Below are 144,179 nucleotides of genomic sequence, written 5' to 3'. Positions count from 1 at the left end.
ACTTTATTTCTGTACTGCAACTGAAAATTGTTGAAATCTAGTACTTCTTTCGGATTGAATATTGATCTCCATATAGTAGAGCCGGTAAGAAATGGCTTTTTGATATGGTTTGAGCGTCCTAGGAATATAATCCATCTGTGACCTTACTCGTATATTACAACTATGGAAGTTACATTATAGATCTACTGCGTACAAGATGAGTTTCGTATTGAGTTCGCTTAGTTTGGAGGTCTATCATAGTTTCCAAACTCACTTGTTTTAAAACAAAACTGAATTCACTCGATGTGTTTCTGTAATTTAGTAACAAAATACTGACAATTGTATACTAGATGGCCATTTTACAAACGGTACTTACTCAGGCTCGCGGTTGCTTGGGCTCACACTTCTCAATGGAGCTCACTCTCACCAATATCAACGAGGCTCACGCTATATGCTCACTATCCTCAATGGGGCTCACGCTCATTAATGTCAAAGAGATTCGCGCTATCTCATGCTCATTGTCCTCAATAGGGATTACGTCTAATAATTTAAATGATGCTCACGCTATCTCAGGCTCATTATTTTCACTGGAATTCACACTCACTAATTTCACAGAGGTTCGCACTATCTCATGCTCATTATCCTCAATAGGGCTCACACTTAATAATTTAAATGATGCTCACGCTATCTCATTCTTACTATCCTCAATGGGACTCAAGCTCACTAACTTCCAGGAAGCTCACGCTTATTATTCTCAATGACGTTTATGATACCCTAGACTCGCACTTGATCAAGCTCGGGCTCGTTATCGTGGATCAAACTCGCTTTATCTCGATTTTTATCCAAAGTGACCGATATTGGTGTGAAATTCATACTTTTTGGGGTTACTGAGTTCAGTAGTAACTCTCATGAAACAATTCAAGTCCGACGTTGGTCCTATCGTCTTGGAAGGCTTGGGAGGCGTTGCTTCTCGATATTTTCTTTTTACTTCCTCATGTTGTGAAGGACAACGCTGAAGGCGATACTCTTCATTACTTATTTATTTCACTGATATTGACAGAGACAGAAATACCAAAGCCTTTACTCTTTCTTCTTCATTTATTTCAATCATTTCTTTACCACAAAATATATTACATAAATCTTATTATTTCCGTGCGAAGAACGGGTATTTCAGCAAGTCAAACAATAATCATATAAACTGACTCACGTTTGAAATTCGTTTCCAAGTTGTGTTTTAAGTACAGTTTATACGCATAGTTTCCAGAACGACTCAGATAACGTTTAGCCGTAAGGGATTGATTTAAGCCTGGGTACGGATCTGTATAGATAATGCTTTATAAACAAAATAAGAAACAAAAAGGAAAAAAAATGTGACAAAAATGAAATAATGTAGCATGAAAAACAAAACTTGGATTTGATAGTTCAATATCCGATTTACAATTCTGAGTAACTCCCAAATGTAATTTGATTAGAGTTCCTTGTTTTCATGTTTAAGCCGATCATATGTTCATTAATTTAGCTGTTAGACATGGACACCGGGTCACACACAAACACACACACTACACAGAGCTTATCAATACTTGATTCCCACTTCGTCAGATGATGATGTGTTGATGTGCGACATTCATTAACAGACTGAGTATTGGCCAGGTATATGTACACACACACATACACAAACAAACATATACATTTGATGTAGGATGACGCAGAACTGCTTATATGCATAATCTCCATACAATCGGCAAATTCTACTCACCATTTTAACACTATTGTTAACTGTAGGTAAAATAATGGATATTCAAATCAAGCTGAAATTATAAATACGAAAAAAAAAACCTGCCTGAAGATTGGATTTGGATCATAAAAATTTTCTTTCCATCTCAGTTTTTCTCTCCCTCTTTCAATGTTATTAGATTTCAGTTTAATTAGTTTGTCGTTTAATATGGTATACACAATTGAAATGGCTTAATAGTCATTATTGTTCCACAAATATGTTTTTCTCTCTTTGCTTTTTAATGTTGTAGTAATCATTAGTTTACTGCTGATCAGTCATCAAAGCTAAAAAATGTCCAACATAAATTAATATATAACTTTATATATATGTTTTTATTTTTAACTAAATAAATTATGTGGTTTCATTTTTCAAATAAACTCACAAACATAATGTTAATTGATGTGAAAATTGCTTCATCAGTATAAACGAATAACATCAGTTAATTTCAGTTGTTTGGTCAGCATACACGCTTTCGACGCTGCAACCAGGGTGTATTTTAGGTTGAAGCTCATATCGTTTGGATCCCACGTTAAATTGCAAGTCCACGTTCCACAGAGCCTGGGATGATAAGCTATCAATCAAGCACGAACAAACGTTTCTTTTGAGTACATGTTTCAATCAGAGTTTAATCCATTATTCAGCACCAAAGAAATAGGACACTCAAATGTCAAACATATGAATCGTTGAGTTCGAAAACCAGTCCATCGGATTGTCGAGAGGAGAGACAAACGAAACTAAATGGGACAATGTACATCTGACATGTAGGACTCTTTTCATTTTTGGATCGTAAAAACTGCCCTATTCTATGGTCCAAAAATGAAAACAATGGGCACGAATCAAGCTAAAACTCGACTCGAATTCAAGTCGAGTTTCAAGTCGAGTCAAGGATAATATTCTCGAGTCGAGTTCCGAGCCGATTCACTGTTTCTGGCGTCGTGTCGAGTTTAATAAATGGCTCGCTTGTTTTGAAATCATGGCCTGATTACCTTGGAAAGTGAAAGCCATGAGAAATGTAAGCTAAGCATTAATATGGGATACTTTTAGTGTTGCTTACGAGAGGGGACACTGCTTGCATCTCGTCTCGTCTTGATAGCGAGACCACAAGAAATATTTTATAACATGCTCAGCTCGGCTCGGCACAACTGAACCGATGGCTCGAGCCGGTACGCTTGGAGTGAACCATCGGCTTGCGCTGGCTTGGTTGGGATGAGCCATCTGCTTGGTTCGGTTCAACTGAGCCGAGGGCTCTAGCAGAGTCGGTTGAGTGAGCTGTTGGCTCGGCTCACTTCTCGGTTCGGGTCGATAGTGAATGAGCTGTGAGCCGAGCTGCTCGAGTTGTTGACAATTCTTAACCCGGGCCGAGCAGTTTTGAAGATATTTGGCCAGTGCCCTATAACTTTTAACAATGTTTGGCTCGTGCCCGAATACTCAACCTAGACCCTCAACCCAAATTCAGAAGCTCGAGAACAATGTCCTTGACTCCTAGACTTCACGACTACCGAGGTTGGCAATCAACTAGTTTTTCAATATCCAAATACAAACCACTTATCTTTCATGTTTATACAGTGTTGTTATAATTAATTAATTACTAATAATAATAATAATTATTATTATTATTATTAATATAAGTTGTAGTAGTAGTAGTATCATTGACAATAATTATATTGTCTATATAAGGTACTTGAAGAGAGTACTCGAAACTACACACCGGATTTGGCTCGACTCGACTCGAAACTCGACCCGAATTTGAGTCGAGTTGGATGAAATTTTTCGAGCCGAGTTCTCGGGTCGAGCTCAAAGATGTCTGTTTCGAGTTTCAAAGAAAACTCGCTCGAACTCGCTCGTGCCCATCCCTACGAGTAACGCAGAATGTCATTCTAGTTAATATTACATTATTTGAAAATGTTCATAAAGCTGTCAAGTAAAAATTTGTCCTTGCATTTACATAAAGCTATTCAGAACATGCAATAATAATAATAATAATAATAATAATAATAATAATAATAATAATAATAATAATAATAATAATAATAATAATAATAATAATAATAATAATAATAATGATAATAATAATAATAATAATAATAATAATAATAATAATAATAATAATAATAATAATAATAATAGTGGTAGTAATAGTAGTACGGAAATTTGAAGTAATAACATTTTCTTTCACATATTCAAAGTTTCGGATTTAAAAGTAACGCGTTAATAACGCGTTACTTTCGAAGTAAAGTAACAGTTACTTTTTGGGGGCAAGTAACGCGTTACATTTTAAGAGAAAGTAAAGTAACTTGTAAGTAATGTTTTTACAAGTAACTTACCCAACACTGGCATAGGATAATGCACATCAAAAGTACTTTAGTGCCGGATACCATGGTCATTGTAAGACTTGTTTCGAATGAATAGAACGAAGTTACCAGGGTTTGAAAATTTAGATATTTTTGAAAGCATTTATTTCTAAGAAATGCTGAGATAAGTATCATATCTAGTTAGCTGTGTGGTTTGTAATGGATGTGTAAACTATTTTGCCGTTTACAGCACCGGAGAAATGATATAAACATCGCTGAAGTTTGCAACACTGCTTAAATCGTGTAATTGCGAGAACTTGTTGTAATTACAGCTGCTAAAAGCTATTGTTACAGTACTATAGAAAAGAAGGGAAACAATAATGATTTTAAATATTTTCCACAAATGCGCCATTTTCAGCAGGATAGGATAGATAAGTGTAACGCAATCTTGTGATATTAACTTCCGTAACTGGAATTGGATTTCAATGATACGTTTCTGATAAATTAAATGTCTTAATATCGCAGTCCTGTTCGACAATGGGTGTCGTGTGTGCAAAGGGGAGCTAACCCCCTCACCATATAGACCTGGCAATGATCATGGAGCTAGAAAGATGGAACAAACGCCACTTGCAAGCTTTTGCACACTGAACACAAACAAAAGCGAGCATAAGTGTTGAACCATGCGTAGTGTTTGAGATCTAGCATGAAACATACCAAAAGATTTAAATTTTTCCGGGCTACGACCATCGTCACATATCTGCTTTCTTCGCGTTTTCACCATGTCCACACTCTCTTCTCCACGTAATATCGGTCATGATAATAATAATAATAATAATAATAATAATAATAATAATAATAATAATAATAATAATATAATAATAATAATAATAATAATAATAATTATTATTATTATTATTATTATTATTATTATTATTATTATTATTATTATTTTCCATAGTTTATTCACATACAGAATTACTTTGTGGCCTAAGCAGCAATTTTTAGCACTTTGCCCTCCTGAGATATTGCACCCCAAACATGGTATCAAAGTCTCAAACTTCAACCTTCCGACAGTCATAAATCTACGATGCCAGTAGTATCAGAGCTGTGGATATTTCTGCAGACTCTTTACATGCAATAGTATTCAGCATAAAACTTATGAAGCTCCCACTTTAAAATCATTCCAAATTACAGCCCCATTAAAAGTGTAATTTTCTGTACTTTTTCTAGTGATTTCATGCATTGGTTTGCAATCCTGCATATTTAGAAGCAAGAGTATATGTTGTCCGTGTACCTCAGCCTCTAAATTCGTTTTTGTTTGGAGTTCGTCTCAATGATGTTATTGACCTTCTCATACACATTGGAGTTTTATCACACTCCAATTTCTATAATTTTCGGAGATGGTTGAGCAACCATTTTCCCCATCTTTGGATCACTTCAGATAGATTGACCCCGTATATTTATATACATATTTTTGTGTTGTAATTGTTTTTAATGAAATTGTCGCAATTTCCGATTAAATTTAATCTACATTAGTATGAGAAATTATGTATGTGTTTGTTATATGTAGATCTAAATTCTGAATATCACATACCTTTCTTTATTTTCCCTAAATTCGTAAAATCTTTCATTTTTTTGTCTGCAAATTCTGGCAACTTTGCCGGGGGTAGGACCTGTGAACCACAGAGATGGAAATGTGTCCATCTCTGGTGGTCACAATTGCTCATTTTTGTCCTCAAGAGGGCTCTCTTCACTTTTACTCACTCTCAGTTTGATAGTGAGGGTGACTGTGACGAAGTTGATTGAAGATCCCCATATTTGAGTCTCTTTCCCTCTCTTTTAATGTCGTCCGTCACGAACTCACATTGACTCGGATCAAACGTCCGACTCTTGATACCAGATGTAAGCTTCTACCAGTGGTTATCGTGACTCCCCATGGGTTTGGTTTTAGTAAGTTGTGGATATTTAGCGACTTCAAACAGGAAAAAATAGACACAAAAAATCAGTAAAATAGTCAATTTTGTTCTGGAAATTTCGATGTCCAATATGCTCCTCGCAGTGGGCGACTAATCACAGTAAAAGTGGATGTTATTGTGGAAAACTTGAGCAAGACGGGCATGTAAACAGCCACGACATCGCCAGTGACCTGAACATCCATCACCTGTTTTCAATCATTCGCAGAAAGGAGAATGGCAATGGTTTTTACATCTTCATTGTATGCAACCCGCCTTACTTAGTTGAATTTCCGGTTGCAGTATATCTTAGGCTAATGTTTTATCAGGCATTGCATTAATTGTTTGATATTTTGTAAATTTAATTATATAATTATTACTTTTTCAACTTTTTATATGTATAAACCCTTTCCTGGGAACAGCTTATTCAATTAGTGAAAAGCGCATCGAAATATGGCCAATAGTTCTCGAGATAATCGCGTACAATCAACCATACATTCACACATACAAGCATACAAGTTAAACTGAGAACCTCCGTTTTTGAAGCCTCTTAAAAATAAGTCACCAACTTCATCAATAAATATGAAAGTTGGGACATTTAAAGTCTCCACAGAGCCATGTCGGAATGGAAGAATTCTTTGAAATTGGGACTGTCGCAGCAAAACCGGAACGGGTGACGATCCTAAGGCTCTGATTGTACCACGTGAAGATTTTGTACCGCACCATATGATTTCTCAAGATTAGAGGTGTTTGCAGTTGTTAAAGTGTTATAGTTTCTGTGGAGTAATATTATAAATCTTTGGTATAAAGTTTCAGTCCATTTACATGTATTTCTTGGCGTTGTAATTTTAATAAACAGCAGTGTATTACTATCAGGAGAGAAAATGCTTTATTGTTAACACAATGAAAAAATATAATAAATGCGATTTTGATTCAATTAATTAACCCCCTTTTTTAAGTTGCTAGATTACGCACAGTATGATGAAAATATTGAAAACAAGGAAGCTATGCACTTGAGTTTCTTAGTACTTGATTAATTGATACCAGATGTCAGGAGCTACATCAACATCAACAGCGCGATATCTTGGAACCCTTTCGTACCCTTTTCCATCTTCTGCTTTCGTCTCATAAAATAAAGGCAGAGAGTTTTTGTTCATGAAATGAGAAGACTCGTGAGTAAAGTAATTTCGCTTAATGAAAGCCAATTTCCTGTTGCAGAGTTTGTGTGAAACGTCGATATACAAACAATGAAGACCTCAATTCCAATTAACGTTCTTTGAATTTAGATAACATTTTCAGACCGGAATCATGAGATGAACAGTTTTGTTATAAGCAACAAAAATTCTTATAAATTCTTCGGGTAATTAAAATAATTAATTCTATTCATAGACGTCTTAGGTTATATAATTCTAATTATAATACGTGTATTAGTTTTCTTAGTGTAAAAGGCGATGTAAAGCTTTTCATGCTTGTAATTTTGCTAATTTTGGTTTCCGTTAATTTATATAGATTTGTCGTTAATTCCAATGCACTATTTTAATCAACTGACAAAGCTATATGATAGATTCTATGGAAAATATTTGTAAAAATGAAATAAAATTAAATCTTTAAGTTTTACGTTCCACGCTTATCCAGATTAACCATTTGACTACCATTTTTTAAAAAATGTGAACATTCTTTTATATGTACGACTCCTTTAATGTGGAATATTCCTGACATCTGTACACAGTTTTGGAAACTAAACACGGTCCCCTCGTCACATCTGATCCGATGCAAGAACAACATGTATCCTTTTAGATTTTTCCAAAAACAAATTTCCAACGATGTTCGAATTATTCGCGTGGGACACATGTATCCCGTTGGTAGTCAAAGGGTTAAGCTAAAGGAGACGGTGATGATGAGAAATGAACGAAATGGTGGAATGAAAAATGTGGGAGGAAACGGGAGAACTCCCAGACAACCCACGTATATGGTGTTTGTCCAGCACAAAGCTCACTTGGCGCGAACTGGGATCGAACGAAGGACCCCATGCACTAGAGGTGAACTCTCTACTACTGATCCACCGTGAAAATATTTGTAATTGCACATATACGTATATTTCCAGGTTCCTCTTAGTCGAACGTTTAAAATCTTTAAACTTTATATTCAGATAGATCTCTATATCCAGCTTTTATACATACTATATCAGGTGTATCAAAAGTCTGGGGAAAATACAGGAAAATGGAACTCCATTATGGGTCATTTGTAAAATGGAAACCGAGGAAAGTTGTTGAAAATTGGTTGTTTTCAATGTAAAATAGATTTAGTCTATTGTTCCAGTCATTTACGCTCCACACTGATAAGGCGCCATATATTAAATGAGATAGCAACGTTGCCAGTTCTGGAGTTAGTTCTATTGGACCATCAACATAAAAAAAATATAGTATTGTTAGGACACGGATTTGAGATGTTTTAGATTTTCTCACACATCAGTGTGCTCCTTCACCGTGTCTTTTTTTTTTTTTTGCGTGCTCTTACATTTCGTTCGAACAACCTCCTGAACTGTAAACGTCACCTTTTCACTTAATATAGGAGGCCCTATTAGTGTGTAACCAAAATGGGTGATGCAATTGGAAAATTTTCACCGTTTTAGATTGAAAACAACCTATTTCTAACAACTTCTCCTCTCTTTCCATTTCTTCGTATCTTGTCTCACAACGGATTTGAGTTTAGGCATCCAACTTTTGATACACCCGGTACCGTATACTAGTAGTGTTAAATCAGGAAACTATATGCACACTTTAATGACCGTAGCATATGTAGCAACGTTTATTAACGTCAGATAGGCAAGTAATAGCGCATATAATGACATACAATACCGTGCTCTTTATTACTATAGTGGTTGCGACGACTCGTGACGCCTGGGATCTACACGAATGATAGTACTGCTGTTTTACTTTCCCTCACATGTGGTGCATCGGAAGAATTCGGTATGATTCGTAGAGTTGCCTTCCGAAAGCAAACGTGGGAAAAACTGAAGCAGCATAAGTACACCAACAACGTTGCCAAACTTACAAGACCTAGTAAAACAAAGAATAAAAAAACACCTAAAGAACTATTACACGAACATTGACAATTATTCAAATTAAACAATAATAATAGCAAAATATGAAACAACAATGACAACACAAAACTTAGCGGCAATTCGACAACACTGCACTTTCAGGAGACGTTCTTCGTGTAACACGAGAGACGACATTGGCAAAATTTCGTTGGTGGGGGTTGACGAGCGTGAGTGGTGAAATTGGTAAATCTAGGTCAAGCTTCACGACTTTTTGCGACCACTATAGAACTAGTGTGACGTACATGCTAAGAACATTTGCCCTTATTACGAATTACACATAGTTTTCGGAATCGTTGAGATGAATACTGACACTTCCAATATTGTTCAATTTCCGTTGGCATAGTAGGTGAGATTGGGTGAAAAATAAAATATGTAAAATGACCGACAATAGTGTTGAATCCATAGTATTCGGAGCCGGGAAAACGGTTGATTCCTTTGAAACAACGTTTGCCACATAGTTAGTGTCTAAATCAAGGTGGGGGCTCTGTCATTTATATTCAAGTTCGTTTTCTGTGAGAGTAGGCTGTTTTTTTTAGTTTTATGGAAAAGTAGAGAATGTTATCATTACAGTTTCTTTAAAAATATGTATCTTAAGGAGAAAGAAGATTCAAGTATTTCCATTACACACATTCTTCCAGTACGAACAATAGGCATTTCAGTTAGTTTTAAGTAAGTCTCTCAAAGTTTGTTCTAAATAAACAAATGAAATACTACTCTTTCTTTTCCCAAAATCATATTGTTATTCCTCAATTTCTTGATTTGTTCTAAATAGTTCTCCTGTTCAACACTCGAAGTACAATTGTCACTACATGTGATGTTTGACTAATTTTTCTGTACTCTTTACGACATTTTTAGTCCAATGTCTTTCCTAATAGAATCACTACTCATTTGTAAAATATATATATATATATATAATGTAACCAATCTCTGGTTTTATATTTTCATCTTATATATATATATGAAGTAGAATGAAAGTCCCGTATACGAATTAACACCACTTGGCCATGTAAAATGAATTTTTGAAAATATCGTTATCACTTTAGTCGACTTCAGCTTGATCAGGCTACTTAAATTAAAATGCGTGCCCTGGGGGTTGTAGTGGTTAAAATATGCAAAAATTGTTACACAAAGAGTTAAAAGCGTTACACAAGGGGTTAAAATATGCAAAAATTGTTACACAAAGAGTTAAAAGTGTTACACAAGGGGTTAAAATATGCAAAAATTGTCACACTCCATGACTGGACCGGAACTTGGATCCGAGATCTTTGCATCCCGTGTCAATGCGATATTGGGGCATACTGGAAGTTTCGAGTTGGAATCCCAGTCTAGCTATGCGCTTTATTACTCTTTTTTAACCTTGGATTCGCACCTATAGAGGAATTGGTGTGTTAAAAATCGGTTGTTTCTTTAATTCGTTAATGTTTACCAAAATTATAACATTATTTCAGGTGTCCTGATCAGGCAGGTAAAATTCGGCATATAAACTTTTTATTTAAAATACTTGACACATGTCTCAGTATTTTCGGAAGTTCCCTTTTTGAAAAGGGAGGGATTTGTTACAATATGTGTATTTTTAAATACCGGTACGCATTTTGTATTCATTAAACTGTTGCGAAAGCAGTGCCGTGCCGTGGAAAATCAGCGCCCCGGGGCAAGAGCATACGACGGCGCACATATACATATATTCTAAGTAATTTTTCCTATCTTTTTTCCTTTCTTCTGTTCCGAATTTTGTCCCCCCTTTACTTCGGTGCCCGGGGCCGTCGCCTCACTCGCCCTCCCACGGCACGGTACTGTGTAAAAGTGAGAAAACGGTTTAGCCGTTTAAAATCAACTTTTGCAAATAATTAGCATTTGGGTAGACCTGGGCTTATATAATTCTAATTATCCTAAGAGCAGGAGGTTGTTTCAATTCTTCGCCAAGAATTTCGACGGCATCGTTTAAAATGAATTTTTGATCATAGTTAGCGTTTCGATCAAGCTAAGTTTTATCATTGTATTTCGATTCAAACACGTATCCTAAGGGTAAATTAGGTTAAAATATAACTTTTCAAATATTTTCCATGAAATATGTTCTTCCCATACAAAATATGGATATTTTAAGCTAGCAGCATATCCCAAACAGTTCTTTTCCTCCTTTTCCCCTCAAATTATTGATTAACTCAATAGCTGTACTATTTACTTCAATTACTTTCCCATTTGTCATGATCCGAAGTGATAATTCAAAGTAATCCCTCAGTATCTTCAGTTACTTGATTTTTATTCCCATCATCTGGACAATGCGTTGACTTTCTCCTATCCTTGATATCTATCTTCAATCTACTTAAGAGTCTTTGAAATTGACGATTTCCTTTACTTTTATATTTATTAAAGTGAGCACGTGAATATTGTAATGATGAGGTGGATGAGCTTTGCTCTGCACATTCATATGAAAAGTTGACTTTAAATACCTTTTATGCACACTCACATGAAAAGTCTTGGCTTTGTCTATGTCTCTTGTACAGTAAGGGACACTTCTGGATGGTACACTTTTGCCTTAAATTTCCATATGGGTGTACCATCCAGAAGTGTCCCTTACTGTACATGTTTCTCTGTTTTCATCATACTATCGTATTCCCGTACCTTCAATTCTTCCATTTTCTTCAACATTCCCTTAGTAAACAATGCCTTCTTACCCCAACTATGTTCATGTTAACAATTTAAGTATGAAGGTAAGACCCCACATTTCTACGGCCTTTGCACATACTCTGGTGTTGTAATCAAAATCATACTCCGGCCGTCTTTGTGCCAGTTTTTCTTGTCGGCATCTGTTTGTTTAACAAAGACTGAAGTACATTTAGAAGAAAATAGAGAGAAAGAATAAATCCCGCCCCACAGCAGAGCTGGAATCTTGGTAATCTAGTTGGTAGGTAGGCATCAGTGGGTAGCTAACAATTTGTTTAAGGGAGCGCGAGTTTTTCTGGAGGGCGGGAATTTCCCATACTGCAAGGAAGAAAATACTATTCGTTCAGAATATGAAAGCATTAGTATGTAACTTCATTGTTGATTATTATTTACTTATTTAATTAAAAATCACCAGATACAGCTCAGAGGCCATTTTATATACAGGATATCTAACATCACTAACAATTGAAAGGATTTGGGAAGGTATCGGTAAGAACCTGTTAAGTAGGTACCATCCCGGCATTTGCCTGGTAGGACTGAGGAAAATCTAAAAAATCGCAGTCAGGATGCGGGAATTGAACCCACGACCTCCCGAATGCGAAACCAAAGCTCTACACCTTGAGCAACTTCGCTTGGTTAGGTACTATCCTATGAAAGCATGGGTCTTGTCAATGCGTGAAGTTAGAATCACAGATTGCAGGAAATGTACCAATAAACTATTCAAAATTTACTGTTTATGAAAGCCCATTTATTTGACTTTACGTTTATATAGGTAAAAATATATAAATATGAGTAAAATAAATAAATATATAAATACATTCAGACACTGTTATACAATAGTATAGTAATAATTTTGACAGTGTATGTAGCCCTACATCCAGTAAGGCAAATTATAATAAAGTTCATTATTAATTCTATTATAGTAATTATTTTCACGTGTAGGCAGTTTAAAATTTTCTAAACTATTTTTTTTATTTCGTACTATAACCATTCTTCTAAAATATTTTCTTTAATTTATAACCATTCTTCATTTTCTGTGAGTACTGTATTAGAAAAGTTTACTACTGTTTAAGAAAAGTTAACAGACGAATCTCATTGTCGTTGAGCGGTTAACGGTATATCGTTTGGACAGCCGGAATACCATATGTCTCCTATAGCTACACCTCCGGATATTAGGACTGCGCCACTGTGAATCTTTCGTAGCAATGATTTACTTTAATAGAAGTACATATATATTTTTTTTATTTCCAGATTACACTCTGTGTTCCTCCAACTGTTAGCTCTTTAAAAAAAAAACTATATGTGTTCATATAAATATGTTATTGGAAGTTTAAAAATGAACATACGTGGAATGTAGATGCTCAATGCACAAAGGAATCAAGTCCGGCTTTTGGTCATTTTGGATGCATATCATATTTACGATCTTTACCTGAAGCTCCATTTAATGGCTTAAAAGATTTAAGCTCAGATATTGTAAATACTTCTAATAATGAGAAAAAAGGTTTTTTCTTTTAACTTTCCATGTATTTAAATGGGGTGTGACCTCGTTTAACAATAAAGAGTAGATTATTCCTACCAGTTCAGTATCTATGACCAATAAAAGCGGGATTTTTGTTTTAAATATCGCGCGATATTAACATACGTTTTGGAGGGAAATTGGCGCTTTTGGAATCCCGAACGATTCCTTTGAGAAAAGAAAACAGATAATACAAACTCGAGACTATTCCGGCTAAACTGGGACGGCTAATGGCCTCATGTAAAACTGTAGATTCACGTTTTATGTAATATCAATCCTGAAATGGGATGCTAAATTCCAAACAATCAAGCAATAACCAATGTTGTTAGTCCTACTCTCCATATTCATCTTTACTTCCTTCTGGACGGAGTGTGTATTAACAATACGCAATAAGATCCAATGGGATTGTTCCATCGGCCTACTAAGATTTTCCGGCAAAAGTAATTGTATGTGATATATCTTAGATTTAGTGTTATTATGTAAAAAATAATACCAGTTGTTTCGTATCACGTACATATTTGTCACAAATCCTTCTCATGTTTATGTTAATGGAGCTTCGTTTTTGTAAATAGGTTTGGATTGGGTGTATGGAATGCAGGTATGGACATGTCTGATGTAAAATATTGTATATCCTCTGTTTTGGAGGGGAATTAGATAATTATCAAGTAACACCTGAACAACAAATGTAACAGTTTAGTTCACGTATGCACAGTGCCAGACAAGGTCAATTCGCCAAGTTCTTTTGTCTGAGAGGGGATTCTGGGAAAGTGTATTATGCCTTCGTCTACAAGTTGCAACGTGCACTTGAAGTCGATCCGTAAGTGAGTTCCTGTTAAAAATGGCAAGTAGCAGTGATGTTCGGAGGCGAAAATGTGTGAACAATCCAAACTCTTTTTGTTATAGATCTATATGTGGCCATTGTACAATTAAAGGCCAGAAGCGAAATATTACGCCATTTATAAAAAGCATGTACTTGGCATATTTTAACATGAAGTTGAGTGATCAGGACAAGAATTTCGCACTTCATATTGTGTGTAAAACGTGTGTAGAAAACCTGCAGCAACAGTACAAAGGGTTGTTGCTATCAATGCCATTCGGAATCCCAATGAATTGGCAGGAATAAAGAAATCATGTTGACGACTGTTATTTCTGTGTATGTAAAGTTTCCGGTTTCAATACGAAAAATAAACAAACAAACAAACAAAAAAAAAAAAAAACATTGCGTATCCGAGCCTTCCATCAGTCATAACCCCCGTACCACATGGACCTGATATTTCTGTCCCAAAACCACCAATAAGTTAAAAGAGAGTGTGTCTTCGTCATCTTCAAGTGCGCCAGATGGTGATGATGATACCTTTATACCGGATGTTGAAGGCGATTTGGTGCGTGACCTAGGCCTCACTAAAGAAAAGAGTGAACTTTTAGGATCAAGATTAAAAGAGAGAAATCTTTTACTTCCTGGGACAAATTCATATTGTTACAGAAATTGGAGGGGATATTAGGTAATTTTTGTTCAAGAAGAAGAACTTTTGTTTTGCTGTGATATCCCTGGTTTGATTCGTCGTCTTGGAATAGTTTACCAAGCAAAGGACTTGCGTATATTTATTGATTCGAGTAAAAGAAGTCTCAAAGATGTTCGTCTCCACAATGGGAATAAACTTGCTTCAGTGCCAGTTGCACATTCAACATCTCTTCGTGAAAACTATCACAATTTATCTATGGTTTTGCAGAAACTGAAATACAATGAACATAGATGGTTACTGTGCTGAGATTTGAAAGTGTACCGTATCATATTGGGACAGCAAGCAGGTTTTACAAATTTCCCGTGTTTTCTGCGTGTGTGGGACTCTCGAGACAAGGATAGACACTGGTTAGTTTCTGAGTGGGCCCCAGAGGAAGCAGTTCGTTACAAGAGGAAAAAACATTGCAAATTGTACATTAATTGATCCTCAAAATGTGCTAGTGCTCCCTTTACATATAAAATTGGGATACCAGGACTGTCGGATGCCAAAATTAAGGAAGGAGTTTTTGACGGCCCTCAAATTCGGAAGCTTATGAAGGTTCCTACATTCACTACAACGATGAACGAAACACAGCTTCAGGCATGGAAATAACACAAGGATATTTCCAGCAAATTCCCGAGTAATGTTAAAGATGACGACTACCAACAGATTGTCGAAACCATGCTGTACAACTTCCAGAAATTAGGTTGCCACATGAGCTTAAAATTACATTTCCTGTACAGTCATCTGGTCTATTTTCCTGCAAATTTAGGAGCATTCAGCGAGGAACATGGCGGGCGGTTCCATCAATACAAAAAAAAAAAAAAAAAAAAAAAAAAAAAAAAAAAAAAACGAAGATATTAGGGGCGATGGGACGTCTCCATGATGTCAGATTACTGTTGGTGTCTAGTGCGAGATAACCCTACTCAGAAACACAAACGCAAATCAACACAACGTTCATTTACATCAAAGCGCAGCAAAAAATAATGTTCTTGTAGTGAGATTCATATATTCTAGCAATGAACATGTTACATTAAGTAGTGCTTTTTTTGTATATTCATTACAACTTGATTATGTTCTATTGAAATTGCAAATATTGTCTATTATGGTTAACTTTCTGTAGAAATTAAAACAGTATGAAAAAAATGATTTCATATAGTAGCAAACTGTATGTGATAGGCATGTTATAGGCAAATATAGTTCTTGTGGTGAGATTTATACCTTTTGCAAATGAACCTGTTACATAAAATAATGTTTCGTATATTCGTTGCAATTTGATCATGTCCCATTCAAATTTCATATATTCTCTATTATGGTGTTTTCTACCGAAATTACAACAATATAAAAAATTTCAATTGCAAATAGCAAAGAAAAAAGAAAGAAAGAAAAGAAAAAGAAAGAAAAAAGTATACGTGATAGGCAAAAACGGTTTCGATATTTGAAATCAGCACACCTGAATTAGGTTAAATCACCTCTTCAAGCTTTTGCCGCAGAAAAAAGTTTCATTTCGCAGGTCGGTACAGACGGGTATGGCTGTGATTCCCAACGTGGGTTGCCCGCCCCATTGGAGAGAATTGATCCTTTTTGAGGAAATAATTTATATGTTGCTTGTTCGTTACACAAATGCATACCAGCTTGGTTTATTTCTAAGTAACTGTATGGAAGAGACAGAAGTCTGGAAGAAACCATAGGCTGTTTAGAAAAATTTGATGCGTATCCTAAAGGGGAAGGAGAGGGTTTAAAGGAGAAGAGATGGTTCAAAATGTATATAAAAATAGATTACTTCATGTACTCCTCAGGCCAGGATGATGAAACTTATTATGTACACTCATTTTTTTTTTGGGGGGGGGGACATACTCATATGACTTACCATCTGGAAAACGTACTGTGTGGGGGTGTAGACTTGCATTTCTCGGTACAGATTCACCTTTTCTAGGGCTTTAGTATACGGACACGATGAGAACTATTGTACCAAAAATAATAACGAACTTGTGCTAAGTGGCAAGTACCAAATAATGAATACTATATAACCGAGTCAGAGTAGGGGGCATGTGCTGTAGCCCGAGGTTTGTTCTTAGGAAGCAGGCGCATCAGCGGCAGTTGGTATACACATAAACACTGCATATTGTTTAAAAACAACTATATTATGCGTTGTATAGTACTAACGACGATATAGGTAATATCCCGATATCTTTTCATAGCTTGCACATTTCTGCTCCAAACATAAATTTCAAAACAAGAGGATCCCTTAATTTTGGGCACATCTATGGTTGCGCGTCAAGAATTAGCACGCTGAATTCAGATACTTCACTTCACTTTGTATACTGGGATTAATGGGCACCTTATGGACGTAAGATCACAACATATTTCGATTACTTACACACTGGTCTATTAAAATATTATTGCAAATTTGTCCTGTAAATTTTACAAATATGTGGAACCATACAATAAATCTGCACCCAAAACATTTCACGCCCATTATACCTGAGTTCCGAACAAACATTTTTCTGTTTCAGATTTCAACTAGAATTTTGAAGGGGAGTAACAGAATTAGCTTTTGATTTAAACAGCGAGACTTGCGGGTTTTGAAGTATCCTAGTATGTGGGGACTATGAAGGATCCTATTGACTTAGTACCTCATTGTAATACTGGTAGTCATTATATTATAAACAAACAAATTTCCTTATAATCAAAGTTTAGATTTAATTAGATATCAGTTTTCTCCACAATAATCAAGGATTATGTTCTCTGGATAATATTTTATTATTTTCCTGGTAGGAACTTCTTAATTACTACTACAAAATTAAAATAATATGGTATCTTCATAAGTTTTGAAATCTTCCTTTCATTTATTTGAAGTAACCTATACTCTTTTCCATTTTCAGGTCTAAAATGATACGATCAGATTGGAGCGGAAAAATGGATGAGCATCATTCGTTCAAGTTAATTAACAACCAAATAACAATGCGATTTAAAACAACACAAAGAAAAATTAATAACTATAAAATTCATTAAATATAAATAATTATTGTAATGGAACACTGACTGAGGTGATGGATTATGAACATATATGACAAACTTTGTGTTCTCATATTCCAGGATCTTATTCTACTGTTGCATAGACAGGCTGCTGCTATATTAAACTGCCTCGAAGCTTTTTAACTAGTTCGTGTGTCTGACAATTTAAAAACTCTCCAAAATCTTTTCATTTGACCAATCCCTGTTCAAACAATTTGCACTGAAATAATTTGAGAAAATATAATTTACAAGAATTAGTGTAATGAACGTTAGTATACATATATGGATAGACACAATTGTGCAGAAACAAATGGGAAGAATAAATAAATAATTGGAAAGAAAGTAATTTTGTAAAAGTCGGGTTAGGCATTTAGTACTTCTTTTTCATCATTGTATTTATGCATGATGATGTTGCTATATATATTACAGGAACAGAAAGAAAACTATAACCTTGAAAGTCACATTCAGTTCAATGGACATCTATTCTGTCTCTTTGACCCACCTCACTGATCTAGTGTCTGACGCTTGAGCGTTTACTTTACGGGGTTTGATTCCCAGTAGAACAAATTTGAAACGTATTGCGGTGGTTCGAATTCCATCAAAAACCGTAAATCCACATCTCATACCATCGGTTTGTTAAAAAGGGACGCTAAACTTCAATGAAAGCTATATGTAAAAATCACTGAACGAGATAAAATAAACAAACAAACCTATCCGACTTTAACTGTATTTTCTTGAATACAATGAGTTAACTTACCAAAGCACGAATTTGCCATGAACTGTGGTTTCTCTCGATCTCTCGAAAAGATGTATCTCAGTATAAAAAGAAAAAGTGAAAAAACGAAGACACAAAAGAATGTTTTTGAAGCAGTTGAAAAGCTTCGTTTTTCCACGTGGAAAAGAGTTTCCTTCCCTAGCATGCTTCAAGTAGTTCTCTGTTGGGTTTTTCGAGAGTTGTTGTGCGGGTTAATAAACTTCCAGTAAAAGAAAAAGCGTAGGAAAAATGGGAATCAATTCGTTCTATATCACACACTTATATTTATCAATTTAATGGAAACACCTAGAATTGAAAATACATCTGATTCTGGGTTGGCAAAAGTGTATCAGGCTGTTAGTGGTAGTGTCTTAAGGCAAAGTCCGTATTATGTGAAGAGTAATAGAACAGCAATGTGCAGTGACCTGATCAGAGGGTGGTAGTATAAAATAAAAGATCTTTCTGATTTCCTAACAGGAATTGTTGGCACACGATTATCTGGTGCCAGCGTGACTAAAGTGGCAAGTGCGTCGGATGTGTTGCCATGGATGGTATCCTAAGTAATGACGATTTATAAAACTTGGGCCAAAACCACGGCAAAGATAAACAATTATCGAAATAAAGCACTCAGTGACAGGTCCGGCCGAACATTAAAGCGGATTGTCATTGAGAACTGTCCTGAAACTTCGTACAATTGACGGAGGAACTTAAGCAGCATCTCCCACAGCCTGTGTTGACAATCACAGTCCGCCACGAGTTACATTACATGAGCATACGTGCCCGGGTTGCACGGGCGAAAGTGTTAAGAGACTATCACGCTTTAGCTCGGTTCCGCAAATATGCAAATGAACCGCTGATAACGGAAAACATGTGATATGATCAAATGAGCCATCGTTCGCACGTTGTTTCATATCACGACCGTGTTTACGTTGCTTTGGTGTCTCCGCCCAGTAATGAAACAAGGCGTCAGATTTGTGATACTGTAAGCCGCAATATTCTCGTTTGCAGCGAGTTTTGCGCTGACGCTTACCAATTGCGTCACTGCCTGAGATTATGTAACTATTTTAAGGGACTATGTGCATTATATGCATCAGATGTTTCTGGGCAATGATGCCATATTCCAGTATGCTAATGCGCCCATGCACACAACTGGATCTGTTGCGATATAATTTGAGGAACATCAGAATGAAATTCAACAATTGCTCTGGCCTTCCCAATCGAATCTGAATATGACTCAATATCTGCGGTCCGTTTTGTAGATACGAATCCAGTGCAGATTTTTCCCTTCCAACATCTCTCACGAATTTGAGTGAAGCAGTGCACGCAGAATGGTGTAATGATACCTTGCCTATGACTACATTCCATATCACAGCAGCATTTTTCTGAGGGCGAAAGGTTGTACAACGTCACATCAATCAGTTAACTTGAATCTTTCTTCAGGTGATTCCTTTAAATTAACGAGTCTCTATACATTCATCCGAGATGAAACTCTCACTTTCTCCACGAAAGTTAAGAGCATCTGCATGCATAATCTGAGTATGTACCAAATTTCACACAAGTAAATCCCCACGCTTAGCGGGTCTGCATATCCAGGCTCCTAACTATGAAAATATTTACGATCACTCCAACCCCAATCATTTCACAAATTCAACCTGTTGTATATAAGTTATTACGACGTAAAATTGAATATAATTTATATGAAAAAACCTTTTATGCATTGCAAGACCTGTAACGTCCAAATATTCACCACAAACTTATAGTCGTATCGACATAAACAAACAAAAGTGTGGAGCAGGAAACCGCTTTACACAAAAGTCAAAAGAAGACCATTGAAGACATACGAACTGGTCGAGCGGTTTGGGTCACTAGTCTATCAATCAGAAGGTTATGTGTTCAAACCCTGAAGGAAATATTAGTTTTGTTTTTTCTTAAAAGTGTGTTCCTATTTTCATCAGAGAACTGAGAACATTTCTTTGAATAAATCTTTGGAAACTACTTCTCTCTGAAATTCGATTAGAAGCGAACTTTATATGAATTGCAAATCTAAAATCCACAGCTGAGAACAAAATATTAAGTATGTTCAATATTTCATTATTATCCTTTGATTTGTAATGATAAACTAATTATAAGCATTGACGATTTCAGAAGATTATCCCCGGGGGATGGTCAATATATAAATGAGAGAAAACTGATAAAACATTATTAGTCCACTTTGAGCATGATCGAAAATAACTTATGGCCACGAAGGGGAAATTTATGTCGACAGGGTCTCAAATTCTCCCACAGGTCATGCCCTGAAATCATCATTATTTGAAAGGTTTCCTTAACAAATAGAATATTATATTTATTTCTCGTTCTACATTTTGAAATTGAAAAATCATAATTTTAAAGAGAATTATAATACGATAAGCATTAAGACTTGTAGATCTAATGAAGTAAATATTCTTGTGTAAGTTATCGATTTCTAATCGGATTAAAACTTGAATATTCGTTTGCATCACACTTTAAATTAAATCCTCTCTCTATATAGTTCTTACTGGAAAGCATGTTTAACTCCAATTACTTAATCAATATTTTTAATAATATATTTTATTGTAATACTCTTACTATTCAATGTCGTATGCACTTCATTTCCCAAAGCAAAACCTCGCAAATGTATAATTGACTAGTAAATATTATCAAATAAATTATCATTTAGTTTACGTCAATACAGCATCGCCTGATTTGAAACTTCGTACTTTAAATAATAATAATAATAATAATAATAATAATAATAATAATAATAATAATAATAATAATAATAATAATAAAATTATAGCCATATCTTTATCAGAATTTCAGGCTTAGTCAATAAATGAATTCAACGTGGTCTCTATTTGAAGCTCTATTTAATCAAATCAGATAGAAATACGAAGAGGAACTTCGAGAACAGGTAAAAGAAAAATGTTACTTTGCTGGAACTGGAACTAACTTTCAAGAGTTCTTTACAATTTACAAACAAATGCCTTAGACACTTTTTTCTTTTATTTAAGTTATCTGATTCACCGAACGTAACTTGTTTCTATTTTCTGCCCGGCTATACACGTTTTACGATCAATTCCGTTAATCTTGAACGACAGGAACACGAATACAGAAACGTCTAGGACAATTAAAATTCCACACTTTACCACCGGGAATCTAACCCGGGACCCCATACACCTGAGGCACACGTGCTAGCCACTAGACAAGTGGGGAGAACGAGTGAAAAGTATTTTGTAGTGTCTGAAGTTTATGCCTATTTCGCCCTGATATAATAGGTCTATTGATGTTTTTATGTTTACCGTGTTCGTTACTTTAAGGAATGATATACGTTATTCATATAGGTTCTATTACGTATTCGTCCATAAATATTATATAAATTATCAGAATTATTCGTGATCTTCCATGGAAATTCACTGGTGCATGCACAGTAGACAGACAGTGTAATTGAAAGGTGAGTTCAACAGAGATTATATATTCCGCCGAATATATTTTATTTAATAGCTATTTCGAATGAAGATGCATAATGAGTCTACATAATGAAGATGGAATTTCGGTAGAAGATAGAATGGTGAGGTGTATACCGTTTGGGGTTGATATGGTTGTTGTTGCAGAATCTAAAAAGAAAATTAATAAGATGTAGAAAACTTGAGAAAGGCTACTGAAGAATATGGTATGAAAATAAATGTTAGAAAGACAAAATCCATGGTGATTGAAACGAAGCGATCGGCGTCAAATACAGAAGTAGGAGCGGTTAAAAACAACAAGTGATTAGTTTTCGATATCGGAGTACTATTATTAGTGATGATATGACATGCAAACGTGAAATAAAAGCAAGGATAGAAATGGCGAAAAAAGCCTTTAGGATGGAGAAAATAGTATTTTGTGGGACTACGAATAGAGTTGAAAAGAAAAAGACTCATAAAATGCTTCGTGTACTGTATTTTACTGTATTTATAGGACATAAACATGGACATTACGAAAAAATGATGAGAAACACTTGAAGGCTTTCGAAATATGTGCGTGGAGAAGAATGGAGAGAAATAGCTGGGTCGAAAGGAAAACGAATGAGAGGGTGTTAGAAGTGGAAGGAGAAAGATATTATTAAGAAGAGGAAGAGAAACTGGTTGGGATATTTGTTAAGAAGGCACTGTATCATGAGGGATGTGCTAGACGGTATGGTGGCAGGAAAGAGAGAGAGGGGAGGAATTAGACTATATAGGAACAGAATTAGACTATTGGCGATATCAAAACAGAAAAATCGTATGTGAAGATGGAGAGGTTAACAGAAGATAGTGGAGTATGGCAGCGTCTCAGCTGCGGTAAGTGACCCGCTGGTAATGGCGGAATACTTCTGATATAATGATGCTGATGATGCATAGTAGAAACAGAAATATCCACTTTACTGTCATTGCTAATACGGATCGCAATGCAAATTCCTACAGGCTGTCAAAATACCTCGCTCTAAAAGCTGTAGAAAACTATCTGTTACTATGCGAAGGGAAATCATAGGTCGAGAAACAATGAGACAAACTGCCATTCAGAAAGCTAGGGGTATGAGCTCTGACGAGAAAACAGTGAAAAAATTGATTTAGTGGTATGAAGAAGGTAGTGAATATTTCACATCTTGGCCAAGAAGTAGGAGACCAATAATAATAATAATAATAATAATAATAATAATAATAATAATAATAATAATAATAATAATAATAATAATAATCTCAGAAATTTATATTTATTTCCTGCAAGACTTTTGCATACCCTCCTAGTGCAATATTATGTTTTTATAAAACAGTCATTATAAAATTGTCAACCTAATTTGAAAGTCATTATAAGTGGTGCTTTATTTATTTATTGCACAATTCATTTCTGCCAGTAGCTTTCGGCACCTTACTTGCTCTTCATGCTTACTCAGGAGGAAGCTGCGCGTCCCCAGGTTGGGAACTATTGCTTTCCACTAAGGAATTCTGACAAACTGTTAGACATTTGCATTCTGACTAACATCAGTAAACTGCGTTCTTCTATTTCTACTGCGCATGCACCAGTGAATTTCCATGGAAGATCATGAATACTTCTGATAATTTATATAATATTTATGGACGAATATGTAATAGAACCTATATCAATAATATATATCATTCCTCAGAGTTACGAATACGGTAAACATTAAAAAATCAATAGACATATTACAACAGGGTGAAATAGGTATAAACTGCAGACACTACAAAATGCATTAATTCACTCTCCCCGCTGGTCTAGTGGCTAGCGCGTGTGCCACAGCCATATGGTGTCACAGGTTCGATTCCCCGTGAGGGAAATTAGGAATTTTAGCTGTCATGTCTAGGTGGATGTTTTTGTGTTCCTGTTCTTGTCGTTCAAAGTTAATGGAAAAGATTGCAAAACGTGTATAACCAAGTAGAAAATAGACACAAGTTACTCAGATACGTTCGGTGAATCAGTTAACTTAAAGAAAAGAAAAAAAGTGTCTAAGGCATTTGTTTGTAATTTGTAAAAAAAAAAAAAAAAAAAAAAAAAAACTCTTAAAGGTTACTTCCAATCCCACCAAAGTAATATTTTTCTCTTTCCTGTTCTCGAAGTTTCTGTTTGTGTTTCTATCGGATTCGATTAAATAGAGCTTCGAATAGAGACCACGTTGAATTCATTTATTGACTAACCCTAAAATTCTGATAAAGATATGGCTATGATTTTATTATTATTGTTATTATTTAAAGTACGAAGTTTCAAATCAGGCGATGCAGTGTTTACGTAAACTAAATGATAATTTATTTGATAATATTCACTAGTCAACTATACATTTGCGAGGTTTTGCTTTAGGAAATGAAGTGTATACAAGATGCTTTGGAAAATGAAGTGTATACAACATTGAATAGTAAAAGTATTACAATAAAAATACATTATTAAAAATATTGATTAAGTAATTGGAGTTAAACATGCTTTCCAGTAAGATTTACTTTAAAGTGTGATGGAAACGAATATTCGAGTTTTAATCCGATTAGAAATCGATAGCTTACACAAGAATATTTACTTCATTAGTTCTACAAATCTTTATGTTTATCGTATTATAATTCTCTTTAAAATTATGATTTTTCCATTTCAAAACGTGGAACGAGAAATAAATATTCTATTTGTTAAGTATACCTTTCAAACAGTGATGATTTCAGGGCATGACCTGTGGGAAATTTGAGACCCTGTCGACATAAATTTCCCCTTCGTGGCCATAAGTTATCTTCGATTATGCGCAAATGGACTAATAATGTTTTATCAGTTTTCTCTCATTCATATATTGACCATTACCGGGGGAGAATCTTCTGAAATTGGCAATGCTTATAATTAGTTTCTCATTACAAATCAAAGGATAATAATGAAATATTGAACATACTTAATATTTTGTTCTCAGCTATGGATTTTAGATTTGCAATTCATATAATGTTCGCTTCTAATCAAATTCCAGAGAGAAGTAGTTTCCAAAGATTTATTCAAAGAAATGTTCTCAGTTCTCTGATGAAAATAGGAACACACTTTTAAGAAAAAACAAAACGAATATTTCCTTTAGGGTTTGAACACGTAAGCTTCTGATTGACAAACTAGTGACCCAAACCGCTCGACCAGTTCGTATGTCTTCAATGGTCTTCTTTTGACTTTTGTGTAAAGCGGTTTCCTGCTCCACACTTCGGTTTTGTTTATGTCGATACGACTATAAGTTTGCGGTGAATATTTGGACGTTACAGGTCTTGCAATGCATAAAATGGTTTTTCATATAAATTACATTCAATTTTACGTCCTAATAACTTATATATTTGGTCTAGGAATTAATTCGTGCGGTTTTACAAAAGATGGCGTAACTAGCTTATTGTCCCATAGTTTCGTTGATCCAAACATGCGTTGAAAACTACTGTCATTGAGCATCTTGTTTAGTATATGTCAGTTGCTTGAAGCGGAAACAACAACATTTTTTCTTCAACTGAAAATGACGCATTTTGTGCCTGATAAAGTGTTTTTGCGGGGAGTTATTCTTCATTGCTTTAACATGAAGAAAAGTGCTACCGCAAGTCATCATATTTTAGTGGAAGTGTTTGGTGACCATGCTCTAGCTGAGCGAACGTGTCAGAAGTGGTTTGCACGGTTTAAAGGTGGTGATTTCAGCTTGGAAGACCAAAAGCAATTTGGACAGCCAAAAGAATTTGAAGGTGAAGAATTGAGAGCATTGCTTGATCAGGATTCGTGTCAAACGCAGGACGAACTTGCAGAAGCATTTGGAGTTGAGCAAACAACAGTTTCCAAACGTCTCAAAGCCATAGGAATGATTCAAAAGATGTCTTATTGAGTTTCACATGAATTGAAAAGAAAGACGTTGAAAGAAGAAAAACCGTTTGCGAATTGCTGCTTCAAAGACAGAAAAGGAAGGGATTTTTGCATCGAATTGTAACTGGTGATGAGAAGTGGATTCATTACGAGAATCCTAAACGAAAAAAGGCCTGGGTGAAGCAAGGTGAACCAGGTCCTTCACAACCGAAACGAGATATTCATAGTGCAAAGGTTATGCTGTATATATGGTGGGATTTGAAACGTGTGGTGTATTGGTGAAACTTCTGAAACTTGGTGAAACTATTAATGGACACCGCTATCGACAACAATTAATGCGTTTGAAGCAAGCTCTGGCCTGAAAACGACCAGAATGGAATAACAGGCATAATAAACTTATTTATCAAGATGATAACGCTCGACCACATGTCGCAAAACCGGTCAAAACCTATTTGGAAAATGTCGGATGGAAAGTGTTACTCCACCCGCGATATTCACCAGACACTGCTCCGTCTGACTACTACTTGATCGATTGCATGAATAACGATTTGATTGGACAGCGGTTCACTTCTTCAGAAAATATCGAAAAATGGATCTTTGATTAGATTGCGTCAAAAGATGAGGAATTCTTTCGACACGGAATCCGTAAATTGCCTGAAAGATGGGAGAAAGTAGTGGCTAGCGATGGACAATATTTTTGTTAACGTATTCATTTACTTTGTTTTTGAAATAAAGCTTCAATTTTTATTAAAAACCGCACGAATTAATTCCTAGACCAAATACAACAGGTTGAATATGTGAAATGATAGGGGTTGGGGTGATCGTAAATATTTTCATAGTTAGGAGCCTGGATATGTAAACCCGTTTAGCGTGGGGATTTACTTGTGTGAAATTTGGTACGTGTATATATAAAGTCTTATATTCTCCAACTTCTTTGCTCCTCCTGAACAATCAGAGATAATAGCTGCAATAAAATCAAAAGTTAAGATATTACAGAATAACTTTAATTAATGGTAGTTTAATTTCGCTGTATGGAAGGCCGTTAAAAGTGGATTATTGAGAATAAGTGACTTCATGCAAGCGAGTACAGTAACCAATCGTTTTATTGCGTACTGATTGTAGTTACACATGACGTATTGTAATTATTTTTTTCCTTTTTCTCCCCACCTGAAAAATTGCACTATGATTTTTCATGATTTTTATTTTTATTTTTCTGTGTCTGTGTTCCTATCTGTCATCATTGGGAGGAAAGGTGACCTTTCTCCGATTCTTGGTTTCCAAAGAGCTGGAGATGAAATTTAACTACCACGGAAAAACTTAAGCACGTGAGGGTTTTTTGATATGATGCTGCATTTCTGTACTTTTAGTAACTTTGAAATGTGTTTTCCTTCATACGAAATAAATAGGAAAAATTAATTGTTTTTATTTTATATTATTAAAAGATCTCTGTAAGCTTTAGATTATAACCAACAGATATGCATTTACTACATATTTCTTATTTGTATTACAAATAATATGGACAATCAGTGTTTCTTGTTGCATTACAAATAGTATGAATAATATTTTATATGACAAAAATGTGCACATTGTACATATAACTAATAAATATATAATTCAAATTAATGGTTATATTTTCGCTTTCATCCCTCAGAGATTAATTAATTTTAAGATGTACTTTCTTTTCGATTTTTCACCTCCAAAGTAAAGCTGTCTTAAATTGGAGTTATAAAAGTTTAGTCCTAAATTTTGCACTGTCAATAAAACCCATTGTGCTTGTGTGTTTGTGAGTGTGAGTGTGTGGATGTGGGTGTTTGTGTTTGTGTGTATGTGTGTGCATACTAGCGTAATAATGGATAGCTATAAAATTTATGGAATCACGTGTTGTACGGTAATTTCATTAAGAAAAAGGTACCAGTAAATGCACATGAATAAATTCCAGTGCCGAAATGAGTGGATTCTTCTTAGTGCTGTAAGTACAATGATTCTTTATTTTTCCATTTCATTCTTTGTTTTTGACATGTTTCGTCTTTTCTCATTCTTAAAAGTCATGTAGGTTTTTTTTTCGACAAGGGTGAGTCTTACATTCGGTTTTTTTTTTAAATTTTTCCAACGCGTGGATCCAACGCGTCTCGGTTTTCTTTTTAATGTATGGCTTTAAATTTATCCTTTCGTGGAGCAAGAGCTGCCGTTTCTTTCCTGTAGCACTACGTATATAATTATTCCTTGACAGCTATTGTATATTCGCTTCTTAATGTGTAGGTTAATATACCACACATTAAGAGGCGAATATATACTCTTCAATAGGCTACTATCTAAATACTAAAAAAATAGAAATCAACAAGACTAGACGTGGTCAATTGGATCTGAAAATCACCAATCCATAGATAATACGAACCTTCGGAGAAGCGAATTCTCCAAAATCTTGGTACAGACCAATCATATAGACCACAATATTTTGACGTTTCCCAATGTGTGCTTTCGAGAGAGGGTGGTGATGCATTTCGCTTGGCAAGATCGTAGGGTTCCTAGGGTCTATCTTGATTAGTTATTTATTAAAATAACCCAGTGGTCTTACTTATCTGGTATAGGAGCTTGTAAATTATTATGCACATTACAACACAGTTGTATGTATGGTGATGGTGAAAAATCAAGCAGCAGCCACAAGGATAAATTTATTTTCAGTATTGTTTTTACTCATAATAATCGTTGTTCAGTGTTTATTCGTCGTTTTTTTTTTTACCCAAGAAAAGTGTTGCGGCCAGAGACCAGTTCAGCACTGTCATAAAAAAAATCGCAGTAAAGAAGAAAGAAAAAAGTATGATTTTTTCTTTTTGATCATGTTTTTTAGAAATGTGTTGTAAGCTGTGTGTGTTTTAGAGTAGATATTATTATTATTATTATTTAGTTCCATATGTCCAAATCATCATAAATTAATGTGTATCCAGTGTTGACATTAGGAATCTCAATCCATGTATAGTAGGATCTCGATTATCCGACACAGTTTCCAGGTTATTTGTTTCAACCACTATTCAACCGATCTATTTCAAATTTACGGGGGCAAAACTAGGTAGCCCTAGTAGCCTAACCCCTAACCTTGGTGCAAATTGGTTGAATAGGTGGTGAGAAATAGCCTGAAAAGTGTGGCGAATAAACGAGGTACTACATGGATTGAGATTCCTAATGTCAAAACTGCGGATGCACATCAATTTCTAATGATTTTGACATTTGGAACTGAACAATCCTGTCAGACTTCCATCAGATTCGAGACAGCAAGAAGCAAAGGGGTTGTAAGTGACATTTTCAATAGAGTATGTATGTGTCTAAAAGGATTCTGCACAGCAAAATATACAAACTGCATAATGAAGTTCGGCGTAGAGCATTCACGGGTAGAACATTCTATTGGACTGCGACGAGCTTCACCATTCATTTTGTATATTTAGCTGTGCAGAATCCATTTTTGAGATATCCATACTTTATTGCAAATGTCACTTACACCCCTTTGCTTCTCGCTGCCTCATTTCGAGAACCTCCCCCCGAAGTGTAAAAGACGTCATAGAAATCACGGCATATTCTATGACGTGTAAAAGACGTCATAAAATCACGTCATATTCCCGGACATTTCCACGTGGGAAAAGACGTGTAAATCACGTCATGTTCGGTGTATTTTACGGTGTTTTACACCAAAAAAACCACGTCTTTTCGACGTCGGCGTGCTGCTTGGGCTTAAACTCTTTTCTCGCAAAAACGACAAAACCCGTATTTTCTACTTTGAAGTCATCTTTGCATCGGCAGAGCTTCGTTTCTTTAATGTGGCCCTTTTAATCAAGAGGGCCCATTTTTGAAAAGGGGGCCTTTACCCCCTTAACCTTTTTTCCGAAAGAAACAAAAAATACGTGTCGTTTTATTTTCGGTTTACTATATATGTGCTAAGTTTGAAGAAAATCGGATGAGTGGAAACCGTTGTGAAGCTAACTCCTTTACATTTTCATTTTTTGGACAACCTGTTTTTGCCCCAAAGTCTTCAATTGAACGTGTGCGACAAGGTTGTCTGGCTGAAACATTCATCTACTCAAGCAAGGATGGAAACCAAGATGATGATTCAGATTAAGCAAAACCTTCTTCAAAGATATCAAAGACAACAGCTATTTTAATACCATGCTCTCCATCAAAGGTATAAAGAAGCAGCGCATCTTCCAGAAGTCGTTGATCGCAAGAATTATACGCGTTGCAGAAATCCAGAACGCAAACAATTTTCTAGGGTGCGATGCATAAAATATCAAGTATTCTTCCGTGTACAGGCCAATCGAAACTGCTTCCTCACCTTTTCACAAAAAGCAGTAAAGAAGTAATAAAAGTGTGGTTAGGAACAATACAACAAAGATAGAAATGAATATAAAGAAACATTCCAAGAAAGGGTACTATATTGTAGTGTAACATTGTATCGTAGTAATTCGTAGTGTAATATTGTTTTAAAAATATATACAGATATGTCAGATATGTCATAAATAGCCATGATATTTAAGTATGGAAAATATATAAAGGATAAAACGATAATTATGAAATTCAGAACAATTTCTTTTTCGTAAACACATAATGTAACAACAAGAAATAATGGACCTTATGTAGAGTCGTTTTGTCGTATGATTAGCGTCATACTAAAGGTCTGACTAATGCAGGAAACATATGTTAGTACAACTCTTTAGTATGGCATTAATTATGCGTCAGAATCACTGTATAAGCTGATTCCGAGTGTAGAGATGGCTCTACATGGTGTTACTGCGCATGCGTGCAAAAATGTTCACCAAATATTTTTGTTTACTAATCAAAAGTCGGTAACCATTAAAGTTATACAACATTTATCATAAAAATACTCATAATTCATAAAGTTGAATTTTTCTCGGTCTCAAGAGGATATACATAATAAGAAAGTTTCCCCTTTTGCGGGGGGCGATCCCTCTGGATTCGCCTCTGGGTTCTTTTAGTCTTTCTTGTAACAGAATTGATCTAAGATAATTCTTTATCAATTACAAAGTATACGAACATCTTTTTACAGAAACCTCAGACACTGGGAGCATCAAAAGAACTCTTAAAGCAGTGATAGGTAAACTACAGCCTGCGGGCCAGATTTGGCTCCCTGAAATGTTCTATCCGGCTCGCAACATGAATTCTTATCTGAGAATAAAAGTAGGAATAAGGTTATTTCGAAAGAGCTGTATTACAAACAGATTCGCTGACGGACTGAGTCTGTCAAATTTCAACTTCTGAGAACTGTGGATCCCAATTTCAATCAAATTATGAAAAACATTAATCACTAATAGGGTTTTTAGGATTTGAAGAATTTTGTACAATGTACAATTGTTTCTTTTAATTAATTATACTGTCCCGTCTAAATATTTTTCTCATTTAGTCCTCTCCTGAAAAGAAAAGTTTACCTATCACTGTAAAGAAACCCATGTTTGCGACTGGTGGCATGAACCACTACGGTGTACTTTGCATTACTGTGTCTTCAAGGAATGTTTTGAAAAAATAACATTTACACTGTTTTTACTATTAGCAAATTTATTATTAAGCTATGGAGTTACAAATGAAATAATGCAGAGTAACAATTTTGAGTTTGGTGGAGAAGAAAATGTTAAATAACATAAGTTTTGCCCAAATATCAAAAGTACAAAAGCAAAAGTCCACAAAAGAAACACATCCAGAAGTCTTAGTCGTAATCGAGTTCATATTCGTGGCCGTTTATAGAAATTTTCTTCAGTTGCATAGCAACAATTTTGCTGGTTTCTGCATCTTTGAAATGAATTTTTAGCAATCTATCACCGTTGCTAGCCTTGCAAAAATACTTATCAATAATTTTATCATACCCTTCAAAAATAGAAATTACATTTGATGGTATCTTGTCCTTTCCAAAAAGTAGCTTCTTACGGATAACTAATGTAGGCCAATCATGCTTCAGCAATTTTTCTTTCAAGCTGTCCGTTTGTTTCCGTAACTTTTCCAACATAACCGTGTCTATGGAATTTTCGTCCAATCTTTCTTCTTCCCTCTTTTCCCTCGCTTCTTCTTCTGTTAGTTGACGTTGAATCTTAAGTAGTATTCGATGCATTATGCAATACTTAAAATAAAAAGACAAATAAGATATTATTCATAAGCTAAAGATTGTTGATTTGTTTCTCGTTAAAATACTGTTGCTTGGTGTTGGAGAACAATAGTCTACAATTTTAATTGTTTGAATTCCTTTCCACTTTAGATTTATTGTTAATTTAACCAAGAATATTGGGAAGAAGACATTCCGCAAAACATCACAGTTAACACTACACTGCTCGCGCGGAGTACTGTTGTAGTCCAGTGGGTTTCAGTTTTCTGGTATCTGAGGGTTGGCAACACTTGTGACCTTGAGTGGTCGTCTACCTTCCTCCCCCATTTCTAGAACACCATTAGTCGAGTGATAGCACTCAGTCAACGCACTGATGTTATACGGATTGTTATTTTCGCATGGACTACTATTGTATGTAACTCATGCGAGTACTGACATGATAGTTTGTTTTCTGACTAATGTTTTAACTTTTCTCGTTTTGAATTATTATTTCACATTATTCGCTCAAATGTATGTGATATATATGTTAGTTTAAAATGTCAGAGCAAGAACAGATACGACAGTGGCTAACAGAAACTGAAAGTGACGCCGAAAGTGTTTTGAGTATAGAACACTAAGATGAAATAGAGGACGATGTTGTCGAGTAGTGACTGTAAAGAAAGTGGTAGTGACGATTTGGAAGAAATAGAAGATGAAGAAAGGAACGGTGTTATCCAGGAAGACAGGTTTCACGGAGAATTGTACATTGGAAAGGGCAGAATTACCAGATGGTATATTGATCCAGTGCACCCAAGAAATACGCGATCACAGCGTCATAACATAGTTATTACTCCATAGAACAACACTAAATGTGGAGTTGACATATTGGACAAATTGTGTCGCCAGTGTGATACAACCAGGAATTCACAAAGATGGGCAGTCACTCTCTTCTTCCACGTGTTAAACGTTGCTGGAGTAAACGCTACCATTGTTAAAAAAAAAAGAAAAGAATAATAATAATAATGATAACAATAATAACAATGATTCTATGATCAACCGTAGAGACTTCCTGCAATCTGTGGCTATGGAACTTATCGAACTTCTTTGTGGAAGATGGAAGAAACAAGAGTACCCGAAAAAGATGTTTCAGGTGCAGTAAGTGGATCTGCTCTGACCAAATGCACACTCTTTGCACTGACTCTTAGGACTGAAACACCCAAAATTTTGCCTACTTTTGACCTTGTTTTCAACTGTAAAGGTTAAACTTGCAAACAATTTAACAACTTCTTTTTCTTTTTTATAACAGTTTTTAACGCTTTAAATGCAAATTTTCTCTTTTATTTCAATTTTTAATCAAATAACAAGAAAATAAACGAAGATTAACAAAAATATACTAAATTGCATACGCATTCTAAAGTTTTGGCTTCTAATTCTTTTTGTGCATTAAAAAAACAAAATGTTTGCACTAAAATGTGTTCTTTATTGCTTGTGAAAACCCACAAAAATAATGTAAAAAATACCAATTGAATAGCCACTAAGATATATATATATATATATATATATATATATATATATATATATATATATATATATATATATATATATATATATATATATATATATATATATATATATATATTTATCAAATGGACTACAATTGTAATCCGCGCGAGCACTCATGTTTCAACAATTTCATGCGAGTACTGTAGTGTTAACAATAAAGAAATAAGTATCAGTTATCAATCATACTCAAAACTATTAAATTATAATTTAGTCGTTTTGAGTATGATTGATCACTCATACGTAATAGTTTATTAATATCAAAACAAGTACGTTTATTAATATCAAAACTCATTATTATCAACACCAAATCCCATTTTATACTTTAGCATTTGACGATCAAAAATACAATTAAAAAGGTAGAAATTGAATTACATTATTTCAACAACAAAATAAGTGCAAATAAAAATGAAGTTAATCATGATTCTCCATGTATATTTTCACAACGATATTGACAATAATTGGAAGGGAAGTTCGACACGGATGCTGTCTCTCGTCTACACTATTTAACGTCTATCTAGAAGAAATAATAAAAAAGAGCCTACAAGATGGCATTTCGGTAGAAGGTAGAATGATTACGTGTATACGGTTTGCACATGATATGGCGCATCTATGTACACGAACCTGGCAGAACCCATTTTCCGAAGTTGAAAATAAACTATGCAGATCGATACCTGTTTGAAGTTGCTCCACCTGCCCCTCCATATGTCCGTTGCTCCCAAAAACGAACGGGTATATTTATAAAAGAAAGTTGCAGGGCCAACTTCACAGTGGTCTCTCAATTTCAAATTTCGAATTTGGGGTTCAGGGTGCAAAATTCATGTAAGTGCAAAGTTCATATATATATTAACAGAATAATACTATTTGAAAGGAGCACATATTTTATGATAAGACCCGGGTTCGATCCCCGGCGGGAGCTCATGTGATTCGGATTCCACGTTAATCAGTATGTCCACGTCTCATATAGCCTCGCTGCTGAACGGGACATTAAACTCAAAATCAACTCAACTCATATTTTATGATAGTGCAATACATTTTATTGCTTTAAGAATTGAAAAGGAAAAGACCAGTAACAGTAATAATAATGCCTGAGACGAATACAGACTCAATAATAAACCATATTTTATTTTATTTCAAACTTTGAAGTTAAGAATTGGAGCTCTACAACGAATATAAATTGGATAATAACGCATTGTTGTATACTTTTTACACTGCAAATTGAAAAAAAAGAGAGTAATACTATTTGAAACGATCAAAGTTTGAATAAAAATAGTCCTTCTTCCTCCTCTTATACCTTAAACAAATAACAGTGTCACATGTACATCATGTTATGGAGTTTGGCTTTCATGGGATGATACTTTCTGAATTATTATTGAAATAATGAGTTGCAGTAGATTTATATCACTTTTGTTTTAGTAGAGATAGTAGTGTGGAGGTTGAATATATTCTTAGAATGCTTAGTTGAATTGCAGAAACCACTCCGTGATATGTAGTCGAAAACAAAAAAAAAGTTTTCATTTTATGAAGATGAATGTCGAAACCGGATCTTTATCGTTTTAGCTGTATGTAGAGCAATACTGACAAGGGAACATCTTATATTGATAGTAGCATTGCCCAATCAAATAATGCGCAATCGATAGAGGAGTGAAGAAAAGTGAGAAATGCAAAGTTTCACGGGCCGACACCCAGAAACACAGAAGATACAGAGGAAAGAATGATCTAGAATCATGTGAAGATAGCAATACAAATGATACACTGACACAGAAAGAACTTCAAAACGACTACAGTCAAAGTTATCAACATGACATTTACACAGCAGTATAGTAAGCAAACATTGTACCCAGAGACATGCTCAATAACATCATATATAAAGCAGTGTTGCCAACTAAGCACAAACTACAGTATTGTTAAATAGGACAGAACACAAATTATAAAATCTAGGAAACCTAATTATGAGTAGAACTATAACTGTGAAGTCGTAATGTACATTGTTGCCAACGTCTGATAGACCTATATAACTTTCTATATGAAATTTTGTGTTGTGTTTAATACTATTCTGATTTTCCACTTCCCAAAACGGTTTCAAGACTGCGCTTCGTCCCTTGTTTTCGTACTTCAGTGATTATATTATTGTTTATGGGGTCTCATATTTTCGTTTCAACTAGTTCAAATCGTGTACTGTACGTACTCTTCTACATCCAAGATTCATATACGCCTATCCTCTAGCCTTGGAAACAGTGTACATCAGGACGTCGCAGGTATGGCTCTACTCACAATTAGATGTTATAATGTTCTGTTCCATGCCATTTAACAAAACTGCATTTTGTGCTCAATTGGCAACACTGCATCACATATGATATTTTTGACCGTGTCTCTGGGTACAATGTTTGCTTACTATACTGTTGTGTAAATGCCATTTTGACAACTTTAATCATTTTGAAGTTCTTTCTGTCTTCATCTTTTGTATTGCTATCTTCATCTGATTCTAGATAGTTCTTTCTTATGTGTCTCCTGTGTTTCTGAGTGTTGGCCCGGAAAATTTCGAATTTCCCACTTCTCTTCACTCCTCTATCGATTGCGCATTGTTTGACTGGGCAGTGCTACTATCAATATAAGATGTTCTCTTGTGAGACCTGAAGTCGTAGTGAGTTTCTTCCACTTCCGGTTTTAGTGGATATTTCAGGATGAGAATGATATGTGTTCTCGGGACGTTTAATCAGTTGCAGGAATCAGTTTCTATTTATTACTGTAGCAATTAACGTTAAATCCATAACTGGTTCATATCTGCCCCTTCCGGCATTAGTAGAGAGATTACTCCGGAGAGGAATATATTTTTGGAACGCTTAATTGGATACAGAAAACCGCCTCTTGCTGTCTACGTATTACAGTTTTTCTTCTATGACAATCAATGTTAAAACCGGAAGTGATTGATTTCTATCACTTCCGGTATGAACAGAGGATCGAGAGAGAATATGGTAATTATGTTTAGAACGCTTAATTGATTCCAAAAAAACTGCTACTCGTTGCCTGTTATCGTTTTTCCTCCATGTATATCTATTTTGCGACCGGAAGTTGTGGAATTCAAACACTTTGGGTTTTAATAGAAAGTTAAGGATGGAGCCGTAATGTAATAGTTGATAAAATATCACGCCATAAAATCAAAACTCCAATATATAATGTACAAGTGACACTGTTACTTGCTTAATATATAAAGGGAGGGTTATTATTATTTTAAGGAACTATTATTTTTATTCAATCTTTGTTCGTATCAAATATAAAGGTAACCAAAAAAGGTCTGTCGCTTTTTGTAAAGGTCTGTATTCAATTGGGCCTCACACAATGAATTGAATGAAGATAAGGCGAAGGTCAGTTGCTGGTGTGCGTATATCCAACATACTACCTGGTTGTGGCAGTTCAGTTACATTGTGAACTTGCCTAAGGACAGAGTGAACATGGGTCTTCCAGAGAGCATAATGAGGGGGTGTATGCTGTACAAGTTTAAGCTGGGGTCAAACGCAGCTGTAGCAAGGCGGAAGATATGTTAGGCCTTTGGTGCAGCGGTGGTTTAACAAGTTTAAGAACGGTGAAGAAACAATCGTAAACGCACCACGTTCCGGAAGATCAACACATGTACAAAATTAAGATTTTCAGGAAGCAATTGAGGCGAACAGTGGCGCACATGTGAGGAACTGGGACTACAATTCAGTGTGAGTGGAGAAACTGTTCGGCAGCACCTTCATCAACTTGGGAACCAGTACAAATTGGGTCAATGGGTCCCATATGACTTGACTCCAGGCCAGAAGACAACGCGAGCAGAAACCTGTGTTTCTTTGCTGTCTCGTCTGAGGAAGGAACGAGGATTTTGTCAGCGAGGTTCTGGCTAGGCGAGATTTCGCCCCAGCGAGATTTTGGGCTGCGAGGTTCTGGGCGGCGAGTTTTTGGTCCTCGAGTTTCTGGCCGCGAGGTTTTGTACCCAAATCGATTTACACAGTTGACGTCAGAACTATTGTCCCTGCATCCGTTAAGGATAAAATGGGCCTTCTATCTATTGTATCACATTATACATCGCTTCACAATTCGATTTGCTTTTCCCATACTTCTAGTGCCCATTAGCAGCTAAAATTTGCGTCAGTAGCTAATATTCATGTATTAGTAGTGGTTTTATTTTGCTATCCGAACGGTGAAATGCTGAGATGTACTTGTGAGTGTATTTGTGCTAGCCTAAAGTAAAGTTTGTCCCTTATAACCTACTATATCAGCTTCATATGTAACAGCTACAAAGGCATAGGCGTAACTAGAGAAGGGCCGAGCCCCCAAGGAGCAAACCGGCCCTCCTCAGAATTTTTTTTTTACTGGACGAAACTAATGTGATACATTTACCTCAATTTACGCATAACCAGTTTAGTGGCATAAAAGGTTCTTCCAATTTTCAGAACTAAGAGTCCATGATCCCCCCCTTAGCAAAATATCCCAGTTACGCCAATGTACAAGGATATTACAGCAATAACAAGAATGCCAGAGCAATTTTAAAAGAGCAAATCGTTTCGCCCCTGGTACATAAGGTGCCGCATCAACGAACAGATATCATTCTTAGGGATAACAGTACATAAACAATTGTCAACAACTAATTTATATATTGAAATAAATGATGGAGAGCACTGTACAGAAATCATAGCCTGCATAGTCTTCCTCATTAAAATCGATATTTTTGCTTTATCAAGTAACTTTGTAAAAACAACTAAAATAATTATATGTAAAATAAATAAAATCGCAGTTCTATCACATTGCTGAAATAACATGCAACAAGTATGGAACGATGTATCTTCGTTTAAAAAAAAATGTACATATTGAGAAGTTCATTACGCCAAATAGCGATCGTCATATGCAAAGTATTGTCCCTTGGTACATAGATCACCCTATTTATAAACAAAAGTAAATTTAGCAAAAGGAGCATAGAAAACTGCCTTTATGAGCAGGGGAAATAATACAAGTAAATTGAGGAAGGCTGTAAGTGTAATGCCCACTAACACATTGTGTCTCTGAGATACATGACATGAGTTAAATGAACACATTCCCATCATCATTCATACACTAGTAAAATGATGCTGAATATTGCTTATTTTTTGTCACGATATATAATTCGAGAAATAAAATATTATAGAAGATGTATTATCTTCTAAGAAGCAAGACAGCATCCATGTAGAAATACATTTATTGAAACAATATAACCATTACCTTAGATAACACAATAGAAATAATACAAATGATATTTACAAAGTTACAACAGTGATTCGAATAGGTCGGAGTTGATTATCAAGAAGTCTGTCCTTGATATCTCTCGTGCGTACTCATGTGTTCAGCAGTCCCTTTTACACGGTAATAAGTCATGTAATGATCATAAGCACAAAGCATACAAACTAAAGAATACTTTAATGGTCGTCTGCCCTGAATGGAACATCCTGCAAGTCCTGTGAAGACAGTTGACACCAAACGTAGCGACTCGAATATGCACTAACAGTACGATTGACGGTCGAGGATCGAATGATCATTGATCGTTCAAAATGCCAGTTTTTATACTATTACGAGGATTATTTTGGTTTTTAGGAAAAGCACTTGTTTACACTTGTCTTTTGACATAAAGGAAAATATGTTTTTCGCTTTCCTTTAAAATAGTCACCTTGGAAGTATTTATGTAACTTATTTTGATTATTACTGGAAATTCTATTTGCGTGTTGGTTCTTTTACAACAAGGTCATGGGACTTGTTTTCTTTTTAATTTTGTGCTTGGATCGCTACTTATTTGTTGTTCTTGGTTCATTACATTCACAGAGGAAATATCACAAAGTACACGTGAGTATAGACATTTTTAACTTTTTCATTACTCATGTCCATAGGAACATGATACTAGTTTCCAATCTTTCGGAAGAGCAATTAATTACTTTACTGTTTTCAACCTAGTTTACTTCATTCATCACACCAGACCACCAAAGAAACTGATCCACGAAGAAGTTCAGATCATGAAGTTTATGAAAAACTGTTACATCTAATACGCGGTTAATATGATAATGATGGTCCAAATTTCGTATTTAATTTCAAGATTGCTGAAGTGATTTACGAAAATCAATGTCCCTGAAAACAATTTGAATTGCCAAGAAGAGAATTACTAATAACGTTCTCAAATCTTAAATACTGACTGGTCCTATATCAGCAAGATTAATTCACTAGGGGGGAATAGGTGGATTACAATGTGTAGTGCATTTTCATATACATTAGGGCAGTGGGGGTTCAAAGTTGTAAGATGGCCAAAAATGTCTTTCTGGAGCCTCCTCTAATCAGAGTAACATTTTATGTACAAAATCTGGAAATAAAATATCTAGTTTAGCGTTCCACGTTTATGCACCAAGGCTAAGAGAGAATTCAAAATCTGGACTTAGCTAAACAAAACATTTCGTCAAAAGGAACAAAACAACAAATGTATTAAAGAGAGAGTAATACAAAGTATACGTGCGTACAAGAAATTAAAGTTGTCTTTTTTAAAGAGAAAACATTTAAGTTGAAAAGGCGAGATACATGTGACCATTCTTTGACATTTTTTGCTTTACCACTAGGGTTGTCCGTAGCACTGTAACGCTTCAATTTTCTCCACATTGCCGCATATTTTTCGGCCTTTTTCGGTTGACCATTTATGGATACAAAAAGGAGATTGGTAAGTGTTACAATCTGCTTACGATTCCTCATTGGTTTTGTTTTCTTATAAGATTCGTTTAAAGCTCTCAAAATGGCGTTTTAATAGGAGTAGCTAACATAAACAAATACAGCCTCATGTAAAGGAAAGAAGAAAAGGGTAGTGAAACAGAAGCAATGTCATCCAAATTTAGAAAATTCGGAATACAATTAGAGCGTGATTATAAATATTTCCCAGGATAGAGGAAGTCTGTATGTAGGAGAAACTATTGTCTCTGGTTGGGACGACCAGAAGCGGGGGTGATTTTTCCAGAGGGGAAATCCCAGGTAGACCCTACAAATCAAACACAGGCTAATATTAAACAAGTGAGTACCGTTCCACAGTGTGAAACTACGGTAGATTTCCAAACTATGCAAATTCAATAGTAAAAGCCTGAGTCAATTTCCGAAAACCGTTTGTCGCTAGCAGGGTCGGCGATTTGGGGACATGAGGAGCAATTGCCCCTCCCACTTCTTATCTCCAAGATTAGCTCATAACTTGGTTGTTGTGCTTTTATAGATATTTGACATCATGCCCCATTTTGTAGCCCCCCAGTATTGTCACTCAATCGCCGCCACTAGTCGCTAGCTATTAGCGTTTTGGAGTTATAACATTTGTTTTAAAACCGGAAGTGATCGATTATACCTAGATACCACTTTCGATTTAAGTAGAAGGTTGTTGAAAAAGATGGGATCTATTCTTAATCGATTCCCGAAAGTCTCTTGTCGATAGCTCTTACCGTTCTAGGTCTATAAAAATTAATATTGAAACCGGAAGTAATAGCCAATTTCTACTACCTCCGGTTTTACAGGGGTTGAAGTTGTTAGTTTTCTTGAGGCTCTGAATTGGTTTCCGTAAACTGTTTGTCGCCAGCTATTACGTTTTTTGAGTTATGGCCATTACTATTGAAACCAGAAGTGATCGGTTTCTACCACTTCCGGTTTAGGTAGGAGATTGTTGGATGAGATGGAACCTATTCTTTAGATGCTGAATCGATTCCCAATACGCTTGTTGATAGCTCTTAGTGTTCTTGCTGAGATACCTGTTGACAGAGAGATAGATAGACAGACAGACGGACAAAGCTGTTCTATAAGAATACCTTCCAATGCTTATGCATAGCATAGTTTGGAAGTCTAACAACCTAAAGCAGTGATAAAAGACACTGGGGAGTTACTAATCAGAACAGGAGGGTATTCAACGAGATTTACTTGTGTATTTCAATAATTGGTATTAAGTAATCGCTTGAGAATTTTTGCTTACTTTATTTCTTCTTGGAAGGTAACTGTTTACATGCCATTTTCCTAACACTTATTTTTAATAGAATATAAGTATCTTAATTAGTAACTGATCAAAATTTTTAGGTATTTGTTTCGAACTAACTAGTAAGCCTTAACCCTACAATGCAGAAAAAACCGTTTGTTTCGAAAAAGTTACAAAGATTTTCACTAAATAAAATTTGGAGGTGGTCAACTTCACGCTGGGCTTCCTAGTTTGAAATTTAGACTCGAAACCGAAGCCAATTGTTTGTTTTTCGATTGTTATTGATTGCTCTGAAGAAAAAATAGTTCGTTTCGAAAAAAGTAGACACATTCACTAAATAAAGTCGGGGGGCAACCTGACACTAGCCGCGCACTTTCCAATTTTGATTCGAAACTGAAGCCAATCGTTTGATTTTTGTTTGTTATTGATTGCTCTGAAGAAAAAATTGTTCGTTTCGAAAAAAAAGTAGACACATTCACTAAATAAAGTCGGGGGGCAACCTGACACTAGTCGCGCACTTTTCAATTTCGATTCGAAACCTATGCCAATCGTTTGTTTATCGTTTATTATTGATTGTTTTAAAGAGAAATTCGTTTGTTTCGAACATCGTACAGAAATATTCAAAAATAAAATTGGGGGCGAACTTCATACTAGCCCCTACTTCTAAATTTTGATTACAAACCGAAGCGAATCGTTTGTTTTTCGTTTGTCACTGATTGCTTGTAGCGAAAAGTTGTTTGTTTCAAAAAGTTACGTCGTTTTTCACTAAACTTTGGAGGTTGGCATCTTCATGCTGGGCTACCCAGTGTGATATTTCGACTCTAAACCGAAGCCAATCGTTTGTTTTTCGTTTGTTACTGATTGTTCTGAAAAAACTTCGATTGTTTCAAAAATGTACAGAAATTTTTACAAAATAATGTTGGGGACCAACTTCACACTAGCTCACACTTTCAAATCTCGATTCTGAACCGAAGCCAATCCTTTGTTTTTTCTTTGTTATTTTTTGTCTTAAAGAAACAATCGTTTGTTTCTAAAAACGTAAATAAATGTAGGGGACCAGCTTCACAATGGCCCCACTTTCAAACTTTGATTCAAAACCGATGCCAATCGTTTGTTTTTCGTTTGTTACTGATTGTTTCAAAGAAAAAAATAGTTTTGTAAAACGTGCGAACATGTTCACAAAATAATGTTGGGTGGTGGGCAACTTCAAGCTGCGCTCCCTAGTTTGAATTTCGAGTCGAAACCGAACCCAATCGTTTGTTTTTCGTTTCTTATTGATTGTTTTGAAGACAAATTCGTTTGTTTCGAAAAACGTACGTACATATTCACAAACTTCATGCTGCCTCCCCACTTTCAAATTTCGATTCGAAACCGAAGCGAATAGTTTGCTTTCCGTTTGTTATTGTTTTGAAGAAAAAAAGTTTGTTTCGAAAACGTTACGGAGATTTTTACTAAATAAACTTTCCGGGTGGGCAGCTTCACGCTGGGCTCAATAGCTTGGAATTTCTACTCGAAACCTTAGCCAATCGTTTGTTTTTCGTTTATTATTCCTTTAACATTTTGTGGTTAAGTAACCACTACCTTTAAAGCTCATTATAAAATCTATTTACATTAATAATTCGATCATATTGCATAGGGATGTTTTTGGATATGTCCTTTGGTTAAGAAAATTACCACTATACGTCTACACTGTTTTGCCAACAAATGGCCCTTTCTGCTTTCAAGTAACTGTTTTATTGGTTATAAATAAAACCAGGTAGCATTTGAGGGTATAAGGCTGTTAATCTTCAGATCATCTCTTGCAAAAAACTTTATTTACAGGTAAGTTCTCCAATATTAATACTAAGTTTTTATATATTATGTTACGAGAGAGCTCAATTAGTAATCACTCGATGTTTTTCCTGAATGTACAGAAAATGACTGCCAAATATGCATATTTCACTCGGCCTGAAACTGAAGTCAACATTTTGTGAATTTAATGGTGAATTTTGATTTGATGTCAAATACCTGTACATCAGTAATATTCGATTTCATTGTGTGTTTTGGAGACATTAGGGTTCATATTAATATGTGCACGAAATAGTTTGAATACAGGATGAACGGCTTAGAGCCAGCTATGGACGTAAATTGGTACATTCAAAAGAATTAGCACATGGCTGGATTTACAAGGTTCAATGATGCTTGGCTACCTTCCTATCTTAAGCCCATCATTTAGTTATAATTCAACACCCTCATCCTATCAGAAATAACAACCCAAGAGTTTCAAGAAAGGATTATATGCTAATATTAATATATTCATGTAATTTTCACCATATCTAATCATGACAGTCTAATCTAATCTACGCTAGGATCGAAGTGTGAGATATACCCATCGCTTACTTTTCAAGGTAAAACAAAGAAATTTATTCCCTTTACTGTTTACTCCTTCCTTTCATGCTACTTTACAATGATTTCGGTTAGTTTCTGTTTGATTTCTAATTGTAGATATTTTGGGCAGCGGTGCATAAAAGCGCACAATATGTTGTGAAGAAGAAAAATGTAGAATATATGTTGAGATAGATTGATATTCATGTAATGGTAGTTGCTATAACTAGAGATAGTTATTTATTTGTTTCGTATTGCTATGACTGCAGAAAGATTCTTCATGAAGTTTTGAGAATAAAAAGTTAGTTGTGATGTGCATTTGATGTGCCTAATTTTCAAGGTATGCAGTTATTAGAATTTGCAATTACATATAAAAATTGAAATGCTGAATCGTGTTAACATTCAAGCTAGACTTAATGTGATATAACGAGGCTTATTCAAATGAAAACAAAAGTGCTATAAAATGCCGAAAAGTTGTATGATAGAATTGGTATTTGGCAGTAGTGTTCTTTGAGTTTCACAAAATAACCGACAGGTCGCAGAGTGACCTACAGCACAGGAGACGGCAACAGCATTAGTACGAAAATGGCCGAGTAACCAGCAACACGTACCGCGTTAGAACAGCGATCTGTGTTACATTTTTTGAGTAGTGAGAGTGTCAAACCTATTGAAATTCATCACAAGATAACAATACAGTACGGTGATCCGTGTTTGTCTCTGCAGCAAGTGTACGAGTAGTGTAGAAAGTTTAAAAATGGTGTAAAGTCTGTGGAGGATGTCCCACAATCGGAACAGGCTCACCGCGTAGTGACCGACGAAAGCAATACTTTAGTGGAAGAGCTTATAAAGAATAACAGGCGTATTACGCTAAAGGAAATAGCCACAATGTTGAACAGTAGTGGTGGTTCAGCACACAATATTATCCATAAAGTGCTGTAGTTCAATAAAGTGCCTGCAAAATACCACTCCACTTAACAGTTGAATTAAAAGACTGTAGATGTATGTGAAGACCTTTTGCATCATTTCCACGCCGAAGGCGATTCATTTCTGGAAAGACTCGTTACAGGTGATGAGACCTGGGCTCACTACCACCAAAGGGCGCCATAGCTCATCACCGACACCCAAAAATTCAGTATTAAACTACCAGCGGGAGAAATGCTCACTCTCTTCTGGGATGCAAAGGGAGTCATTTGGAACATTGCATTGAGAGCGGGCGATAGTAACCAGTACTTTTTATTCATATCTGCTCACAAACCAACTTCGCTCGGCAATTCGGAGTAAACGACCAGAACTTCTGATTTCGGGTTTAGTGTTACAGCATGACAACATTCGATCCCACAATGCCCGTTTTACAGTTAAGACTATCCAGAATTTGCAATTTGAATGTCTCCCACACCCACCTTATTTACTAGACCTCGCATCTAGTGATTTTTCTTAATTGATATAATAGTGCTTAATAGTTATAATAGTTACATAATAGTAGAATAATTGTTATAATAGTTATAGTAGTGTTTATAGTGCTTAAGGTTTCCATTAGAATCACCCTCGTATATTGTTTATAAAACTTGAACTTGGTAATTTCTCTTATAAATATGGAAGAGTTTAAAAAGTAAACATCAGTAATTAAAACTTCAAAAATATGATGGCCAACTATCCCAATATCATATAGCCATGTCTCCCAGTACTTCGGGAGATATGACCAATGTGATATTTTTCAAAATTTGATAATTCCTCCATTGGTCGAACTTTTTCATCAAAAACGCATTTCATTATTAAAAGCATATCTTCTAGAACCTAATTAATCTTTATGCCAAAAAATCTTTTAACATTTCTTGTAATAGGGCTTTGAAAAAACTATAGCCATCTCATCCGGAATTACCCTATACATTAATAATACGAACACTCAGAATGTGCAGACCTCCGCCATGGGTCACGAAAACTTTGTATGAGTCTCCAAAATTCGTATAGTTTTTGTACGTCAGTGGAAAACGTATACACACACATACTTTGTCAAATCAATCTTCTTGGAGGAAGTAATAATAGTTTAATTATAGTAAAAGGAACAGTGATCAGCAAAACACAGTATTTCTCAAACATGGTTCTCTATTTCATTATTTCTTGACTTATGGATTGGTTAGCTATGAAAAATAACGGTTTGAGTAAGGTCTAGTAATTTTACCTTTGAAGATGTTGGTTGTGGCTTACTTAAGTAAATACCTTACTTTGTAGATTATTTGTTTATTTAAGAGAAGTGGCTGAAGCCTTTGCTGACATTGCATGATATTTACCCATTTTGTTATATTGTGACTAATTTTTGATTCTATTACCTAAATCGGATCTTATAAAGACGTAACTTCATAGCAAGTAATTTAATTACAAAACGAAGTACTAGATCTTATAACTTTTACTTGTTTTCAGTTATTATGCTCGCAGTTGGTATTCGGAACAATTATGATGCTATCATTTCATATTACGCTACAGGTACAAATTAGTTCTTGCAGCCACCGCTGATGGTGCTACTAGTACTGATGCATAGCATTGAACAGCTAATAGAAATTTTTTTATTGGAAGTTTTAAATAAGCAATGTAGCATTACAATATGTACGGCGTATTATTCTAATCATTTATTATCTTAAATTATCCTCTATTAAAAGAAACATTTCCTTAAAAGTTATGGTGTTTATCAAACTTTTAACAAAATGTTGGCAATGGTGTATTAGTGTTACAGCATAACAACACTCGATCCCAGAATGCCCGTTTGACAGTTGACACTATCCAGGATTTAATTGACAGTTCTTAATTAGCATGTAATAGCTCCAATGCTATCGCAGGCAATTATGCGCGTCAGTCAGGATAAATTACAATGCAACATCTAATGGCATCCCCTAATGCAAGCTTCCCATCGGATACACGCTATGTTTAAACACATAATCAAAAGTATACTCCCTTTGCCATGCATAGTCCCAGTTAATGAATTATTACTACTTCTTTTTAATGTAACTCATTAAATAGGACACACATTTTAAATATTTTAATATAGGATATTTAGGTAATAAATGATTTTAATATAGGACATATAAAGAATAGATATATAAATTGTGAGTCATAGTAAACATTTAATGAATTATTCATTAAAAATATTTTCTGTCAATATAATATTTCCTTAAAAATTCTGGTGCTTCTATAACTTGTTTTAAAATTTTTAACAATTATGTTTAATAATTTTAAAATTAAAAGGCCATTCTTAGATTAGCATTTACAAGGTTTCAATACTATAATAAGGAACTATTCATCGATTTCATCAATTCCAATGCAACATCTTTGACTTTCTCTAATGCAGGGCGCCAAATTTCCGGTCGCCATTGGCGACTAGAAATTTAGATCTGGCGACCAATGTTTAGTACGAAATGTTTCTGCCTAAACTCACAGGGCATCGCAGTTTCTGTTCCGCATGAAAATAATTGTCATGGAGAGAAAAAACGTAGAATGTGAAGTCTTCACAACATTGTAATTCGCCCCTCCTTTCCCACCCTCAATCGAAATGGTTTGTCTCCGTGGGTGGGGGGACTTCTCGTAATTTGCATGTGAGAAATACTGGCAATCATCATTTTTTACTTCGAAATTTTGCGCCCTGCTTTAATGGAAGTTTCCCATTGGGTAGAGTCTATATGCTAAAAAATGAAAATTCAGTTACTGTTCATAGTTCTATTACTTATTTTACTATAATTCAACTTAATATCCTCTATGAAGAAAGGATCTTTTTGCACTATAACAAAGTATTGGTTGCTTTGAGTTTACGTTCCTCTTAGTCCGAACTTCGTAATGCGTTCAAATATTTCAAGGGTCTCCCACTGGGAATCGAACCTGGTACCGTATCCTTTGCACTAAAGATATGCTTGCTAGCCACTAAAGCATCGTGGAGGGAAATAAAGTATTATCGCCCATATTAATAATTATAATAAAAACTAAATTATTAAAAATATCTACCACAAACAGTAGTCTGCACAGTGAAAGCATCTTAAATCCATTAAATGAGACTCGCGTAAAGGTAAAGTCAGTTTCATCCTATATACGTACATACAACGTACAAGTAAGGATTTCATGAGAACCTGATTCATCAAGTTTAGAATCAACTATACTATTTAGCTTCTTTAGGACAATTTTAACTTATATAGAAGTATCTAAGGTTGTTTTAATATATAAGTTACTTAAAATATACATACATTATATTTGACAAGTATTGGTTCAGCTTCCGTTGGTGTCTGAGGGTCGGAACGATGTTTATCCAATCTTTTAATTGAAGTAGTGCGCTTTCCGATTATAAAATAGGGCTATTGCAGGCAAAGAGTTGTTGCTTAGAAACGCTATCAACAATGGTAATAATGTAATAATTGTATCAATTAGTCTCTGACTCATTATTGGATGAGGGTATTATTAATCAACCATATAGTCGAGCAGATTTGGGGCGGAACCATAAAATGTGGTATAAAGTTTTTTCTTTGCTTTTCATTATGAAATGGGATATTATCTTTGACATTCCGAGTGATGCCACTTTGGCATTCTTGGGCAATTTTCAGTATGACGTCACTGTTTCGCCTATATAATCTTCCTAATAAACTGTGATGGATGAGTTAAAATCTCAATAACTCCGGAACCATACACAGTAGGAAGGCAATTTTTGCCAGACTACATGAAGTCTAATCCTTCCACAATTTAGCAAATGTTGGTGGACATTTTTGGGATGTTGACGATACAGTGACGTCATGATTTTAAAAACTTTTCATTTTAAAAAAGTGCATTTTAATAATTCGCTATGAACAAAATAATTATTTAATCAAATTGGACCAAACTGAAGAAAAGACAAGAAGGAAGACGTATGTTCCAAATCTGTAAACGAGCTCCGTCGTGGCTAAGCGGTAAGCGCACGTGCGTTCGGCGTGTGAAACCCGGATTCGATTCCCAGCGGAAGTTCATATAGTTCCATTCTAAAGTTAAACTATAAGTCCTCGTCTCATATAGCCTTGATGTTGAAAGAATGCTAGACTAAAACTAAAATCAAATCAAATCCAAGTCTGTAAAGTTTTTGATGTCTAGGCTAAATCAAACCAATTAATATCTCAAACTTACTATCCAAAATAATTTTAGATATTAATTCACTTGGCTTGGGCTAGAGCTCATATCTTTTACAGATAATGAAAATGATTTATTTTCTGAATTTAATACTTTACTACTATTGTTATTATTTTGGTTTAAGGTCTTGAAATCAGTTAATATTGTTTGTTTCCTGATTTTATCTTTTTATTTTTTTTTAAAAAAAGTTTGTTTAGTTTTCCCACATTCTTGTTTTCCAATAATCAGTTACGCAATTACATTACAAGTAGGACATTATAGAATGCGTCGGCTTACGAAATATGCATGAACAAACATGTTGTTCTGAAGCAGATATGGAATTCTACGTGAACATACACACAGTATTAACACTACTTGTTGTTGAAGGGTTCAGGGTCAAGGTTCGAGAACTCCATCGGATTCTGATAAAGTTTATATACTTCCTGAGAAAAGTATGCTCTTTGAAACTAAAAGAGAATAATCAAAATAGGTTAAAGATATAATATCGGTTAATTACAATTTTAACACTGTTAATATTGTATTACAATATTAACGATATTAACTTGAAGAGTTTCATGGTCTAATTTATAGACTATTGTTGGATCGTCATGAAGTTCACATGGAACCACTTATGAAAAAAAGTTCTTTCAAATAACAACAAAATCATTAAAATCGGCTCTTCTGTGTCGAGGTGATGCTTGAGCATCCTCATATTTAATTTGGTTAATTTCCGTTTTCACACTGTATCCCTTGGGATTAGATCTTAATGATAGTTGTTTGGCATCACTGGGAAAATGTAATGTGTTAAATATAGGAAGAATTACGTAGCCCCACACAAATAAATGTTCTGTGCACCAGACCCCAGAGAATGGATTCGATGTATTTTGTTTTACAGAATCCAACTTTCGAAACCCCAGGACGACTGATCGTGTCAATTTTTTGTTATGGTCGAAAAACTTGAGCGTTTTTGGATAAGTGAAGGATACACGTAACACAACAATACAAATAAATAAACAAATAAATAAATAAAATGTGCAGCGGACCCCAGAGTATGGATTCGATGTATTTTCTTATACAGAATCCAACTTTCGAAACCCCAGGACGATTGACCGTGTCAATTTTCTGTTATGGTCGAGGAACTTGAGTGTTTTTGGGTTGGTGAAGGATACATTTAACACAACAATACAAATAAATAAATAAATAAAATGTGCAGCGGACCCCAGGGTATGGATTCGACGTATTTTAGTACACAGAATCCTAATTTCGAAACCCCAGGACGATCGAAAGTGTCAATTTTTTTCTAATGGACGAAACATTGAGCGATTTTGAATAGGGAGGATACACGTAACACAGCAATACAAAAATGTTTTGTGGAACGGGCCATAGAGTATGGATTCGATGTATTTTGTTACACAGAATCCAAATTTCGAAACCATAGGACGATTGACCGTGCGATTTTTTTTATGGGCAAAAATCTTGAGCAATTTTGGATAGGAGGGATAAACGTAACACAGCAATACAAAAAAAAAAAAAAAAAAACAGTTCAGTGTAGCGGACTCCATGGTATGAATACTATGTATTTTGTTACACAGAATCCAAATTTCGAAACCTGAGAACGATTGGTCGTGTCAATTTTGTATTATGGGAGAAAAATGTGTGTCCTCCCTATTCAAAACCACTCCAATATTTCGCCTATAAAACAAATTAATACAGTCAATCGCCCTGGCGTTTTGAAAGTTAGATTATGTTTAACAAAATATATCGAATCCATATCCTGGGGTCCTCCGCACAGAACTTTTGTTTGTATAGCTGTGTTATAAGAATTTGTGCACCTGTATCAAAGTTATGCATGAACTTAAAACTTTTTTTTGTCATCAACACAATATTCATAAGCCCAATTATAGTGTTGGTGTATTACAAAATAAATTTAAAAGTTTTTTTTTAAAGATATAGTTCATATTACATATGTCAATTTCTTTGTATTCAATACATATTTTGTTATAAGAAGAGCACATTCCCCAGATTGGTGACTTCAACAATACGTTGTCGATATCATATCCATACAATTAAACTCGTTTTGCACTATTTTATGGAGAAACATAAGATCACATTTCGCCTTTATTCAAGTGTAGGGATACAGAAGTTACCTATTAATGTTACGTATTTCATAAGATGGATATAGATTCCAGTTGTCTTGTACGTTTGATAAATTTAGATTAGATATTTTCCAGTTGAAGTCGGTATTGCTGTTGCGATGGGTTCCAGATCACAGCAACATACTCCAGTTTTGATCGGGCATAGGAATAATACAGTTTTGAATGTACTGAATTACGGTTTACACACTGTACCCATTGAGATATTTCATGGCCTAGATCTAGAGCTTCTCACTATATCCTATTGATAACTACATGAGACCACCAGGAATGTATAATGCCTTAAATTTAAAAAAAAATCATGATCGGTGAACTTACCTCAAGTTATGAGTAGCAATTAGGATGTAAAGGAGCATAGATGGCTGAGCAAAGATTCTGGTAGCAATTAGGATGTAAAGGAGAATAGATGGTAGAGCAAAGGTTCTGGTAGCAATTAGGATGTAAAGGAGCATAGATGGTAGAGGAAAGGTTCTGGTAGCAATTAGAATGTAAAGGAGCATAGATGGTAGAGCAAAGGTTCTGGTAGCAATTAGGATGTAAAGGAGCATAGATGGTAGAGGAAAGGTTCTGGTAGTAATTAGGATGTAAAGGAGCAAAGATGGTAGAGTAAAGGCTCTGGTAGCAATTAGGATGTAAAGGAGCATATATGGTAGAGCAAAGGTTCTGGTAGCAATTAGGATGTAAAGGAGCATAGATGGAAGAGGAAAGGTTCTGGTAGTAATTAGGATGTAAAGGAGCATAGATGGTAGAACAAAAGTTCTGGTAGCAATTAGAGGTAAAAGAGCATAGATGGTAGAGTAAAGGTTCTGGTAGCAATTAGGATGTAAAGGAGCATAGATGGTAGAGCAAATGTTCTGGTAGCAATTAGGATGTAAAGGAGCATAGATGAACCAACCAACTAATTTTGAACAGTCTCACCCATAATCAATGTTGTTTCATATCCCTCTCTCTCTCTCTCTCTCTCTCTCATTGGTGACGATGAGCGTTGTTTTCGAAGTCCTGGAGACTCGTAGAACGGGGCATCTCCGAAGGTTTCATTGGAAAAGACTCAATCGTCAAACATGGCATCGAACTATGTACACGATAATATATTTATACACACTGAGAAAACGTATGTACCGTACGTAAAAACGTAAGTTACAGGCGTAAATCCTGTAGTTTTTGGATTTAACGTGCAACTGTACATAACATACTGCAGTAAACGTATAACTGAAAACATATGTTTTATAATACTTTTCATATAAATGTTAAGAAAAAACGCATTTTCCGTACGAAAGAAAGAACTGTATATAGGCAGTCAGGGTCTCACGTACAAATGGACGTATATAACATATAGCTGACGTATGCAATATGTGGGAAGACTGTTAGATATCAGACATCCTGTAATGGCATGAAAGGCCAGTACGTATGTAGCATATGGATAATGTATGCTCCGTACAGGTTTCCGTAGTAAACCCAAGGATTCCGTATATTTGTACAATATACCGCTGCCCGGATTACGGGATTTTTCTCAGTGTACTAAAACGTAAATGTACTAAAAAATAGTTTATGGCTAAAGCAAACCTATCATAGATATGCTGAGACGATTTCATTATTAGACAGCTTATCATGGAGTGGGTGTAGTGGCAGTTGAGGGGTCCCCGTTCATAAATTACTTAGATCCGCAAGATACCTAAATTCTCCACTGATCTTCCTTCTCCATCATTGTACTTAAGACTTTTCAGTTAGCTTTCGTATAATTCTTTATTTATTTACATAAAATTGTTGTTCTTGTTTAACTCTACGTACACCAAGCAGCAAGGGCGCCGATTTCTCTGCAACTTTGGGGGGCCCCATTCAGATGTGTGTTTGGTTGCAGACAAGGGTATAGGAAGGCATATATGAGGATTTGAAGACAAATTGAATTCAAATTATGCCAAATATTGTATATTCATAAAAAAATTCATTTAAAAGGCATTGAAGGAGTCAGGCCCCTTCGACTCTCTCAGGATCGCCGCTCTTGTCAAGGCGTTACGAGTAACACCACACATCAAGGAAGGATTGAAAAATGTCCACCACTTAAGTCATTATTTTCTGTCCCAGAAAATGCAATATTCGTCTCTATTTTGTGCCTTCAGTTGTCCTAGTTTGTAGTTAATGCAAAATGGAGAATGTTACATTTTCTGGAACAGAAAATAATGATTGGTGTGGTGGATATATTTTAACCCTCTCCGCGTACAGTGATCCGCGTTACCCATGATTCCACTTATAATATCATCACTCTGAAACCAATAGGTCTTTTCCGTTTATGTATATGAGGCTTTGTGTCAACTATACTTTTAGCGCCGCCTAGTGTCAGAATCTTCAACATTGACTAGAAATAACCTCATGCACATTATGGTAACACGTTACTCGTAATGTCCACCACGAAAACTTCTGTAAAATTTTGGGTTATTTTCTAGAAATTAAAATATAGAGTAACCGAAATTAAAATTTATATTATTTTTGACTCAAAACCTGAGTTATGACATGATACTAAAGAAACATCTATAGAAATTCTTATTCTAATAAAAGTTTGGATAACTTTTAACCTACCTTGATGTACCAAATTTCTCAAGAGTAAATCCCCACGTTAAGCGGGTTTGCATATCCAGGCTCCTAACTATGAAAACATTTACGATCTCTCCAACCCCAATCATTTCACAGATTCAACCTGTTGTATATAAGTTATTAGGACGTAAAATTGAACATAGTTTATACGAAAAAGACTTTTATGCATTGCAAGACCTGTAACTGTCAAATATTCACCACAAACTTATAGTCGTATCGACATAAACAAAAAGAAGTGTGGAGCAGGAAACTACTTTACCCAAAAGTCAAAAGAGACGCACTGAAAACATACGAACTGGTCGAGCTGTTTGGGTCACTAGTCTATCAATTAGAAGTTTATGTGTTGAAACCCTGAAGGGAGTATTCGTTTTTTTTATTAAATTAAAACTCGAATATTCGTTTGCATCACACTTTAAATTAAATCCTCTCTCTATATAGTTCTTACTGAAAAGCATGTTTAACTTCAATTACTTAATCAATATTTTTAATAATATATTTTATTGTAATACTCTTACTATTCATTGTCGTATGCACTTCATTTCCCAAAGCAAAACCTCGAAAATGTATAATTGACTAGTAAATATTATCAAATAAATTATCATTTAGTTTAAGTCAATACAGCATCGCCCGATTTGGAACTTCGTACTTTAAATAATAATAATAATAATAATAATAATAATAATAATAATAATAATAATAATAATAATAATAATAATAATAATAATAATAATAAAATCATAGCCATTTCTTTATAAGAATTTCAGGCTTAGTCAATAAATGAATTCAACGTGGTCTCTATTCGAAGCTCTATTTAATCAAATCCGATAGAAATACGAAGAGGAACTTCGAGAACAGGTAAAAGAAAAATGTTACTTTGCTGGAACTGGAACTAACTTTTAAGAGTTCTTTACAATTTACAAACAAATGCCTTAGACAGTTTTTTCTTTTCTTTAAGTTAACTTATTCACCGAACGTATCTGAGTAACTTGTCTCTATTTTCTACTCGGTTATATACGTTTTACAATCATTTCCGTTAATCTTGAACGACAGGAACACGAATACCAAAACATCTAAGAGATTTAAAATTCCAAACTCCCCACCGAGAATCGAACTTGGGAACTCATACACCTTAGGCACACGTGCTAGCCACTAGACCAGCGGGGAAAGCAAGTAAAATGCATGAAATAGGTGTAAACTTCAGATACTACAAAATGCATTTTCACTTCCTTTCCCCGCTGGTCTAGTGGCTAGCACGTGTGCCTAAGGTGTATGAGTTCCCGAGTTCGATTCCCGGTGGGGGAGTTTGGAATTTTAAATCTCTTAGATGTTTTGGTATTCGTGTTCCTGTCGTTCAAGATTAACGGAAATGATTGTAAAACGTATAAAAACTGAGTAGAAAATAGAGGCAAGTTACTCAGGTACGTTCGGTGAATAAGTTAACTTAAAGAAAAGAAAAAAACTGTCTAAGGCATTTGTTTGTAAATTGTAAAGAACTCTTAAAAGTTAGTTCCAGTTCCAACAAAGTAACATTTTTCTTTTACCTGTTCTCGAAGTTCCTCTTCGTATTTCTATCGGATTTGATTAAACAGAGCTTCGAATAGAGACCACGTTGATTTCATTTATTGACTAAGCCTGAAATTCTTATAAAGAAATGGCTATGATTTATTATTATTATTATTATTATTATTATTATTATTATTATTATTTAAAGTACGAAGTTTCAAATGAGGCGATGGAGTATTTACGTAAACAAAATGATAATTTATCTGATAACATTCACTAGTCCACTATACATTTGCGAGGTTTTGCTTTGGGAAATGTAGTGTATACAACATTGAATAGTAAGAGTATTACAATAAAAATATATTATTAAAAATATTGATTAAGTAATTGGAGTTAAACATACTTTCCAGTAAGAATTATATATAGAGAGGATTTACTTTAAAGTGCGATGCAAACGAATATTCGAGTTTTAATCTGATTACAAATCGATAACTTACACAAGAATATTTACTTCATTAGTTCTATAAGTCTTTATGCTTATCGTATTATAATTCACTTTAAAATTATGATTTTTTCCATTTCAAAACGTATAACGAGAAATAAATGTAATATTCTATTTGTTTAATAAACCTTTCAAACTGATGATTTCAGGGCATGACCTGTGGGAGAATTTGAGACTCTGTCGACATAAATTTCCCCCTTCGTGGCCATAAGTTATCTTCGATCATGCTCAAAGTGGACTAATAATGTTTTATCAGTTTTCCCTCATTCATATATTGACCATTACCGGGGGAGAATCTTCTGAAATCGTCAATGCTTATAATTAGTTTTTCATTACAAATCAAAGGATAACAATGAAATATTGAACATAATATTTTGTTCTCAGCTGTGGATCTTAGATTTGCAATTCATATAATGTTCCCTTCTAATGGAATTTGAGAGAAAAGTAGTTGCCAAAGATTTATTTAAAGAAATGTTCTCAGTATTCTGATGAAAATAGGAACACACTTAAAAAAAACAAAAAAAAACGAATACTCCCTTCAGGGTTTGAACACATAAACTTCTAATTGATAGACTAGTGACCCAAACAGCTCGACCAGTTCGTATGTGTTCAGTGAGTTTCTTTTGACTTTTGGGTAAAGTAGTTTCCTGCTCCACACTTCTTTTTGTTTATGTCGATACGACTATAAGTTTGTGGTGAATATTTGACAGTTACAGGTCTTGCAATGCATAAAAGTCTTTTTCGTATAAATTATATTCAATTTTACGTCCTAATAACTTATATACAACAGGTTGAATCTGTGAAATGATTGGGGTTGGAGTGATCGTAAATGTTTTCATAGTTAGGAGCCTGGATATGCAAACCCGCTCAACGTGGGGATTTACTTTTGAGAAATTTGGTACAACGATAATATGCAACGATATATATATATATATATATATATATATATATATATATATATATATATATATATATATATATATATATATATATATATATGAGATCACTGGTTTTTTATTTATATTTTTGCCATTAACCAATACAAACTCCGTCTTTTTTTAATGATTCCATTTATTTATATAAAATCTCTGGTTGCCACTGACAACCTCGTATCAACAATCTTATTATTTTAGAACATTTGAATATCTTTATATATAATGACAATCATATTATTTAAAACATTTCTTTCTCTTCTTCTGATAGTAAAATCAGCCAGCCCAGTACATATTTAGAAAATCTTATTGCCCAAAATTACAAATATACAATGTACTGTTGTGTATTATGGCGCTCGATGGACTTTTCTTTTTATTCATTAACTTCGTAAAAAGAAAAAGAATTCTGGACCGTTTACATATACATGTTAATTATTCGAGTTTTCGAATGCACCTCGTATGCTTGAAAATTGCAATTCATATATTTATACATACATATATATTATATTTAATTTTATGACAATATTATTATCATATTTATCATCATATTTATTCTAAACTTTTTCATCATTTTCATTTATTTATACATTTCAACGACGATAAGGCACATTCGAAATTTGAGTTACAAGTTGTTTGACTTTTAAGTCCTTTTTCGGGTCAATTAAATGCTGTTTACAAGCTATTAATTATTTACTTAGGCTTCATGAAGAATATTTCGAGAAAGATGTATGGGATGTTTATATAGTTATTCTTTGAACATAACAGGATCGAATATAAGATATAGTTAAACAAAATATAGATTAAGATTGAAATATCGATAATAATCAGAACATAACATAATAATTAACATCTTATTAACCTCATAACATGAATAATGTGATTGATATTGTATTTTGGCAATCATAAGAAAAACACATAAATAGTATGAAACACAAATATTAAGTAATACACATAACATTAAGGCATATGCTGACATAAATTGAGTAACTACGATCGTAGACATGAACACAAGATTAAATGACATAAAGTAAAATACAATAAACCAAGAAATCATAACGATATTTAAAGAAAAATCCATTGAATACGATCATTTCGAACATCGGAATTCCAGTCTAAGTTACATGGCCAACAAGTTCATTCTAGTCACATTGAAAGTCACAAATAGAAACACAATATAGCGCATTATTTACTTCTTCAGTTCTTAGTTTCTTACGTTGAGAATTTTCGCTATCTATGAGATTTCTACGAAGTCCACATCGAACGAAATTAGACCTAATGCTTACTTGCTTCTTAGGTGTACGTGATCGTACTACACTATGATTAGGTTGAGTTACACAACCACTACCACTGTTACTACCAGGATTAGGTTCATTTACATCACCGGTAAAATTAGATTCAGTTCTCATTCGTTTTACTGATTTCGAGATATCGTGTCTCTTAACATAACTGTATCTATTCTTTCCACAATGCTCACGGTACTTTGTCCTACCACGGGTTTTATTTCTTCTGTGATTAGGTTCAGTTGTATCACCGGTACACATGAATTTAACATCTTCCTGCACATTGAGATCACACTTCAATCGCACATGAATACATCGAAGTTGATCTCGATTAATGTTAGTCTGATTCAAGCTAGCAATGTATTGCATCATTGATGGATTTTCAAAACTTTGCAACATCACACATGGATGATAGAAACTAACGCACTGCATCACATTATGTGAACGCATCATCGGAGTGTTTACTGACATCATTCTGGTCTTTTCATTAAATGCACAGTTCAACAGATTCAACTCAATCGGCCACTCAATACAAACACTGTTGGAAACACATGTCTTCTTTCTGCATTTCACGAATATTGGGATCAACTTATCTCCTGCTACATGAACCACAGGATTAATATCATGTTGGATATACTGGGAACACAGATAGTCAATAACGTTCTCATGATGAGGATGATTATGATTTTTCGCATACTGATACCTACCAGAATCTTCGTTACACACATTATCAGCAAAGCAGTCAAAAACATTCGACTGAGGAAAGAGGTTAGGATACTCTAACCCAATCAATACGGTAGTATGCTGCTGTGCAAACTCCGTAAACTTCACTAAGGTAAATTCAAATTTTGCTTTCTCCGTGGTTTTTCTGATGATCTTATGGTCCATTTCTTCATCCTGATGTTCGAATTTAGATACAATTCGTTGGTTCATTTGTTGCAATTGTTGTTATAAGCCATCATTACGATGTTGCAATCGCTCTAATCGCTCATCAAAATGTTGACCTTGCTGATTTACCTTTTGGTCCAACTTTTCCAATTGCTGGTTCACCCTAGCAAACTGTTCAGCTCGGTCCTGAGTCTTGATAGCTCCTCGCTACATCTAGCTTGGTCCTGAGCCTGCCTAGCAAACTGTTTAGCTTGATCCTGAGCCTGTTCCTTGAGTTGCCGTGATATTTCCTTTAAGGCTTCCAACATGTTGTCGGATGAATTTATTGCTTGTTTGTCAGTTGTTCCACTATCGGTAACATTCATACTCTTCCTATATATAGATCGGCCACTTCTTAAAAACGTACAATTAATGTATGGCTCAATCTTGATCGCTTTTTACTAAACTTCGAAAACGATACTATTACTTTTCCTTTCCACTCCCGGGTTCCGGCACCATATACAACGATATATATATATATATATATATATATATATATATATATATATATATATATATATTATATATATATATATATATATATATATATATATATATATATAAGATCACTGGTTCTTTTTGATTTATATTTGAGCCATTAAACAATACACACTCCGTCTTTTTTAATGATTCCATTTATTTATATAAAATCTCTGGTTGCCCCTGACAACCTCGTATCAACAATCTTATTATTTTAGAACATTTGAATATATTTATATATATATTGACAATCATATTATTTAAAACATTTCTTTCTCTTCTTCTGATAGTAAAAATTCCAGTCAGTCTAGTACATATTTAGAAAATCTTATTGCCCAAAATTACAAATATACAATGTACTGTTGTATATGTTTAAAATGTATGTGTAAACAGTTACGGTTCTTGAAGGAAGTTGTATCGATAAACGTTGAAATTTTATCGCTACAAGCTAATGGAAGAAAGATAAGGTAAGATACGCGTTTAGAAAATTGTATAATTACAAGAATTAGTATACGAGGCAAATATTTAGTTCTTACATTGTAGTGATAAAATTTAAATCTTCATCGATGTGGCTTCCCTCAAGAGACACCACTGTATATAAATAGTGCAAGGTTCTACACGTGCTCCCAACACCTCGTGTTGGCTGCACGCTTCAGACGACAAACACGAAGAAGACGTCGTCAATCATCGCCAACGATCGTAAAGTAACCAAGATTAATCAAGTCAGCAACATTTCTGGATAAAAGGAGCCGGAACACCGCAAAAGGCACAATATCCACGAATTGATTATCATCTCCACTCCATAGGGCGCCTGATCTCTGAGAGTTTCTTCTTGCTAGGACGCTGGGTCTCTGCAAACAGGTCACTTGGTCTAGGCCTGGTCTCTGCAAACACGTCACCACTCCCTAGGACTTGGTCCCTGCAAGCACCTGACCACTCCCTAGGACGCTTGGTCTCTGGGTTTTATCCCCCTCTCTAAGACGCCTAGTCTCTGAGAGGTACCTTCTACACTATGACTACAAGAATATTATTTCCTGTCGCCCTAAGAGCTCCTACTAATTCACCAAGATATCTAGAGGAACTTATATTTTATCTGTAATATCTATTACTACTGTATAAAAGACGAAACTATTATAATAAAAGGTGATTGAGAACCGTGCAAATTCCCGTGTACCACCTTAAAATATTTCATAATACCCTTTTATTCTAGTCTATATCGTAAGATTTTTTGACTTTAAAAGTATCACAAAATTTTTAATATAAAAATAAAAAAAATCCCCTGTAAGAATTCTTTGTATAAAACGTTTTGCAAAACCTTAAATATAAAAATTATAGTTATTACATAAAATTGAGCGGCAAAAGTAAGGTCTAAATCGCATCTAAATCAAAAAACACTTACCAGAGCTCAAACCCGAGATTCCTGCAAGAAAGACAAGAACATCAACCATTTACAGGGATAAAAGTGAAGGGGAAGGACGTCGTTACTCCACTTCCAGAAAATATTTAGGACATCCCTCCAGATCCTAAAAAATTACAATAGGCAAAGCTAAGCAGGGGGATGGCGTGGCGTTATGAATCCCCCCTTTCCTTTCCAGATCCACTTTTACCCCTACCCATTTAGCCATGTTTTGTGTGTTAAAAATACATATGCTATCAGCCTTTTTTAAAAATAATTATTTCTTTTCCAATATTTCTTTATTTTCAACATGTTAGAGAAATTTTGAATATTTAAAGAAATAAAGGAATTACATAATTAAAATTAAGCACTTAGTTTTGACAAGTTGATTATTTTGGAAGCAAATTCCTTATACATAAGAAATTTGGAACTTAATAAAAATATTCTGTCGTATAGTGCTCATTATATTTGAATTTATGTTACCACACTCTTCTTCCAGCTTATTTTACTTTATTTAGCTTCTTCCTTCATTTACGTTTTTACCTAACTAACTAACTAAATTCCGTCCAAGCTTTTTATTTCTCATTCTACCTGTTTCTTTTTTTCTCTTTTCGTGATATAAGCTAAAAGCAAATTAACAAGAATATTTGAAAACGTAAATGAGATTTTGAGATTTATTTTCCTTTTCTTAATTGTACGAGAAGAAGGAGGTATGGTAGTTTATTTTTTTATTTTCCCTTTTTTTTGTTTCCTATTTCGAGCTTTTTAGAATACAACTTCCTGACGGAAGTCTATAAACAAGAAATGTATAACATGTTTGATGTACTGGTAACGTAACTTAGCTAACTGGAAAAGCAATTTCCTGTAAGCTTGCTTTGTGTTCCATTGTTTTTCTTTCATTTCTCGTCTGTAGTAATTTTCAACATCTTTCACTTCTTTTGAGAATACTCAGCGTTCAGTGTTGTCAGTACGCATGAAATTTCTCGGGTATTACAAAAATGAAAAGCATTTTCTGATGTAATGAAAATGTATGAATTGATAGAATGAACACATGGGGGCAAAACGGGAGAGCCCTAAAAAAATACATACAATGTTATCCGCCACAACTCACCTAGATCGAACCAGGAGTGAAGGCTCTACTCTGTACATTACAATATACCGTATAACTGTATATAAAACTAACTTTCATACTTCTTTTAAACTGGCACGAGGTGCTTGAACATACCATACTGTGAAAGATAATTCCCCAGACTGATTAAGTTTAATTAACGACTTAGTATCCTTAACGATTTTCATTTACTTGTTTATTAAATATCTAACCCAGAAAAAAACTATATCTCAATTCTAGTTATTGAATTATTGCATATTTATTACGTGGGGAATTGCTGATCTTTGTATGATTTGTCACGATTGTAACGTGTGATGAACAATCTCCATGAACAATTGTAATTTCAAAATATTTACCCAGGTAGTGACTTTGAATAAACTAGGGGCGAAATTAGCACTACAAAAGTACTGAGAATCCACTTTCAATCCGATCGTAAACATGTCTTGGGTAAATTTCACTGCTTCTAGGGACTTTTATCCGTCATGCCAACGCCTGAAATCATCACTGTCAACGAGTATAAAGGCTAAAATCTTAATTCTAAATTTGAAACTGACCATATCACTTTCTATTACTTGTTTATTTATTTTTCTGAGTTTAACATGTTACAATTAAGAACCGAGACTTAGGAAGGTGGTAATGATGAGACGAATGATAATGATGGAATGATGGAAGTGGGAGGAAACGGAAAAACTAAAAAAAAAAAACACTGCACACGGTATTTTGCTACCACAAAGCCCTTTTGTCATTTGCTGAGATCGAACCAGGGACCCCACTTGACAGTTAAATACTCTACCACTGAGCCACGACGACTTATCATTTCCTTTTAGTTGTTTGTTTATTGAGGGAATAGTAATAAGGAATGATTATACTATTGACTTTCTTTTCAAATAATCTAATCAATTTTAAGTGCGCGTATTTTGAAATTTATACTCATTATTAATGATGTTATTAATCATTCACGTGTTCAACATGCAAACGAACATTAATAAAATACTCACATACAAGAGTTTCATAAGTACTGAATTTCATTTCTGTAGGGGAGAGAGGGGTAGCCCCGGTCAGGAAGTAGCCCCGGTCAGTTCGATATAGCGTGAAAAGCTTGTAAACAGAAGCAGATGATGGTACCTTACTGGCAGCTGTCAGACAAAGTAATTTTCAGGGTGACTACATTGTAGGATTGATAGGTATTAAATGAAGGCGTATTGTTTTTTCGCTGCTTTTGATGTAATATTAGGCAAAATATTCGACACTGTAAGTACTATTCTATTTGATATTTTTTATTAAGTGACTTTTTAGGTAGACACTGTGCTCATATAGTTCTAAAGCAATCTATAAATTAATGCATTCATTTATTTGTATGTTGGTATTGACGGTGTTTTACTCAAAAAATGCGTTTTGGGTAGCCCCGGTCAAACGGATGGGGCAATGGCAGTCAGTGACTGGAGCTCTCCGACATTAAAGTAAACGATAATAAATAAGTCTTGTCAGTCAACTCCCAAACAAAGCTCTTCAAGTGTAATCTAACAAGGCAGGGTACCCAGGTGTAACACACCGATTGTGATAAGATTGCACAGACATAAAGAACATTGAAAAAGAAGCGACACGTTTTTTTTATATATATCGGCCAACAAGCGCATTGAAAAGTGTCAAATAGGGGCATAAAAATGTGATCAAAATGAGATTATGCGGAATATAGCGAGAACGAGAAGAGATATCGGAAAAGGTTAAATGTACGAAATACTACCCATAGTCGACGCAATTCAATGGGGTAGAACGCACCCATGAGAAGAGAGCAGAACATCCGGAAATGGACCAATCACGTGTACAACATTGTCACAATGTGTTACGGAAATGAGCGAAAAGGGTGATAAGGAGCAGGAAGAAAGAAGAAACGAAAACAGAAAATACACGTTTTTGCTTTGGGTGCATATGTTGCCCTTATGCGAAAGAGACGCAGATTTATCTCAATGCACGAAGATGGGATAACACGCAGGAAGGATGCAAACGCCGTTCGTAAAGGCAGCCAGCGAGACAGTACTGCGCAGTGGGTTGCATATATCGGGCAATGGGAACAAAAATTCATAGCACAGTAGCATGTAATAGCAGGTGGTCCACATACGTAAGATAAACAGCAACATTAATATCAATCATTACCACACATGAGTATCAACATTATATCACTACGAAAATACGCGTACAACATAATAGTAATAGTAACAATTTTGTTTTTGTGTTACTTCTGCCTACACATATTTTCGTTTCCAATATCCATCTCATCATTGTTCTCATTGCGCGATATATGCAACCCACCGCGCAGTGCTGTCTCGCTGGTTGTCTATATAAACGGCGTTTGCCTCTTTCCTGCGTGTTATCCCATCTTCGGACATTGAGATAAATCTGCGTGTCTTTCGCATAAGGGCAACATATGCACCAAAAGCAAAAAGTATTTTCTGTTTTCGTTTCTTCTTTCTTCCTGTTCCTTATCACCCTTTTCGCTCATTTCCGTTACACATTGTGACAATGTTGTACACGTAATTGGTCCATTTTCGGATGTTCTGCTCTGTTCTCATGGGTGCGTTCTACCTCATTGAATTGGGTCGACTATGGGTAGTATTTCGTACATTGAACCTTTTCCGATATCTCTTTTCGTTCTCGTTATATTCCAAATAATCTCATTTTGACCGCACTTTTATGTCCCTATTTGACCCTTTCAATGTGCTTGTTGGCCGATATAAAACAACACGTGTCGCTTCTTTTTCAATGTTCTTTATGTCTGTGCAATCTTATCACAATCGGCGTGTTACACCTTGGTACCCTGCCTTGTAAGTCAGAGGCCAAATGATGATGTTGAACAAGGAACTTCCACTGGAGCCAGACGTATATATTCATTTGATGATTTTTTGCCAATACCAATAGATTTATATTTCAAATATATTAAGGTGTTGACGAAAAATTTATGTAACTTCAATGAATAAGCAGTTTTTTTTAAAAAATCTTCTTTACATCAAACTACGGTTTATTATTTGTAGATATCCAACTATTCTAAAGTTAATGAATAAATTTGAAATCTTAATAGTGTTGAAGTTTTTTTTTTCATATGTAAAGCATGGGGAAATCCCTGACTGTCATTACCCAACCGTGTCGGAAATAACAGTCAATTGAGTATGCTCATATTTTCGTTTTTAGCTTGGCAACGAAATAAGAGATGTATTTTGAAATTGGACACAATAAACTAGACAGAATTACCTATAGGACCGACCTATCGCGGAAACTTTTCGTACTTTACGAGCTAGATTATAACGATTTTTGCTTAGGTGACCACCATTCCCCCATTCTCCCCTATTCCATATACAAATGATAGTAAATACGGATGGTTTCTTCACATTATTGGAAACTTATTTACTGCGTTTCTTTGTTGTTTTCTTGTATGAAAGCAAAATAAAGCATTTATTAAACTGCAAATGCATTTAAAAAATCATGTTAAGCTAATATAAATAGTATTTTCAATAATTATTTTTCATTTAAGTTTAGTTTTAGCAGCATGGTTCAAAAGACCGTGCGCGACCTCTTAGTTATGAAACGAGGACGCGACTTCTGAAGGGTTAAATATTTTTATTGGATCCAAATCTTTGTGTTAAGTGTTTAATGTTATACGTTGGATCCCTATGAGAGAATTATGTTGAATTCACTGAGTTTTACAATATTCTTCCTCAAAACACACATTAATGGAAAGATAAGAGAAAATAAATTAATCCGATCATTTTGTACTTAACATAGGTATTGCCACATTTAGTAGGTGGGACTACTGTCAAGAAATTGCTGACTGTGAAAATCAAACGTCCAGAGATAGACGTCCTTTTGCTAAAATGTTTTAAGAATATGCTAATAATTATTACGCTATCACATTGAAGTAAAATTACGTAAGGTTAGGTATAAATGGAGTGTTCAATAAATTACGACACTGACTCTAAATAATAATATACGATACCAATACCAGAAAAATGTATTACCAACTTGCTGGACCGGTCACAGAGGCTCCGGAACGTCTTGCCTTCCACTGAAATGGTTCTCAGCACCGCGTCACATTCACTTGAATCGATGAACATTCTTAAAACGGTCGCTCTTGAAGCATATTTGAGTTTAGAGAAGGCCATGAAGTTTGCTGGAGCAAATCTGGCGAATATGGGCGTTTAAGGACTAGGCCATCTTTTAGAAAAAAAAAGTATTAGAAAACTGTGTGCAGAATCATTTTCATTATTCTGTCGCAGTTCTACCGTATTTAACATGAAACTTGATTGGTGCACGTTGCTGCATTCTCTCAACAACACAAAACTTGATTGCAGCACGTTGCTCTATTCTCTCAACAACACAAAACTTGATTGCTGCATGTTGTTCCATTCTCTTAACAACACAAAATTTGATTGCAGCACGTTGTTCTATTTCCTCAATAACAAAATTTGATTGCAGCTCGTTGCACCATTCTCTCAACGCTACAACGAATAAAGAAACATTGACAATGGATAAAGAAACACAACGAATAAAGAATGTGACGCCGGTACTGAACAGCATTGTACGAACGTCTTTCCTAGGGCGTTCAAGAATCTCTACATCGGTCCCGCGAGTGTGTGGTGTGGGAAGGATGTATGTAGATTCTTTTTCTGTAGCCGTTACGTATTTTAATTCGAGGATCCCGGAACTTCTTGAACGCACCGTGTACTTTAATAAAAGATATAGTTCCATTGTATCAGTATCATTATCATTGATTCGTGTTCTTCCTAGATATTTTTGAATAGCAACATATATTGATTTTAAATTGCTAAAAGAAATTAGATTTATTTTCGGGAAAAATTCATTTATAAATATCGTTATTTAATTAACTAAAAATATGATTTAGGAACACTGACGCTGAAGCAGGAGATAACCCTTGGATTATATTTTGTATTAATCTTATACAGTCATGATTATTTTGACCATTTCTCTATGGTTTTATCTTAATCTTGATACACTCAAAGGTATCTTGTCTTTAATCCATATAACGAATGACCCACGAGAAACTGACCCGCCACTCTATTCAGTCTCACAAGAGACATGCCAGTTTTTTGTGTGCCATCCTTTTGCATTTAAACCATAACTGTGTACAGCCAGAGAGCGAATGACGTATCCAGCCCATCTTACACTATAAAGCACACCAAGCGAAAGATGCTGTGGCTGCAGCAGATAGTCCATATTGGTTATTCCGTTAAAATTAAAATAATAAATCAATTATCTTTATTAAGTTCATTTGTTTATTAACTTTATCTTTGTTATCCAACAGAAGGCAACTATACTCAGGCTTCACTGTAGCTGACTGTGGTATATCCAGTGAGCGAGGAGGTATTTCGCCCATCTTATAGTAAAACCACACTAAACAACAGCTGTTGTGTCTGCAGCGGATAGTCTATACTCCTAATATTGTCAAAATTTAAACCAAAAATCAGTTTTATTTGTTAATTTCATCTTCTTCACTTTCCTTTTGTCATTCAAAAGAAAGCAACTTACTCAATCCTTGCCTGTGGCCCAGTGTTAGAATGAAAAAAAAAATCTTCTCTGTCGATTGTGAAGGCTGTCATTATAAACTTATGGAATGATATGCTGACGCGAGAAAGCCTTGGGCCTCCACAATGTTTTGTGCAGTGTTTTGTTGATTTCCATAGGCAAAGGGCGACTGACAACTGCCATATCGTGTATTTTTACTTTTAAACGATCCATTTGTGATAGTCAAAAAAAAAAAAAATCGAATTCAATTTTTCTATGAATTTAGACGTTTCATGGTCCCGACATGCCAAAGAAGTTAATTTTGGATATGTGTCCATCTGTTCAGCCTAAGGAGTCATACCGTTCAACTTATCAGAAACAAATACTGTTATACATTAGCTTTTTACAAGCTTTTTAGGCACTTTCTTCTTGCCTCTACAAAGTCAGATGGGTTAACTGGAGGGTAAATATTGAAAATTGGAACTTTGCAACTTTCTCGAAAGCCTCTAATGACTTTTTGTCTATCATAAATTAATGTTTAATTAACAACTCTATAATATGGTACAGGCCACTTCACTGGGGAAAATGTACAAGGGATAGATTTACTTTCGCAGGTGAGAGTTTTTCCAGACGAATTTTTTCCAATATGGCTCAGGAGATTTTGTTCATATTTCGAATGTTTGTGAATGTTTCATTAACAACCCTAGAAAGTGCGATGATAATTTATGACCAAAAATACACAAGGGTTGAGCCACAACAGGTTTTAAAAGCCGCCTATTGTAATTTTGTTCATATTTTATATATATATATATATATATATATATATATATATATATATATATATATATATATATATATATATATATATATAAACATTTCAGTAAACATTGTTACATGACAAGATTTAGTTTAAGAAATAAGAGCAAAAATGTTTAGTGTAGTGGTCTATACCTTCTATTTGACTTTATTATGATATTCGGAGATTTTTGTTCGAATGCATGATACACATAGTTACTTTTTCTTCGTATATATGATGTTCAGTGACTTTGTTTGCATGTACGCAGTTTGATGACTTTTTATTCTCATGATATTATGTCTCTTCTTGTTCGTATGACATTTGGTGAATTATTGTTCGTATGGTATTTTATGACTTCCTGTTCATATGATTTTCAGCGACTATTTGTTCGAATGTCATTCGGTGACATTTTGTTGGTAGAAAATTCGACGACTTTTTCTTGGTAGAGTATTCGGTAACTTTTTATTGGTTCATTTGAAATTTAACGTCCCTTTCAGCACCGATTCAATACTACACTTACAGTTATACAAATCACAAAAGCTCCAACTCAGGGAATCGAACCCGGGTTTCCCGCTGCAACAATAGACGTGTACGCTCAACACATATTAGAGGTCTGCACGGGTCGAAATTTTTAACCCGGGCCCAGCCCGGCCAGCGAATTTATAATGTAAGTCCCAACCCGAGTTCGAAATATGTTTTAGCCTTTAGGCTCGAGCTCGGCTTGAGCTCTGTGATAATCAAATAAGCCCGAATGACACAAACTTAATAATTAAGGCAAAATTATGTTTTTATTTACAACAATTAGAGGTTTAATTTTGCAGGTTAAAAGCTTACATGATTTAGATAGAATAACGAAATAAGGTTATCGTTTACATTTACTAATGATCATTTACATAAATTATGTCTCCCTTAAACTCGATTCATAGTCGTGCGATATTAAACTAAATTATTTCATTTCATTTCATTTGTATGAATTCTCATGAAATGGAAACATGAATACTCCGAATATTTGAAACAAAATGTCAACGTGTGCAAATTCTTATGCAAATGGATATGTACTGAACTTACTCAGATAGTCCTCAAAGCAGTGATTGTCGATTGCTGTGAAGAAAAAGAATGGAATCCGTACTCTGGCTTCTCAAACTTTCACTCACAGATAAACTAAGCATGTTTTTTTTTTGTTACTTTCAGTTTTTCTCTCCACTACACGGTTAGCTTTTACTCTCAATTGCTACAATGATAATCAGATTTTTAGTGTGGGTGTCTCAAGCTACAAAAAATTTAAATGTGCTTTTAAAGTTCTCGACAAAGAACGGTTCGATAGGCCCCAAAAGGCCCGAGAAATACGGTTGTATATTTAAAATTTTATGACCCAACCCCGGCTAGGGTCACGGGGTGGGCCGGGCCTAAGCCCGAGGGTTCCGCTCGAGTCCGTGCAGACCTCTATCACATATCCACGAGAGAAATGTCAGCGGAGGTTCGATAATAGTTACAATGATAAATCGTTTCTAACATATCTTTCTTCGTTCACGTGGGCTCTCGAAAATAAGAAGAAAATAATATTTTCCTTCTACCCCCATCTTTTGCATGGTCTTAAAAAAAAGATAATTAGATCAGCAACACTGTTTAAAGTAGAGAACACTCTTTATCAATTCGTTTCTCAAGTTTTGCTTTTAGAATTGGCAAAAAGCTTCATTTTAAGATGGCTATTTACTTAAGAAAGAGCTGTTTTTATTGTTTTAGTTGCGACATTTCTTTGGAAAGGTTTTCATTCCTTGCATCTCATGCATAAGTCAATAGCCATTCAGAGTGCAATTTAGTGTCTTGAAAAGTAAAACTACCGTCTCCATTCGAAAGTTCACGGGAAAGTTGAAGATCCATATTTTATTAAGAAAAACAATACGGAAAACAAGAAATATTTTATTAAAAAGAATTAAAAATACTTAAATTAGGTAGGTTAAGATAAGGTAGTGTGAAATAAGTTAGGTTTGATTAGATAAGTTAAACAAAGCTAAATTCGCAGCGTTGCTTGGGCAGTAAAATGTAGTTTTCACGTATTTGACAGAATTGTGATATAGATGGCAATAATGTAAAAATAACCGTACTTTTTAAAAAGGTTTATTCTGAGAAGTTAAATTCTTTAAACATGTTTCCTAAAAATTTTGGAACAATTAATTTTTTCTAGCGTGAATATAATATTTTCAATATATAGAGCCTGAACCTCAATTAATACAAGCTATTGATGGAATATTGGAGTGAAAGGTTGACATTTTTAAAACTACTACACTTCACAAAATATTTTATATGAGCAACTTACGAATTAATCAATTGATCGTTCCCCCGTTGATATAGCTACACTCTCCGTTCACTGATTCTTGATGATTTGCAATTTGGTAGATCGTTGCCATGAATCTCCTTATTTGTTCTGTATTTCCGTACCGTGAACTTCGCTAAGTTAACTTCATTCCATGCATTTAGTCTATTTCCGGGCACGGGATTACAACGACAAGCAACTCTCTCTTACAAGATTTTATAAAGGCTCGCACTTCAAACTGCAGACTACATCAGGTTTTTTGCATCTCAATCATAGATGTTTATGATTGTATTTCTTTTTTTTCCATATTCTCTGTTATTTAGAGAGGGACAAGGAGAAAAAAACACTTCGAAACAGGAAAAGATGGAGCCGAACTAATCATATTCTGACTAGCACGGTTTGAATACATTTCAACCACGATACAAATTTGTTCCGTGGACACATTCTACAATCAACTGCAACATTATATTACTCATACAATTGAGAATATTTACCGGTACAGTGTGGGTAGGGTATCTAATTTTTTTTTTTTTTTTTTTTTTTTTATGAACTTCCAAACTATTCTATGCATAAATATCGGACGTGTTATAGAACAGCTTTGTCCATTTGTTGACAGGCATCAAGGGTAAAACCGTAAGATATATCGAGGTGTGGTTTGTGCAGTCGATTCAGACTCCCAAGAATAGGTGCCATATCCTCCGATAACTCTCTATTCAAACCAGAAGTGGTCCAAATTAGTCATTTTCGGTTTCAACTTTATCACTGTAAAACGAAAACAGTAACCGATAGCAGGAAGCTGTTTTTTTTTTTTTTTTCAGTTAATTCAGCGTCTCAAGGCAACGTATCCCGACTATCCCCAATACTCTACCAAAACCAAGAGTGGTTAAAATTTACAACTACTTCCAGTTTCAATACTGATTTTCATAGAGCAAAAAAAAGGCAAGAGATATCAAGATGCATTTTTCTGCAATTGATTCAGTCTCTTAAAAATAGATTCCGTCTCCTTTGTTAACCTCTATTTGAACCGGAAGTGGTTCAAATTGAGCGCCGGAACTTAGATTTTTCTGGGGGGGGGCAGGCATTAACACGCGTATTTGGACCCCCTAGAAAAAGTCTTGAAACCCCTCTTTCTATCTTTCTCTTACTCTTTATTGGCCTTCAAAGCCTGTGGGCCCTCCTTCACGACAAGGTCTGGGGGCCCGTTAGTTACGCCCCTGGGCTCGTTCCATACTTGACAATTTAGTTAACGGGACAATATTGACAAAACTCAAAGCCATACGAATAAATATTATTTCTTGGGCCCCTGATAGTAGATATTTTTACTGATATGGGCCCACAACTCATTTTTGTTTTATTTACCTTTTGTGTGCTGTTTTGTTTATGTAATGTAATGAACCTGTCATTTATAATTTCATATTCCTATCGTATATGGAGTAAGAAAATTTTGTCTTAAAGTGCCCCCCCCCTCGAAAGGCAGGGGGCTTTCCTGGGGGGCAGTTGCCCCCCTGTTCCCCACAAGTTACGGCCCTGTTCAACTTAACCATTTACATTTATCGCCAAAGAAAACTGGTATCGCCATAGAAATAATTAAGAAACTTATATATGTAACGTTTGCTGTATGTACACAACACTGTAATTGGGTATTAAGCCTGTTGTGTTGTATATTAAATAAATAAATAAATAAATAAATAAATATTAGATAAGGACAAGCGGCTTTCTGCTCAAGAGGGTCTCAAGAGAACATACCATCACACTTGCGATACTTTATCGAAACCGGAAGTGGCTGAAATTTATTGCTACTTCTTGTTTCAATATTAATTTCCGTACAACAAAAGCGGAAAGAGATATCGAGATGGTGATTTTTTTTTTTATCAATTGATTGTGCTTCTCAAGAGTAGGTTTCATCTTCTCCGTTAACCATCAAAATTTGCAGAAACCATTGAGCAGAAAACATCAAAATTTGATCAAGTACTCAGTGATACCACACTTGGTACAATTGTACCAAATGCAACCCTTTTTGTCATTCATCGGCTGGTATTGGTACCAAGCTGGCATTTTCATCCCCTTTTGTTAAAAATGTTTACAATTCTACCCAATTCAGCACCATTTAACAAATAGGCTACTGTCACAGTTTCAAAAGTGTCAGTAAGACTTTTCATATATATATATATATATATATATATATATATATATATATATATATATATATATATATATATATATATATATATATATATATATATATATATATCTTACTTTACTCATACTGTGTTGGACTCTTCAAAAATGTCAGTTTACGTACCTTATATTCTTCTTACAATCTATTATACTCCTTCAATCGTGAAAAATAAGCGAGAATAAGGTGCAATAATTTATATTTTAATATTTTATTATAACGTACTATTTACACAAGAACTCGGAGTTGATTGATGTGTTCCTCGTTTTATATATATTTTCATACATGGCCATAATACCGTTTTGACTTATTAGCCACTTTGAAATAGAGGCGCTTTTGGTTTCTTTACAATGCGTACCGAAGATGATGACTGTTTTTCCTTTTAATTTGCGGCCTCTGTTATGCTTCCAAGTTTCATCTACTTCCACGTTTGTTAGGGACCCTTTTATTTGGATGTTTTTAAAAAGTAATTTTAAAAAGAACACTTTCTTTTTTTGGACTCTTGGAGGAGCGGGGAGTGTTCTAGAACTTTACTTCTTTCAGTTTCGTGTTAAAGAGCCATGTATTACACTGGTATAATAATGAATTCAGCCCTTTTTGTTTCAATTTGCTACTATTTTTAAGCCCATTTCCGAGCTAGGACTGTGGCAACACTGCAAGTACTTAAACAATAGCTACGGCTACATAGTTGGTCAATCCTTAAAAAAAAAAAAAAAAAAAAAAAAAAAAAAGCAGAAAACATTTTGACTTTAATGGTTTGCCCATCGTTCCATTACAACTTATAAGATTTGTTAGATCTCAGCGGTGAACAAATTTGAATTCGATATTTCAACCGATTTACGTGTTTTCTGGTTCATGCATGCTTTATCATACATATGTAATGTTATTTTTTGTTTTCTGTCTGTTCGTCTAGTTGTTCGTTCACCTATTGGTATGCATATGTGGTGAATGAAAAATTTTAAGTTTTACATGAGATTCTACAGGGTGCTTTTTCTATTTTAACTTTTTCCGAAAATAAAGAGGTATGCCATATTGTATATAATAAGAGGATATTTATTGTGATGGCGAAAGTGAAAAACCTCGTATCTCCACTTTTTTTATATATAATTTTAGATTTTAGTTGCATTCAATTCCCTCCATCTGAATCTGTGTGCAAGAGCTCGTAAACGACCCCCCCCCACAAAAAAACCGGGAAAAACTAACTTTCAAAACCTCGTATCGCATGTAAAATAAAAGCAGAATGGTTTTATTGCTGTCCTGAAAAGTTTGGTTTTGATGACTTACGAGGTTTTGCACTTTCGCCGTCACAATTCTAATAATTTTATTTATATTTTACAAATCTATTTTTCATATTAGTAAAGTAACTGACTGAAACAACCAATATTGAAACTATGTTATTGATTTTTAAATATATAATATCTCTGATACAGATTAATAAATAATCTTGATTTTTTTTCAAATATGTTTATCATTTTACAATTTCATAGTGCTGATGGTTAATAGTCTAAATTTACGCATTAGTAGATAAATTCTCTTGTCAGTATTTAAGGCTAGTTGATATTACGCAGGATGAAAACTCGTATATGGCCTAAAATGGCATAAATTCTCATCTTGGATAACTTGTCCATGGCTGATAAGCTGGTCAGGCGAAGCGGGATGGATTTAAGCTTCAATCCAGGTCAGTGTAAATATAATACTTACAAGTAACTGCGAATCGGACCCTTCTTGAACTTAATAAGCCAGGTATTATTTCATAATTTCATGCAGAAGACCGTCAAAAATATATATTTTATCAGGTATCCTTACCTAGAAAGAAAAAAGAAACAAATCTATTAATTATACGTTTTAATTATATTTTAAAGGCTTAATAGCTTAAGACAATAATTAACAAATAAAGTGAAATGAAACCTTCCAGTTTAAAATCACATGATTATGCCCTCTAGCTTAGACTAAGGGAGATGGACGATTAAGGCAAGTGAATGATTATGGAAAAATTGGTGGAATGAGAATGTGGATGGAAACGGGAGTAGCCCGAGGAAATTCACGTACACGATGGCCGGGGATCGAACTAGGGACCCCACAGACCAGAAGTAAGTGCTCTCTCTTCACCGTGCCCCAAACAATAATTAACATTCTGAATGTAGCAATGATCCATTTTTAAAATTAAACGATAAAATAAACTTATGTATTAATATATTAAACGTGACCGAGATTGCATATGTTATTCACTGGTTGAAGTTCAGTATATTTTTTCAATAGCAGGGCTATATGAAACGTGGAACTGAACCTAAAATCACATGCACCAAAGGCTCACGCGCTAGCCACTAGGCGAGAGGGGAGGGCTGCATATCTTAAGTATGGTATCAGTCTCAATTAGGTTACTAGTGTTGCAAAGAATGATAGTCTCAGCTTTTAGCTTTCTCCCTTCTCCTAGCGCTTCTATTCCCGGTACGAGAGAGCAATTATTCCTTAAACTGTAGGTCCACGTCTCATGTAACCTTGGTGCTAAAAAGGAAAGCTAAACTTTAATAAACTAACAAATAACTCTCTGGTCAACGTCATTTGTCTCAATTAGTACTGTTGTTATGACGTATCGTGTGTTGTTTGCATGACTGTATGACGTGAAAGCATAAAATGCCTGCGTTTAAGTGTTGACATTTAAGAAAAACAACAAGGTAACAAACGCAAGACTACATGTCGAGCATGAAATTTGCATAATAATGTTACATAATTTATTAATAATTTATTACCATGCCAGATGGATTTATCTGACACAATAAATTGGAGCACACTATTAGGCAAATTTCAACACACAATGTAGTACTTTACAAATAATATGGTCGATAATTAGCACGTTTAACTAAAGTAATTAAGCTATTTCAGCGTAATTATCACGCCCTTTTCAGTACAAATTCTACTGCCTTTCCACCACAATCCTCTCTTAGCGGATTATACAATATAACTCAATTATGAAAGAGTGAATACACAATACTCTATATAAGTACATGCTTTATGGGGACAGAACGTGTGGTTTGTTAATTGTAGTTGAATTTCTTTCAGGACCAAGGATCTGAACTACTAATTAGATTTGTACCCAAGATAGCTATACCTATCCCTATCTAATCTAACACGGAATCGCACGCAAGAAGGCAAGAGCGTATGCTACTCACATGTTAGCCATATAAAAGGGCACAAGTGCATTGCAACTTGAACCTTCAAATTGATGGCCATTGACTTACTAGTAGACAAATAATTAGAATGTTGAATTAAAAATTAAGTTATTCTATGGCCTTTCCAGGATAAATACTACAGCCTTCGAAAACATAGAGGCTCGTGATAATTCTTGATTAATTAGGAGATCGGTAGCACCAGGACTTTATTGGTTTCAGCAGAATTCTTTGAAAGAACTGTAAACAAGGGTGATCTGATCCGCGCTCTCCGTTTATTACGATCCTCGCGCCTACTTTGAGGCTATTTATTTGTAGGCACCACCTATCTTCAGAGGAGAATAAAATTACACACACGATGATTCACAAGTTTCACAAATTACTTTGTGTATTTCTCCAGAAAATTAATGTAAATCGTTCAAGGGAAATTTATCAATTTTATTTTCGTTAATAAATTGATTTTTCGGTAGGCGTAATAAACAGAGGGCGCATTGGACTCTGATGTTGGTAATAACTTTTTAAGGCACTTGTAAATTTGCTTAACATGAAGTTACAGCTCGTATATGAGTATTGACGGGTCATTGAAGCTGTCTTCTGTAATTAAACATAAAACTGAAATAGTAGTTCTGTTTGAAGTATCTTTACCTTAAAATTATGCCTTACAGTATATTATTAGCGATAATACTGATAATCTGTGATAATGTCTATACCCACCAGACATCTACTATGAACATAATACCCTGCTCTCCAACCAGTTACTATGGTGTTCTTTCAATATCTATAGTGCCGTTTTCATGACGAACTCCATATATATGTACCATCCCCCTTTTCATGTAGTCAATCTACTCCTGATTGTAAGCTTTTAAGTTCCTTATATATCTACTCTTTACCAACTGAAAATCTAAGAAGTTCGATACTGTTCAAGACAATCATCTCTGTTGTAATTTTCAACGTTTTTCATACTTACTTCTGAAAAGAGCCATTCTAGGATTGTACTCAGACCAGTGGCGTAGCAGCTGCCCCCGCAACCCTTGCAGTGCGGTGGGGGGGCGAAGTATAGGGGGCCCCGAAGTCTTGCGATGAGTAAAGTAGAACTTCAACCTTACTTCTATCGGCTTTACAACTAGGGCCCCTTCTCTATACTTTGCGAGGGGGCCTGCAAAATTGTGCTACGCCACTGACTAAGACAGTTTTTCATTGAAAATGGATCAATGAAACTGAAGAACGGTAAATTTAGGGGATGCACTCAAGCCATTGGGTAAAAGGAGGGATGGTCACCCATGAACCAAGGTAATATCTTAGCTTTAAAAACTATCGTAAGTAATATGCTTTGCAATAGATACGAATCACCAAAACACGAGACTCAAAATACACAAAATCATATTACGAAGTCCAGAACCTGCTTTGCAGAGAATGTCAACCTGTACCAGACACTATTTCCTTTCCTCCCACCGGTTTCGTTTGTCTCAATTAGTGCGGTAGTTTTTGTTGTCTATCGTATATTGTCTGCGTGACAATGTCACATGAAGATAAATGTTGACATCTAAAAAAGGAAGTCAACGAAACCAAAAAGAGGGGAAACTACATATTGAGTAAGTAATTTTTCTAATAACGTTCTAAATTTATTGTGTCAGATGGGACCGTCTGATACAATATATTGTAGAACGTTAGTAGGTTAATTTCAACACACGTTGTGGTATTTTTCACAAAGAATGGTGAAATTCTTCTAAAGCAGAACATGTTATATAAACCAGTTGTGGTATATTGCTAATCGTTACTTTTGATCTATTGTTTAATTCAAATTTCTAAATATGCGTTTTCTTCACAGTTTCCAGTGAGAACGCCTGACTAGGATACGGTTCGAGCTCAAGAGTGCACACAGTCAGGTTTTTCGCACGCAGGTTTCGCCCAACAGAATATTTGATGGAACAAAATTTGATTGAAGTTATTAGCCACAATCAAACTGAGAATGATAAATTTGGGAGGTAGGTAAATTTGGGGAGGAAAAATGATAAATTTTTGAGACAGATTAGCAATTTTGGCGGCAGGAAGGTAAGAATGGAGGGTGTACCAAAGCACTTGGGGAGATGGGCACGCTTTTCGAATCTCACTTGAACCAATATGTTTCGGTCTCGTCTGGCCTTGGAGCTGAAAACGTACGCTCAGCTCTACTAAACTTATCAAATTTAAATTCATACATTTTCCTTGCACTACAAGGTATTACCTGACCAGGATATTAGTGCGGTTTTTCGTGGAGGGCGCTAGTGTTGTGTTTACATCAGTTTCTAGGTAAGCGCGGTGGGACAGGGGAACGGAGAGCGTCACTCTGCAGTGTATCCAACGATTTTCAAAAGTTGCAGTTTACATGTTATAAGTAGCCTAATCTATTTCGCTTAGTAAAGAACTCCATAAATTATATAGTTGTTATTAAATGCAGTAATTGTTATTCCTGCAGTAATGCAGATGTATTGTGGATAATGGCATATGCATGGAAATTAACAATTTAAGAACAAGATAGCACACAAGTGAATTTCTACCGTGTATTAAGCAGATTATATATTTAAAAAATGATTACGTTTTATTTGATTTCATTATAAAACAGTAGAAACCTGTAAAACTCAATAATAAGATGTTAATGACTAAAAGATTAATTATGGGTTGGTAGCTTAAATACTTGCGCAATATCTTGTAACTGTAAGTTTAAATCAAGTTAAGGCTCGCGATGCTTCTATTTGTTTTAATGTAGGTCTATCGATTGACAACTAAATTATTTTCTTAAGTTGTAGCCAAGAAAGAATTCCGATACGTTTCCACTCGAGAACTGTGGAAATTCTCTTCGTTGGTCTATTGGCTAGCGCATGTGTCATTGTTGTACGTGGTTCTGTGAGAGCTCAACAATTAATTTTACAATCTTTCACTTTCATTAATCATCTGTCTCCTCTAGCATAAAGAGCATAATCATGGGACGTTAAACTAAAGAAATTTCATTTCATTTTTTCGATGAATGTGAACCCTTTGGGGGAAAAGGAAATGAAGAAGAAATTTTTCTAAATTTTTTAAAGGGCTACGGGATTGGATAGCTTGTCTTTCGGGATTGCCTTGTAAAACCTGATTACAATGCATCTTTCTTTTAGGATTGTTATCGTAATCCAGCCTTTTGGTAAATGTGAAATAAAAGTATCGATAAAACATCAGCGTATGGGTAATGTAAGCATAAATATCATTGGTTCAATACACAATAAATTCACAACTTTTATTTATGAGTATAGAAATTCCCTTTGAACTTCCTCTGAATTTCTTTCAGACCCTAGGTCTCTTGTGACAAAGAATTAATTCTATTATCTGTTTTCATACACAATATAATTTTGAAACTTGGGAGCCTAGTGTTGTCTTTGTGTCCGTAATCATAATCATTTGTCGATTGACTTCAGAAGACTGAGTTTAGCCCGTGAGCATAAGTTGCATATAGTTCGAACATATCAGATGTACTGTCTTGTTTAACAAATCCTGTGTGCACATATGAAATTCAAAGACAAAGGCAATCAATCGTCTTTAAACAGCTGTGTTTTTATTTCAAGTGTCAGTACTAAAATGTGCTACGTATAGTTCCAAGAGGGGATCCTTAAAAAAAAAAAAAACTTACGCACCTAACGTTGGCACTCATTTTCTTCTACATGATTTGATGTAAGAAGCGGCCGCATGATTTCCGGCCAATTGTTTCATCGCCGGTATCTTTGAGCAATGAGATGGCAATGGAAGACAAACTTCGTTCTTCTAACTTGATATTTTGAAAAACTTACGCAAGTGGTTTTGTTACTTAAATACATATCTATTCACTCTAATCAATTTCAAACGTACCATTAACTTTATAATAACATAATGAATGTAAGAGTTACCATGAAAATGTATTTTGTATTTCTTTTTTAATATGAAATTCATTTTTTTCTGAATTTCACTGGAGCTATAAGAAATCAATTGTCAGGCTCCCCACTTTAAATTTTAATCGCTCCCCTACCGCCCCCAATGTAACATTGGGTTTATTTTTTTTAAAATAAATTTTTCAAAATATGGTAGAAATACTGGATTTTTAAATTAGCAAACCATGATAAATAATGACAGGTTAGATATCAGAGAAAGTTATCTTTATCTACCATCTTAATTAGGGGCGGATCCAAATCTCCTTCGGAGGCGGTTAGATTATCAGTTTCTCTGTCACCAGTCTTTTGCAGCACATCCGAAAATGATCTCAATGAAAATTTCTTACTGAAGGTACTGTCAATCGATCGATCACATGGTCCAAATTGGAAGCAATTTCGAAAATGCCTTATCTCAAAACTACACAATAAAACTTGCTTTAAACAATGAAAGCGCAGTTGCCAAAGATACCTTTGATTCACAAAGATGAACTTCGAGGTTTTGTTAACAGATAAAGTAGGAATTCCTTACACTCTAATGCTACGAAGTTCTCAGTGTTCCTTTGTGCAACACTGAGGTTAGTTTATTCGCAAGTTATTGCCAAATTAATATGGAGGGCGTATGTACTTTTTTTTGCAGTCCCTTAAAATGTTCTGAAAATAACTTACATAACTTTTGAAATTGTGTTTGTCTTAACTTGAACATGTGCGTAAAGTGGTTTATTATGAACAGGGCAAAAACAACTGTGATAGATTAATTACAAGTAATCCGGTTAGAAACACTGTTGTTTGTATTTTAGTTCCAAAACCGGCCGCCCGCACTCGTTCGCTGGTCAGGATATACTACACTACCAGCTGTTCCAGAATTCTTTCCCCGATTAAAAACATGCATAAAGGTATAATATATGACATATAGACAAATACTTTTTACCTTGAATTGTATGTAGCATACAAGTTTTTGTGTACATACTGTTATTTTGTTTGTTACAGGGCCAGCGATGTAACAAAAGCGGAATAGTACACTATTTGTAGAACAGTCGTTCTTTCAGAAAAAAATGTTCCGGGGGGCACACGTAGTATTCCGGGAGGCACTTCTGGTACTATTTTATTCATTATTATATTATAGATGTATTATTTTGGCCTCGTCTGGGGAACACTCTCAGAGCTCCGGGAGGGGCAGTGCCCCCCCCAAAAAACATGTCTGGAATAAACACTGTTGTAGAAGCATCTACTCAAACAAGGAGAAAGCCTAATGTGTCCTCTGGTATCACGAGACAGTCACCAGAAACAGTCCATTAACTATTCTAAACTGCATACTATAGACAGACACCAGATATTAAAAGAATCAAGATGTGATATACTAAGTTTAAGTGTAAACAGGCAGTGATCTCTCTTGAACAGACAGGCCTAGACCTAGTGCGCAGATAATTCAGACAGTGAGAGACCTTTGTGAGAAGTCCCAAGAAGTCAGTCTGCAGAGCTTCACGTGAGTTACAGATTCCTAAGACATCAGTACACCACATGTTATATGAACGTCTCCTTTTTGGAGCGTACAAAGTCCAGATCGTGTAGTCCATACAACGGATTACAGTACTCGTTATGATTTTGCTTTTGGCATGCTGTCTGAGACTGAGGGGGATGTTGACTATCTGTTAGGGGGATGTCCTCTTCTCAGATGAGGCTACATTCCACTTGAACGGCGTTGTCAACCGACAGAATGCTAGGATCTGGGGGTCCGAGTATCCCCTCGCTGTGTTTGAGACCGTCAGAGACAACCCTAAGTTGAACGTGTGGTGCTGTCTTACACAATAACATCATATGATCTTTTTTCTTCAGTGAAAAGACAATCACAGCCAATACCTATCTTGACATGTTGCAGTTATTTGTTGCGCCAGAGATTCAGGACATTCTGGGCTTAATTTTCCAACAAGATGGTGCACCACCTCATTGGGGGTTAGATGTCCGTGCCTATTGGATACAGCATTCCCGGGAAAATAGATCGGGCGTGAAGGTCCCATAAACTGGCCTCTGCGATCACCGGTCGTAACACCACTGAATTTGTTCCTTTGGGGTTATGTCAAGGACCAGATTTGCCAAACACCAGTGAACGACATTGCAGCATTACGGCGCAGAATTACTGAAGTCGTAGCATCCATCCCTCAAATAATGCTGACAAACATATTGGTGGAATTGGAATATTGCTTGGATATCCTTCGAGCAACGAAAGGATCATACGTAGAAATTTATTAATTGGGTAAACATGAATTTGAATATGTTACATGTAATTCAGGATAAAAAGTATTTATCCATGTGTCATATTTTATGTCTTATGAATGTTTGTAATCAGGAAAAGAATTCCGGGACACCCTGTATATCTCTGCTCTATTAAGTTACTGAACCTGCTTAGATAAAGTAAGTAATCAGATTACAACCTGCGTTTGGCTACAACTTTCGATGAAATGCTGTTATACAGTGTATTTAAAAAATGTTTTATTTAACGGTGTTGAGTACCTTGTTCCATGTTTTCAACTAATTGACTTAAACGGGAAATTGTTTTTCGTGTTTTTGAAATGAACTAGACTTTTGATCGTTTTAATTTTACTGATTCCTTCTTAAGATCAATTTAAATGTCCCTTGCTTCATGAAAATTAAATTTAATCGCATAAAATCTTAAAATTTAATAATAATATTAAATTTAGATAGTGTTAAATTTATACAAACCGTACAATGTGAATTCATTTTGAAACAAAAGCAAGGGACATCTCTTTATTTATAAAAGAAGTCCTGAGTGACTGACTGATTGATCAACATCCAGGTCAATCTGCTTAAGCTAGAAATTTGAAATTTGGACAAAGCATAGGACCTATGACATAAGACCTAATTTAGGAAAGATTTTTGGAAATTCGAGGGGAAAGGTAGGTGACTATTATTATCTTAAAATCAGCATTCCTCGAAATCTCTGAAGGTTAGAAACATGAAATATGGTATATGAACCTCTGATTTAGAATAATTAGACACGTCTATCAGCGTTTCTTTTAAATTTGACCTAGAAGGGAAGTAAATGAAATGTGGAGGAGAAAAGGATTGGAATTACAATTATTATAATATCTTCATATCTCGGAACCTCTAGGTTAGAGATATGAAATTTAGTGATTGGACTTCTCATTTAAAATAATTAGACACGTGTTTCGCCATTTTGCCCTAGAAGGGAAGAAAAACGGTAGAATTTAGATTTTTCATATAAAATAATTAAAGACGTGTTTTAGTTTTATTTTTTTTTAAATATTTCTCCTAGAAGCGAATTAAAAGTCTGGTAGAAAAGAAAGAGTAGAAGTTGCAATTGTTAAAAGAGGTGGTCATTTCTGGAAATCCCTTAAAATTAGACATATCGTAAGGATATAAGAAGTGCGAGGCTCAGGCCGAGCAAATGTGGGGGTCTGGGAACGAAGTGAAATTTAACTATTTTTCAAGCAAAAATCAATAAAATCCAGATCTTTAAAATTTCAATTAATTTCAAACGAAACAGAACAAACAATTCCACATATAAATAGGGTAAAAAAAAAAAAATAGAAACGTCATAGGTGCTCAACGCTGTTAAGAAGAGTACCGGTGGATCGGTGGTAGAGAGCTAACTTCTAGTACGTGGAATGCCTACTCCGACCTCAGTTTGAGCCAAAAGGGCTTTGTAAGGAAGTACACCATTTGTTTTTATTACGGGGGGGGGGGGAGCGGTTCTCTCGTTTCCTACCACTTTCTTCATTCCACCATTTCATTCATTATTCACTGTCTACCTTAGTCACGGTACAAAGTCGTAGGAAATTAAGCTACAAGTTTCATTTTATTTTATTTCAATACTGTTAAGTGAATGTAAATTGATATTTATTACAATATTAGCTTCGAGTTCTCAAAATATTTGAATGTATTCTTTAAGAGATATGTAGAAGGAATATAACCATTCAAACTATATTACTTAATTTTGAAACACATACATATACACTGGATTTTTCAATGATTAAAGTTTATCCACGTATTAGTAACGAACCCAAACTTAGTTAATACTAATAAAAAGAGGCGACCGACTTGGTAATTCGAGGCTAATTTATCTTGATATTGGCATTAGACAACATTCTAACAAGCAGATTAGCTTTAATAATTTATTGCTTGTATTTAAAGTTTAAAAAAGTTGTTTTTAGAAAATTGAGAAACAGATCCATTGAGAATTTCCAGGAGAGAAATAACGAGAAAATAATCCTGTCCAGATGAACGAGTGCCTGAAGAACGGAACACTATCCTTCTCTGCATACTCAAATGCAATTTTTAATTTCATTCCAGCATGCTGAACTCGTAAAAGTTGCCAAAAACCCGGTTGTAATTAGCACATGTGTTGCTCACCACTAAAACCATTGGACAGAAGTTGTTCTGTGTTATCTTCCATTATGCAACATGGAACAACAACTCCAAAACCGTTGACACTGTGAAATGTGAGAGAGGGAAGGGAATTCTTACTCCACGACCAACACACACGGACGGAAGGAAGGAAGGAAGAGAGAGAGAGACAGAGAAGAAGACAGAGAGATCAAAGCCAGCAAGCAGCTGTTGGCTGAGTTATGCAAAGCTTATTACACGAAAGACGAATTATTCTGTAGCAGTAGCATTAGCTGTCCGTTACAGTCCATGCTTCTCCGGCGACCAAGCAGCATTTCGTTGAAGGAAATTGGTGCAAGCTGTTAAAGTGAGCAGATACAACAATTTAATATGCATTTAGCTTTCCACTTTCTCTTGGACAATATATGCGTATTCATCTGTTTTCGAGTCACTGGAAGCAAACATTTGTTTGTTACAATTTGCACATTCAGTGCATAAGAGAATCAAGTCCATTTTTTTGGTCATTTTGGACGTGTATTTCATCATGAACGCTCTTTTTAGAACTTAAGAGATTCCTGCATATTGTAAATAACTCGTATAATGTGCAAAACCCGTATGTTAACTGTACCGGACAAACTTTATTCCGGGTACTTGAGCGTATCGTACAAAATAAAATAAAATAAAATCTTTAAGCTTTACGTCCTACGGTTATGCTGGCTAGGCTAAAGAGACAGTAATGATGAGAAATTAATGAAAATATTTGAATGAAGAAAGTGGGAGGAAACTGGAGAACCCAGAGAAAACCAACGCACACGGTGTTTGTCCACTACAAAGCTCACGTGGCGTCAAGCTGGGATTGAACCAAGGAGCCCATGCACCAGAGGTGAACGCTCTACCACTGAGCCACAGCGGCCCCTGAACAAATTTTATTCCGGGTACTTACAGGTACCGAACAAACTTTCTTTTTTTTTTTTTCTCCCGCTGGTGATTGGACTCGATTCTCTTGTAAAAATATAAACATGTTCAATATAAAACTGTGCAATCTTAAAAGTATTTCTCTATGTTTTTTATGTGGTAGAAGAAATATATTTATAACAATTTCCTTCTCTTCTTCAACCGCCGATTCTATTACTTTTTAAAATGTATTGTCTTTGTTTTTAATGTATTATTTGCAACGTCTTACTTCTAATTGACTATACACGAAATGAAATGAAATGAAATCTTTGAGTTGTACGTCCCACGGTTATGCCGGTTAGGCTAAAGGAGACGGCGATGATGAGAAATGAGTGAAATGGTGGAATGAAGAAAGTGGGAGGAAACGGGAGAACCCCGAGAAAACCCACGAGCACGATGTTTGTCCACCACAAAGTTCACTTGGCGGGGGCTGGGATCGAACCCGGGACCCCAAGCGCCAGAGGTGAACGCTCTACCACTGAGCCACCGCGCCCCCCTGACCCAGTTATGGTCTTCTGAGGTTCTAAATAATCCAGTACACCACATCACACAGTGGAAATCGTCGTAATATAACTTGTGAGTCAATCTAATAATTGAGCTTCCTTGTGGCTATATGGTTTGAGTAGCATCTTCGACGCCGGAGCACAAGTCATTCAGAATACTAGAGAATACTAGTGCAGTCAATAAATTCGTGGACTCTTATTCAGAATATAGGCAACCAGTAGTACCCATGGTTGCTGTGCTCGATTGAACGTCCACACACACACACAATTTCACCTATCCACAGTGACCTTCAAAATAGTTCAAACATCCTTTTCTCTTTTGACCCGTCTTGTTTCGGGTTTTTGCGTTTTGGAGAAGATGGCGATTTCTTCTTGATGGGTGCTTGTCTCGTTAATTGTGGATCGCAGAGGAGACACCATTTTTCATTTCCTGTTATTATCCGGTTCAGGAACGTTCCATCAGCTTCAACACTTCTGATCGTTGCAGGGGCGTCATTTAGGGAGGGCAGGAGGGGGCAATTGCCCCCCCAAGAGTTTGAGGAATGCAAATGCTTTAGTAGATTATCTACTAATATACTAGTACAAAACGTGAGATTCTTATATCAGTGGTGCTCTTGCCCCTCCCAAGCGAAGTCTGAAATGACGCCCCTGGATCGTTGTTCTTATGTCAGAATATGTTGGACACGATGTTGGGTGAAGCGGACATATTCAAGTCATCCGTTAGAATTTTGTGACACGTACCATGGCTAATCCGTATTACTGCTGTAATGTCATCTACCGACTGGGAACAGTTAGCCCACACAACCAATGCAACCTCTTCGATTTTGCGTTCTGTTCGGATTGTTGTTTCCTGACCTACTGGTTAATAATCCTATAAACTGTTTCTCTCCCCTGTAAACCGTTGGTGCCACTTAAGCACTGCATTGTGGTCCAGGGCGTTGCCACTCTACACTTGCCTGATAATCTGCAACGTTCCTGCAGCTGATTTGCCTAAGTTTTGCAGAACTTGATGTTTGCCTGTTGCTCAAACTGCGACATTCTTCAAGTCCGCAGTGGAGCAACCAACTTCCTTTCACAACAGAGATTTTTTTTTTTTTTTTTTTACACCATATGCACAGACCTGCCTCTCGCTGGGTCCAGGGATGAACTTACACTGCTTCCTCCACGATATCACTTATTAGCAGCTGTAGTATCCCAAAAGCGCCACACTGCGTCGAGTCCACGAACTTATTGACTGTAGTAATATTTAAAATGAACACTATTTTCAGCAGGAGCTCATATATACTTCATTTGTTATGTCTTATTTCCACAACCCTTCGAAGCAGTGGTGTATTTACGATTTTGTTTCGGGGAGCTTTGCTAACTTTATTCCTGGAAATGTGAAAATTCTGCAAGATATTTCATTTATTTTAATATAGTAAATAAAATTTCAGGGGAGCTTAAGCCCGGAAACCCCTTCTTAAATACGCCACTGCTTCCATCTCTCATTAAATAATTATAGTTCAGGACACATGTACGGTTAGCATATACATGCTTCACATGGCAAGAAAAGTTACAGAACTTTAGAAGTGTTAGTGTTACTCGTTACTGCCTTTAGCTGGGTTATGCTGTGTGTTAACCACCAAACTTAGGAGAACATCATTTGACACTACTGACCATTGTAAAGACATTTTTTCTTTATACGGAGACCAGCGTACCCTTATGATTATCTGGAGGTTAATTTGCAGAATCTCATTTGTCATTTGTGTTTTAGGGATTAAGCAGTAATTATAACTGCGTAGGGTTCAAATACAAAATTCTCATTCAAATTTAGTACATTTTTCCAGTACTTAAGTTACCAGAAATATGTGCAATAACTGGAATCTGGGAGAGAAAGGTTCAAGTGGGGATCTTGGTAGTTGCAGCATATTGAAAAAAAAAATCGATTTGAATTCGATATGTAAACAGTGACAATTGATTTTGCTCATAATAGTGCTGCCATCTATGAACTTACGTCACTTGAGATGATCTATTCTACCTTGCATTATATTAGTGCATTCTGTTAGTTCAAGATCTTCGAGGTTTAGTTCATTTATGTGGATACCAGCATGAAATTTTGCACAAGACATCTATAACTTGTTTTTAGTCAAAAATCGTCAAGACATAATTCGAAGTCCCCCCCTCCGAGCAGAAGAAGAGAGCGGGGAATTAGCCTTAGGCGCGCAAAGACTCCATATTAAAGCGTGCTTTTTAGACTACATAACTACCCATCTAGTTATGAAATAAGGATAATTTTGAGCTTACTATTTTGTGAAGGAATTAACTAACGTCTGGTATACATTTTATACCCTAAAATGCCCCAAAAGCGAAGGGGAGGATTCGGAATTTTCAAAAGTTTGCCTTCCTCCGCTGTAACAGAAAGGGGAAAGTCCTCAAGAGGTTTACAATCACAGTTAGGAGCTCAAATTCTAGATAATCAGTAAAATAACCTATATTGCAATTATCTTAGCAAGTATGCGAACTACCAGGGGTATAAGGGGCAAATTCCCCTCTGTAGAACTGAATGTCTCCCGTAACTGAATGTAAATTTTCCAATGTTAATTTTCTAGTATGTACACCTCATTTCCCCTGTGAAACGTCCTTTAATTCGCACCTTCTACATCGCATCTTTATTCTACAATTGTGTTTCCAATGAGGTATTATTCATTTGTCTGTAATAATTAGTATATAAACATTTAATCTGAATTTATAATAGTCTTGTTTCTTTTACATATTTTATATACTCGTGTACGTGAGGCAAACTTTGTTAATTACAAAACAATTCTTCGGAAGCTTTGTCCATGGATGTTTGCATTAGACCATTTGAACTATAAAAAATAGCTACCAGATTTTATTAAAAAATGAATAAAATAAAAGCCTCCGTTCAAACATTCATGATGAATTCATGAAAAAAGTCCCTACGCTATCTTCAGTCAGGCAATCACGATTACTTTCAACAAATCCAGATTTGATGAATTCAAAATGTCGGGTTTATTGACGGTTTACGAAGTTTTCCAAACTCACTAATTGATGGCGGATAGAACTGGTTTTCATATGCAAATAGTGTAGCAATATCACCATCCCGTCCTGGAGTAGTTACATACAGTTTGCAAAATACATTTGCATTTTTTCGTAAGTTCTTCACTTGAAGCGCTTTAATTGATTTGGTTGTTTCACTTTTTACTTTAAACAATGGTAATCTTTGTATCTTTTTTATTACAGAATGCAGAGGTAACTTTCCCTCAATAAGCATTTCTTTTACATACATATCGTAAGAAGTGATGCCTTTTTCTTTGGCCTCCCGAACTGACTTTTCTGAATATCTTATTTTATTCACAGCTCAAGAGAGCACAGTTTCTTCAAAAGGATTGCCATACTGTTCAATTCAACTAACAAAATTACCACTTGCTTCTGGAGCTTTTTTCAAAGGCGTTTGTGTTCTCTCTGTGTCTGCCATTAAGTTCATTTGCATATCCATCCTGTGAGTACAGGCCGTCAAATTGTTTTAATATGTTGTTTACAGTTGGTCCAGCAACCATCCATTTCAAAAGTGCAGATGGAGATTCAAGAAGATGTATTGCACCTGCTACTCCTTTTAGTTTTTTGTTATTTTGCTGATGTAGTTGGTCATCAAGATAGCGTAGGGACTTTTTTTCATGAATTCATCATGAATGTTTGAATAGAGGCTTTTTAGTTTATTCATTTTTTAATAAAATCTGGTAGCTATTTTTTATAGTTCAAATGGTCTAATGCAAACATCCATGGACAAAGCTTCCGAAGAATTGTTTTGTAATTAACAAAGTTTGCCTCACGTACACGAGTATATAAAATATGTAAAAGAAACAAGACTATTATAAATTCAGATTAAATGTTTATATACTAATTATTACAGACAAATGAATAATACCTCATTGGAAACACAATTGTAGAATAAAGATGCGATGTAGAAGGTGCGAATTAAAGGACGTTTCACAGGGGAAATGAGGTGTACATACTAGAAAATTAACATTGGAAAATTTACATTCAGTTACGGGAGACATTCAGTTCTACAGAGGGGAATTTGCCCCTTATACCCCTGGTAGTTCGCATACTTGCTAAGATAATTGCAATATAGGTTATTTTACTGATTATCTAGAATTTGAGCTCCTAACTGTGATTGTAAACCTCTTGAGGACTTTCCCCTTTCTGTTACAGCGGAGGAAGGCAAACTTTTGAAAATTCCGAATCCTCCCCTTCGCTTTTGGGGCATTTTAGGGTATAAAATGTATACCAGACGTTAGTTAATTCCTTCACAAAATAGTAAGCTCAAAATTATCCTTATTTCATAACTAGATGGGTAGTTATGTAGTCTAAAAAGCACGCTTTAATATGGAGTCTTTGCGCGCCAAAGGCTAATTCCCCGCTCTCTTCTTCTGCTCGGAGGGGGGGACTACGAATTATGTCTTGACGATTTTTGACTAAAAACAAGTTATAGATGTCTTGTGCAAAATTTCATGCTGGTATCCACATAAATGAACTAAACCTCGAAGATCTTGAACTAACAGAATGCACTAATATAATGCAAGGTAGAATAGATCATCTCAAGTGACGTAAGTTCATAGATGGCAGCACTATTACGAGCAAAATCAATTGTCACTGTTTACATATCGAATTCAAATCGATTTTTTTTTCAATATGCTGCAACTACCAAGATCCCCACTTGAACCTTTCTCTCCCAGTATCCAGTTATTGCCCATATTTCTGGTAACTTAAGTACTGGAAAAATGTACTTTTTGTCTTATCTTGGTGTCAGGAACCACCTCCCAAACGCTGGCTGTTGTTTTGAAACACCCTGTATATGTTCTTGGACCCCATGAAACCTTTTAGCCCCTTTACATTGTCAAGCGGAGCTCCAAGTGCGGAGTCCCGAGGGGCAAGATTGTTACATTGGTTCTTATGGATGCATACATAGTCACACGGAGGCCTCCGCGTTCCGTGCTACGCGAGGCGGATAGGGCCATTGAGCAAATGGGTGTTTACATACTCAAGCGGAACTCCGCGCGTGAAGCAGCCATTTCTCTTTAAAATCTAAAAAGAAACATGTATGGTAGCAAGAGCAAAATGAAAATTGATCCAGATTTCTTTTCTTATTTTTGATAGTGACTTGCTAAATAATATTTTATACTGTTCTATAATACTATTTTCATACTTTTATAGTGTTATTTTTAATTTAGCTATAATGTCTTCCGTTAATTGGAACTTCCAATTAATGTCTTTGCTTAATTGAAACTGTACGTGTGGTGCCTTTAATGTACCATTGTTAATAGTACGGACTATTGTAATTTTTCGTCTTTTTTCCAATAAACTTCAAATTTCAGTTTCAGTTTCAATTATCACGGAGGTTAAATTAATACCATGTTAATGGGATCCCTCTTGTGAAGAATACAGAAAGCGAGACATTCGTGAACAGGCATGGAACGAGATATGTAAAGATTTTTTTTTTTTTGTAAAAATGAAGGTATGGACAATGAAAAAAGATAAATTAAGGCAAATAATTTCTCTATTATTAAATAGTTGGTTGGATGAAAAATGATTGGATGTGATTGAATGTGAAGTTCTAACCAAATGTACAAACATTCGTTATTTTCATTTGTTAAAAAACAGTATAATGACTTTTTTAAAACGAAAGTGCTGTATTTTAAGAGCGTGCATATGGATCCTATTTAAACTACATTTTTATAATTTCGATGGGATTTTTTTCAATTAGGTCATGGAACGATTGAATTGACATACTTAAATTATTGAAGTACTTCTTCTCGTCTTCTCGCAAATCTATATACACAGACACAAAAGCTTCCTTCAGACTTCTTTGAGAAACTAAGGGACGAATCTTGAGACATTTATTTTTCTATGTTCGTTTTCTCTTCTTACAGAGATATTAAGATGCCACTATTGTCATTTCGATCTTGTTCATGTTGACTCGCAACGCTGACTGAGAAGAATCCTGTTATAATCACGTGACGCGTAGCGCGTAGCTACGGATGACTGTGTAAGCACACACGCGTAGCGCGAAGGGCGGACGGCGGTGCGCGGAGCTCCGCTTGACTATGTAACGGAACTTAGACAGCATTAGCGAGAGAATAAAATAAGCCTTTTGCGTTGTACTGTTGAAGGCTAAACAGATGACTTTATGACCCCAACAACTTGACGAACTCATTCTCAAAACACATGTTACCTTTTCTTCGCAATGCATATACAACTGAATAATAAAAAGTCTAGCAGTAAATATATACACCATAAGTGTTTTATTGATTTTAAACTAGAGATGCAAGGGCTCGGAAAAAAACCGGCTTTTTTGGAAAAAAAACTCGGTTTTTTCTGCTTTGCTTTTTTGCTTCGGAAATTTTGGGCTTTTTTCAAAATACTGCTTTAAATTGATAAAACAGACTTTGTATCGCTTCTCTATAACACAAAAAATCATTTAATAAGTGGTTGATGCTGATAATAATATAAAACATCGAAAATAAACTATGAATTTCGAAAAAATATTTCAAACAATTTTTCTTCAACATATTTACATTATGAATTCCGCAGGATTAACCAATGTATATAATAAGAATTTTTTAACCTCCTATATACAAAAGTAAGCAGAGTTGGCAAGAACCGTGGTTGTTTTTGAATATGCCAAAAACCCGTTTTTTGGGGGATGTTTAAACCAGGCTTTTTTGGTTTAAACCAGGCTTTTTTGACTTCGATTATTTGCTTTATGTATTTATATTACATATTCACAGAAATAGCCTAAGTTTGTTTCGCCTTGATGTTATTATGCAACAGCGGGGTTATGCCGGAAGAACTCCCATAAGCTTAAAGAAGTGCGGTCAGTAAATTTCTTAAGTTGAGAATTTCCCGCCCTAGCCATTGGGAAAATCCCGTCATTACTTGAAATGTAAGACAATAACGGGAAAATCCTGTTATTGCTTTGCATGTAAAATTTAAAGGTCAACGTACCATAATCAGTACGCTAAAATTGAGGTATTAAATTACAAATTTAGTACCGGTACGTAGATATCATTGAAAGTCCAATCCAAGCTAATGTTGGAAGCTACGTAGGCAATCGATAAATTTTGCCAATTTCTATCAATATATTTAAGCAATATTGGCTTCTTTATAAAACAACACGCATTTAGGCATGTAGAAATATACACTTTGGTTTGTTTCGTATATTTAGGCTTAACATCCTTACGAAATACCGAGGTTATCAAGGAGAAGACTTTCGCTTAAACTGACATCCGAACCGCTACTTGGGTTACGCATGAAAAAAGGATTGTGGTTCGACCGAGAATTGAACATGGGAACCTTGATTAAAAGGTGAAAGGGAAATAAAACTATTGCAGGTGGTTTGATATCTGGAAACGTTACCATGAAGTTCACACGATTCGCATTTTTCATTCTTTTTATTTTTGTGGTTTAAACCAGTTATTAAAAAAAAAAAGTTGGTGTAAATCAGCCAACCCTAAAAGTAAACACTTCTTTTTAAAGAATGCACAAATAACTAGCAAAATAGTATGTAGTATTTTTACTTCAAAATATTCCATACCCTATTTTTGAAACAAAATAAAATTAAAATAAAACATAAGAGAAATACTTAGATTTATATGATACACTTAAAGGCTGCACATCTAGAGCTTTTGGTTCTGTATATTCTTGAAATTCTACAGTTAAGTTTTATAGAACCACCATCACAGTTTACCCAATCCTCAAGTTTTCTGAATTTTTAACAAGAGGGATTCAACATATCATTACGGAACTCCCCCCCCCCAAAAAAAAGACTACGGAATATATTTAAGTTAAGCTAAATACAACTGCACAACAAACATGACTGAGTGATTAGCTTTTGCGCTTCTATCGGGAAGTCCGGGATTCAACCAGCATTCGACCATTCTGACAAAGCTTTTCTTCATTCCATCTGTGAATGTAGAAATAGTGCGTGTACTGTGAGTTGGGCGACTTCCTTTTTTATTGTTTTTAAATCGTTATTATTACTAATTACCAGCAGTGACGGTTTTGCGAAGGTTAGGGGAGCGGTCTTTCGGACTGAAGACCGGTCACCAAAGTTACGGAATGTCTGCAACAAACGAAATATCTATTATTTATGCCTTTACTCATAAACTTTAAGCTCCCGTTAAATAAAAATTACGAATGTTTAAAAAAACTAAACATTAGTAAGAAACCCTTCCCAAAACACTTTTCTAAATCCGCCACTGATTCTCAGTATAAAATTATTTTTAAAGTTGTATCCGGAAGATTATTGCTAAACATATAAACGAAACGAAATATTAGTTATGCCTGTACTCATAAACTTCAAGCACTTCCCAAATAAAATTAGGACTTTTTAGGAAACGAAACAATCAGAAAAAAACCTCCTAAAGTACTTTTCTAAATCCGCTACTGATTATTTGTATAAATTGGTATTCAAGGTTGTGTCCGGAAAATTATTGCTAAATCACTTCACAGCTACAGTATAACAGAAATGTGGAAGTACGGTTTGACGGATATATTGAAAAACGTACGCTTTGACGGATAAATAGAAAAACGGGCAAGTTTAACTTTTGCGCTAGAAGCTAGAGTACTAAAAGCTCTTAGAAATGAAACACGGATGACAAACTAGAGAAGAAAAAAGATGTCGATAACTCAAAAGTTAAAATAAAGTTAAATAACCTCTAAAATTACCCTCAAATACTACATTCTTCATGTTAGCTTTAATTCGTAAAACATGTGCTCCATCCATCTTGATGGTGAATTTCAGAGCGAAATATCACATTCAGGTCATGGAATTTTTATCTAACTATAGAATATACTATAAGAAAGCTATTTAGATAGAAAAATCATGAAGTTGAAAAAAGCCAAAATTTCCAAAATTCTCGTTTTTTTCCCAAAAAAGCCGGCTTTTTATGTGAAAAAACCATCGATTCAAAAAAGCCGGCTTTTTTGCATCTCTATTTTAAACGCTCGCATAATATTTATATTTACTATAAATCCCGAAAGGGTTAAACACTGAACATGGTGTCAAAAATATCAATTTCACAATTCTGAAGTCCATTTATTTACTTGCTTCTAATCCCTGTATCAGTTTGCAAAAGCGAAATTACATATCGTGACTTGCTCTATGTGCACGAATTATAGTGGCCTGTGTTATATAATCTTCAGAACGTAAATCTTCAGTTTTAAGTGGAATCGGAATTAAACTACATATAGTTCACAATGAAACCAAGTCCAGTTTAAAAATAATTAAACATTTTCAAAGGAAAGTGGGTGGCAATGCTCTGATCAGATGTATTACGAGATACAGTTTTGAACACAGATAAATAATTCATAATTTTTTGTTACAAGACTGTACAACAAGCAAATTTTCTCCTTTTTAATAAGAGATTTGAATTGATCTACCTAGGTATAAAAGACAGGTACTCTTTGTTCATAGCTTTACTCCATTCTCTCATAGGATAAAAAGAAGAGAGAGAGAGAGAGAGAAGACAGCGTGGGAGATTATTCTGAAGCTCAGAGAATTGTAAAGTGCTTGACAGGCAGGTGGAAGCGGGCATGTTGGAATTTTAGCATTCTCTGTTTTACTTTAATGATGATTGGCAGTTTTGGGCTGCTATAAATGTTGTCCAGGATTCAACCAACGCTTGTTTCTCTCTTTCCCTTCCTCTTCCTCTTCTCCCCCTCACTAGTAACAACTCACTCCAAAGACTGCTGTGAATTTCTCTTTTTCTTTTACTTGATATATTCTAATTTTAGCAAAGTTCCTTGTGGCTTGAGCTTGATAGAAACAACCATATTTTGTCACTTTTAGATTTCAGTCTTTAGACAGAAAAGAAGCATTACTTCAAAACAAGTGAATTTTGTTTAAGCATTGTGAAACTGCAGTAGATTTCCTAATAATGAGAGATACACTATTTAAACTGAAAGAAGTAATTCTATCGTGCCTGGTTGTTATGAAGGAATAATGTCACAGATCGAACCAGTGTTCTTCAGTCACTGAATCTATATAATAAAAATGAAAGTGAGTATGTTTGTGACTGAATAACAAGGGCGCCGATCCCGGGGGGCCGAGGGGGCCCGGGTTCCCCAAAGCTCATGTGGGCACCCTATTGTATTTATGAATATACAATGTTTGGCATAATTTGAGTGCAATTTGTCTTTATATATATATTATATATTGTCTTTATATATATATATTGAGTGCAATTTCATATATATATATACCTTCTGCATCTGAATACCCCCACCCCCAAATTTACAGAGAAATTGGCGCCCTTGCTGAATAACTCTTGAACCACCGACCGATTACGATCAAATGTTCAACATGAAGGGATTAGGCTTGATCTTCCAGGTACGTCTTAGGTGAAATATCGATGTTTGAAGGTGGTGGGTGAAAAAGCGACAGAACCTTTTTGGTTACCTTTATACTTCCACCTATATTTTCAGAAAAGAAAATTATAGAACTATAGTCTGTTTTTATAAGAGAGAGCTTACAAGTGAAGTGCAAGATGGATTTTTCATGTTACATGAATTATATCCGTGTTAAACAAATAAAGTTTTGTCGAGAAAGTGTATAAATGTGTTTTGAGTTAGGAAGGTTTAGTGAGGTTGGGACTCAGTAGATCCCCATGGGTGAGCCCTTGTTCAGGTTCGACCCTAGGCCATGTTGGTTTGCAGTACACATGATTTTCCTTTGATTTACTCGAAGTTTGCCTGTGATTTTCCTTTGATTTACTCGAAGTTTGCCTATTACTCTCCCTCCTTCGAACCGCGGTCTCATTTCAGCAAACATTTTGTTATCGTCTTCTTAAATATCTAATGCATCTGCTTTAGCCTCCACAGTATAAACATCCATAGTATCAAAGCAACAAGCCTTAGTTTGTCAGCAATGCTTTGAAAGGTCACACTAGACTAATAGTTATCGCTTGCGTGCAGGCAATTTACAAACAAGCCGAAGACTTGCTTGCGGGGAACAACTATAGTGAATATGAGATGCACCCAAGAAAACAAAGTATTTCCAAATAGAATGTGGTAAATCGTTCAAAAAGTCTTTTAACTCTTTAGGAACTTCACAATGCTATCTAATATCGAAAGAAAAAGGAGAGAAAAATCTTCCTTTTCTTGTCTGTAAGAAGCTAGTGAGCCTTCTGGCATGAAAGGGGATTTGCCATTCTTTCATACAACACGGAGTTTACGGATGTTTAAGGATTTCATGCAGGATTTTAGGTTAAAATACGTCCTTACCTTCTTTCTTAAGGCGCTTGAGATCTTTCAGTTACTTTCTTATGTATACAATACACACACACACACACACACTTTCATCTCTTTGTTATGTTTTCTTCGTTAGTTTGTTTTTCTACTGACTTTCTTCAGCAAGTTTATATTCTATATATAAAGTACAAAGAAATAACTATTATGAAACTGTTTTTCACTTGTGGTTGTCGTAAAGTGAATAATTCGTATATTATTATTATTATTATTATTATTATTATTATTATTATTATTATTATTATTATTATTATTATTATTATTATTATTATTATTATTATTATTATTATTATTATTATTATTATTATTATTATTAAGAACAATAGTAGTAATGAAATTTTTAATTGTAACATCCTAGTGCTTTTTTTAGTCGAAACAAATAATACGTAGAAAAGCGTACGTCTTGAAAAAATTTACAATCCAGTTAAACAAAAAATTAATCAAGAGAATTATTTTATGTATCTATTATATTTTGTATCAAACTCACCCTGTACATATTAATTTTAAGAAAATAGATAAGATCGTCTTTGACGTGAAGAATGAGAAAATAATTCAATTTAGATAAATTTATAGTTTTATAATATACATAGTGTTTAATAGCGACTTAGAGCAATGCCAATTTAACTAGCAAATAAAGGACCAATTTTGAAGTTCAGTTTTTTTCTAAAAATGTGTTAACGCTGTATCAGCTGCCCATTGAAAGTGAAGAAATAACTGTAGTTGACATCCAAGTACTTCTTTGAAAGCGTAAGGGAAGTGCACTTATAGTGTTTGATGTTGCATCATCCTATATGACGGCTGCTTGCAAGGTGAGGCAAGGGGAAAGGGTGCTCAGTTCTTCGAGATACATCTAAAAAAAAATATTAGATTTGCTTATTCACATTCTGTAGTACTTATTATATGTATATTGAATACTATAGTATATTTACTGGATGTAATTTAACTACTTTATTATTATATATAATGTGCGTAAATAAATGTTTTTTTACATGAAATATCATGTACAGGTATAAATGAAGGCATATGGTTATTCACGGCTCCGCTTGTATATCGTTTTTTTTTAATTCTATTTGAAAAAAATCCTTCAGCGTCTCTATTCTGTATACCATTGATTATGACTGTGATTTTGAACCTTTTGATACAAACCGGCAAATGGCTGGAGAAAATGTTGAGTACCGGCAAGATAGTAATATCTACACTCTATTTAGATGTTTAAGTTTAAAGAGAGGTACAATTATATTATACTTTGGGGTTAGATATTTAACAATCACCCAGCTAAGGTATTTAATATACCTAGTATTTTCTCTGAAAGTTTTTTTTTTATGGGAATAATGCGATATTTGCTGCTTTTTATTTGCGGAAATTTCGACAGCAGAGTGGCATTAACATCCAGTCGGTTTCTTTGTTTTATCTTAACTGCACAGGCATCAGAATTAGTAGCACACAAGTATGTAGCTAAAAACGTCCCTAACAATTTCAAAACTTTTTTCATTTTAGTTCTGGATCTGATTTATTGACACACACAGCCGAATCTGATTTAGTGATTCCTATTTGAATCTAGAGTTGAGAGTCTTACATCAGAAAATAAGTTTTATGAGTGACGTACCACAAAGTTGAATACTGCTAATGCGGACCGGTATCGGACCGCGGAACTGCGGTTGAAGATCCAAGATTATTCTATGAAGTTTGCCATTTCTTTTCAACATTGAGGCTGTATGACAGAAAACTTGAGCTGCTTAAAGCTGATTCTAAACTACTACTAGGGTTATTATCTGAAGGAATATTCCGCACTGGAGATCGATCCTGAGAAAGTACGCTGTGTATGCTTTAACCACTTGATCATGATATCAAGAACCAAAGCCCAATCATGCGCTCTGTAATGCAATATACACCGTGAGCATAAAGTCCTGTCCTGATTATAAAAATTTATTACGGAATAACCGTTGGACAGAATAATGTAAATTCTGGTCCGTTACATAGGTTAGTATAACAAGTTTTTTTAAAGACCAATAGATGGCACTAGTGCTACCCAAGAGTGACGCAGTACGTGGGGAAATGGCATGGAAGCAGGAGAAAGCGCAATGCGTGTTGTGGTATCACGAAAGCAAATCGCCCATTAGTAATATAAGTAACGTAAGTGGTCTTTTTTTTTTTTTAAAAAAAAAAAAAAACTTCTAATACTAACCTATGTGACTGACCAGTATTTACATTATTATGCCAAACGGTTCTTCTGTAATAAATTTTTGTGTTCAGGGCAAGACTTTATGCTCACCCTGTATCAGATGCTAGATTTCAATCCAGTCTAGTTTTGAAAATATTTGGTCTACTAAAACTTCTTTATGAATTTACCCCGTGTGTCTGTCGGAGAGACAAGAAAAATCTCAAATACTACTTGATTGATTTACGTCAATTTTGGCCAGCATGTTGAGGTCAAAACTTAGTAATCGAGTTAGTTGACACAGATGAAATTGAAACTGGAAATGTTAGCGATCAGCCATTTCCGATTTTTACTTTGAGTACTATAAAGGAAAAAAGTAATAGATAGCAAGAAGAAGTTCGCTGCGATCGATTAAGCGTCTTAAGAATACAGCTAGTTTCCATCCTTAACTCTCTAATAAAACCGAAAGTTTATAGATATCCACTACAACGTTGGTTTCAGTGTTGATCAACATAGAACAGAAACGATAACTCAGAATCGAATGAATAACCATGCTCACAAAAGAACAGGCGTCAACTATTAAACTACATGAGTCACACACACTGTGAAAAAAAATTGCAATTTATTTTAACATTACTTTGAATACAAATTTGCACCATTTGTAACCCTGTATGATGAAACGGTCATATGCGTATTTTGAACGGACCATCAGTTTCAAAACAATGATCACTGAGCTCCAACCATTTTGGTTTTGCTATTACATTAAGCAATGCTGTTTGTATAAGGGGACACAGGTACAACATCCATCCAGTGAATTATACCAGAATAATTTAAATGAAAACCAATTGGTAATTTCCCACGATGCAAATTAGTGAAATTCTCGGTGGAAATTCTGGATGACATGTATTTACATAAACCGCTGTGTTGCTTGTTCAAAATATTACGTGAAAGGTGTAGAATTAATTACTAAGTGTCATATCTAACATTTCAGAACGGCTCCCGCGACGCTATTACTCATTCTAAATGGACGTATACCTATTGAGTTAGAATGTTTAGTTGGATGAGAGGTATACAAAACTGTAGGTTTCGTATGGTCGTATGGATCAATAACACGATCACCAACTTTTTATATATATATATATATATATATATATATATATATATATATATATATATATATATATATATAGAGAGAGAGAGAGAGAGAGAGAGAGAGAGCAGGGATCTGGTTTTGGCACATCATCCAATATTTCGTGGAGTGATTCATGACGTTGATAGCGAAAGTGGCCAGATGTGTTTCTTCACCTATCTGGGAACGCTGTCCAAATAGGGTGCATATTATAATTTGATTTACACGGACAGTGAATCGAGTTTTATTATTATACTATTTCCTACAAAGTCTCTTGAACTTTGACCTATTTAGAGGCTTCCGACGCGCAAACTACATTTCCTTTCTTATCTGAATGTTGTCTCTCACACCATATGTGTGTCGTATGCACAAACATTAGAGAATATCAATGGGGTAATTATTTAGTAAAAGTAATGTGAAATTACATACCAAGTTACATCTAAACTTCAGTCTACAATGTTAAACGAACTACATCAACCTTTTAAACATTCAAGGTTTAACTATGTTCTGTGACAGAGATACAATCATTGCAAACACAATACTGCAATCATTATTGAAAGTTCTTACATGGGCCTAAGCCCTTCCAGCCCCAGCGAATCTTTCGATAATCAGGAATACACTTTCATTATTCTCAACACGTTATTTGCAAAACCTCCGAAGCTGCATTTTCTACTTTTTCTGAATAGCATCATTGCAGTAACACAATTCTTATAAATACAGTAGAGCGTCGATTATCCGAAGTAATTGGGGGACATCGGTGTTCGGAAAACTGGTTTGCTCGGATAATCGAACTGTACATGTTTATTTGCCATGCGCGGAGCGGCACGCCTCAACTCTAAGCTGGCGCAGCTGTTGCTGTGAACAGCTTTGATACTGCCGCTACTTCTACAGCCAGTGCCAAACCGACAGAAGTGTGCTGATTGTTGAAACACAGCGACTGGCGGCTTGGCCGGCTAGCAGCGCCTTATGAAGGCCCCATTAGAAGCAATGTTCCGCCAGCGGTGGATCAGTGCGGCGACTACTGTGGGAAACTTGGTTTGGGAGTGAGGGGAATGATGGACGGTAGGGTGGGAGAGTAACAGGTGCGAGCGAGTACAGAGTTCGGTTAAGCGGTCGTTCGGTTGACCGACGTTCGGATAATCGACGCTCTACTGTACCCCATTCTATGCTTTTAAAAAAAATCGAATTTCCACGTAATGGTTATTCATGTTCTCCCTGGTGAAAAGAGAGAAAAAAGTAGGAAAAGTGTTTTTGTATGTGTCCACATGTAGCCTGCTGGTTATGGTCGTACAATGAGAGTAGGTGGAGCGTAAGAACCTTAAATAGCAATATAGGGGACTGTAAGATTTACGAATTCAAATTGGTAACAAACGATAGTAAAACAAAAGGAAAAATTTGTCAATCATTGCGTAGGAAATGGACGAGCAGTACAACGGTGTTTGGGCTAGAAATATCAACAAGAAATAGGCAACGAGACAGTCAAGGCTGCCACAGGCAGATAACATATGAGTAATTAGAAAAAGATCCATACATATTGCAGAACAGAAAACATTCGCCAATGCTTCTGCCGTCTTCAGAAATAATATAAAGTGGGACGATTAGTGTTACCATACATCGAGAGCAATAAGTGCCCGTTTTCTTATAAGCAGCAGGATCCGTTCTGGATAGGATTCTATCGTGCGATGAAAAATAGGTTCCTTACATTACGGTGCCCTTACTGCATGAATCCATTCTCAAACAACGGAAAAAATGAAAATAAAATAAAATCTTTGAGTTTTACGTCCCACGGTTATGCCGGTTAGGCTAAAGGAGACGGTGATGATGAGTAATGAAGGAAATGGTGGAATGAAGAAACTGGGAGGAAACGGGAGAACCCCGAGAAAACCCACGAGCACGGTGTTTGTCTACTACAAACTTCACTTGGCGGGGGCTGGGATCGAACCCGGTACGCCAAGCGCCGGAGGTGAACGCTCTACCACTGAGCCACCGCAGCCCCACTCTCAAACAACGGGATTTTGTGCATCGTAAACTGCTTCCACCTGTAAGATTATCAATGCATCTGTGTATCCACAACAATTGGAATCTTCTCATGAATAAGCAGCAGTATCAGTTGTACACAAGGTGAATGAGTTTGGTTTGTATGGCGTGATATTTTCCCAATTAATATTGAAACCGGAAGTGGTCATATTTATTTCTTCCACTTCCGGTTTTAGTAGAGAAATTTAGAGTAGAGATGGAATATATTCTTGAGACCATGAATTCATTACAGAAAATTGCTTCTCGTTATCTACATACTGCGTTTTACTCTATAACGGTCAACGTTAAAACCGGAAGTGATTGAATTCTGCCACTGCTGGTTTGAATAGAAGCTCAAGAGGGAATAGAAGGTGCCTATTCTTAGAACGCTAAATCGAATCCACGAACCAACTACTTGCTATCTCTCATCACTTTTGCACTATCGTAGATCAATTTTGAAAGACAAAATTTTAATGTATTTCTATCACTTCCAACTTCAGGAAAGGAGAGGAAAGCTTTCAGTTTAACTTCTAACGAATATGCCCTTAAGGCTAAGGGAGACGGATAAAATTAAGGCAAGTGAATGACGAAAGCAGAATTAGTTGGATGAGAATGTGGGAGGAAACGGCAGTACCACGAGAAAACCCACGCACACGATGTTGTCCACCACAAATTCACTTGAGCGGGAATCGAGCCAGGGAACCCACGCACCAAAGGTAAACACTCTACCACTGAGCCACGTGACTTCATTTCCAGTTTCAGTAGAGATATAAAGATGAAGATGAAATTTCATTCTTGGGACACGTAATCAACTCACAATCAACTCAACTCTACTTATCTCATGTTCCAGTCACTTGTTTAGGTTTTCAAACAGATTCATTTTTCCCGATTTTCTTAAAAACTGCACACATATATGAGCTTTATATAATTTATGATTAATATTATATAATTTATGTACGGACTGCATAAGTAAAAGAAATACTATTAAATAGCAGATAAAATCATGCTGTTTCTCTTCTAAAGGTAATACAGATAGTGTTGTCCATGATATGAGAAGAGACAAGAAATAAACGTTATCTCTTGTCGTGTCTTAAATTTATGTGAAATTCTCGTGTTGTCTCGATTGTCGAAGATATTTGTCGTCTCGTCTCGTTTCGATTGTCGGAAGGCATTACTCGTTTCGTTTTCTAAATTCATGAACTTGTTTGTTTAATTTCATCTAGAGGATACCAGAATCCTTTCCTGTTATGAGACGTCCATGAAAGGTATGATATAACTAGGAATGCAATGGATGTACCCGATTGCAATGAAATGAGCTGAGCGAGCTTAAACTACGTAATCATTCCTGGCCATTATGCAATAATAAATGCCATTTTTATTTGTTGACAAAAAAATCGCGTGAAAACTTTTCTCCCATGTTAAGTCTATGCAAGCGTTTTTCGGTGATTATTCCTCGATGGTACATCGGATTTTTGATTTCGACCTATGTTGTCACTCAGCACGACATACTCTATCAGCGTGCTAAGTTTGGTTGAGATCGGCCAAACGGTCTAGGAGGAGTTCGCGGACAACCAAACGGCTAACCCGAGTATAAGAGCTTCGCTTCGCTCAGCTCAACAACATTTAAACCTTATGTATTAATTATTAAGATCACGCAAGTGTGAGTTACAATCAATGATAGACTTGAAAGGTAAAAACTGGAAGGCGGCAGCCAGAACCCAAACTATGGTTGGTATATCATGAGTTTACTATAAACTTTCAATAATAGCTTAATGTATTTTTGTCATTCAAAAAATAGGGGGAAATCTACCCCCCCTAGACTCTCACTGCTTACAATATTATAATATTTGTAGTCTGACTGACCGTCCGTTAATCTACACGATAACTCTTGAACGGAGGCGATTTTAAAAATATTTTTTTCGCAGTAAATTGCTAGAATGATTATCTCGGCCGAGTTCATTCGTTAATGGAGTCAATCTGTTCATTTTATCGGTAAATCACATTCTTCAATTACTTCTCACGACAAATCTTGAACAAAAGCGAAAAAAATGAAATCTTTAAGTTTTACGTCCCACGATTATGCTAAAGGAGACGGTGATGATGAGTGAAATGGTGGAATGAAGAAAGTTGGAGGAACTCCGAGAAAACCCACGAGCACGGTGTTTGTCCACCACAAAGTCCACATGGCGAGAACTGGGATCGAACCAGGAACCCCAAACACCGGAGGTGAACGTTCTACCACTGAGCCACCGCGTCCACATTGAGCAAAAGCGAATTTTTGAATTACGTTTCTTTCTTTTTTTTGCAATAGATAGCTAGAACGATTATCTCCTGTTGAGTTTGATAACGGTGTAAATCCGTTAACATCTTAACGGGTAACGATGACGACTTACGCCCATCCGTTAGTCCTCTCGATAACTCTTAAACATAAGTAAAATTTTGAATTCTGCTTGTAATGTACCATTACAGTTGAAAGTAATGGCAACTTTTTTTATGCACCCTGTACCTAGTAATTTTTTTACTTCGATTTCGGTTTAATTACACAATTTATTTATTCTCCTTACTTCAAATTAAATGTAATGAATCGAAAGGTTTCGTTAGTAATCATATTTTAACTGAATAATATATTTACTTATATTTTGATTAATTGTAAATCCCATTTTCGCATATACAAGTTGAATAGTTACAAGGTTTACCATTCTGACGTCATACCGAAACATAGTTCCGTCATTGGATATAAATTTTCTTAATTTCAGACCAATGTAGATTTTGGCCAGGTACCTAAACTTTCCCTCACCCCCTCTCACTAGTCCATAGTCACTTTCAGATCCGGTTATATCTGGATTTGCCAAATTTCTATTCGCATTGTAATTTCCGCGGCTGGAAGACTCCGATCTCATTGGTGGAATTTTCCAATCCCTATCGTTTTCGGCGCAATGTTATCATAATAATTGAAGACACGTCAAGGAGCACCACTAGTATTTTTTTACCACTACGTTTTGGCTGAAAAGGACTGAAATTCGAACGAACTTAAGGTAATATCAAGTTTAATTTCATTGATAAACGCTATATGATTACATAGGAGCCTGTAAACCTATACTTTAGTGGAAAGAACTGCAAAACCAAGGAGAAGTACCAAATTCCGGATTTCTGTTTACATGACGCCATGATGTTATCATTTTAGAACAAATATAATGGAAGTGTGATTTTACCCTCCTCTTCTTTCAAACCATAGATTCAGTTAGGGATTAGGGGAAATACGACCTGGTTTTGTGCATTTTATTCGTGTATCTGATAGATGTGATTTTTTTTATTATTATTCAGTAAGTGCATGTACATGGTAGGTTTCGTAGTGTGATATTAATCATCAGAATGGCAGCTTAATTTAACAAAAAGGGGCCCCTATTTCTCTTTCCAAATTGAACCATTTCTAGCGGGGGAATGGGTTAGTTATTGTTTGTTTTAGGGCCTTTTCCTCTCTCAGGGGAAAGGTCCCTCAATAAATTTTGTTAATGTGCCCCCAGGGCTTCAAATTCTAGTAAATATGTTCTAAATAATTGGTCAGGTCAGTTGGACCTAGGGTTAACCTTCTCATTTTCTCCCCATAAAGTTTAATAGAGCGAACTCTATATACTAACTAGGGAGTACTTTTCTTTAATATGCATGTAATTAAGTGGTGCTTGTCTAGTTAGTAGTTTTTATGTGTGTTATTTATAGTGGTGTGTGTAGTTAGTAGTTCTTAGTGAGTGCGTGATTTTACCGTATGGACAGTGTATTAAATATGCGTCAATTTAGTACCATTTGTCTAACTCGAAGTATACTAAACGAGAGTAAATATTAGATTTCTGATTAATAAGTACAAGTATATATTTCAGTATACGGTAAATTATGTCTCCACTACAGCGCCATCGTGTCCGTTTCCGGTAATCAGTTGTTTGTTGACATTACGTCATTGCATGAGTTAGTGATTTAGTTTGTTTGATTTTGGCCCCTTATTTCTAAATTACATCCCGTGGACATGGTTTCCGGTTCAAATGAGTGTACGTTTTGATGAAATAGCATGAGATCTCGTAGTTCTGAAAATTACAGCTTGCTAGGTCAAGTAGCAATCGAAATATCCACTGAAATCAAGAATGCCTATTTTCTTAATAGAAGTAAAGCCCATATGCTGTTACTGTTTGTTTGAAAATGTAGTATTAAATTCTCTTTTCCCGTGGCTGTAGAAAAATTCCATTGTTGCTTTAGTTTTATCAGCAAATCAGAAATAAATTAATCGTTGACAATTTAACTTTCAGTGTATGCACGCCTGACTTTTTTTTTTTAACTGCGAAGTAAATATAATTTGGGTGCTTTGAAACAACGAGTCCGTGGTTCGATGAATGTTATCGTGTAGTAGTTTAAGCGTGACGGATCGTGATAATTATAGGTTTATTAGTGGGTAATGTAAATATGAGTATGGCCTGCGTGTAAATGTATTTAATAGGGTTTCTGTAAAATATTACTTCGCGCGAAAATGAGTAAATAATGAATGAATGTAATGATATAGTAATAATACGATATAAAATATGAATGAGATGGTAGGACACCCGTACTTAAATGAATAGGCCCAATGTATATTATATATGGAGAATATGAATATGTTTTACTGAAAATCTCTCGCGTTTTGACTTCTACACCAGTACATTCATCCAACCGAGTTTGCTATTGGATAGTAACGTGTAGTCGGGAATTGTATGTCACTTCGCACTTAAGTAACTCATACTAACAGCCCCGGATCTTAAGCCTTTCTACAGATAGGGTAGCATCATGTGGGAATTACTTTTAAAGGTTGACAGAAATGATAATTAACAAAAATAACTGCTATGCCCTGTGATCATCGAAAAGTACAGGTTTGGTCATTTGTACCTTTAACATTCATTGACTCTCCGAGATTTTTTTCTTCGTTGCTTACCTTATTTATTGGGCAGTGTTCATATAGCTGACAACTTAGATCGGACTATCTGGTTAAATCAACCGCTCCTAAATTAATATTTATGTCCGTCGCGTACCCGGACGTCGACCCATGACCCTCTTAAGTATTTTCGTTTCTTTTCTCAGTTTAATTAGTTGATGGAAATTAACGACGTCCCAGACTTTGGCATGTCTGCGCAGGGTAGCTAGCCATCGGTGATGTTTGGTCACTGAAATCACCGATCCAAAATTCAGTTTATTTTATTTTTTTTTATTTTGGCAAATTATCATTAGGGATATCTTAGCTATTACTCTAGTTTCATTAGTATTCTGGACTTTCTTAGTTTCTAAGAGGTCGGATGGTTTTTTTCTCTTTGAAATTCTAAATTAGCGCCTTCTCTAACCTTCCGGTGGATTCCGCGATCTGCAATGGCGTTGACCGGATACGGTGAGTGGTGGGATTTCCCTAAAGCCTTTGTCTTTCCGAAAATCCCATCGAGGACACAGACTCGTCTCGACGTTGCAGACTTGTTTTTTCGGCTATTTATTTGGTAAGCCGAACCCCTTTTGGCATAAAAGAGAATATTTGGTTATAGTATGTTGTATACGTAAATTCGACCACTTATCTTTCGTAGTTGTAGTGTTCTGTCTCCTCTTTTAACCTATCCTTCTTTAATTCCTTCTCTAAAGGTTTTTTTTTTAAATTTTAACCTCCCCCCCGGTTTTGAAACTCATGAAAACATACAATATTCATATCACTTATTTCGATCGTATGTACTAACTGAGACATCGAGAAACACAATTCGTGGAGGTATTTCAGCACAACTCAGGACCATTTTTACGATACTCAATCTACCACGGGAGAAACTGACGAGAAGGTACACTATGATTTCAGATTCCCAGAAACTTACTTGTTATTCATCGATCGTACAAATTGTATCCATTGACTACTAATTTCTGGTTTTCTTTCTATTGATTGGTCATATGGTGTGTATGTATTAGTAGTTTGGGCCCACTAGTTTCAAATAACCTTGATTTTTTTCTCTGTATATCCATCTATATATATATGTACTTACATAGTTTGAAAAGTTACGTGCCTGCTCTATTTGTTGTATTTCCACCTCTTATGTCAACTTATTAAATAACACCAACTATTTCTTTATACGCGGATTTTAGTAAATTGAGAATTATTATTGATTATCGGGTCTACATATAAAGTCCAATGTTGCAACCTTATGAGAAAAAAAAGAATTTTGTTAGGGTTTTTGTGTATTTTGAGCCAATAAAATGTGAATACTTGTTGAATATGAAAAGGTTATGTAGAATTTAAATGTCGACGAAATACTAAGATGGATATTAAAGTGAAATTTATTATATTGAGTAATATGAATATATATATATGCGAGTATGTATGTAAAGAGCTCGGTATTTACCCTGGTTGTTTTAGGTTGCCATAGATTTTTGACACCAGACATTGACCAATTATTTGTGATGTAAAGTATTACCGCGTAACTTATAATTAATGACACCTTACTGATTTGTTAATAACGTTAGTAACTATTAAATTTTTTAATAACATGTTAAATATTGCATGTAAATAGAACAAGTAGCAGGTCGTAAGAAAAGTAAAAATAACCCTAATCCTTATCCAAATTTATTTTGCGAGATCATAGTGAAATCAGTAAACTACAAAACAGTGCGCCCCACCAACAAATCCTTCTATCAGTAAACTATGAAGCAAATCCCCTACGATCGGAAACATAACCATTTGTCGTTCGTCAGTTCAGTGACTAAAATCTCTTGACTCCACGATCTATACTAGAAATAAAAATTCAGTGATCTTACTTTGAACTGATTTTGGTTAATAATTTAGTAATGTGAATACGGGACCTAGATAGGTCCAAAGACCTAATTCCATTGAAATATCATATAGTATTATGGAAATATGTTCCTAATGTCTGTGACTGGATTTGATAATTTTTTTAAATGTGAATTAACTTTGAAATTTTATACCAAGTGCGTCAAGTGACGAAATGAAAATTTTATATATAATATGAAGAAACTAAATTTTTTGTCTGTCGTTAAGACAAACGATTAAATACTCTCATGGACACCAATCACAGTGAATAAAGAGAGTTAAAAAGGAGTTACTATCGATGTGAGAACAAAGACTCATAAAATTGTCGAAATTTCTCCTCTTGGGACAGAGACTCAATAAAATGCTACCAAAGTGCTTTTTTTAAAGATTAATTAACCAATTATATTTTTTTCTTTTCTTTTTCACCATGATATGTATTCATTGTACTGAACCTGAAATATGTTTAATGTTTAACTTTGATTTTTTTCCTTCTCTCTTCGTCTTTCGTTTTGTCGATTTTTTTAAATGTAATCCAATTTTTAATATCTCTACAAGAGAAATGTGTTATTTGATATTGTTGAAAGTAACAGATTCCTGTGCATGCCTATGTATTATTATTAATATAATTTTTTTTTAAATTCATGTATCAAACTGTCTGTTATGTCAAACTAAGTTTTCTTTTCTTGAAATGTAATAAATGTCTATAGAGATGTAGTTAGGTTAGTTGAATTACACTAAATGCAACCTTAAGTATACATTGTCCTGTATGAATGTGTGTGTGAGTGAAATGTAGGTTTAGTTTTAAGTGCACCAATTCTTTTGACATATATGTGTGACTTACTATAATTAATGGTAGTTGGCAACAAGTCGTTGAAAGTCAATACTAACCTAATTTAAGTTGGCTCTATAAAGGAAGCAAAAAGGACCGAAGTAGCCTCAACAAATATATGTATTACTTTGAATTTTTTTTTATTCTTCTCTGCGGTCAATTCTAGCATGCCGTCCACTTCATCGTTTATACTTCAAGTACTGGACACTCGTCAAGAATTTCGGAAATATTGAATAAACTGTTAAATCCAACTTTCTCATCCATCTCAGATCTAGATTGAGATAATTCGGTAGTTGGGGTTACATGGATCTGGGTCTGGGAAGTATGGGTTGACATGTGTCTACCTTTGATCACGTTAATACCAAATATTCACCCAATAGCTATTGGAAATGATCCCAATTCGGTAATTATTCACTTTCCTTTACCATATTTCTCAAAAATATCCAGTAACAATTTCCTTTTTTCATCTTCTTACTTTCCCTATTTTTCTTCTTATCCCAACTTTCTCTTCTCTTCTTTACTTCTTCTTCTATTCGAATAAAACTGAAAAGGGAGTCGTGACTGGGAATTCCATATATAATAAACACGGTCATGTATTTAGTTATTTTATTTTATTTTCTTCAGAACTCCGATAAGAAGTTTTCTCATTTCGATCGAACCTAGTATGTTCGAAATTAAGAAATGGATAATATATTCCAATATAATTAGACATATGCCTATAGCTTCATGAATATCCCCGCCAGGGGTGAAGGGTTCCCACTCACGACTTACTCCATACATCTCATTTGTTACAGAGCTTTCTCTATTTTTTTCTCTTTTCTTTTTTTTCCCTTTTCATGCTTCTTGCAGTAGATTGCTAGAGCGATTATCTTAGTCTAGTATGCTAATGGAGTCAATCCGTTAACATCTTTAACGTGTAACGGTTACTTACGTCCATCCGTTAGTTCACACGATAACTTTTAAACGAAAGCGAATTTTTGAATTCTGCTTCTTGCAGTAGATTGCTAGAGCGATTATCTTAGTCTAGTCTGCTAATGGAGTCAATCCGTTAACATCTTTAATTTGTAACGGTGACTTACGTCCATTCGTTAATTCACACGATAACTCTTGAAGAAAAGCGAATTTTTGAATTCTGCTTCTTGCAGTAGATAGCTAGAGCGATTATCTTGGTCTAGTCTGCTAATGGAGTCAATCCGTTAACATCTTTAACGTCTAACGGTTACTTACGTCCATCCGTTAGTTCACACGATATCTTGAAGGAAAGCGAATTTTTGAATTCTGTTCTTTTGCTGTAGATAGCATGAGCTATTACCTATAACTGAATTTATTAAAAGAGTCAATCTTTAACATTTTAATTGGTAACGATGACTTTAATCGCATATCCGCCCATATCTCATTTCCTACTAATGAAACAAAAGTAGCAGAAGTTACGCATCCAGCCGACAGATTACAGCAAATATCATCCAGCGATTGAATTCAATCTGACGAAAATGAAACCTTTAGTACGTGATTATCGTTAGTGTTTACAAGAGTTTATTTACTATTATTTTGCAGGGCATTAATGGCACTTTACAAACCAGACATAAACTAAAATGATGATTTGAAACTATGGACACCTGCAGGATCTCTTTTTAAAGGGGAAGGAAAAAGACCAACACAAAAACACAGTTGTGAATAAATGCACATCTTAATGTACATTTGAACATATTACTTGTAACTAACAAATACTTTTGCATATTATTTAACTCCAGTGTACATATACTACATTAGGCATAGTAAATAGTTTGTTACATTCACATTCATTATTTCTTGACAAACTAAACCCTTTTCGAAAGTCCAAGCAGGAGAAATTACCGACTCCCGGGTGTTCAAATTATAAGAACAGTTTTAAAATATTAAAATATTTCAACTCATTATGATTACGACCTTAGAGTTACTTTAGTATTACAAAGCTATTTCTTTGAAATATTAACTGATTTTAACACTAATCAGTCAACTGAACAATTAAATAAAGTAACTTACGTATCGAATGAATTTCAGCATTTATTTTGTACAGACGTTGTTGCTATTTTAACTTGGTGTTATTATTGGGTGAAGAAAATGGGAGGAGATATGAGCGGTTTTCTGCATTATTTTTCAGGTTTTAAGAAAATTAGAAGTCTGTAGATATATTGAATTTCTCGTATTACATTTGTTACTGTGTACGATTGTTGTGATTTCAAGAAGAAATGAGAAAGGTCAGAAAACTTGCTAAATGTAATCTTAAAGTTGAAAAGTTATAATATGTAAAGGACTTTAATGTTCAAACTTATTTTCTTAATCCTAGATTGATATGCGTGTGAGCGCGGTGCTCACTTGCAGGGAAACTCGTTCGATTCTCATATATTACTAACAACAGCATTATGAAATTATTTTTGGCTATCTTTTGTAATTTTGGAGTCAAAGGATGCGGGTACTGTAGTAGTGCAACCTGGTCATTTCAAGTTGAACCATTGTTAAATGTAACATGTCGTGACTGTGAGCATGACTCTCACACGTATACCAACGGCAATAGTATTTTTTTCTAGACTCACTGTCTGTTATTCTTTTTATACTTGAGTAATTTTGCGCTTTCGTGTGATATTAGTAATCAAAAAGAAGTCCTAGCATGGCTAGATGGAGCCAATGACGTATAATGTATCATTTTTCATTGGTTTAAGTACTGTATTAAACTAAGATTACTATCTATATTTACCTAGGTAATTGCGCCTTAGTGAGTAATTATTCTGTTTTCTTCTATGTAGCAACAAAGCGTTTGTTAGCATTATACAGGTGGGCCATAAGTCCTTTACCACCCTTTGTAAAATCCGTGTTCGTGAAAAATAGTGAACAACAACCATGTAATAACATAGTAGGCCGGGGGGAAGTCGGATTGTGACGGTGACCAAGATGGCGGCCATCTTGAAAGCCGCCATCTTGAATTCACGTCAAGATTTTTAAATGGGAACATGGTCATGCGGCACATCATTTTAGGCTAGAATTTAAAGACAAACACAATGGTGAAATCGGTTTGTTGATATCTTAATTTGTTCGAAAGTTACAGGTATTTCAAATTGCTAATTTTACCTGTCATGTATGGTGGAGGACGTGTTCTACGTGGCCCCCAAGTTATGTACAAGGTAACAAGGTAAGTCGTTCAACCCAATTGTCCATGACCCTCAAAAGAGCTTGTGGTGAAATATCTGCATAGGCTGCAAATATGCATTCTTCCAGGTGTTCAAGATCCCGGATCTTTTCGGCGTATAACTTTGCCTTTAGATGACCCCACTGATAAAAATCTAAGAGCGTCAGATCTGGTGGTCGTGCTGGCCATTCAATGGGACCATGGCGCCCAATCCAAACACCAGGAAATTATTCATCCAGATAGGTACAGACCTGTAATCCGTAATGCGGAGGGGCACCATCCTGCTGGAAAAAGAGTGGAAATGTGCCGTCCTCGGACAATATGGGAGGGAGGATGAGATCCCTCAACATATACAAGTACCGTTCAGCAGTGAGGGTACCAGGAATGATGAATGGACCAAATAATTTGGTGCCCAATAGACCACACCACACCATTAATTTGCCTGTACACATTTTGCAAGAGCCAACCCACTGAGGATTTGTCGGGGACCAATAGCGACAGTTTTGCTTATTCACTTCCCCAGGGACATAAAAATTGGCCTCATCGGAAAATAAAATTTGTATGTGGAATGTGGGATTCGTTTGCAACTGTGCAAGGGCCCAGTCGCAAAATTCCACACGACGATCAGGGCCATCTTCAGATAGATGATGTTGAAGTTGCAATTTTTTACGGATGCCACTTGCTTTTCTGTAAGATACGAATGATGGCTGACACCACATTCCATGGACAGACGACGGGTACTGCGGTGTGATTATGTAGCAAATGATGCTACTGCTACTGATGTGGCTTCATCTGTTTCGGTCGTGGGTCTTCACACCTGGGTTTATCTGCTATGGAACCAGTATCCATGAACTTCTGAAAGAGTTGGGCGACACTGACATGGGACGTAGCATGTCGATCTGGGTGCCTGGCATTGAATTCAGCTGCTACAGTCCTTGCACTCCTTCCTCCCCATGCCCTGATCAACTCCTTCCTCTCTGCTGTCGTTAGCGGCATAATTATTCACCTGCAACAACAGAAACAGTACGTTAAAATTAGGAATTTGAAATGCCTGTAACGTTTGAACACATTAAGATATCAACAAACCGATTTCACCATTGTGCTTGTCTTCTTCTACCCTAAAACGATGTGCCACATGACCATGTTCCCATTTAAAAATTTTGGCGTGAATTCAAGATGGCGGCTTTCAAGATGGGCGAAATCTTTGTTACCATCACAATTCGACTTCCCCCCGGCATACTATGTTACTACATGATTGTTGTTCACTATTTTCCACGAACACAGATTTTACAAGAGGTTGTAAGGGACTTTTGGCACACCCTATATATATGCCGACTTTCCAAAAAACTTGTGTGAGTCATATTAATGAAGGGAGAGTTAGGCTATACGTTTTCAGAGAAGTCTCGATATTTGATTGATTCATTTTTAGTTAAAATCTTTCTATGAACACTGTCATAAAGGGCTGTGTTGTGATAAAGTAAAATATACCGGTACCATAACGATAAGTTGGGACTGCTCTAGCTCAATCTGTAACACGATTGACTTAAACGCTAGAGAAACGGGTTCAAAACCGTGCAGCGCACCCACAAGATTATCTGTGTGGGTGCCGAGTTCTGGAGCACCCATGTAGTTGGCGCGCATGACATTCATTGTGTTTAACTACAAAAAAAAAAAAAAAAAAAAAAGTCTAATTCTTGATACAGACAAACCATTTGGTCAATAAGTAATGTTTTCCAAAATATTAAAACTAGTTTTCGATAACAATAAAACAGTAGATTTCCATAACAACAACTATAACCCAAAAATTCTGGATTATAAAAACATCTAAAAATTATAGGTCTACGTCTTCAAATATGAACCTGAGCATATTTAATGACAAAAATATTTTTTGGCTTTATCAAACAAAAGTGTTTAACTACCGTACTTTATATTGACTAACTTTTTTAAGTGAATATGAACTTGTGAGTTAATATAATAGTATTTGAAAACTTGAGTGACTTTTTGAGATTGTAGGTATGTGGTAACACCATTCTCAGAAATAAAACACATTAAAACAAAGTAATATTGTGAAAATATGGTTTTCTTGCATTAATAATGTTTCTCATATCTTTGTAAATACCATGATTGACAGAAACTAACAACAATACAAAAAAAATGAAAAACAGGTGAGCGCGGTGTTCACACGTATACCAACAGTGTGATATCAGAGCCGTATACCAATCCAGGGTTAAATAAGAGAAGACTCTGGTTCGATTCCCGGAGGGAGCTCATGTAGTTCGCACACCATGCTAAACTGTAGGTCCATATCTTATAAGCCTTTTTGTTGAAAGGACGATAAATAATAAATCAACAGATCACCCAAATAGAATAATCAAATCAGATGTCATCTGCAAGGATTAATGTTCGGTTTAATATTAAATAGTTTTATATATTCAGCAGAAAACAACTTGAAGTACCTGCAAGACTACTCTCTCAAATTTAATTGGGTAAACTTATCCTTTTATTTTCTTAAAAATCTTGTACACACACAAAGAAGTTTCACGTAAAACCTGTCTGTACCTCTGTCTTATGCCGATATGTATGAAGCCGCTTATAAATATCGAAATTATTTCAGAATCGTGCCATCTGTGCAAAAAACAACAAAACACAGGATGATTATAGTATAAATAATATCTAGCTACTCATTTCAAGCAAGCAGTTTAGAAAAGACAATTATCATATAGTTTATCATGGAATTTGAAGTTCACGAACTTTCAACAAAAGTCGGGTCCAGTCTTTCGCACCAGTGAAGTAGCCAAAAACTTACTAAGAGGGACTCTGACACACAAGCATGCATATAGATATATAGAACTCCAAAAATTCTGGGCTCGAAGTCGCCATGTGACTCGGAATACGGTTCTGGCGCCTAGCCAGAATATATAGGTTTATGAGTCAAATTGGATTTGACTTATTATGGTGCCTAGTTTTCATATCTGTCGCCTAGGTCACAATAAATTTTCTGGAGCACTCAAGTATTATATATCATTCACTACATTATACTGGCTGTAAATGACATAAATATGGTGTTGAAGTCAATCTGCTTAGCATGCAACAATTATTTTCAATTTTCTTTAGCTGATGAAATATTGATGAAATTAGCTGACAGATGGAAGGAATTGCTAACCTAAACTCAATTTCGCATCAGCTCATAAATAGTTATGGCCCGCCAGATGACGCTCGTACAATTAGGTGATGCATGGCCAGCACGTTGTCTTCAAAGCTACATTATTTCCGGCTTTCTTGACCATACTCAATACCGTACACTTGAATTCAGATTGTTATGCAATTGCTACATAATGTTGCATAAATAGCAAAAAGTAGAGTCTTTCTCCCAACGGTAGAGCCTTTCTATCTCAACTATGCCCCTTCTGGCGCTGCTGTCGATATGTGATTCCCCGTACGTTCCTCGAAAGAGGAGGGACAAGTTATTGCGGCTGAGATCTTTCAATTGTTAGATGTGGAAGCATTGCCAGAATGAATTATTTCACGGACTTCACTGTCCTCTGTCTTGTTAGCCATTCTAAGTAACCTACGATCCTCACTCGTCAAGAGCAAACGACTGAATGACAAATTGGCAACACAGCGGAGGTCATTCACTTATTTTCCGTAAGCAAAGGAAGGGGTTTCCTCCGTCAGTGGGGATAGGGCCCAAGTATAGTTCGCATAGTTTCCGAGGGCACAGGTGGATTAGACAGGCTCTAGTAAGCAACCTGCAGACCTAAGTCGCGCGCGTTAATTTGACTAAGCAGATACAACTTCTAATACTTTCTATTCGTACCTGTGGATGGTGGATTTGAAGCATAAGCAATAAAACAAGAAGAAACTTGCTGAAATTTTATGTAGTCCTAAGTGTTCTGTACAATACTTTTTCTTTTAAATAATAAATTATTGAAAACAAATGTCGTAACATAGGGTTTTGTAAATGAAACGTGCTGCAAATGCAAGTAATAGGAAACTCTTTCATAATGGTGCAGTTTCAACACTACTTGGAATCAGGCCCGTGCTGGCCCACCGGGACGTGTCCCGGTGCGCCCTCCGAAACATCACAGTATAAATGAAGGTACAAGTTTTTAGTAATAACTTCTTACGCTTTTATTGGTAAAGAACCCGTGAAAGGTGCAGTGCGCCCTTTATATTAGGCGCCCTTGCGAGTCCACATCAAAGATGAACGATTTTATTTACTCTTCTGTATACCACAGTTCTGTGCAATAAATACATACAGTTACTATTGGTAAAGAATCCGTGAAAGGTACAGTGCGCCCTTTACATAAGGCGCCCTACGGAACATCACATTATAGATAAGTGGTTTTAGTTATCCTGTGTACCAGTTTTATATAATAAATTCAAATAATGATTGTTAATAAAGAAGCTGTGAAGAATACAAGGCGCCCTTTACAATTCATAAAGTTGCTATTGGCAGAGAACAGGTAAAGAGTATAATCACTTACAAAAATATTATAAAGTTAAGTAGCTTTAAAACGAAACAACGTGATACATCAAGAATAGTTCGTATAGTCAAACGTACGATGCATTTATGTAATACTACACTGACACTAGTCTCTAATTTACGATTTTTACGGCATCGAAGCTTTCACAGTCTTAATATGCATTCATATATCCGAGCACATAGATTGCTCCTGTGTGTTTTAAATCAGTGTTCGGATAATCAGTGCCTATTGTAATTCTAAAATATAGCTATATTAATTTCCGTAAAATGTGGTCTTCTTGTCAGCACGGCACGGCACGTTCTCAGGTTGTGGATCGAGGAGAAGTCCTCTGGGATATAGAGGTTAGCTGTGAATATACTGAATAAGCAGTCGCGGACATACAAGGGCTGATCCTCCAACTTGGGGATTTGGTGTGGGGCTAACAACGTCATCCTGTAAAAAAAGGATTGTTCAGATAAGTTCGCAGAATCCTTGGATCAAAACTGATAAGTTGGCACAAACTCAGCAAGGTAAAATCGACATGAGATTTGGAACATGGAATATTAGAAGTCTCTATAGGGCAGGCGCGTTAAAATGTGTAACGAATGAGTTTAAAAATAGAAGCTGGACCTAGTGGGATATCAGGAAGTTAGATGAGAAGGAAATGGAGGAGTCAAGTCGGGAAATTTTACGTTCTTTTACGGGGAACGAATTAAAAATTACCAACTAGAAGCAGGGCTAAGATTTTCCGCTCCTTATTGCACACCACTGTAACGGAGTGCCTGTTGATCAAGAAGTTTTGTGTTGAAGCAACTGAACCTAGAGTACAAAGCAAGGCGCACAGGGTGAGTATTGACATTTTTGCAACGATACAGCTAACGATGGATTTCAATCGGTGCTATGCCCTGTGCATTCAAAAACTTTATCACTGCTCGCACTTAACACGCGTCGGGAGCTGGAATAGGAACGCCAATCTTCAATCAATGCCACGACGGTACTGAGAGAATTAGGGAAGTTCTGCTGACGCATGCGCCATGTTAGGACCTTACTCTCTCATGTACACGGAGTCGCTTCTCGCAACATACGGTTTCCTAGCTTTGGGACGCATGGAAAACTTATTTTCTGGATGTGCCTTGTATATTAAAGAAAGCGGAAGGAACAGTTTTCACTGATCAGGATAGCATCTTAAATAGATGGAAAGAGATCTTTGACAATTTGCTTAACACATAATCAAAAACTAACGTTCGTGGAGAATGTGAAATGCATACAGCATATCCGTATATTCCAGAACCTAACCAGACAGAAATAGAAATCGCTATTAAAAATTAAAGAAACATATATTTCCGGGTGTAGACGAAATTCTGGTTAATTTTAGCTGGGGGGGGGGAAGTGTAAGTGTAGAACAAGATACACAAACTCATTCTCCTTATATGGAACAAGGATGAATTATCACAAGAATGAAAAGAATCAATCATTGTTCCAGTTCAGACGAAAAGCAACAAGAGTGATTATTATTGAGGCATTTCTCTTCTGTCAATATCCAATAAATTTTCTTAAACATTCTATTAGCAAGATTGACTCCATACGCAGATGAAATTATTGGAGATTATCAGAGCGGATGTAGGTAATATCGATCAACTATCGACCAGATATTGACTATCCAACTAATACTTCAAAAGAAATGGGAATACAATATTCTGACACATCAATTATTGACTTTAGATTAGGGTAGGTGGGAAAGATGGAGCCAGTAAATGGATCGTAATACTGCATTTTATGGATGCGTTAAAATATCAAATAATATTTTCTTTCGACAAAGTGGATACTTTCAAATATCTAGAATCATTATTAACAGATCAAAACCATAATCACAAAAAAATATGTCAACTGAAAGAAGGTATTTCGTGTTATTATCCAGTTAAAACCTTTTTGTTGTCGCGAATTCTGTTGAGGAATTTATAGCTTAAAATATAAAACCATAATCATGCCTGTTGTGCTGTATGGTTGCAAAACATTGCCACTGACTCTGAGAAAAAAATCGCATACTGATAATATTTGAAAACAAGATTCTTAAACCAATATTCGAACTCCAAGAGGAACGGGAATGAGGAATGGCGGAAACTCCATGGCGATGAACTGCATAATTTTATACCATTTACAAAAACATTGTTAGGGTCATCAAGTCTAGGAAAACCAAAATTTGGAAGACCGAGGCGCAGATGGGAGGACAATACTAAAATGGTTTTCGCAGAGATTGAAATATAAAGTACAAACTGGCTCCAGTAAGGTAAGGACGGAAATCAATTGAGAGCTTTTGTAAATGCGGCACTGAACATCCTGTGTCCATAGACTATAGAGCTATATTAAGTTGTTGATACATTTAGCTTCTTTTTATTTGACAGAAGCGTTGTTACTACAGAAACTATAATCTTTTTCTCTAGTAAAGAGGATTTCGATTCAAGGTTTCCACAAATTAGCTATGTACGTTAATACTAAGAGAAATTTGATGGTGATTTTGATATAGAAAGGCATCTATACTTTCTTTCAAACTATATATATATTCCCGTTTGTATGGGCGCCCTTTTACTAGACTTGTCCACCGCCCTCATTAGTATCCCAGCACGACCCTGCTTGGAATTACTTATGGTTAGTGATTTGGAGCTACTGAAACTACGTCACTGAAAGCTTGTGTTGACCACGACTAGAATCATTTTCGTTATCATTATACTAATCGGGGGATGGCTTGAGCCGGGTCATTCCCTCTACTTAGGACACTGTCTCGCGTCATAGACATTATCACTAAACGCTTAAGGAACACTTATGGATACTTTTTTGTTTATATAATATCTATTGACGTACACGGTACCAAATACGAACTATTAAAATGACAGGATGCATTGTTGCCATCTAGTTATCTTAAATATTAGAAAGTTAAAGGGAAACAGTCCCATTGCCAGCCCAAACATGTAGGGAGGAACAATCCAAACATATAGTTCATCACCATATTATAGTTCATTTGCAAGCCTACTGTGAACATTTTAGGAGGCCAGTAAAAGTTTAGGAGGGCCTGGACTCCTTTCCCCCCCATGGATACGGGCCTGAAGGAAAGTTCTACAATATTATTAGCGATTAACGAAACATATCAAACAATAGATCTTACTGGACGGAACAAAATAAAATAATTGTAAATCTTCATTCTATTTTCGATTTTTATTTCGATATTCAATATCGATCGGATTTCGATATATAGGAAAACGATTTTTTTTGTAAACCTACTAATCGATTCTGTACGATAATCATACCTCCTATTAAGATGAAACTGATAGCGAAGTAAACACTGCAATGTTGCCAATGGTTAATTCTAGCAATTTTCATTTCTTTACTACCCAATAAAAATGTAGTTTAGCTGTTATCTATAATAATGGCCAATTCTGCTCTCATAATTGCCAGTTTCTAGCCACTTGTTTTCCCCGGTTGTTGAGTATATTTTCGAACTAAATTCCCCTAAAATTATGAACAAAAGCAAAAACAAACTAAGATTTGATTCAAAATCTATCTTTTGATCGTTCTCAATTCCTAGACGGTCTCACGATAAATCGGGATTTTGGAAATTCCTCTTTTCCATGGCTAATTTTAACGCTCATTTTATTTGGAATATGTAAGGTTGAGAACGTTCACTTCAGGGCTGTGCTAGATCATTCCGTATCACCGACAAGTAGCCAACGTTGCAGTAAGGACTTAGGAATAAGCAAAGAATTTAAAGCAGATATGTAACTGCATAGAGTAATAAAAATTCATTACTGTGTGGTAGAATCTCTAGTCGATGGTGGAAGTCAAGCGTAGACTACTTTAAATATTTCAAATGTGAATTAAGAATAAAAGTGTTTGATTAGACAATATCAAGAAGAATATTGCAGTATGTTTTATGTGTACAGCTGAGTTACAAAATATATTTCTTGCTTTATTGTTACATTTTTTAACGATGTACAGAGTGTCCGGAATGAGACTAACGTTTTTTTTTAAATGTATAGTTTTAGTATGGTCAGAGATACAGAAGAAGAAAAAATAGATTTATATTAAAGGAAAACTCAAAAAGTTTTGTTCAGCAAATTTTCGTACCTGAACAACTACCGGTGACGGCGCTAGTATCACCGATAAATAGAAATGGCGTCAGTAGTCGAAAAGGCGTAATGCGTGTGGTGGTTTGCAGAGACAAAAAGTGTCGTTCAAGTTCAACGAAACTTTCTACGTGTTTACCACAAGGATCCTCCATCACGCAACAGTATCCAGGTGCGTAATCTTGATGAACTGAAGAACCGTATGAGGAATGCGATTGCTTCAGGTGTTACAGAATACGTGGAGAGAGATTGCGTTCAGGCTATTTCATATTGTAAGAGTTACAAATGGAGCTCACGTGGAGTTACACTGAGTTAGAATGACTTGTAAGTAAGGCCAAATAAACTTTTTGAGTTCTCCTTTAAAATGTATGTTTTTTTTTTCTTGTGTAGCTCTGACCATATTGAAACGATGCATTTTTAAAAACTATCAGTCCCATTCCGGACTCCCTGCATATTTAGCTCTTATTGTAGAAGTGAAGAGCAAATATTTTTTAGCTACATTCTGTACGCCATTTGGCCACATTTTGAAGAGATCTGTTGACAACCACTACACTTATCAAGCTTTTCATTATGACATTAGCACGGCAATAGTAATACAGCAGGAGAAACCACGTGGGGATTCCACCAGGTCCGAACCTACCACCACCGAAAAGAAACTTCGAAAATCAAAGTAATATTTGTATACTTTCTTAATGAAACTAGGCTATACATATTTAGAAGATAAAATATATAGAATTGATAAAGCATAAAGATTTAATCTTACGCTCCATCTGTACTCGTTTTGTTTCTTATAAGAACAGTCTAGTTGTATATATATATATATATATATATATATATATATATATATATATATATATATATATATATATATATATATACTTTTTTTTTTGAGAATACAGCTGACAACACTTAAGAATTAATAACCATTTCGTGAGCAGCATAACACCAGTTCAATACTACATAGACGTAGTGAGTTGTAGTATTGGACTTTCCTAAAATGTTGACCCTTATCAACAAAAACTTCTGTGTCCGCGCCTGATGTACTGTATGATTAATAAGATATAGCCCCAAATTATAATTAACTCTTCAATTTCAATGTTTGCTTAACTACCATATTCCTCAAATGTAACACATATTAATCAAGAGGACCATACCGAGGTAAACAAAATAACATGCTTTTGAGGGTAAATTTTCATTCGTAATTTTCGAGAAAAACGTGAAAAAGAATTTAAACGGTAATATTTTTTTATGACGTTAAACGATATGTTATTTGTTATCAATGTGATGAATTTGATAACTTTTATTCTGCTGGATTAGATCATTATTTCATTTCTGTACTGCATATAAAAATATATATACACTCTTGAGAAGCAGACTATTTTTATTGCTGTTTGATTTCTACTAAACATCATACACATAGTTCTAACTGTGTCACACACATTTCTAACAGTGAAGCAAAAAATTCTAATAATGGTGCACACATTCCTAACAGTGATGTACATAGCCCTAACAGTGGCACACAAATTTCTAACAGTGATGCACATAACCCTAATAGTGGCGCAGGTAATCTTAATAGTGACGTACACAACCCTAACAGTGGTATACGCATTTTTAAGAGTGACGCACATAATCCTAACAGTGATACATTTATAACATAATTCCGATAATGAAATAAGTCCTAGCTCATTTAACCTATTAGACGTAGATAATCGAATTGTATTATCCTACCAGTGACACACATAAGAACTTGACACACACAACCTTAATAGTGGCGCACATAATCCTAGCAGTGATATACATAATCCTAACAGTGATGTACATAACTCTAATAGTGGCGCACACATTCCTAACAGTGATACATATAATCCTAACAGTGCTGTATAACTCTAATAGTGGTGCACACATTCCTAACAATAACGTACATAATCCTAACAGTGATACACATAACCGTAACCGCGAAGCACATAATCTTAATTGTGTTATACGTCATCCTAAGAGTGGCGCACATAATCCTAACAGTGACACATGTAACCCTAACATTGGCAAACACATTCCTAACAGTGACGCACGTAATCTTAACAGTAATACACATAGCACTAATAGTGATACACATAACCCTAAGAGTGGCGCATATAATCCTAGTAGTAACGTACATAATCCTAACAATGATATACGCAATCTTAACAGTGACATACGTAATCCTAACAGTGGCGCACTTAACTCTAATAGTGGAGCACACATTCATAACATTGATGCACATAACCCTAACAGTAATACACATAACTCTAATAGTGACGCACGTAATCCTAACAGTGAGACACATAAATCTAACCGTGGTGCCACATTCCTAACAGTGGCGCACAAAATCTTAAGAGCAACGCTCATAATTCTAACAGTGGCGCACATAATCCTAACAGTGAGGAATATACTACTTGTAAAGAAAAGCAAAGAAAGAGACATTGGTTCTTGAATAAGTTGCGACTGGCTTCTCTGTCTGTAATGGCTAACTGCCAAACAATTAAGTGTGTCTCATTTTACTTCTTGTAAGTAAAAATTAAAGAAAGTTTTATAATGCAACTGAGGAAGAGAAAAGAAGACTCCATCTAATTACTTGAAGAATATTTTTTTTTACTTAGTTTCTAACAAGATATCAACCTTTCTTCCATATTTTTTAAAAAGATCTTAAAGTAGAACGAACCGTGAAGGAAAAAAATAACTTCACTAGTTGTGGTGATGATATACTCAAATAATGATGGTCAAGACTTTCGTAAAAAAGTATGCAAGGGAAAGTATTTATATTTAAGTTCTTTTGAAAATACCTGAAGTTGTTTTACGGAAACTCTCAATACAATTAATTAACTCTATGGCTGAGGATTCAACGTAATATTTATATAGGCTCTCGTTTGACTAGCCAACTGGAGCCAGCTTCTGCTTTCCATTCCTATCTCTGCTAGATCCACCTTTATGATATCATCCCATTTACGCCTACTTCTTCCTAGCATTCTTTTTTGATTGTATTTCTAGTTAAAATTTTAAAAGCTTTTCTACTTACTTCCAGTCTGGTTACGTGACTTGTCTACCTGTGCCACCTAGACTTTATAAACCTAACAATATTAGATAAATGGTGTAAATTATGCAATACAAACTACGATTCCAATTTATTTGTAGCACTTATCTTTCATAACCTTACTGTTAATTAAGATCACAAAATCACATATATTGAAACGTGAAGTAAGAAAACATAATAATTTGACGATAATAGGAGAAAATGGTTAAACCAAATGAAAAATTCGTGAACAATCATTTCTAATGTGTACTATCAGTAATTGAGCAACTCGAACAGAGTCATCATTCAGAAACCTCCAGAGCTCAGTAACCGTAAAGAAGTAATCACGACAACACGAAACCACACCGCAGTTTGATAATCTGTTAAAAAAAATATTGAAGCGTAGAAATAATGTCTTCTATCTTACTGGCCTGACTTTGCGCCAACAAATTTTGTTTTGCTCTCTTCGAAAACCCTTATTTGATATGACTTTCAATTCAATTGAGGTTGTAACGTTAGTTCAGTTTTTGCACTAAAATTCATATGATTTGAGTCTTAACCAGGGACTATTCGCACTAGGCTCAACTATTTGACTACCACCATACTTACTTGTTTAGGACACTTACAATAACATTTCATTGTAGGCCTACTATATACATTGTGAAGATGGAATTCTTTCCGGAGAAATTTTTAAAAAATCAATGTATCGCAAATTGCAATGTATGTAAATCCTTATTTGTGCACACATAAAAAAAGTATCAATAGTATAGTCTCGAAGTCAAGACTGTCTGTTTTATTGAGATGCGCTCCATATTGGTAGACATGTGCTATTTTCGGTTGGTTGATTGCTTTAAAGTTCCTTTTAAGCACAAACGCTATGCGATAACCTATAGTTTATCACGTGATCCAAACCACATGAGCACCTACCAAAAATACAAAGAGGATCTTTGTAATCAACACATACCAACATTTCACAGGAGTTAATTTTCTTTTCTGTATAGTTTTCTTGAATCTACTGATAATTCAAATAAAGGCAGAAATTATTCAAATAAATTTACAAATGAATGATTATTTGAATAATCAAAATGATATTTGACAGACTATTTATTTTTTTCCCCTATAAACGAAAGAAGTATCTAAAATTATTCGAAAATTGATTATTGCAATAATGTGAGAAAAACATTATCTACCATTCGTGTAACTTAAGCGAAATTAGTCAATCGAATGCATAGTTCCTCGTAATTATTCAAATTAATATTTAAGCAAACGAAACTCTTTTTTTTAGGTTAACGTCCAACGATTATGCCCTTTAAGCTAAAGGAGATGGATGATTAATGAAAGTGGATGATCATGAAATTAAGTTATTTTCGTTCCTTGTCACCGGGAATCGAATGGTACAGAAACACATGCTAGCCACTAGACCAAAAGAGGAGCGCTCAAACGAAACATTATTCGATAAAAATTATCGAATATTCGAATAATGAGACGAGAATTGTTTGAGGTACTATTCAAATAAGAAATACTAGTACGATTAATTCAATAATAATAATAATACCACTGTATAAGTAACATGTTGTTACATTCTTCCAGATATTTACCTTTCTTTTTTCAGTTACACTTATTTAAGTTACTTTCTTCTTTATTTCAAGGGAGAGGGATTGGATAATCCTATCCCTGGTCGGCTGGCTTAGTGATACTGCATTGTTACGTTAAGTGAATGGGCAAAAACCTGACTTTGGGAAGAATTCTCAGACTTCTTTCTTTCAAAGACTGGAGATTATTGTTTTTCCTCACACTAAGAATGCTATCTAAAGAGTTTAAAAATGAATTTACGTTCAGTTTATAAGCGTACAAATATTCAACATTATTAAATATTTGATTGATTGATTGAACTTTAATGGGGGTGTTAGCGTGGCTATTTGAATATGGTGTGTCACTATTAGGATAAATTAAACCATAAAATATGATTTACTATTTAACTGTGCATGTTCTTCATATAAACCAGTGTTGCTAACAAGTTGATACAAAAAGTCGCTAAACAGGAGATGAAATGACTCCAATTGTGGGTGAAAAGTCGCTAAAAGATTTTTTCGTTTCTTTTTGCCACTTCCATATATACATATATATATATACGTGTGTGTGTGTGTGTGTATGTAAGATACCTGATCAATTAAAGTCCTACTACTATATACGCTACAAGAACGTATATGAAAGACTCATATATAACTAACATTAATTTCACTTTTATATATTTTTAACTTTATGATCAATTTTGCTTCAACGGAATCAAAAATGAGTTTAGAAAAACGAAAAAATTAAAGGTCTAGAAAAAAATCTTACTTCACTTCTACTCACGCTTCTACAGATAATCACTTTGCTATCGGTAATGTATTATTTGTGCTCTGTAAACTAAAGGACATGAAAAGCTGGAGTTGGTCCCCGTTAGAAGGTAAGGGATAACAGTAATAAAAACGGAAATATAGAGATAAATATTATGTACTTTCCCAGCTCGTCAACATCTGCACTGATTCAAATAAGCAAAAGGAAAATGAACATACTATATCTGAACTGATTCGAGCTAATAGTACTTACTTTAGGACAAATTGTTCGCAGCACAAAAATCGCTAGATTTGTAAGTAAGTCGCCAGATCGTCATCCCAAAATCACCAAAAAAAAGTCGCTAATCGGAAAAATTATTTTTTGTCGCTATCCTGGAAGACGAATCCCCTAGATTTAGCGACTTTTCCCCCAAATTGGCAACACTGATATAAACTAACTACTGAGGTGATAGCACTTCGCTGGGTTGAGCCACCCCAACGCCATCTGTTAGCGACCCACTGAACTATGTCCAGCTTAGTAACGAACACGAGATTACGTCGCTCTACCTATAACAGGTGTATCATGAGCTTTCAAGACCTTGTGGCGGTCAACGTCTTTTATTCAAATGACTCCTCATTCTGTCTCACCACGCTGGAAGAACACCGAAAATTTTGAATGCATAGGCCGGGAGACAAAACCAGATACCACGCGGATGTAAATCCAACACTCTTAAATACTAGACTAATAATCTTCATATTCACTACGTAAAAAATACATAATGTGTCCAATAGATTACAATTTATCAAGTGCATCAAGTTGGCAACGATCGATATGATTCAGATCTATTTTATTTCTCTATTTTCCCGAAAATTCACTAAGCTTAATGAGTTCTACCGTTTGTTAGATGTGTCATCTTTGGAGATATCTTCCCGTTGGAAGATAATAACTTTAAACATTTTTTTTTTAAAAAAAACGAATAGTATGCATGGAAAGTGGTAAGAGGAAATATAAAATGTTTTGGAACAATTGAGTAGAAAATATGTGGGAGGTTTAAAGGTCTCGCAAAAGAACCGTTTATGGCAACGATCCAAGACATTTCTCTTTCATCACATTTTTCTTTACAATCTTTTCTTTTTATTCTCAGTCTCTTACCTTTCTTTCTTTTTCTTTTTCTTTCTTTCTTTCTTTCTTTCTTCCTTTTTTCTTTTGAGAAATATATTAATCTTCTTTTACTTTTGCTGACTTTAACTGTTTCCTTTCGAACACACGTACTTGCTCTTTCTGTGAATTCAAACTTTCAATACCTCCTGAATTCAAACTTTAATTTTCTTTCTTTCAATACCTCCTGCAATGCACACATTTCCTCGTGAGAACATTTCCTTATTCTATATTTTTTTCCTTTTAATTTTTAGTTTTGCATCATAACCAATGAATCTTGTACGGACAGACCTGATCAGAACGTAATAATCTAAGGCTGATGTTATATTTATAAGGTTTTGTCAGGGTTTTTGGACCTGACATTTAAATGTGGCTCCAGCTGAAGATAGCAAATCTCCACTAGGAATGTGACACGAACTTAAGACCAACAGTGCAATGTTACAGCCTATGAACATCAGCCTAGATTATAAATATGAAGTTTGTGTAAGATCATTTACCTCCATTATGCATGACGTCAACCATATAAGTGTAACATAGCCTTTTTCTGTAAAACATCGTTCTTAAGTGTGACTGTAACAGTAGCAATATCAACGTGACCAGGTTAAAATAATGAACCTTCGGTCTAAATGTGACATCAATAAGCGATTATTAGCCTAAAACTAAATGTGACATCAGCCTAAAACATCATCCTCTGGCACAAACATCATATTAGCCGTGTAAATGCCATAGCAGATTTTAGTGTGACTATGGCACTAGCCGCATAAATGTGACCAGGTTAAAATCATCAACTTCCAGCCTAAATGTAACATCAAGCTAAGATCATTAGCCTGAAGTTAAATGTGAGTTCAAACTCCAGTGTGGTGTAGAATCCAATTTGTTCTGCAGGTGGGGTGGGCAGGGATTTTTACATACTAAAAGCAAAAACAAAAGTACTTTTTTATAATATGAAAGCTTTAATAACTCACCAAACATTCACTTATTATTATTATTATTATTATTATTATTATTATTATTATTATTATTATTATTATTATTATTATTATTATTATTATTATTATTATTATTATTATTATTATTATATCTCCAATACCGTATCCTGCGTTTTGGGAACATTAGTATTGAAATGAAGTTTTCGAGTTTTACGTCCGACGGTTATACCGGCTAGGCTAAAGGAGACGATGATTTTGAGAAATGAATGAAATGTTGGAATGGACAAAATGGGAGGAAACGGGGGAACCCCGAGGAAAAGCACGCACATGGTGTTTGTCTACTACAAAGTTCACTTGACGGGATCTGTGTTCTAACCAGGGACCCCTATCCATCAGAGGTGAATGCTCTACCACTGAGCCACCGTGGCCCCGGAACATTGGTATTGACAATGCATGAATTTAGAATCAGAGGTTGTAGAAAATGCACGAGTAAACTGGTCATAAGGGAACAAAAACTGTTTATGGAAGTCAACTTCTTTGACTGTGAGAAATAAGAGATATTAAATTAAACTCTTACAATGTTGTGCAAAAGGATGGTAATAAATTAGCAACTCTGTGCATCCAATTAGGCAACAGAGAGTACAAGGCAGATGGTTAATCCAGAGCCGGATTTAGATTTGATGATATCCTAAGCTATTGAAGGTAATGGGGTCCTTTATATGTCGAGCTATCCTTCGTCAATGACAAATTGTCTACAGCTCTACATTTACCCATGAAGAACGTAGGCACTTCATATGCAAAAATAGGAACCCAGTGATATTTTTGGGAGTAGGTTAGCAGAAGGGGTCACATTACTTACATCAGAGGAAAATACACAGCACAAAATACTGTCGATGTATGTAAGTTTTATAATTTGTTTTTTATCATTGGAAATGTATATCCACTTTTTCTTTTAAATTTTTGGGCTCCCAAGAAAGTGGGTCCTAAGCTATAGCTTGTTTAGCTTATACGTAAATCCGGCACTGGCTTAAATCTTAGTATTTTAAGGTGTTGACATGTTCTAGGATGTATTATTTTTAAAATAATATACCTTCACATTATATTTAGACATTCTTCATTTGCTGTAAGTCTTAACGAAGTTTAATTAACATAGCCTACAACAAACGAAATCAATTTGGGAAGCAGGAAATCTTTTGAGAGTCCCACAATCTCCCCTAACCCATTGCTACTCTCCTGACAGTACATGATATAAGAACTATTTGTAAATATATAAAGAAATAAATAAGTAAAATAAATATATGAAATAAAAAGATACGAGCAAGGTCTGTAAAACTCAATGTATGCTAGATTACTAATAACAATTGAAAACCACTTAATTTAATATTATTTATTAAGCACTGTATAACATATCTTACAGAATTCTTAGATTGTTTATTGATATTTTAACAGCAACTAAGAAAAAGTAATAAGTAGAATAGTAAATCCTCTTTTAAGTGATTAACTGCGCATTTCTTGAATATCCACCCATACATGAACATTATGATTATTCAGTTGATGGATGATTATTATTAATTCATTCTCATCCTACTACTGATATATATATACATATATCAGTAGTAGGATGTATAGTAGTATATATATATATATATATATATATATATATATATATATATATATATATATATATATATATATATATATATCAAATCCTGCGGACCACATAAGAAACATGTTCCATAGCATTAAATATATTATAAAGAAATATGCGAACAAAACAAATCAATAAAGGACAATCAATCAAAGAAACAAACTACAATGTGTTACGGTTATTGATTAGTGTATAACATGTGATTTTAACATTGAGGACATAACGAGACGGCAGTGGCTATATACAGCTTATGGTAGGTTCCAAACCAGATATACAGCCACAGAGGCCAAACCAGAAAACCACACGCGTTGAAAGCACAGAGAGCAACACTAGCCACAAACAGTGTTTCTTTTAGAAACAATGTTCCGGGGGTGTCAACACTTAGTATTCCGGACGGACACAGTTGACACCATTCTATTTATTATTATATTGTAGACGTATTGTTTTGGTCTCCTTCGGTTGGCACTCTCAGAGCTCGGGGGGGGGAAAGAGAAGTGCCCCCCCCAAAAAAAAGTAGGTCTGGAAGAAACACCGACTACAAAATTCCTTATACTTGATGTCCACCTCCGCGAAAGTATTCACTATTCTTGTGGTTTAATCAAGAAGATTATAAACTTTTCAGTTTGTGTTTAAAACAATACACAATGTTATAAACACAATTACTATTCGAACTGTAATGTTTTAGCACAACTACAGAAAACACATGAGCATGATGTTGTTCACTTGGTCGGGGTTCGAACCAGGGATCTCAGGCACTAGAGGTAAGCGCTATACCACTAAGCCACCGTACCTCCATGTCATGACTTGTGGACCAGTAAACGTTGATAAATGCTCTTTATTATATTTATACATTCATTTTATCAATTTAAAGCTTTTATACTAAGAAATTCATCTAAACTAAAACAGAATTTGAGACTTAAAACTTGGATGAACTATTTTTCTCTATGAGACTTGAGAAATATTTCGTTCCATCTCGAAATTTCAATTATCATGTTTCTAATCTCATCTTGAATTTGAAACTACACTTCTTGTTTCTACTCTCACCTTGTTTTCGATACGAGATTATTAACTCGTGGACAATACTATTACCTTCATCTATACACATTTTGAAACTACAACTATGTATTTAAGAGCGTGAAAGAATAAACACATCTATTGCAAAATTCTACTACCTAAGGACAGAACAGAAAAATATTTCAATATTTTTTGAATGTGAGTGTACAATACTTTAAACTACTTCAGAACCTCATTTCAATGCAAATTCAATCTTGCAGTTGGCAACCTTGCAAAAATGGGATGGATGACATTTAATTTAGGCGTCTTTTCTTCCTGGAAATATAAGCCCTAGATTTCTTTTTGCTCTCTCTCTCTTCTCTCTCTATCTCTCTTGGGTATAAGAGTCGACCGACGACAACGCCCATGGCGCAATGCCTTCAGGGGAATGTAATAAGAGCCACGACACGGGGATGATATTTCAACCCCTGAGACTGCAAGATGAGGATCCCAGATGAGAGGAGAAATGGTTGCAGGAGGCCAAGGATAGAAATTCTGTCAGCCAAGTGATCTAGCTATGGGAGCCCCGGACACTTCACGAGCCTTTTGTTTAGAGAAGAACACACACCAGTCAATAACCTGCTTTGAAACTATCTTAGCAACGTTGCAAACAAGAGGTTGTGTTGGTGATGGGGTGAAAAAGATTGCGCAGAATGCTGCTGGGAGTATTTCGCGCCTTGTATTTCAGGTAGATTGGGTGTGGAGAAAGTGGGAATGTAACGTGAAAAAGAACTCTCACTGAAAATGAAATGTAATCTTTGAGTTTTACGTCCCACGGTTATGCCGGTTAGGCTAAAGGAGACGGTGATGATGAGTAATGAATGAAAAATGGTGGAATGAAGAAAGTGGGAGGAAACGGGAGAACCCCGAAGAAACCCACGCACACGGTGTTTGTCCACCACAAAGTTCACTTGGCGGGGGCTGGGATCGAACCCGGGACCCCAAGCACCAGAGGTGAACGCTCTACCACTGAGCCACCGCGGCCCTGTGAACACTCACTGAACACATGATTAGAAATAATAATAATGTAGAATGAAATGCCGTGGAGAGAAATAACATTTACTGCATAGAGTCGTATCAATCGGCGGCGCCAAGCACCGGTGCCCTCAAAACCGCTGTTTGAAACTAATGTTACTTATTGCTGACTAATGTTACATATCTGTGTGTGTGTGTGTGTGTAAGAGAGAGAGAGAGAGAAAGAGAGAGAGAGAGAGATGTATATTATAAAATTTCATATTTGTAACAAACTTCTTTAGACATCCTCCCCTCCGCCAACATTATTAAAATGTAACTAATGTTCAAAATTGGTAAACATTTACATATTAAAACATGAAGTGAGTTTCATTTCCCAGTGTGAAACTACCTAGACTTCTAAACTATGTGAATTCAATACTCAAACTTAAAGTAGTACATCTATAAATACTGGTTGCAATAGAGCAATAAGATCAAAGAGAGAACATGTCCTCTGGACACTGAATCCATATCAAAAAGCGATTAGGCCTATTTACTATCCATTTTTGTTATTTTTCTATAGCGATAATTGTTGTGACCGGAAATCGTTAGTTTGAACCAGTTCTGGTTTGAATAGAGGGTTAACAGAGGAGATAGTATCTATTTTTGAGACACTTGATCGATTGCAAAAAAACTGCGTCCCAACACCTCTTACAGTTTTCCCTCTATAGAAATCAGCATTGAAACCGGAAGTAATTGTAAATTTGAACCACTTCCGGTTCTGGTAGAATGTTGCTGATAGTCATAGTATGTTACATTCAGGCGCTAAATAGTTTGGAACAAACGGCTTTTCACTATTATGTTACTATTTTTGTTCTAACGGCGATAAACATTGAAACCGGAATTTGAACCACTTAACGGTTTGAATAGAGAGTTAACGGAGGAGATGAACTTATTCCTGATATGATGAATCGATTGCAGATAAAAAACGCATCTTGATATCCCTTATTGTTTTTGATCTGATACCTGTCAAGAGACAGTCGGAGAGACAAAGCCTTCAACATATAAAACTTCTCTCATTTACGCATAGCATAGTTTAGAAGTTCAAAATTAAAATCTCTCGTATTGTACAATACAGAATACCTCGCAGATAGACAGGTTAGGCTGGGTTTCTTGAATGCAGAATAGCAAAAGCGTCATTGAAACGACGGCGAAACCGATCATCAATATATTATTATGATAAATATATATCTAAGTTACCGGGCTTTTGTTTATTACATCTTTGACGAAATCAAAAGATTTAAGTAGGTTGCCTCGTTTTGTTTTAATGGTGTTACCCATTCATGGTCCCTAGAAGGAGAAGGCCAACCATTGCTGCAGCAAGAAGTTAAGAAGACAGAAGGCCCTGCAGAAGTAACGGGGATAGTACTACATCATTCAAATGAAGAATATCTATCAAGCTTCAATTACTACATCTTCAAAATTACATTCGAGGGCCCCTCCAAGAAAACCTCCTCCACTAGAACCCCAAAGAGGTTTGTTGCAGAAAAGAAGTCATATCATATGATTGCTTTGTTTTGATTCAACAAACAAAATTTATTGCCTTCCCTTACAGTCTACAAAGGATAAAGAATCTATCCGGATAGATGTGTATTGAGAACATAGGCTCTCATCTCATTATTTCTATTTTATTTATCGAGTTCACTGTAGCATATTTTAATTCGAGTATGCAGCTCGTCCGATAATGTTGCTTCAATGCCGGAAATAACGTTTCACAACGGAATAGAACGCGGGACCACGCACGTCTAAGAATAATTTTGTCTCAGTACCAGGCACGTAGCCAAGGGGGAGGGTCCAAGGGGTCCAGACCCCCCCCCCTTCGACACCAGAAATGAAGAAAAAATAAGGAAGGGTGAAACAAAAAGAACTGAGAAAAATAAGAATCAGCGTTAAAATTAAAAAGCTACAGCAAGATTTTGAGGTTATACTTTCTTATTGAGGAGATTTGTGTTACATGCAATATATGGTTGCAAATGAGCGGGATATCCTGGAAAAGTCAGGGAATTTCTAGAAAAGTTACGGAATTCTCAGAATTTCTTCTACTAGTAGGGGAAATTTTAAGGTTTCGAAAACATAGTGCCTTTCTGTAATAGTGTGTAAATTTTTTTATCATAATTTTTCATCATCGCTTTTCTGCAGCATCAAACATGTTATTTCAAAAAGTTTTCTATCGCTCCTTTAACCTCACATTTGGAACAGACAGTAGTTGACGAAATAATGGAAATAAAAAAGTTATGTGGAAAGAACGATCTGCTAACATTTAATTCAACAGAGAAAAAAAAAGTAGATATTGTAAAATCTTTTTCAATGCATTTTTATATTGTTTTACTCGAGATTTCTTCATAGTTTGTTATTAAAATACTTACTAACGTATCCTCACTTTATTGTCCTAACCAATTAATATATGTTGCCAGCAAAATAGTTTAGATTGATCAAGCGCCTTATTTAATAACCACGCTATTTCATTTCATCTCCCCCTCCTCCATTACGAAATCCTGGCTAAAGTAACATATATATGTAGCCAGTAAAATAGTTTAGAATGATCGAGCCCCTGGTGTGACGCCCACAGTATTTCATGTCACGGACCCCCCCCCTCTTTCCTTACGATATCCTGGCTACGTGCCTGTCAGTACTCTATAAAAAGTAGTACATGAAAAGCTTTTGTTTATTTTATACACAAGAAACTTCTTCTCAGAAGCTTCATTAAGCGAGTCAGGCGGACAATTGTCCCACCTCACCCCATTCCGAATGAGTAATTTGTGAGCATTATTTACAAAGATGTCGCATGTACTCCATATACAACGAGACCTAAACGATAAATACTAAAAGCAGCATTGTCAATTTATATATATATATATATATATATATATATATATATATATATATATATATATATATATATATATATATATATATATATATATATATAAATGAAAATCACTATGTTTGTGACTTCAAACTTTCTGGACCACCCGACCAATTTTAAGCAAATTTTCAACATAGATGAGGTTCGTGCCTTGGATGATTTGTTATCGCTTCACTTTCACGGCACAACGTAGGGTTGGGGGAGGCATGGAGATATATAAAAATAAATAAAACTTAATAACTATTGAACCACGCTACCGATCTCGATCAAATTGCCACATAGATGAGCTTCGGGCCTGGGATGGTTTTAATCATTTCCTTTTGACGGTGCCACTTAGGGAAGGGGAAGGGGAAGGGGGAAGATATTTTAAAATGATCGAAAATGAAAGTAACTACGTTTGTCACTTAATAACTCTTGAACCACGGGACCGATCTCGATCAAATTTGCCACGTAGATAGGGTTCAGGCCTGGGATGTTTTTTATCATTTCACTTTGACGGTGCAACTTAGGAAGGGGAAGGAGGAAGATATTTAAGAATGATCGAAAATGACCTGTATTAGTGTCGGATCCATAATTTTCGGGAAGAATGAGTAATAAGTGGCGTAAATCTCTCACAAGGTAGTCATTAAAACGGTCTGGGCCTAGGTATGTATGCTTCACTACAAATCATATATTTGCTTCTTTTCTCCCACTCTTCTTTATACACGTTTAATTCGATTTCTTCTACATCTATTCTCGTTTTCGGCGCTCGGTGCCTCGTTTCTGAGGCGAACGTTTTGTCGCAGAAAATAATAATAATAATAATAATAATAATAATAATAATAATAATAATAATAATAATAATAATAATAATAATAATAATAATAATAATAACGCATAGGCCTGTATCAATCATTTTATGTGTATTGTGTCTGTACGCAGTTTTGTTACAATCCTTCGTTTAGTTTCAGCGCCTCTGAATTACCTTCGTTATCGACATCGACATTTTCTGGTCATAAGTTTGGAGGAGTGATTTTATCAAGGAAAATACGAAACACGTATTCCCGTATACCTACGAGCAATTTGCTTCGCTGTGTTCTTCTTATTCCTGCGGTCTTGGGGTTAAATTTCAAATTTTGGAGCTTGGACTTTTGAACAAAATGTTAAAATGAAAAGTATTCGCTTATTTCACGTCTAATATTTACTTGCGAAATTTGATCGATATCAGCCTCGATCACTAAGATGACGTTTTTATTTTGCTAAGTTGTGAACATGATAAAAGTTGGTATGTTTTAGGATTTCTACCAAAAAGAAAGTTGAAGCAACTCGCTCAAGTGTAGGTTGTTTTTACCATTAAGGAGTTGGGGCGTTCAGAGCAAAAGGAAATCAAGTTAAATTACCAAAGTTATGAAAAGAAAGTACCTGAAGTTTGTACGGTACGTTTACATGAATGGAAAAATTAACTTTTTTTGTTTACATTATAAGGGTCATTTCCAATATCTGAATATTAATCTTTCGACCTGTCAAAGTTAATTCAGATAGAGATCTTAAAAATGAAATATGCCCAAAACGACCAAAAGTGGGTATGGTTCTCTTCTGCAATGAACGCTCTAGTTATTACTTACGAGTTAGGTCGTGTCAAACAAAATTCACTCACTCATTTTAGTTTGCATGTCAAATGTGCTTTTCTTTCTAGCACTAACAAAGTAAAATAACTAAAGAACCACTAATGACTACCACAGTTACGTAGAAAGAGTTATGTTTTATTAGTACTAATGACAGCGCCTATATACGAGTAAATATGCCTTGACTACCCATATTTTTCTTGTATCAAGTCTAATTCTCTACTTAAACATGTTGTTTTCTTCTAACATAGGATCAATGTGGAGAAGACTTGGAAAGACTTTCATCCAGCAGTGGATTGATAATGGTTGGTTATGATGGTGATGATTTTATTATATCTGCACCTCAGAGGTAAACTAAACCAAGTCATAATTTGGTAATTTCACAGAAGAAGCGAAAAACTAGTTCCTTAACTAAAACCTATAGTACTGTTTTTCAAACTATACTAAGTACCGGTAATTACAAAGTAGTAGAATGCTTTCAGACTTACATTACTACACCGTTAGAAAGAACATAGTCTATTTAAAAATGTATTCTTAACCCAATTTCGACCAAAAAGTGACTTAACATAGTCTACCTTTGAAGTTAAGATATATTCAAAAATTTACTAGGTAAGGTAGGGTAAAAATGGATCCAAAATTTAATGAACGTTGTATAGCGAAAAAAAAAATATTTTTAGCTCTTCAATCCTTCATGTTGCAGCAAAACTACGAAAATTAATACAAAAGAAAACTAGAAAGTTAAGAATCACTTATTTTGGCGAGAGAGATAAAATAGATACTGATATCTCGAATTGCCTTTACACTTGCATAATATTATGTCTATGTTTCGCAAGTAATTTTAATCAATATAAAATTTCCCACCTGTCCCAGTTGCTTTGCCTAGTTGCGGCGCTGTATATGTGCTTATGTAATGCAGTACGATCTTATGAACTTGTATAAGAAACAGAACGTACTTAAAGTGAGACGGGAACTATGCGAAACATCGGACTTTGAATGTTTCGTGATTCAAGCCGAGACCACACATAGCAAAGATGAGTGCCGTAGCTCCCACCATAAGGTTCAGGAAGTTTGTGTTATAAAGTGTCAATTAAACCCGGAGATTTGAAACGGTAATAAAGTATTTGATCAATTTGAAACAAAATATATTGTAGTAATAATTTACCCTATTTGTTAAGATAATGAACATTATATTCTATTTTTAACATGACAGTCAAAGCAGAATGTATCGGATAATAAATGAGAAATCGTAAAACTTTAATTTCGGTACGATTAAATACATTCGTGCTGCAATGTGTTGCGTTATCCGTATTGAACAAAAGAAGAAAATAAACTACTGTATTCAAAGTAATAAAGTTTTGATTCAAAAGAAGGTAATAAACTACTGTATAGTACTGGAGTTAATTTAATAGAGTTCAATTGTATAGTACTGAGGCTATATGAGACAAAATCTATTGCAGAAAGTGAAATATGGATTACTATTAAGGTTTTATCCCAGGTATGATATACCTACTGATGACTGAAACTGGAACACACGCATAGAAAGCATTAGCACTAGCAAATAGCTGTAAAAAGGTACACCATACCATAATTCTAAGTCAAGAATGAAGGCAAAAATAAGAAGCGGAAACGACAGTCTGTAAGACAATAATACTTTCACAATTTTTATTTCACACTATTTATTTCGAGACTTTCGAGACGAGACCGACACTTGGTCCTCGAGACCGAGACTGAGATCGAGACAAGCATCTGCTGACCGAGACGAGACCGAAACCGAGACGACGATTTTTGACTCGAGACCGAGACAGCTATTTATCAACCGAGACGAGACCGAAACTGCACAAAGTCTCGTCTCGTCTCGATACCATCCCTATTAGAAATTAACTACTGGTTATAGTCGTAATGTGTCCTGCGAGCACATTTATTGTTACCACTTTGTTCAAATTTGAGATGCTAGATAGCGCGGCTGCATTTATTGTCACAGTTTACTTGAACATGTGTTAGTGTTCACATTTATGCTGTTGAAAATGGGTAGCAATTAGATTTTAAAACTTCCTTTGGAGGATTCTGGGTTTGATAATTTTCTAATAAAAGAGAGAAATATTTTTTAAGAAAAATATATTAAACTTTTAGATCTTTTGAGTCAACTATTTCCATAATATTTATTCTTAATAGCTGTACAATAAGTTCCAGTTTAATCCAGAGGAAATGTTAACCATACTCCCTCTTAACATTAAGAAAAGAGATGATAGTTGTGTAGGTTTCAAGAATAACAAATTAAACGGATTCTTTTCCACGAACTTTTGAAAAAAAAAACACACAAAAAAGCTCCGTCTACTGAAAAAGAAAAAAAACGGGTTTATTAACGTTCGTCCGCAAAGAGTTAGTTGTAAATTTAGATTTCATATAAGGACGTGAAATTTCAAGCAGAAAAACCAAAAGGGAGAATGTTATTTTGAGAAAAATTTTATTATAATTGCCAAGATATGCTGAAAGACAATATTCTGTTGAGTAACAAGTTTGACCCTATTTTTCCGACAAAAACATCAGCATTAATGGAAAAAGAAAGTTATATAAAGAAAATATTTTCCCTTATTTCATTTGATTGATTAATTACGCCCTTTGTCAGAAGAAAGACTATACGAGGACGGGACCTACAATTTAAAGTGGGATCTGTATAACTAGTGTTCTCGATGCTTTTCCACCGAGAATCGAACCTGGGTTCTTGTGCACCAAAGGCACACGCAATAGCCAATAGACTTGAGATGAGGCCTTGTTTGTTTTGGAAAACAATACTAGTACTGTACAAGTAAAACATTTATTTCTCAGTAAATCAATTTATATTTGAGTATTTCCAAAAATTTCCAGTCTGACACTGAAAGTATTGCGCGCCACTGTTAAATAAGCCATTCATGGCATATAGGTCATCTATGTCAGAAATAATGTTTCAATTTCAACTGTCTACGTGTGTCAACTGCCATCTATGAAATAAATAATGTAGCAATTTCACTCTCATCTATGGAATAAATAATGCATCAGTTTCAACTAAGTGCGTCAACTATTATCTATGGAATAAACAATGTATCAATTTGAACTGTGTAGGTGCGTCAACTGTCGTCTATGGAATAAATAATATATCAATTTCAACTGCCTAGGTGCGTCAATTGTCATGTATGAAAGAAATAATGTATTAATTTCAACTGTCTATCTATGTTAGTTCGTTGAAAGCAGTTACTTCAATTGGAGTCTGTGCGTTATGGTAATATAATTTCGAGGAGATTCAGAATCCACCCTATAGCTTATGTTTAGCACTGGAGCCTGGGCTGGAGTATTGTCATGAAGTATGCGAGCTCAACGCAGAACGACTGATTCAAATGACTGCCTCCAACGAACTGATCGGTTGAAACTTATACCTTATTTCTTTCATAGATGGCACTACATGTAGTCTCGCACTGCACGTCTGCGCATTCGGGTTATAATTGATGTAGGCCTAGTCCACGCTCCGACTGACTTAACTCTCACAAGGTACATTCGCGAAGTGTCCCCTCGGGATTCGTGTAAAATTGATTCAAATGCAAAGTTTTCCGCGGCCCAATGTGTATCGTACTAATTTTAGCTGCCCATACGGGTAATTTGCATATTTATGCGCCTTCATAATCAGGAATTTAGTCAACCTCTACTATAAAGCTCGGTCACAAAATTGATTTTAGTTTCTTTAGATATAATTGGACATGAATGTGGGTATATGCAAAAAAAATAGGATCAAGCACTGCTTCTCTGACATGTGATACCCATCCCGGCCGCTATCGTGGATCTGCCACATTGGTTTTTCAAGTGGGAATAGGTGCATGTGATACATCAAATTTATATAAAAATTTTCTCGGAAATTCATTGGTGTAGTTAATTTTAACGTAGCTTGTACCGTTTGCAAGGTATTGCATATTAAATGTCAGGCACTTTACGAATGTTGAAAAAAATAGATAATTGTGCAGTTCCCCGTGTGTAGATGTAATCTTTTAAACGATTTATTGTTCAAGAAACATTCCCTGAACGTAAATACATACATACACACAGACATAAATACGGAAATGGTAGGTATCTAACGAAACTAAAAGCAATTTGTGTTCGAGCGTTATAGTAGTGTATGAATTCCGGATATATGAAGGCTCATAAATATGCAAATTACCCGTATGGGCCGCTAAAATTAGTGCAATACACATTGGGCCGTTGAGAACTTTGGATTTAAATCAATTTTACACGAATCCCGAGGGGACACTTTGCGAATGTACCTTGTCAGTATTTCCCAGATGACGCTATATTTTAGTGTCAGGCTAAACTATGGGAAATATCCTCATAAGTAGAGAGCTTTACCTTCATCCAGTCTTTGAGCCGCATACGGCCTGTTCCAAATGAGGAGTGACCTTCACTTTTACATCCTATTCACTATACAGAAAACGGCATTAAATTAGATTAACTCGTCCGAAACTTATTGATCAAACATTTCCCATTCCATTGTATTGGTGATTGATCATACTTCTTTGGCCGACTATGATTACAGTAAATATTTACAATATAAGTAACGATTTCAGTCATAAAGATAAAATGTTACTGTGAAAATAAAGTAAATAAATACTTTACTGACTCAACATAGCTGAATTATTTGAGGAACAGACCATTTCGTAGAATAGTAGTAAATAAGAAAAATGTCTACAATAATATACTTTTATCTGCATTTTCATTTCTCGTACAAAATTAACGCTTTGAACGAGTTTCTTTCAGGACGTACGGTACAGTAATAGTATAGTATGACAATATACGAATAATTTAATGGAGACCTAATGTGAATTAAAACGAAGCGATCAGTGTTATCTTAACACACTGGAGCAGAGAAAGGAAAATAAGTAATTATTTTAATACTGATTTGAAATGTGTGTGCATGGGGTCCCTAGGTTAATTGCAGCTTCCACCATATGGTCTTTGTGGTGGACAATCACCGTGTATGGGGGTTTACTTGAAGTCCTTCCGTTTCATCCCACTTTCTTCATTTAAATACTGTATTTCATTATTACCGCCTCATCATCACTATCTTCTTTGGCCTACACCACATAATCGTTGGACGTAAAAGTGATTCTATTTAATTTTAGATGTGAATGGAAAAGAAAATTATGAATAGGAACTATGAAAATAAGCATTTGGGTAGAAGAAAAATGAATGTTGTGAATCACTGAATAAAGAATAACAATAAGGTTTAGTGTATGCTCTATGGACAAGGAATTGAACGTTTCGAAAGAATAGTGAAAACGCCGAAAGTACGAACATGAGATATATGTGTTACAAACAAGAAAGAAGAAAAATAACAGTTTCAAGAAGGAAAAGTGTTAAGAAAAGTAAAGAGAGACGAACAACATTAAATATAATTAAAAGAGCATGGAAATGATAAGGTTATTACCTGTTTTATTGGGAATTCATATAACGAGCATTAAAAGGTAAGAAAATATTTAAAATATTTAATTCTTGGAAAATGTTCTCTTTCGTGTGAAGATATTAGAGAATAGAATGTTCTCCATTGGAATGGAAGAATGCTTGATTAGCGCTTTCAGTTCAAGCAATAGGGCCGCGGTGGCTTGGTGATGTCATTCCCACTGGTCTAGTGCTTACCACGTGCACCTTTGGCGTACGGGGTCCCGGGTTCGATTCCTGGTTTGAGAGCCTTTGGAATTTTAAATATCCTTGATGTGTCTGTGTTCGTGCCCCTGTCGTTAAAGGTTACTGGAAATAACTGCAAACTGAGTAGAAAATAGGAACAAGTTGCTGAGATACGTTCGTGAATCAGTTAACTTTATAAAAAAAATGATAGAGCGTTCACCTCTGGTGTATGGGGTCTCTGGTTCGATCCCAGCTCGCAGCAAGTGAGCTTTATGCTGGATAAATACCGTGTGCGTAGGATTTCTCAAGGTTCTCCCGTTTCCTCCCACTTTCTTCATTAAACCATTTCCTTCATTTCTCATCATCATCGTTTCCTTTAGACCACCTGGTATAATCGCGGGAAGTAAAACTCAATGATTTCATTTTATTTTTTAAAGCAACAATAATATTGCTGGGATATCGAGGTTGAAGTTTAATTCATTTCATATGTTGTAGATGGAAAGTGGGTAGAAATTCAATATTATTGGAATGCTTCTTTTTTTAAGAATCGTGCATCATATAATACTAATATTTCGCGGTATTGTTACAAACCACAAATTGATTTAAATAATATAACCTTGTGGTGAGATAACATAAATTGTGAGAGGATTATTAAAATTAAATATTTTAAAGGCATTTGTTCAGCTCAAGAACTGCATCATTGACTGCTATAATCTATTAAAATGCTACAATAGCAACAAAAGCGCCTGAGCTCCAACCTATAACCTTTGATTTACGGTTATTTGTGATTTCATGTTTAACAGAAACAAATATTTTAAACTATGTGTACTTTAAATAAATTATTTCAGGAGACCTCTTTCATATAAAGTTTATTTTTTATAAATTATTGTTCAAAGTCTTTGTATCTTAATAAGCCTTTTCCAAAATCAATGCAAATGAATTGTGCTCACATCTTTAGAGTGCTTTTAAGCTATACGTTTCTGGGCGTTTATATGTTTGTGGGCAATCTTTTCGACAATGCGATCTAGAAAGATGACGTTTTCTCTGATCGATTGCAAATTTCCTGTAGATTGTCCAGTTCTAATTGAATATTTAAAAAAAAAACATAGCCATTATATCTTTATTACATTTTTACGGGTACACTGGAAGTGTTGAAATTAAAAAAGAAAAAAAAAACTAAAACTAATATCCTACACGTTATTCATTCCAACACAACATAACTGTATACAGAGGTTGCATACCTCTCAGGCGTTTGTTTAATGGCCAAATGATAGTGAAAAACGAAAGATAACGATTTCTTCACTCTAACAGTAAGTTGAATTTTTATTGTTTAGAGTGTTTTGTCCAA

Source organism: Thermobia domestica, chromosome 1, assembly GCF_964235325.1.
Source record: "Thermobia domestica chromosome 1, izTheDome1.hap1.1, whole genome shotgun sequence".
Lineage (NCBI taxonomy): Eukaryota > Metazoa > Arthropoda > Insecta > Zygentoma > Lepismatidae > Thermobia > Thermobia domestica.
Note: the sequence above shows the minus strand (reverse complement) of the source record.